Source organism: Heteronotia binoei, chromosome 1 (assembly GCF_032191835.1).
Source record: "Heteronotia binoei isolate CCM8104 ecotype False Entrance Well chromosome 1, APGP_CSIRO_Hbin_v1, whole genome shotgun sequence".
In the NCBI taxonomy this organism is placed as follows: Eukaryota; Metazoa; Chordata; class Lepidosauria; order Squamata; family Gekkonidae; genus Heteronotia; species Heteronotia binoei.
This window is the reverse complement of record NC_083223.1, coordinates 165626316-165735901: the sequence shown is the minus strand read 5'-3', so window position 1 is coordinate 165735901 and position 109586 is coordinate 165626316. Positions and strand designations below refer to the sequence as shown.

Genomic DNA, 109586 nt, shown 5'->3' with positions numbered 1-109586 from the left:
CTGAGTGTTCTGTGGAGCAATATCCTCTTAAACTGTACTTCTTTTCCAAGAGGAAAAATTACTATATAAACGGAATGTCCACGCATCTTGCATTTACAGTAACAATTTGCTTTATTTACCAGTAGGCATGACTTAAACATATAGATAAACATATGGAGCAGAGGTCCATCAGTGGTTATTAGCCACAGCGTATTGTTGGAACTCTCGGTCTGGGGCAATAGCTCTGTATTCCTGGTGCTTGTGAGGGCACCGTGGGAGGGCTTCTAGTGTCCTGGCCCCACTGATGGACCTCCTGATGGCACCTGGTTTTTTTGGCTACTATGTGAGTGTTCGACTGGATGGGCTATTGGCCTCATCCAACATGACTTCTCTTATGATCTTATGACATAAAGTGACATTGAACAGCCATGAACTCAAAACAGAGTGTGATAGCCTCTACCAACACACAAGGATGGGTTGTGTGAGGATGTTGAACAGTTCTTCTTGGAGCCTGAAAGACCAATACAAAGTAGTGTTGGGTCTCTAGCAGACCAAAACCCAAGAAGTCACATTCAAGGAATGTAAGGAGTGTACAGATGTTTGTCATCAGAAACAAGTATAAGGATAGTGTTGTGAGACATGAGGACTAAGGGACAATCCCTGGTAGAGAATTCTGGCCAGGGCATCAGATGCTGTAACCTTGTGAAACTTCATGAATGAAGGGGCATAGTTTAGAACCCACAGTGTCCTCATTCCACAGTTGGAAGTGCATACCATAAAACCCTTTTACAACTCTGAAGCAACAGGGAAGTGCAAAGAAAAATCAAACAAGGGGTTACACTTCTATTTGTAATATCTTTAGAAATCCAATAAGGAAAAGTTTAGAGAGTCTGAGGCCTAACCAGCAGCCAAAACACAATCAACAGCACAAGAAACAGGGTCCAAACCCTCTTACAGCTTCAGTAAGAGGTGCAAGATCTGATACTGAAGGAGCAGTGAGACTACTGCTACAATGCAGGAAAGAAGCTGATCAATACTACTGAAGTTGTCGGTGGGTGTGAGAATAAGCAGATCTGTACCATAATGATGAAAGCAATGAAGCAGACCTGATGTGGCCAAAGAAAGGAGGGACAGCATGCACCATATATGAACCTTGTGCAGCTTGCTTTTTTGAGAAATAAATTGAACAAAATATATATATTTATTACAAAGTGTACTAAAACTATACTTTAAAAACATTGGCACAATCTGCCTTCGAAGTGCCAAACATTTGAATCAAGAAGTCCTGAACTTACATAACCTGATATATTGCAATATATCTAGGTTAAAAGCCTTGAACTGTTCTGTTTTGACATAACAGGCCTGCTGTGACTTGCAGACTCTGCTCTGTCCACCACTCCTTGGTTTTGCCAGCTCCTGGAGGGGTTTACTACTTCCCTAGGGTACTCACTGCCACCACCTGTTTGTTTTAGGGATTTCCCACTGAGATGAACAGGACACCCAGTTCCCCTTCCTAGTTCTGCGGCCTAGCCTTGGTGTCTCCTGCTACCTAGCGACAGGGACCAAATACAACTTTGGGGCTCCCCTGGAGAAATAGCCACATGCACATTGGCTGCTTTCCTCCCAGTCTGGGGGCTCCTCTTGCAGTAGTGTGTCCAAGACAATGGGGGAATCTTGGTGGTACAGAGACCAAGAACCAACCTCCAAAGTAAAAAGAAAAAAAGATGTATTGAAAAGAAAATATTTACAAGGATCCTTAAACACAGCACTAGATCAGCAAATAGATTTCATAAGAAAAGTGGTCATAAACTCAGTTCTCTAACACTAACTAATGTTAAAATAGGGCAGGCACTAGGGCAGGCAGACAATTGAATTAGATTGATAACCTTGAAACACATTTTTAAAAGGACCAGATGCATTTTGGTCTTCAAGGCCTCCCTCAGTGGTCAATTTTTTGTATATACATGCACACTGTGACATAAAAAACATGTGTTAGTGCCAAGGCAGGTTGATTATAAGGCATTCCAAATATTTTGTGTGGCAAAATAATTTAGTTTTGCAAGGGTTTTCTTAAACTTTTAAGCACACACACCCAAAGAATGCAGGTTTGATAGTTCTTTCTAAGCATGACTATCATAACTCTTGGAGTGTGCATATATTTATCAACCTTTAACTGACAGTGAGTGAAATCACTCAGACGCCCTTCTTAACACATAAAAATCACTCAAAATAGTACCTTTTTTTTGTCCCGGGCTAGAACTAAACTGGCTAACTAACAGGAAGACAAGCAACTTTCCCATAGAGGTATGATGGCAAAGGTCTTGGGTATGAGCCCACAAATGAATGAATTTGAATGATATGGACAAGTCCAATTACCAGAGACTTTTCCAGGATGAAACCTGGAACCTTGCACATGAGGGGGAAAAGTGTGCACAACTCTGAGATGCCATGTTATTTGACGAAGGGGAAGAGGTGACGCTTAAGGATCCAACAGCAAACCCGTTACTCCCCACAGAATGTTGTTCGACTGGGCTGAAGAATTCATTGCCTCTCTGCAGAGCTGCCATAGCAACCAATTATTTTATTTTTCTCTATCCACTATACCACATTGGTTTTCACTACAAATGATGTCACATAAGAGTGACTCCAGAGATAGTCTGAACCCAGTTGGAATAAGAGCTCTCTCCCAGAAGCAGCAACGAGACTGAGAACTCTAAAGAGAATCACTGCCATTCCCTTGTAGGAAGAAGGCAGTGCAGGCATATATGAAACCACCAGGAGAAAATTGCCTACAAAAGGATTGGGCTTAGAAGTGCAGGTTTATCATTGATATTGAAAATGGTACTAGCCAAGAAGCATCAAACCATTTTTGTTGGTTCTGAAGGCTACCATGGAACTGAGATGAGGGGTGAGCTGCTCAGGCTTGCCTCCAAAAAGCATACTTGATGATCACTTCTGAGTTAGCCATGGTAATAGCAAGCCCTGCCTCCACTTGAAACAGCATCTGTACTGAAAGCTCCTTAGGATCTGTGCTGAGACACTGCAGCCAGATGGTGGATCGAGGCTACTGTGTCACTGTGTCAGCCTTTAGAAAAAAGGGTTGACTGACCTGTGCTTGTCATTAATTGAGTGGTCTCCTGTGCAGGCATATATGGGATTGCACATGTACAGGCCAGCCTCAGAGGGGAGTTTTCAAGCTTTCCAGAGCTTTCTAAGCAGCCAGAGTGCTCCTCCCCACTCCTGCCCAAAGCCAGAGTTTTGTGTACAAGCTGGCATGGAACAAGAAAGGGGAGAGTGCTCCTACCTCAGTCCTTTCTTTGCCAGCATGAGAGAGACTAGATGCAGAGCAGCCCACAGCAGGGAGAGGATGGAGAGATGTGTGCCTGCACAGAAGACCACTCAATTAACAACAGTTATAGGTAAGTGCAACCCTGCTTTCATCTTCACAGCTTCTGTGCAATCCCACATGGGAGAACAGCAAGCTCACTTTCCTAGGGTATGGACTGATCAGCAGAAAATTGGCCATAGCACCACCCTTCTTACAGCTATCTCTTTCTTGGAATCCACATCAATACCATAGTGATTTATGAACGTGGATGGAGTTGACCAGGTCGTCAACCTGCAAAAGTTATTAAAGGAGACTCTGTTGATGAATACTGCCAAAGATGTTTGAGCCCTGGCCGAGTGAGACTTCTGGGAACAAGCCTTGATAAATCCTGTTCTATAAGGTAGCTTGATTGCAGCTACCACCCAGCAGGATGCTGACTGAAACTGCCCAACCTTTATTCCAACCTGGGAAACACAGAAATAAATTATCACCTTTACAAAAATCTTCTGTGCATTGTAAATAAAACAGAAGAGATCTCCTGACATCCAACATTTACTCTGACTGTGAGGAAGGGTCCAGAAAGAACTCTGGTAATATCATGTCTTGGGAAAAGTGGAATTGGGAGACCACTTTGTGGAGAAAAGAAAGGCTGTGACTGAGGACCATGTTGTTGCTGTGGAATCTGATGTATGGAGAGTTACACCTGAGGGCATGTAATGGTCATAAAAATGCAGTCTTTTAAGACAACATTGAGAGATCAGTTGTGGCTAGAGTTTCAAATGGTTTAGATATAAGACTGTTCAAAACTAATGACAAACTCCACTGAGGGGTAGGGGGAGATGACAAACAGCCTCTTAAGGAACTTTTTTGATTGCCCCCCCCCCAGAAAAAAACTGTATAATCTTGACCTTTTGCATGGAAGACTGATATAGCCACTAAATGGATCTTCAGCAAGAAAACTTACAACACTTAACCTTAAGCAACAACAAATAGACAAATATAACTGATGATTGGCAGGAATCAGGACAAGTGCCATTGGTGGTTACCCAGTGAGCAAATTTATGCCATTTAGTGGAATAATCTTTTTACATGGCCAGCTGAAGTGCCACAATAAAAACTTCAGCCACTCTGTCTGACCATTAGGTCACGGTCTGATCCACCATGCCACCCGGTGTAGGGAGCAGGTATTGTGATAAAGGAAAATCCTTACATGTATGAAATGCAACTGTGTCCATATTGGCATTGTAAGTACTTTCAGCATCCATTCCGATGACTTTGGATCTGAAGAAATGATGTCAAGTTCCAAAGAGTTTGCCATCTGTATAAGCTGTTGTCCATTGTTAGCAGAAGGGTAACTTCGATATGCATGGAAAACAAGTGACACAGCTGTCTTCATTACATCCCAAAGAAAACAAGTTTTCTCATAAATAAGTAACTGGTTTTATTTTTCTTGGATTGACGAAACTGTACATAAATTTTGTTGGATTGAGCAACTCAGCCTGCTTGGACTTAAGGGGTGCTACATCACTCTAAGTGTGAATAGACGTTACCTCCTTGAATGGGATGCCTCTCTTTGTCTTAACCTGGGAGCTGCTCTCTGACCGCTCCTCTCTCTTGCTTTATCCTCTCATCTCATTTCACATGGCCTTCCATGGAGACACATGTCTCTGCAGGTTTCTCCTGTAGATGCAATGCCCCTCATACTCTCACACACATGATTCTAGATAAGCTGGCCATTTGTGATAAAGTACTTTTTAGATCAGGCTTCTTTCTCTTCTTTTCATTGCAACCTGAATGTGAACTGGATATATTAGTATAAATATAAAGTTTTTACCTTTTGCAATATACTCCTTGGGATATTTATTTACTCCACTTAGTAGCATGCTTGTACAAAACTGAACAAAATTCTGCTATATTAACCAAATAGCCCAATAAACCTAATCTTTGTGATGAATTAGTTAAGCAATGTAATGCAAGACAAAACCAAAATTCATATCAACATTTGACAATATGCTTCTCTTACATGTGGTCCCCAGAGCTGATCTATATCTGTGATGTTTTGGTTTCCTCTTTCTCCCTTTAAACGTAGCATTGTAGACCATGACTGTGCTTCATGTAAACAATGTACCTGTTGAAAATATACAAATGCATGAAAGCTGTAAGTAATCATAGAAGTGGGATTAATTTGGACATCCCACCTTCCAAAATCTCAGCCCACAGGATTTCCTAAATTCTTGGGCTTAAGCATGCTGACTGCTGCCATATCTGACAACAGTCTATTCCTCTTACAGCATCTTTAGTCCTCATAAGACCTTTAGTTTAGTATTTTTTTTCCATATTGATTAGTTTGGAAAGTCATATATGGCTGTATAACTGGGAGGTTCCCTTAGTAGAGATCTCTAACTTTGTCTTCAGGAAGGGGGGCTGGTTTTCCTGCTTTTTGTCATTTAGAGCCAAACTGTTTGCTATTATATAAGCAGCAAAGGACATTAATACTTATTTGAATACTATACTGAATACATATACCCCCTCACTGGCAATCTTTAAGCAGCAGCTGGACAAACACTTGTCAGGGATGCTATAGGATGATCCTGCATAAAGCAGGCGTTGGACTGTATGGCCCCTTCCAACTCTACGATTCTAAGAGTCTACTATAGTCCTACAGCACAATCCTATGTATGTTTACTGCCAAGTCAATAAATTTAGGATTGCTGTGTTAGGGCCCAGTTGGTCAACACATGAAATTAATATTACTATCACAAGTTCCTAACAGCATGCTGACTTGGATAGCCCAGGCTAGCTAAATCCTGTCAGATCTCAGAAACTAAGCAGGATCAGCCCCGGTTAAGTACTTGGAGGGGAGACCACCAAGGAAGTCTAGGGATGTTATGTAGAAGCAGGCAATGGCAAATGACCTCTGCATATCTCTTTACCTGGAAACCCTACTGGGGCACTAGAAGTCAGTGGCAACAACAGAATTTTTAAAAAGCTGACAGTGCATGCCATGGTTTATCTTTTCATTTCAGAGACCTCTGAGAGAGAGCAGAGAAGCTCTGAGAGAGAGCAGAGAATAAGTGAAATAAGGGTGAGATTTGGCTAAGCAGCTGGGGAAGTTGCTGAGAATTTCTGAGTTTGTGTGACTGCTGAAAATTCTGAGTTTGTGGTTGCTGGGGAACTGCTGTCTGTTTGTTTTGAGTGGGCTGAAGGTGATTGAAGGTGATTCTTGCTGATTGATAAGGAGTAGCTGTGTTCCCCACCCTCTTTGCTTTATTAAGCTGTGCCTTGCCAGAGGCGCAAGCTGAAGGGTGAGAGCTAAAGGGCTCTTGGCCTGCGACTCTTAACCTGGGGGCTCTGTAAGGACCAGGAAACCAGATCCCTAATTTCCTTGTCCTACCAATAAGGTAAGTTGACCCTCCAGAAGGGGAGCCACATAAACAAACAGGATTTGAAAGGGGACTGTATATTTTTGAAAAAAGCTATCATGAAGATAGAATGACAGCAGGGGGGTGAGGGCTTTCCAGTGTTCTGCACTGAGTGTCACATGTATGACTATCTGCCCACAAGACAGAAGTCTTGGGTGTGTTCTCGATGCAAGGAGCTCCTGGTACTCAGGGAATGAGTTCGTACCCTTGAGGCCGAGATGACTGACCTGGAGAAGCTTAGGCACTCGGAGAAGACTCTCAGGGACGTATTAGATGAGTCCCACTCTGAACGTGGCAGCCCCGTTGCTGCCATGGAGCATGAGGGTCAAGAGGGAACAGGGCACCGTGCTGAGGATAAGAGGAATGCGCCCTCAGAAGGGACATCTTCTTCAGTTGGTGAGCAGGTATCCTTTTGTTCCAAGGAACCATCCCTGGGCAGGGAGAGAGTGGGGGTCTTGGTGGTTGGTGATTTGATCCTTAGGCAAGTAGACAGCTGGGTGGCAAAACCGCGTACTGACCGTATGGTGACTTGCCTGCCTGGCACGAAGGTAGCAGACATTATGCGTGTAGTAAATAGGCTGATAGACAGTGCTGGGGAGGAGCCAGTGGTCGTGGTGCATGTTTGCACCAATGATGTGGGGAAATGCAGTCGTGAGGTCCTGGAGGAAAAATTTAGGCTGCTAGGCGGGAGACTTAAGGCCAGGACCTCCAAGGTAGCCTTCTCAGAAGTGCTACCTGTTCCACGTGCAGGCCTGGAGAGACAGGCACAAATTAGAAGTCTCAATGTGTGGATGAGACGATGGTGTAAGGAGGAAGGGTTTAAGTTTGTTAGGCACTGGGATGCTTTCTGGAACAAGTGGGAGCTGTACAAAAAAGATGGTCTCAACTTGTCCCCAGATGGAACCAAGCTGCTGGCGCTTAAAAACAAAAAGGTGGCAGAGCAGTTTTTAAACTAAATCTTGAGAAAAAGCCAACAGGAGATAAAATGTCTCTGGTTCGGGAGGACACATCTCAAAGAGATGAAGGGTTAGCTGTTACTTTTCTACCGGGTAATGGATCAGAGTTATCCACTGAGATGGTGACAAACAGTATGGACTGTCTGCCAAAGTCTCGAGGCAGCAGGAGGAAGGTTGCGGGCCTAGCTTGCCTGGGAAATTATAGATGTTTGTATACAAATGCTAGAAGTGTTTGAAGTAAAATTGGTGCGAATTTCAGAAACTTGGTGGAATGAGGAGAATCAGTGGGACATGGTGATTCCTGGATATGTTATATCAGAAGGATAGGGAGGGAAGGGTTGGAGGTGGGATGGCTCTGTATGTCAGAGAAGGTATACAGTCCAGTAAGACTGAAGTCAGAAAATTAGATTCCCTTCTAGAAATGCTTTGGGTTGAAATAGAGGGCCCAAAAGGAAATTTAACTATGGAAGTTTGTTATCGCCCACCAAATCAAAAGATAGAGGATGATTATAATATGATGGAAGGATTAAAGATAGTGGCTAAACATAAAAACTGTGCAGTCATAGGTGATTTTAACTACCCGCAGATTGATTGGGTCAATGTGTGTTCTAGTAGAGAGAAAGAGATTGAGTTTCTAGATGCTCTCAATGACTGTGCTATGGAGCAGATGCTCACAGAACCTACCAGGGGTGGGGCGATCCTGGATTTGGTCCTAAGTAATGCCCAAGATTTGTTGAGAGATGTAAAAGTGATCGCACCACTTGGGAGCAGTGGCCATTATGTTATTGATTTCACTATTTGTATAAATAGAGAGCTGCCCCAAAAGACAAGCACAACCACGTTTAACTTTAAAAGGGGTAAATTCTCTGAGATGAGGAGGCATGTGAAGAGGAAACTGAAAGGAAAGGTAAATACAGTCAAAACCCTTGGGGAAGCTTGGAGGCTATATTAAAGTGCATGTCTGGCTGTGCAAGGCCTGAAAGTTATGGAGGTTTGACAGCATGGCATATGAAAGGGGAGGTTGAGGCATAATACCAGCTGAGGGAAACCAACAAATACCTTCACAGCCAGGCCCAGCGCATGGGAGCAAGCAAACTAGGCAACTGCCTAGGGCGCCAGCTCCCAGAAGGGGCACAGGCGAGTGCCCCCTCCCTGCTTGCACCTTCCCTGAGCCTCCATCGCTGTTTTGGCTTTGAGGGATCTGATCCCTCAGAGCTGAAAATGGCTCTTTCCCTTTCCCCGCTCCCTTGTAGGGCACGGAGGAACAGAAGGGCCAACTGTCCTTTCAGTTCTGAGGGATTGGAGGAGCTCCCCCCCCCACATCCCTCAAAGTCAAAAGTGGTGTTTTCCCTTCCCCTGCAGGGCGCGAGAGAAGGGAAGGGCCGACTGTCCCACAAGCCACACCCCCTCTCCCCTTTCCACTCTAGCCTTGGAGAGGAGCACCCTTTGATGCTAGGAAGATCTGCGGCTTGAAGCGCCTGAAATTCCAGCAGCTACAGCATCAAAGGGTGCTCCTTTCCAAGGCTAGAGTGGAAAGGGGAGGGGGGCTGGAAATTCAGGCGCATCAAGCCATGCACCCCTCCCCTTTCCACTCTAGCTTTGGAGAGGAGCACCCTTTGATGCTAGGAAGATCCATGGATTGAAGGGGGGGCTTGCGTACCACCCTCCTTGCAAGGAGCACGGTATGCAAGGGTCGGCTCTCCCTGCCCCGATCAGGTTTCCTGCAAAGAACGTAAGAACATAAGAGAAGCCATGCTGGATCAGGCCAATGGCCCATCCAGTCCAACACTCTGTGTCACACAGTGGCCAAAAAAATTATATATATAATATACACACACACACACACATATACACACTGCAGCTAATAGCCACTGATGGACCTCTGCTCCATATTTTTATCTAACCCCCTCTGGAAGCTGTTTATGCTTGTAGCTGCCACCACCTGTGGCAGTGAATTCCACATGTTAATCACCCTTTGGGTGAAGAAGGACTTCCTTTTATCCGTTTTAACCTGACTGCTCAGCAATTTAATTGAATGCCCACGAGTTCTTGTATTGTGAGAAAGGGAGAAAAGTACTTCTTTCTCTGCTTTCTCCATCCCGTGCATTATCTTGTAAACCTCTATCATGTCACCCCGCAGTTGACGTTTCTCCAAGCTAAAGAGCCCCAAGTGTTTTAACCTTTCTTCATAGGGAAAGTGTTCCAACCCTTTAATCATTCTAGTTGCCCTTCTCTGGACTTTTTCCAATGCTATAATATCCTTTTTGAGGTACGGTGACCAGAATTGCACACAGTATTTCAAATGAGACCGCACCATCAATTTATACAAGGGCATTATGATACTGACTGATTTGTTTTCAATTCCCTTCCTAATAATTCCCAGCATGGCGTTGGCCTTTGTTATTGCAATCGCACACTGTCTTGACATTTTCAGTGAGTTATCTACCATGACCCCAAGATCTCTCTCTTGGTCAGTCTTTGCCAGTTCACAACCCATCAACTTGTATTTGTAGCTGGGATTCTTGGCCCCAATGTGCATTATTTTGCGCTTGGCCACATTGAACCTCATCTGCCACATTGACGCCCACTCACCCAGCCTCAACAGATCCCTTTGGAGTGCCTCACAATCCTCTCTGGTTCTCACCACCCTGAACAATTTAGTGTCATCTGCAAACTTGGCCACTTCACTGCTCACTGCCAACTCCAAATCATTTATGAACAAGTTAAAGAGCATGGGACCCAGTACTGAGCCCTGCGGCACCCCACTGCTTACCGTCCTCCACTGCGAAGACTGCCCAAAGCAAGAAGCCTGAGCGGAGTGGGGGCTTGCTTACCGCCCTCCTTGTCCCTGGCTTGCCTGATGATGTCACTTTCTGTGACATCATCGTGCCACGCATGCAATGTTTCTCAAGGGAGTGTCGGGGAGGGTGTGTGTGTGCTGCGGCAGAATCCCTAGCGCCTTTAGCGGCAGAATCCCTAGCGCCGACCTTTAGCGGCAGAATCCCTAGCGCCGACCCTGTTCATATCTAGCTGCAGGTACCTTCTACCAAAGCACAGTCTCAATTTGGTCAGCCACATTCACTGCCTTGGTTTTACCAGCATCTACTCTATGCCCTGGCTTGGGTTTTCAGCTCACATACCCAGTAGCCTAGCAAAAGCACAGAGGTGGCAGATGTGGACCCTTTTAAGATCATCTTACTCCCTGCATCTAATTTGCTGGCATGCATATGCCTGCAGCAGAAACTGACAGCACTAGCTATCTACCTTGTCCCTGCTACACACAATGCCACTTTCAACCCACAACAGGGAAGGGGAAGGAGTCACAACTCTCCTGCTGGGATCATTATTATGGGCCCAGCTGTGGGTTTCTGACAGTAGTTGGGTGTCACTCCTTACAGTGGTCTCAGACCAGAGATCCTCCACTCTTGTGCATAAGAGCTTCCCTCCCAGGTTCCTCCTGAGCCACCTGCTTTAGCAACTAAGTATAAAGCTCTTTAAGTACATAGCCCCAGTGCCCACTCACCCCTAAACCTCTGTGCCTTCCTTAGATGTACAGTCCATCTCCTTTCTTTGGCCCCTTGTCCCACTTTGGACACAAAGCTCAGAAGTCCCTTGGGCAACCCCCAATGCTTCATGCTGGCCATGGGCACCTTACTTTTGGCCCTCTTGTTTCTTTTCTGGGCACTTGACTGTGTCCTTTAGGGGCTGGGCCTGATCACTGCTCAAGTGCTCCTGCCCTTGCTCAGTCTTCCCCTGTACTGCCATCCTTTCCACCCCTATGGTTAGCTCTGCCAGGGCCCATCATCTCTTCTGGCCTTCTGCCCCAGCTGCTGCCTTGGTTGTGCATCTGGCTTGCTTTCCCAGTTCATTTCTCTTCCAGCACTTTGCCTGGACTCTCAGACTCAGCAGCTGCCTCCTGTGTTTTTAGCCCATCCTCCATCTTTCATCTTTCTCTGGCTGCCAGCTTTTAATTAGCTAATAAAGGTTTAAATTAGTAGTAGGGGTCAATTTATTTGAAGATTTAGATTCTGTGATTAATGGGCCTGAAGTAGTTTATGAAAGTGTAATAGGTTAAGGAACACAGGCTAGGTGAACCAACTCGGTTCGATAGCACTGTGCAGGGGAGGCCATGACTGGGTCAGAGATTCTGGTCATTTGGGGGCAGGGGAGGTATGGTGGTGGGACTAGGTTTCAGAGATCAGGAAGAGGCCAGAGATATGGGAAAGCTCAGACCTCTTCCCTCCTATGTCCCATCCCACGGTATGCAAGTTGTGGGGCTAGGCAGATTCAGCTGGCTCCGACATTGGTGTTGATTAATGCCAGGTCTATCAATAATAAGACCTATACATGTGATTATTTCATGGAACAACAGATAGACCTGGCCCACTTAGCTTCTGAGATCTGACAAGATTTGGCTAACCTGGGCTATCCAGGTGAGGGCACTTACACCCTACTTATGACTATAAATCTAATAATGGTTAACTGAGCAGCTCTGATGTTTAATTGCTTAGGGAATAAAATTGTTTTCATACCTAGCTTCTGGGAGGAAAATGAAAGTTGTTACTCTAAGCTGCCCAGAATACGAAAAAGTAGCATTAGAGCAGGGGTGTCAAACATGTGGTCCGGGGGCCGAATCAGGCCCCCGGAGGGCTCCTGTCAGGCTCCCGAGCAATTGGCTGTCATCTGCTTCCTTCTCCCTCTCTTGCTTCCTTCTGCATTACAGCTTGCTTTGCCAAACTTGCTCAATTGCACAGGAGCTACAGAGCAAAGCCTCTATTTTCTCCATTGGCTGAGGCTCCTCCCTTGGGGAGGAAGCAGAGGAGGCAGATCTTGCTTTGCCAGGCTCTCTCAATCCACAACAGAGCTACTGAGCCAAGCCTCTCTTCCTTCTATTGGCTGAGGCTCCTCTCCCTCCTGGTCCCTTGGGGAAGGAAGGAAAGAGCCAGAGCTTCCTTTGCCCAGTTCCCAGGATCCCATGAGAGAAATACAAAGAAAGTACCTTTAAGAGCAATGAGTGCTAATGTTTTAAGTGTGTTTTATTTTAAGGTTTTGGTTTTTGTTAAAAAAAAATATTTCTTTTATCAAATTTATATCCCACCCTTCCCTTAATTGTGTTTGCCTTTGTCCTTTATAAAGTTTACATCTCTGCTACCTAATCTTAAATAGGAACACACATGGCCTGGCCTGACATGGCTTGGCCCAACCAGGTCTCACTTATGTCAGATCCGGCCCTCATAATAAATGAGTTTGACTCCCCTGCATTAGAGGGTTGGATCCAAAGGTGCTGTCCTGCTGAAGTAGTGCTAGTGGAGCAGCACTACTGTTGGAAGAAGAATGGGAAAATATTTGCTGATTCCTCCCTTTCACTACAAATTCTGCTTTATCCTCTGTGCTTTATGTAAGAATCTCCTGATTCCCCAGGAGCAGAATTTAGAAAAGCTTGCAACCTGGAGGAGGTGATAGGAAAATCCCTTTCTGATCACTTCTCCACTTGTACTGTGGATCCAAACTAAAAAGTTGGCAAAATAGACAAGGAACGAAGGCAAGAAGAGGCTTAAAGAGACAAAAATTAAGATTGGGTGGGGCTGTATGCTGTGGGGGAAGCAAGAAAGACTGGGATTCTAGGCAGCCTGGCAAACGGACAGGTTTCTTAAGGAAATCATACAAAAATTAAGTGTAAGCTGCAACCAGTGGCCTGAAGAAGCCGTAAGAGTAGAAGAAAGGAAGGTCCAAAGATAAAAGTGGGACAGAGGCAAAAATCACAGTGGGACCTAGACACAGGGGAAATTAGCAAGTATTGGCAGGAAGAAAATGAACAAATGGAGGGAGAACTGGAGGACTAGAGACAGTGTTCTAGAAGCCAAAAGGGCACAGCTTTGATAGTGTTGATGACAAAACTGCTATTCCATCAAGAGCTATATAGAGATATATTTACTGTTTGTGTTAAAGGCTGATTCAGTTAACATCCATTTTACCAAATCCACATTAGAATTTTGTATAGATATTCAACTACCTGTGCCATCGTTGCATTGTAGAGAAAATCAGTCCTGCCATTAACCTCCAGCAGTACATATTCTGACTCAACAAACTGAACAAAAGTCCTGTTTTCATATCTGAAAATAACAGAAATATAGCACAATGACTATGTATAAAACAGTAAAAACATACGAAATATTTGCTAATGTTTTGATCCAGCCAACTACCACAGAGAGTGGGCCAGAATTTTTGCCACAAATGCTCACAGAACACACAAGACTAGCAGAGATAGTTAATCAAGGGTTCAACTTTACTGCAAATTCTATTCCTGTATATCTGATGGGGTCAGGAAGGGAACAGAAAAAGGGATTCTATTTATTTTCTAATAACATCTATTTCATAGAAGTCCACAACATTTCAACACTACTTACAAGGCAACAGTAGGACGAAATGGTTTTTCATAAAACCATTCTATTGGGCAACCATATAGTTTTTTATTGTAGCTTATTTCCTAGGGGGAAAGGATTATTTAGTAAAGGTTTTCTTTTATCATATTTTCATCAATAAATCACTGACATAAATGTATAATGCTTACCAGGTCTTTTTTCTTATTATTCCACAGATGCTTCCTAATGTGAGAAAAATAGGTGATATGATTGTAACTATGCAATTTTTGACAAGTTCTTGTCCTGCCACAGACATACAAATGGCCTGAATTTCACACTTTCAGAAAAGTATCCTAGGGCAAGTGTTTCTAATGCTGATGATACTCAACTGTATCTGTTGATGAGTGGCTAGCCAGATACCACCCTGGCAAATTTGGCTGAGGGATTAGGAGCCTTGCTGGAATGGTTAAAACAGAGTTGGGTACAACTGAATCCTTCTAACACAGAGGTTCTGTGGCTGGGTTGTGGGGATTCAGGTCTGGGGTGTCATCTTCCAGCTCTTGAAAAGCATCTAAGAAAATAATGTTGTTAGTCTACTAACCCATGCTTGAGAGGAGACCAATGGAGCATGACAACAGACTCTCAGGGTGCGGTCAGACGTCCAAAAAACCCCGCTACGGGCATGAGTTGAGCCCGCACGCATGTCGGATTTTACCCGGACGTTCACACGTCCGCATCTGTGAAGCGTGCTTAGCCCGTGCCCATCCCACGCTGATGCGTCTTGCTCGCGGATTAATTTGCTACCGCTTTTAATCCGGAACAAGACGCTTCCTGAGCGCTTCCTGAGCGCTCTAGAGCATCTGAACGGGCAATCGTTGCTGAGTCGCAACGGTGCTTCCCGCTTCCAGCTTCCCGCCACAAACAAAATGCATATCACTGCGCGATGGAAGGGAGGAACTCGAAAAAACTGCTGTATTCCTAAACTGAAGTGATTTTTCAAAGATAGATGTTAACAGCATTGACTAGGGATTTGAGCAGTTTAGAAAGGTATGTAGATTTTCCCGTATGTGAGGCGATCTTTTCTGAAAGTAGTGCAAACGGAGAAACACATCTGTGTGAATCGCCACGTTCTCTCGGAAAGCAACGCACAAAGCAGCATGGCAATGAGACCCACGGCATTTGATACCGTTTGCAGTGGAGGGGTTTCCGGCTATTTAAACCTTTTTTTTTTTTCCCCTGGCTGATCTATCGATATATCGATATATCCGTGTATCCTCGTAGCATAGCATTTGATACTGCGCACGCTAATGCCGTTTCCATTTCGGCTGCCATCACGATAGGATGATATAACGATATATCGTTATACCCAATCCGCCCGCCTGGCTGCAGAGCCCTCCCGTCGGACAGAGGCGCAAAGCAGGGAGGCCGGGAGGCGTCTGGGGGCGGGCGGGGGGAGGCCGGGCCTGGGGCTTCTGCTGCCCGCCCCGATGGAGAGCCGCGGTGGGGCGACACCGCCGCCGGCTAGCGGCCTGCTGCTGTGACCGGGGCCCGCCCGCGCAGTCGGTGTGGCCATGGCGGCGGCTATCGCCAGCTCGCTGATCCGGCAGAAGCGGCAGGCGCGCGAGTCCAACAGCGAGCGCGTCTCGGCCTCCAAGCGCCGCACCAGCCCCAGCAAAGACGGCCGCTCCCTCTGCGAGAGACACGTCTTGGGCGTCTTCAGCAAGGTCCGCTTCTGCAGCGGCCGCAAGAGGCACGTTCGGCCAGATCCGGCCAGAAGGACAGATCATGAAGGGGAACCGGGTGAAAAAGACCAAACCATCTTCACATTTTGTACCCAAACCCATAGAAGTGTGCATGTACAGAGAGCCGTCACTGCATGAAATCGGAGAGAAGCAAGGACGCTCCAGGAAAAGCTCGGGGACGCCCACCATGAATGGAGGCAAAGTCGTCAACCAGGACTCCACATAGCTGAGAGGAGAGCCGGCACCCGCCCTGCATTCGAATTCTCCCCAGCCCGCCCGCCCGCCAGCCCACCCGGGGAACCCTCACGGAGACAGCAGTCAGAAACCGCCCACGGCAGGAGCCTCTAGCAGCAGCTGAGATTCTGAACTCAATCCTTCCCTTCGTGTAGGATGAGGAGATCTTGCCTGTTGCGACGTTTTAGAGTACAAACACGCATCCACAAAGCGAAGGGTGGGGGGGGGGGAACCGACCGCCTCTTTTCAATCGGGACTCCATTAACATTTAAAACAAAAAACAGCAAAACTGTTTGCTCTTGTGATGGGGGGGGGGAAACCGTTCATCTCTGCATAAATAATAATTATAACACTAAAGTAATAATTATATATCGATAGACCAGCCAGGGGGAAAAAAAGAAGGTTTAAATAGCCGGAAACCCCTCCACTGCAAACGCGCATGCGCTCAGCAGAAAGGAATTCCGAACCCTCCTGTTAGCGCCCAGCACTGCGCCTGCGCTAATGCGATTGCCGCCATCTGAAAAAAGTCCCGGTAGGGCGCTGTGTGATCGAGCAGGGACGGGATCAACACGGCATGGCATCAGAACTCCATGCTGTCTGATCGGGAAACAGGATGCGGCGGATTATCTGACATACGAAATACCGGCGCTTTAAAGATGGATTTAATGTAAGTGTGACCGCACCCTCAGTTTACTACTCTTTACAATTAAGAAATCTAATGGCAGACTCACCATCAAAGACACATCAGTCTCCAATCCTGACATAGAATCATAGAGTTGGAAGGGATCTCCAGGGTCATCTAGTTCAATCCCCTGCACAATGCAGGAAATTCACAAATACCTCCCCCTAAATTCAAGGATCAGCATTGCTGTCAGATGGCCTTCTAGCCTCTGTTTAAAAACCTCCAGGGAAGGAGAGCACACCATCTCCCAAGGAAGCCTGTTCCACTGAGGAACCACTTTGACTGTCAGGAAGTTCTTCCTAATGTTGAGCCAGAAACTCTTCTGATTTAATTTCAACCCGTTGGTTCTGTTCCTACCTTCTGGGACAACAGAAAACAATTCTGCATCATCCTCTATATGACAGCCCTTCAAGTACTTGAAGATGGTGAGATCACCTCTCAGCTGACTCCTCCCCAAGCTAAACATGCCCAGCTCCTTCAACCTTACCTTGCAGAACTTGGTCTCCAGCACCATCACCATCTTCGTCACCAGAGCTGGCGTGTGGAAGTCGGCAAACTAGGTGAGGGTCTGGGGTGCCAGCTCCCACAGGGGTGCAGGCGGGGGGTAGGCACCCCCTCCCCATCCCCGCTTGCGCCATCCATGAGCCTTTCTAGGCTCTGAGGGGTCAGATGAGCTCCCTGGATCCTTCAGAGCCGAGAAAGAACGTGGCTTCCCCTGCCCAGCTTGCTTTGAACTTGGAGCATGCTGGGCAGGGGAAGACGCGAGTGCTCTTTCTGGGCTTTCAGGGATCAGAGGAGTGCCCCCAATCCCTGGAAGTACAGAAAGAACCAGCCCCTGCCCAGCGTGCTCCGAACTCAAAGTACACTAAGCAAGGGAAGGCACAAGTGTTCTTTCTGGGCTTTTGAGGATCGGGAGAGCACCCCCGATCCCTGAAAGCCCAGGAAGAATGCGGCCTTCCCTGCCCAGCAGGCTCCAAACTTGGAGCATGCTGGGCAGGAGAAAATGCCCAGCAGCCCTGTCCCACTTTATAATGAGCTCAGCAAGGGCTGTGGGGGGGGGGGAGTGTTGTTTCTTCGCTCAGAGCAGTGCCCCCACAGCCCCTGCTGAGTTTGTTAGAAAGCGGGACAGGGCTGCTGGGCAGGCAGCACACCGGCACAATGACGTCACTTCTGGGTGATGTCATTGTGGCGTGTGTGCAATTTGTATGGAGGGGGACACCGGCACAGAGTTCTGCCTCAGATGGCAGAAACCCTAGCAACGGGACTGTTCGCCGCCCTCCTCTGGACCCGTTCCAGCTTGTCTATATCCTTCTTAAAATGTGGTGCCCAAAACTGAACACAATACTCCAGATGGGGTCTTACCAGAGCAGAGTAAAACAATACCATCACTTCATGTGACCTGTTCACTATAGTTCTGTTGATATAGCCCAAAATTGTATTTACCTTTTTAGCCACTGCATCACACTGTTGACTCATGATCAGCGTATGGTCCGCTAAGACCCCGAGATCCTTTTCAGACATACTACTGCCAAGACAAGTCTCCCTCATCTTATAACTATGCATTGGATTTTCCCTACCTAAATGCAGAACTTTACATTTATCCCTGTTAAAATTCATTTTATTGGTTTCAGCCCAGTTTTCCAGCCTGTTAAGATCATCCTTGTATCTTGTTTCTGTCTTCTATAGTGTTAGCAACCCGTCCCTATTTAGTATCATCTGCAAATTCCCTCTATTCCTTCATCCAAATCATTTATAAAGATGTTGAACAAAACAGGTGCCAGGGCAGATCCCTGAGGCACTCCACTTGTCACTCCTCTCCAAGAGGATGAGGAACCATTCACAAGAACTCTTTGAGTGCAATCTGTCAGCCAATTATAGATCCACCTAATGGTAACAGGATCCAAACCACATTTTACCAACTTGTCAACAAGGATAGTATGTGGAATCTTATCAAAAGCCTTACTGAAATCAAGATAAACAATGTCTACAGCATTCCCCTGATCCAGCAAGGTAGTCAGTTTCTCAAACAAAGAGATCAGGTTAGTCTGACATGACTTGTTCTTGAGAAACCCATGCTGGCTCTTAGTAAACACAGCTATCCTTTCTAAATGTTCCAGGACTGACTGTTTGCTACTTATAACCTTGTGATGCCCCTCCCCCAGTTGAACGCTAATAGGCGTAACCATATAACTAAGCTTATTATTATTTGAATCAGTTAAAAACATCTTTATTATTCTGTGTTCTAATATATTACCCATCCTCTATATGTAAGATACTGTTTCTGTTTCATTCTGTCTGAGGAAGTGTGCTTGGTACTCGAAAGCTCACACTTTGAATAAAACTTTGTTGGTCTTAAAGTTGCCACTGGTCTCCAATTTTATTCCAATGGATTAGAGTGTTACACATAATGAACAGGGGTCAGAGGTTACAACTGCAGTCTCATTGGTTGCAGATAAATAAAAGTGTAATTAAGTAGGATGAACAAAAACAAATTGGCTAGAATCTCTGAACTCTCTCATCTTCTTTTATGTGCAACACCTTGATCAATGTCTGTCCTTTACACAGAGAATATCACCTAAAAGCTTTATAACAGGATCCACACCAAGCATTTCTCTACCCCCTATAAAACCATGGAATGTGTTTTCTTAGCATCTGAAGAAGTGAGCTCTGGCTCACAAAAATTCATGCTGGAATAAATGTGCCACTAGAATTCTATTTTATTTCACTGTAACACTGTAAAAGGTACCCATCTGGAATTTGTATTTACAACATGAAAGGGAAAAAAAGACTAAATTTGCCAGGGACTTGATTTAGTGACAAATTATATTTAAAAGAATGAAAGATCAACCCTTGTAAGGAACATATATAGAGATTATAAACACTTATAAGAAAGTTATCTGCAGACTGTTGAATTCAATGGCATGTATTCAACTACCTAAATGTAAGAGTTTTCTTACATTCCTCATTAGGACTTGGGAGACCCAAGCCTGAATCCTTGCTCTGCCATGGAAGCTCGCTGGGTGACCCTGGGCTAGTCATAAACTCTCAGTCTAACCCACTTCACAGGGTAGTTGTAAGAATAAAATGGAGGGAAGGAGAATTGTATAAGGTGCTTTGGCTCTCCATTGGGAGAACACTAGGATATAAATGAAATAAATAAAAGATAATGCTAGCAGTCCCTCTTGTCATGTTTCCATAAGGAGGAATAGCCATGCTGGTAGGTAGACTGAAGGGAGGAATGACAAGGGGATGGAGCTGCTCTTATCACAGAAGAAAGAGAAGTGATCTCACCCCAAGGTGCTTCCTCACTCCAATCTGTCAACCCACAAAGCTATTCCTCTACATGCGTACTACAGCCCTGGCAATTATCTTTCCAAGGATTGGAAGCAGGCCTACAGAGGGAAGGGGGGTTAACATGGACTGGCCTGCTAAAAAATAAGGTAAGGAAAACATAAGAGAACAGTGATGGATAGGCCTCAGATTCAGCAGGAACTCACAGGAGCACAGCTCCTGAACCTTTCTAAGGGTTCCCTCTCCTCCTCCCCACCTACCTTGTCCATTGACTAGTAGGTGCAGCTGCATAACAATCCCTGGATTAAGAGACTGGGCAGCCAGCCAGCCAGCCAGCCACCAGGGGCTTTGCCATGCCCCCAGCAGCCCTCATTAATCCCTGGAGAAGCCCACACCACCCTTTCTCCTTATATGATTTTGGGTGGTGGGTGGCTTGCTGACTTTTTGACTGTGTGTGTGTGCGGGGGGGTGCCCAAGGAGAGCCCCAGGTGAATGAGACCTGCTTGGGCTGGCTGGATTTCTAGCTAGCCCAAGCAGGCCTCGCTCGCCCAGGACTCTCCTTTTTTCTGGTGGGTTGCTTTTGGCTGGTGGGGGGGCAGCATATGTTAATGAGTTATGCTAATGAGCTCCACCACCAGTTTTTTTTACAAAATGACCCCTGGTTGGAAAGGTGTGTGAGAACAGATAATAACTCAGGGAAACTTCACATATGCTGAGCGTGAATGGTTGGATGCAGGTCAGTGGCAAATTTCCATGGCTTTTAATGGAATTGATTGTACCTATTGACCCTGACTCAGATATATTCTCACAGAGTAGATCTGCCTCTATCTACTTATCAACAGGTCCCTGATTGAAGGAACCTCTCCCATGCCCCTTAAGGAGGCAGTGGTATGCCCTCTCCTCAAAAAACCATCTTCGGACCTGGCCGTATTGGCATACTACCGGCTGGTGTCAAACTTGCCCTTTCTGGGTAGAGTCATTGAGAGGGCAGTGGCAGTACAGTCACAGGGATTCTTGGATGACGCTTCCATTTTAGACCCATTTCAGTCTGGCTTCCAGCCAGGCCATGGGACGGAGACGATACTGGTCGCCCTCATGGATGATCTCTTGAGACATCTGGATCGGGACAGCTCGGCAGTGTTGTCGTTGTTAGATCTGTCGGCTGCATTTGACACAGTCGACCACCAGCTTCTGTCCCGCCACCTCACCGATGTGGAGATTCAGGGGTCTGCCCTTCAATGGCTTACCTCCTTTCCCCAAGGCCAGGGACAAAGGGTGGCTATAGGGGAGCAGTTGTCCCAGAGGCATCCCCTTGTATGTGGGGTCCCCTCAGGGGTAGTCCTCTCCCCAATGTGCCCCCTTGCCCAGATTGTCCGGAGATATGGACTGGGTTGTCACCAGTATGTGGATGACACCCAGCTCTATCTATTGTTGGGAGGCCAGTCCAGCTGTGCCCTGGAAGATCTGGACCTGACATTGCAAGCCATAGTGAAATGGTTCAGGCAGAGTCAACTAAAACTGAACCCAGAGAAGACAGAGGTCCTGTGCCTGAGTTGCAGTGGCCTGGGTAGGGAAATCCCCTTGCTGGCCTTTGATGGGATGCTGTTAGCGCCAGCGTCGAGGGTCAAGAGCTTGGGGGTGCTCCTGGAGCCTTTGCTGACAATGGAGGCCCAGGTAGCAGCCACTGCCAAATCCACATTCTACCATCTTAGGCGGATAAGGCAGTTGGTTCCATACCTGGAGCACGACGACTTGGCAACAGTGATCCATGCAACGGTCACCTTAAGAAAAGACTACTGTAATGCCCTCTACATGGGGCTGCCCTTGACTCAACTTTGGAGGCTGCAACTGGTGCAAAACGCAGCAGTCAGGTTGTTAATGGAGCTACCTGTACAGGAGCACATTCAACCTGTGCTGAAAGCGTTACATTGGTTGCCTGTGGCGTTCTGGATTCGCTTCAAGGTGCTAGTTATAACCTTTAAAGCCCTATATGGTCTGGGACCTGCCTACCTTCGGGACTGCCTTTCCCCATACGTACCCCAGAGAGCACTACATTCAGGGTCTCAAAATCTCATTAGGATCCCTGGATCAAAAGAAGCTCGACTGACCAGCACTAGAGCCTGAGCGTTCTCAGTAACAGCCCCCACTTTGTGGAATGCCCTCCCCGAAAACATCAGGGCCCTGCGGGACCTGCCACAGTTCCACAGGGCCTTTAAGACTGAACTTTTCAAACTCGCCTTTAATGATTAGGGGGAGGTGGCTAATACCTTCAGCATCGACAATCTCACTGAATTAATATAATGGAAATCAGAAGCTTGCCATGTCGGATTTTTAATATATATGGAAATGTTTTTATATATCTAATTTTAATGTTTGTAAATTGCTAACGTTTTTAAACTGTTGTTAGCCGCCCTGAGCCTGTCGGGGGAAGGCAGGATATAAATCTGATAAATAAATAAATATCTACCAAACAGATTATTACTTGGAAGTTCTGTTGGAGGAAGGAATGGCATATCTGGATTCACAGCCTATTAGAACATAGCTGACTGCTCTGATAACCTTCTTGGGGGTAAGTTTGAAGTTCACAAAGGAAGGAGAACACAGAAATATCAACTATGTACTCCACTTCCTACAGATTTATTTTATTTAAAGTATTTTATGCTGCCTTTCCACCTAAATAACGTCCCCAATATATTCTATGTATATTTGTCATATTTATAGTCTGTCTTTCTCAAGGACACTCAGAACAGATACACATATGATGCAGAATATCCATGAACACTGGAAAAGGAATCTATTTACCAATTTTATCTGCCCATTCTATAAAGTTCTTACCCAGCTACTTTGAAAGCAAAATCTTGATCCTTACAATCTGCAGGTCTGTAGATACAAAACAGAAAAGCATAATGATATAAAGACTTTTATGATTAGTACAAGTTTGGAAACAGCTACACCTGCTGAGCATTGATGAATGGGATTACAAAATATGGCACATTGTGTTAATGGATAAGATTACAGTATATTAGAAAATCTGTGAAGGGAAAAGTATTGTGTGGGAGACATAGGCAGATATGGTATTCACAGGGCTTTTTGTAGCAGGAACTCATTTGCATATTAGGCCACACACCCCTAATGTAGCCAATCCTTCAAGAGCTTACAGAGCTCTTAGTACAGGGTCTACTGTAAGTTCCAGGAGGATTGGCTACATCAGGATGTGTGGCCTAATATGCAAAGGAGTTCTTGCTACAAAAAAAAAAGCCCTGGGTATTCATTTATTTTGTATTGGAACAGAAACAAACCTAATGGGTAAAAGAGTACATTTTGAGGAATTTTTAAAATGTATAGCAAACAGCAGCAGGTGTAAAATTATGAATGCAAATTTACAAGTGGTAAATATTATAGATTGCAGGAATATGATTTTTTCTTGTTTTCTTAAAAATGAACTGAATATATAGTATATGATGTAAATATTCTATTTATATTTTATTCACTGTTGTATTATCTACTTTATTCTGGTTTTGATGTAAGCTGTCATATGCCCTGCTTGCAGGGTAGGGCAGCCAACAAATTGTATGAAAATAAAATGTTCTAAAAGCCAGTTTGGTGTAGTGGTTAAGTGTGTGGACTCTTATCTGGGAGAGCCAGGTTTGATTCCCCACTCCTCCACTTGCACCTGCTAGCATGGCCTTGGGTCAGCCTTATCTCTGGTAGGAGTTGTCCTTGAAAGGGCAGCTGCTGTGAGAGCCCTCTCCAGCCCCACCCACCTCACAGGGTGTCTGTTGTGGGGGAGGAAGGTAAAGGAGATTGTGAGCCGCTCTGAGACTCTTCGGAGTGGGGAGTGGGATATAAATCCAATATCTTCTTCATCTTCAACTTAAAATTTAAAGGACTACTAGACAATGAGATTTACTGAGTTCTTTAAAATGTGAGAGGAAACAGGATTCAATTTACCTGTAAGTGTTTTTCATTGAGTGGTCTTCTGTGTAGGCACACATTAGGACTGCATTTGCAGAAGCCAGACATGGAAAAGATTTCCAAAGCTTTCTAGCAGACTAGGAGTGCCCCTACTCCCATTAGCACTTTCCCATCAGAACAATCACATGACCAGGAGAAGAGATATTACTACCTCAGTTCTCCCTATGCCACTACCAGAGATTGCAAGAAATGAAGGTTCTAGAGAGTTCATAGAGGGAAGGATGTGTGCCTGCACAGAAGACCACTCAATGAACAACACTTACAGGTAGGTGCAACCCTGCTGTTGTCATTGTGATTTCCATGCAGTCCCACACTGGAAGACTAGTAAGTTCACTGAGTGAAGGGGGTAAGTTTGAAGTTCACAAAGGAAGAGACCATGGAGGACCACCTTCTCAATAGTTGTGTACTGTCCCTTATTGACATGCACCCAGAGCTGTTTTATAAAGGAGCAGGAACCTCTCTACAAGCATTCCAACCAAAATATATTCAGGAATGTGGCAAGGAAAACTAGAGATCTGACAGTGAGAGTTTTAAAGTGGCACTGAACATTGGAGCCTGAAAGACCAATGCAAAGCGGTATTGGGGTCCTAGCAGACCAAAACTCAAGAAAAATTTCATTCAACGCTGTGAGATATGCACCGATGTTTGGCTAACCCTAATCCCATACCCTCCTAATATACATAACACCTTTCACAAAGGTAAGAATTCTAAGGCTTTTTTAGCTGATACCACCAAGGATTTCACCTTGGAACTGAAAACAGTGGTCTGATATCTATCTATTTATTATTTATTTTCTATTTATAACCCACCCTTCCCTCAACAGACTCAGAGTGGGTACCAATAATCAATAAATATACAGAGTTAATTCATATAAAACAACATAGCATTCTTAAAATGGACTCAGATTCTACAGATGGCAATATCAAATTACATCCACTCTTCCCGTACATCTCCCAGCTGGTATAAAATAGATGACATAATCCCAAGGTAGCAGGTCAACTTGACAGAATGATTTCAGTAGGGTTGCTGCAGCAGGAAGGCCACAGATTGACAAAATGTCCATCACCTCAGTTGAACGCCTGGTGAAACTAGGCTTCCCAATCCCCAGGTCCCAGAGGGGGATCCTCCAGTTTTACAGGGTTTCCCCCCCGCCCCACCAACTGGCCGGCAGGGGAAGCCCCACCCCCACAGTCACCATGCAGCTCTAGATCTTGGGCAGGTTTAGAACCCTGCAAAGAGGTCCATTTCAAAATGTGTGTGTGCCTTTAAAGTTGAGCAGGAAGTACTTCATGGGAAGGGTCAGCAACACAGTCCCTCAGTTTGTTTTGCTTTCGTTTCAGAGCAACTGTGTGTGTGTGTGTGTGTGAGAGAGAGAGAGAGAGAGCAGTGTAGCCCCTGTTTTTTTCAGATGTCATGGAGGAATCAAACCCAGTAAGTGTATGTGTGTGTGTGCGTGAGAGAGAGAGAGAGAGGGTTGTCAATCCCCAGGTTTGGATGCCCTCCCCCCCACCGCTTTAGGATAACGCTAAAGCAGCAGGGGGGGAGGGAAATGTCTTCTGGGCAATTATTCCCTATGAAGAATGATTCCCATAGGGAATAATGGGAAATTGATCCACGGGTATCAGGGGCTCTAGGGGGGGCTGTGTTTTGAGGTAGAGGCACCAAATTTTCAGTATAGCATCTAGTGCCTCTCCCCAAAATACCCCCCAAGTTTCAAAATGATTAGATTAGGGAGTCCAATTCTATGAGCCCCAAAAGAAGATGCCCCCATCCTTCATCATTTCCTATGGAAGGAAGGCATTTAAAAAGGTGTGCTGTCTCTTTAAATGTGATGGCCAGAACTCCCTTTGGAGTTCAATGATGCTTGTCACACCCTTGCTCCTGGCTCCACCCCCAATGTTTCCTGGCTCCACCCCCAAAGTCCCCAGATATTTCTTGAATTGGACTTGGCAACCCTAGGTGGAACAGCTCTGTCTTAAAGGCCCTGTGGAAATGCAAGTCTTTGCAGGGCCCTAATCTCCAATGGGAGCTTGTTCCACCAGGTAGGGGGCAGGCAGAAAATGCCCTGGCTTGGGTTGAGGCTAAGTAGACTTCTTTTGGGCCAAGGATTACCAGCAAATGTTGATCCATGGAGCGTAAATCTCTCTGGGGGGTATACAGGAAGAGGCAATCCTGCAGATATGCTGGTCCCAGGCTTTTCAGGGTTCTGCAGGTCAAAACCAAAATCTCATCTGATCTGGTACTCAACTGGTAGCCAGTGCAGCTGGCAGAGCACTGGCTGCATGCGTGCCCATATAGGCACTGCAGCAAGCAGGCATACTGCCGCATTCTGCACCAGGTAGTTTCTGAGTCAGATTCAAGGGCAAACCCATGTATAGTGAACTGCAGTAATCCAATTTGGAAGTGACAGTTTGCATGGATCACTGTGGCTGGATCCCAGATGGAAAGGTAGGGAGCCAGCTGTTTTGTCTGCCATAGATAGTAAAAGGCAGATCTGGCTACCATGGTGACCTGGGCCTCCATGGAAAGTGAGGCATCCAGGATCACCCCAAGGCTCTGGACCTTCGGCACCAACAACAATAGTGCCCTGCCAATGGTTGGGAGCCTTATTCACATACCTATCCCACCTAGGGCCAGACACAGGACCTCCATCTTTGTTGAATTTAGTTTTAGCTGAGTCTTTAAAAGAAGCTCCTATCAGGCCACACCTTCAGGTTTCTCATCTCAGAATCAAGACAGCTGGGAAGTGGAGGAATGCCTTTATTCAGGCTGGCATACAGCCAAAGCCTTGTAGAAAACAGCCCTTGTGAAATCTAAGGCTACACCAACCCACACTTCCAGGCTTTCCAACTTGAACCAATGGCACCCAGGGAGGGGAAGGGATTCTTTTAGTCAGGTAGCATCTGTCAGACCATATCTCCAGGTTTCTGGCTCAGAACTGAGGGTAGCCAGGGAGAGGAAGAGATTCCTTCAGGCAGGCAGGATGCAGCCAAGTCTTTGAAGTGAGCCATTCTGAATCTGAGGCTGTATCAGGCAACACCTCCACATTTATCCTCTCAGCTGACACAGCCAAGGAGGGGCAAGGTGCCTTTATTTAGGCTGGCCTGCACAGCTAAAGCCTTTGAAAAACAGCCCATTTGAATCCAGCTGTATCAAATCATGCCTTCAGTTCTGTTGTGTGAATGCCTAGGCAGATAAGGCACAGAGAACAGGAATCAGCTCATTTTTTAAAGCTACAGTCAGACTCAGCACAAGCCTGAGAAGGCCACTTTTGAGCCCTAACAGTGAAGTGGAAGGCTTATTCCTCACTAGAATGACTAAAAACAACCACCACCACCTTTTAAGAGAAACAGTTTCAAGAACAGCCCCATAGCCAGAATTTTTTTTTGGGGGGGGGGCTGTGGGGCTTGGCTGCTTCTTGCAGTGGTCAGCCACCTGGCCCCAGCTCTCTCTCTTGCGTTCTCACTTGTGCATGCTCTCTGTCTTGCATGCTCTCTCTCTCTGTGACACTTTCACTGTTGCTGCCTCCTCTCGTTCTCCTGCTCTCTCTCCCCCCTGCTCTCTCTTTCTGTCGCAAAAGCCAGCGTGCGCTCTCCTTCTGGGGTCCCCATCAGGCACCCGCAGGCCCTGGGGCATGCATGGGTGTAGAAGGAAGTCAGGTGGGCGGGCTGGGGGAGAGTGGAAGGGGTCTGGTGGGAGGGCTGGGCCAAGCTCTCCCTGGCGACCGGCACTGGAGGTGAGCTACGCGGCAGCAGGAGCAACAGTGGCTGCTGCCACCACCTCAGTCCCACTTGCTCTCTCCGCCCACTCGCACCAGTCAGAGATGCGCTGCACCCCCAAGCTGGTGCAAGCAAGCAGGCAGGCGCCGGTGGCAGAGAAATGTAAATGGCTGCTGATCAGGGCCGGAGGGGTGGTTTTTTTTGGGGGGGGGGTGGAGAAATAGCTTGGGAATGGAGCCGTGGGGCTGCTGTTCCTTGTTCTGAGACTCCTCTACCTCTTTTGTCTGCCTGGGTCTGGTTGGGTGAAAGGGGTGGTGCTGCGTCTCTGCCTTGTTCTGTAGCCCAGTTGCTATGGACTGGTACTGGTCCGTGGCCCAGGGGTTGGGGACCCCTGCCCTATGGAAATTGGTCTCCATAGGGTATAATGGAATCACCAGCAGACTTTCCCTCCCACCCCCCACGTTCTGATAACCCTGAAGTGGGGAGAGGGTCTCCTCCTACCCCCAACTGGGGATTAGAAACCCTAATATGTGCCTTCAAACCTCAGCAGGTTTAGAAAAGGTTTGCAAATATTTGTGTTTCTGAATTTATGTGTGCCTTACAATCTCAGCAGGAAAGCTGCAGGGGAGCAGGGCAAATAGACAACACCTGGTTGCTCTCAGTCCCTCTGTTTGTTTGGAGGAAAACTCCACTCCCTAGGCTGTTATTTCATTTTCCTATTAGTCTGAAGAAGTTGGTTGAAATATAGGTGATAGTTATATTCAGCAACATGAGTAAATTGCCCCAATGAGATCATAAATGTGTGTGCTTGATAAATGTGTTTATATTGGCTGCTTTGTGGGAGTGTGTATGTTCACTTTCATTTAATGGAAGTTTAACTGCTGTGGGGGGGGGGAGGAAATGAAGACTGTATTCAGGGGAACTGCACTGCTGTATTTTTATTTATTTACTAGGAATAAGGTCTATTGTAAAGAAAAATACAATGGGCTCTAGAAAGAGGCTCTGGGTGAGTGCCCCCCTTGCTGTCTTCCTATCTACCCAAGTGAAGGCATTCACCCCCCCCCCCCCCCCGCTCAAGGGAAGCTGATTTCTACCATATGGAGAGCAGTTGTAATTCTGAGTGATCTCCAACTCTCACTTGGAGATCGGCAACAGTGGTTCCCCAGGACAAAATGGCTGGTTTGGAGAGTGGAATCTATAGAATTGTACCTGTTTGTGGCCCCATCCCTCCTCAAACCCACCCTCTCCAGGCTCCACCCCTCAAATTTCCAGGAATTTACCAACCTGGAGTTGGCAACTACTAAGTCACATTAGCTGTCATGGGGGGGGGGTGCTGCTGGACAGGAGCAAGCAGCCAGGATTAGTTAAGTCATGCCAGTCAGCTAGTCAATCTCCAGGTGAAGCCTGAAGATGTCGTGGGATCACAACTAAACACCAAACAACAGATCTCTCTCCCCATCCTGGAGAAAAGAACTGCTTTGCAGGGTGGACTGTATGCCATTCTTTTCACCTGATGACTCTCCATTTACTTGCGGAAGTTGGCTGCCTAGCAGCAGCCTCTGCCTAGGGCATGGCTGAGGGGAGGAGGGAGAGAGGGAGTGACAGGAAAGGCAGCAGTTATCCCTCTGAGGAACCATTCCCAGCAGGACCAGGCCTTGTGACTTAGTAGCATTATGGTGGGAGTGGCTCCCTGGCTATTTCTGTAGCCTTCATAGGTTGCATGTGCTGGGAGGCCATCTGTGTGGGCCATTGATGAAGTGGCAGAGGTCTGTTGCCAGCAACACTTTTTGTGAGGCTAGTTAACTGAGAGGACACAGAGACGAGTTTGAGATTTGTCTTGTCTCTTAGGTAAGACTTTTGGTGATTTGTTCAACATACCTGGGCCTGCAGTAGACGGGAGAAGGGGAATTAGCCAGTGGGAGGCCAGAGATGCTGAGTGAGCCATGATGGGCCAGTTATTTGTCAAGTGCATGGAATGCACCCATAAGCCAATGGGAGAGCTCTGTTTGGCCACCATCATAGCGGAATTATTATTATAGATTTTAGGGAATGAAAAAGTCTTCAAGTTCCACCCCCAAAGTGCCCAGATATTTTCTGAGATGGACCTGGCAACTCTAACTATTGTAATTTTTCTTCCATGTAACCCTTCCCTAATTTTGTAGTAAACTTTTCTCAGAAGCTAAACACATGTGTCTGTGATGCATTATTCCACTGTGCTTTATACACTCTGCTTAATTTCCAATAGTTTCGGAGGGATAGGGTCATAGGAAGGAGGGGCGCTCCTAAAGTGCTAGAAGCTTTTGGAATTCTTGTTTGCAGCTGGCCTGTGCAGATGCAGTTCCAATGTGGGACTGCACAGAAGCCACAACAATGAACATCCAATGTTAGACTGTAAAGCACCCAATGTTAGACTGTAAAGCAGTATTTTCCCAATAGTTTACTGAATGAATAAATAAATATGCATATGAGTTCTTGCTGGGCTTTTCCTGCAGAGAAAGCCCTGGTCCTAAATACATTCTAAATATATCATAATATGTGTATGTGTGTGTATATATATATATATATATATATATATATATTCTGGAATATATTCAACATTTATGAAGACACTGGACAGAAAAATCTGACTAATATTTCTGTTACATGATATTTTGTATGTTAAATAACTTCTACTTTACTTTGCTTTTCCTTGAGATTTTTGTAGACTTGTAACAGCCAATGACTAATTACAATAAATGAACTGAGAACTGAGATTAATATTTCTGTGACTCTAATACCTGGTTTTTATTACAAACTAAATAAAAGGATAAGAAAAAAAGACTGTTACAACTTGCTTTAAAACCAGCACACGTTTTTTTGGAGGGCAGCCAACATAAATATGAGATATCTGAAAAGAAACATGTAAACAGATCATTTTACAACGTTTTTTCTAAAAGCATAGTGTGATTAATTTCTATATGAGCCCACTTCCCTGCAATTGTACAAAACAGTAACAATTATTCAGAGTTCAAAGCTATAACACAGATTTACTTTAAAAACTCTACAGTTGAACAATCATTTTTGTATGCCTTATAAATATATGTAAACAAATAAAAAACATATTTACTGCTCTTCTACTGGAACTGAATACAATTGACAGATTGAGCTCATGTTTTTACAAGGGGCAATTTTCACTCCTAGAAAGCACTGCCTCAGTAAATGACACAGTTCAACTGCTAAGAGACAAACAGTTATGATGGCTGAACGTTCCTGACTAAATTATCTGCACTAGTACAAGAAATGTAGACCAGCACAACTCTACAGATATATCAGTATAATGTTATTTCAGTACAAACCCTCTGTGGGCAGCAATCTATAGTATAGCGCCTGAAAATGGGTGTTATTGTGGATATGAAAGGACAAGAATAGTTAGTATGCCAGGCTATTTCCACACAGAGACAATTTTCTGTGTAGCTCTTACTGCTGCAGCAAATGCAGAGGTATTTGCAGTAGCAACCAAATATCAGCATAAAAGTTTCCCCACATTTTCCTTGCCTTAGCATTCTATGGCTGCCATCTCCATCCACCCCTGAAGAGGTTTTTTTTTCATGAATAAAAGAAACAATATTAGCTATAGCGCTATAAAATGATATATTGCAATTGTGTACTCGTTCCAATATTTCATTTTTTAAGAATCTCACGCCCTTTGGGTTGCGGAAAACAGATATGCAGCTAGTAGGGATGCCTGGTCCAATTCAAGAAATATCTGGGGACTTTGGGGGTAGAGCCAGGAGATTTGGGGATGGAGCCAAGAGCAAGGTTGTAACAAGCATAATTGAACACCAAAGGGGGTTCTGGCCATCACATTTAAAAGGACCGTGCACCTTTTAAATGCCTTCTCGCCTTTGGAAATAATAAAGGATAGGGGCACCTTCTTTGGGGGCTCACAGAATTGGACCCCCTTGTCCAATGTTTTTGAAACTTGGAGGCTGTTTTGAGAAGAGGTACCAGATGCTATGCTGAAAATATGGTGCCTCTACCTCAAAATACAGGCCCCCCCTGAGCCCCAGATACCCATGGATCAATCCTCTATTATACCCTGTGGGAATTGGTCTCCATAGGGTATAATGGAATGCCCAGCAGACATTCCCCCCCTCACTTTCTGATAACCCTGAAGTGGGAAGAGGGCCTCCAACCCGGGGGATCCCTTGCCCCCACCTGGGGATTGGAGTAACTCTGCAGAAAGGATTGAGCTATTGCCATGTATAATGTTATAAAAGAAGCCACGTGTGAAACGGAGCCATATGTGCATCTCTGTTGCGTCAATGTGCCTTGCTGTCATAATGGTCTACACCAGTTACTTCTAGAGAAGAATTGAAGTGCTGGTCTCTGTCTTCACGGCTTGTCTTATCGCATTCTGGACCCTTCTCTACAAAAACAAGAACTTTCATCGTGAACTTTAACTTATGGGACTTGGATGTGATATCATTGCACCTTTGTAATAATTATTACACAAGGTTTCTATGTTTTGTATATGAATAGAAATTATTTATTCTTGAGGCTGGTTTATTGTGGATGCTTTAGTGCTTTCTACCTGCCCCACCTAGGGATTGGCAACAATGCTAGTAGCTAGCATCTCGCAACAAAAGGGCTTCAACCAAAAAGGCTACAGGACTTCTTTTAAAAAGCTGTAAAGAAGTACATTGCTGCAATCATAATTTTATAGTTCTATAAATTCTACTTATTCCTTTAAAAAATCCTGGGAATGCCCTTCACAGGCAGGGTTGGAAATGGCCACTAAATGGACTAAAGTAAGGAAAATGGCACTGAAGTGGGTGGAGCCTGAAAAGATGTACATCTTCCTACCATTTGGAGTCTGGAGGAATTTTGACTGAGATTTCTCCAAAAAGAACATATCAAACCAGGTTTAGGAAAGCTTGTTGTAAAGTGAGGGGGGGAGGAACAGAACCAGTATGAAGATAAAATGGTATCATGTTGCTGCACCTGAAAACAGCAGTGCAGAAGGGAACAAAGCACGAGCAAAATGTTTTTTTAGTCTAGGAATCTACCCAGGGAATTATGTCATATTGAGAGTCATATTGAGAATTACAATCTAACGCTTCCATCTGCTGTGTAACTCAAGGGTTGTTCTATGGAGTGGAAAGTTTGGGTCTTCACCCTGTTTTGCTGGCTTTCTGGTTGCTTACTGGCTTTCTGATTATCCAAAAGAGAAATAGCCTTTCTAGTCTGAGAAACTGTATGCCACAAGAAATGTGTTAGTCTTTGTTAATTTTGTATTACATCCCAGTATCATCATGCTAAAAACATGCTAAAATTTACCTTGGGGGAAGCAATACATTGTCGTCCAGTTGAAGAAGGTTGCACTTCAACTGTCATAATACCAGTTGACTTGCTCCTAAAGAAAAACACAGTATGATTGGATAAACAAGTGTCCAGTAGCACAGACAGCATGCAAGCTGGTTCCCTATTTGTCTGGATCAGACCTTGCCATGTGGATCCATGCAATGGTCACCTCCAGACTGGACTACTGCAATTCACTCTATTTAGGGCTACCCTTGAAAATGCTTTGGAAACTGCAGATGGTTCAGAATAGTCCATTTAACTTTGACCAGAGCAAGAGCCTTTTCAGCTCTGACACCAGCCTGGTGGAACACTCTTTGAAGTGAGATCAGGACCCTGTGGAATCTGCTTCAGTTCTGGAGGGCCTGTAAAATAGAGATGTAACACTGGGCCTTGGCTGAGGCAATGGATATCACATTTATTCTAGCCTCCCCTGCTCCACCCTCTGACCTGATATGCTCAACAACTATCAGGGGTGCTTGCCCACTGCCCTATTTAATCTTGGGCACCAGAAGCATGCTCCAAGGTTTATGGAGCATCTTGGTGTGTCTAATACATAACAATTTTTTAGAACTGTAAGACTTTTATTGTATGATCTGCATTTTAGTTGTTGTGAGCCACCCTGAGCCCTGTGTACAGGGAAGGGTGGGATAAAATCTAATAAATAGAGGTGGCTGTGTGGAGTTTGTGGCAAAAAGGATAAGGAGGGAAACGTGTGCCTTTAGGCTTCTGGTCACGGAGGCTGCCAGATGCTGCAGCTAACTACTCTCCTTTTGAGCGGCAATTGCTAGCACGCTACTGGGCTTTAGTAGAGACTGAGAGACACACTGGCCAAGAACCAGTAGTTATGAGGCCTAGTATACCTGTCATGCACTGGGTAAAAGATGAGTCAGCCAGTCCTCGTGTTGGCAGAGCACAGCAGTCCTCCATCGTCAAATGGAAGTGATATATCTCTGAGAGGGCTTGCCCTGGTCCACAAGGAGTGAGTGCTTTGCAGGAACAGGTGTTGGCTCTCACACCAGTGGGTGTAGAAATACTTGAGCGATCACCTGTTAAAGAGGCTCCCCCTTACACAGAAGTGGATTGTGAGGCTACCTGGTTTACAGATGGTTCAGCCAGGTATGGGGGGCAGAACGGGTGTGGCGTGCAGCTGCACTCAACCCCAAGCAAAAGCTCACACTAACTAGAGCTGGGAAAGGAATGTCCAGCCAGTATGCAGAGTTAATGGCTGTGTTAATGGATATAGAGCAAACTGTAGAACAGCAGGAAGATGCAGTGTATGTGTATACCGATTCTTGGGCTGTGTTTGAAGGATTGACAACTTGGTTTCCCAAATGAAAAAAAGAAAGTTTCACCATTCATAAGCGCCCATTGTGGGGACAGGAGCTATGGCAGTGTATTGATGATATACTATCATGTATATCTGTGTATGTAAGACATGTTGATGGGCATGCTTCTGGTACTCCTGAAGCATTGTATAACCAAGCTGTAGATCAATTGGCTCATGTGCGGGCCACTGAACCCACTCAGGTTCAGTCTGATGAATTGTTGATCCTTGCTTGATGAGCTCATGAAAAATCTGGACATTTGGGTACCAAGGCTACCAGGGAATGGGCACTGCAGCGAGGTATTCCTTGTTCAGTAGATGCAGCTAATACAGCAACTGCTGGATGTGAACTGTGTCCTTCTTTGAAGCAGGTTCCTCTTTCAAAGGTTCCTATGGGACAGCTTTATAGAGGCAAAGCACCGGGACAGATATGGCAAGCAGACTACATTGGTCCTCTACCACAGCATGGTAGATGGCAATACTTGCTGACAATGGTTGATACCTGCTCAGGCTACCTGTTGACTTACCCATGTGCCAGAGCCACCCAACAGAGTACCATCAAAGGTTTGGATCTTCTTATCAAAAGGTATGGAGTACCTCTAGCAATTCAAACAGATAATGCTAGTCACTTTCGAGGAATACAGGTACAGGACTGGGCTCGTGAATGGGACATCCAATGGGTATTTCACAATCCCCATCACCCATGGGCAGCAGGATTAATAGAAAGGATGAATGGATTATTGAAACTAAAAATACAGCAGTTAACTCTGGATCACTCCCTAAGAAAATGGGGACTGTTTGGGAAGAAGCAGAATTTGAATTGAATAATCGCCCCCTGGGAGCTGGCCAGACACCCCTCCAAAGGATGGCAGGTTTGAAAGTGCCCAACCCAGTGCCACACTTAAAAGTGTGGAAAACCCACTCATATGGTGTGTTGCCTATTTGGGCCACGCCTGATAGTGCAGGGGCAGATTTGGTGACATCAAAGGAGGTGACTATACCTGCAGGAGGACAGACAGTCATTCCTTTGGGGATTGGGGTCATAGTCCCTCCTGAAACTTATGATCGGATTGCCCCACAATCTGGACTAGCCCTCAAGGGTCTCCAGGTGTTAGGAGGGGTGGTGGATCATGACTATCAGGGAGAACTACGGGTAATTCTGCACAGTACCAGCCTGCATATTCTCAACTGCAAGGTAGGTCAACGTGTTGCCCAATTGATATGTAAAAAGTTACATATGCCTGATATACAAGAAGTAACAGGCCCAGGTCAACCTACTATAAGAGGAGATAGAGGGTTTGGATCCACGGATGTAGACTTTACCCCAGGGCAGAAGGTTTGGGTTGCGTACCCAAACAAACCCAACCAGGCAAGAGAAGTTATCAGCAAAGGCCCAGGAGCCACATATTGAGTTATGGTGACTAATGCTGCTTCCCCAATATGCTTAGATGTGGGAAAATTAAGGAAAAGAGAATGAAATGGTATTAATACTTATTTTTGTTCCCTTTCTCTCCAAGAATAAAGTGCCTTCAAGACCCTTCTTGAATGACTGCAGACTGTGAATGAGACAATGAGACGAAGCATGGTCGAAGGTTGTATGGTCACCAAGGGGTAGATTGTAGTGGAAATTAGATAAGTGGTGAGCCATACAGCCCTTCTCCATGAGTCAGCAGAATCCAGGACAGCAGGGGGTTAAATCCTACACAGCATTGTAAATGAAGAACACCTGGGATGGGAGAGCTGTGTAGATAAGAAGCAGACAACTATGGAGAGAGGGTGGTGACAGCTTCAGTGACGGATTCAGCGGCAGCTTTGGAAGACGGTGGCTTTGAATGGCAGAGGGAGAATAGCTTCAAGCACAGAAGACAGCGGTGGAGTGAAAAGGCCTCGCAAGGGAGAGGACAAACTTCTAAGCTGTGTGCAAGCTGTAGAAAAACCCTGCACTCCAGCCAGGTTTCCTGGACAGACTGCTAGCCTCGTGAAGTAGACTTTTCTTTCTTCTTATAAAGCTCACTGGGTGGATGAGGGATATTTTCACTGTTACTCTTTGTTAAAGCTGAATAAAGCTGCATTTCTTTGGCCACAATTTATTGCTTGTAGGAATCTCTAGAACCAAGGGTAATGCACAAATATATTCCCAAATATTTGATTTTACGTTCAAAGGAAAAAATCTGATTTTTGTTTCAAAAGTTCAATGTTATCTTTCATCATAATTTCTGTTAAAAATTTTGTTTTTTGATAATTTATTCTGAGACCAGCCATTTTGCCAAATCTTTCTAAGTTAACTTTTAGATAATCGATAGATTCCAAGGGTCTTTCCAGAATAAACACAAGGTCATATGCAAATGCACTTAATTTAAATTTTTCAGCTCTTATCGCAGTTCCTTGAATATTTTTGTCTTGTCTTATTTGATTATTTAGCAATTCCAAAGAATAAATAAAAGTGGAGACAAGGGACACCCTTGTCTTGTTCCTTTTGAATCTCCAGTAAACCTGTAAGTTCCCCATTAAGTATAACTCTTGTGGTTTGTTTAGAGTAAATGGCTTGCATCATTTTCAGAAAGTCATTCCCCTATCCATCTCTTTTAGTTGTGACATAAACCGCCAGTTAACATTGTCAAAAGCTTTATCTGCATCAAAAAAAATTAACGCCATTTGTTTCTCTGGGTGAGACTCATAATATTCCAATATATCACATATTACTCTAACATTGTCTTTTAAGTACCTTCTCAGAAGAAATCCTGCCTGGTTTTGATGAATAATCTCAACAAGAATTTTCTTAAGATAGTGAGCTAAAATTGCAGCAAACATTTTATTATCAACATTCAAAAGTGATATCGATCTGTAGTTCCTTATTTCCCTCAAATCTGTGCCCTCTTTCAGGATCAAGGTGATAATAGCTTCTTGCCAAGAACTTGGCATTTCACCATCTACGCAAATAGCCTCTAAAATCAGTTTAAATGGGAGAATCAAGGATTCTTCAAAAGTTTTATAATATTCCACTGGAAGTCCGTCAGGACCCAGTGCTTTCCCCCTTTTTTGAGCCCCAATCACCTCTCCAATTTCTTGCATTGTTATGGGATCATTTAAGGTCTTCTTTTGATCCAGCGTAAAAATGTGGAATATATTATTTTTAACATATTCTTCTTGCTAATTTTGGATACCTCTCTGCATTTATATAAATCTTTATTATATTTTGTCACTATCTTCTCAAGATCATATCTATTTGTTTTTAGTTCACTATTTTCAACTTTATGCGTAGAAATAGTCCTTTTAGCACTTTCTTTCCTTAATTTGTAAACAAGCCATGTTCCTGCTTTATTTGCATTCTCAGAGTAATTTTGTCTAGCAAATTTCAATTTTCTTTCCACTTCCTCCACCAATATAAGGTTAATTTTATGTTGTAACAGTTGAATCTTCTTATTTAATTCCATCCTAGTAGGATTAAGTTTTAATTCATCCTCCTTGTTCTTTAGCTGATGGTTAGGTCTTGAAAATTTTTAGTCAGTTCCTTTTTTTGTTTAGCTATATATCCAATGGCCAATCCTCAAAAAATTTGCTTTGCTTGCATTCCACACAATCTGCATTTTCATATCTTGGGAATATTCTGTTTGAAGAAATTGTCCAACTCTTTTTTGGAATTCTGAAGAAAGTCTTGATCCTTCAAAATCTGTATATTCAAACATCACTTAATCTTTTTAGGGATTCCCCGCCAGGTTAGGGTTAATAGGCTATGATCAGAGGTAACTCTTGGCTGAATTTATTTTATTGGATTTATATCCCGCCCTCCCCATCAAAGCAGGCTCAGGGCAGCTGCATAAGTCTTCTGGACAATCAGCACATCTCAATCCTAGACCAAGATTGGTATTTAAAAGAATAAGTAAAATCCCTTGAATTTGAAAATCTTGTCCTCCAGGCAACCACCAAGTTAAATTCTTCTGCTATCTCCAAAAATTAATGGGTAATGTCAACCCTTTAATTTTTGTCTGTTTTGCTGACTTTCTATCGATTGCTGCATTAGTAACAGTGTTAAAATCTCCAATAATACAATGGTCCATATACTCAAAAGTATCAATTTATCATGAAGTTTTATGAAAATTTGTCTTGAAGTTCATTTGGCGCACAAATATTTGCTAATAAAATTTTCTTACCCTCCAGAGAAACTTCAACAAATAACATCCTTCCATCTTCTGATGCATAAAGCATTTGTGGATTCAATTTGTCTTTAACATATGTAGCAACCCCACATTTATTTTGCTTTGCATCCAGAGCATAAAAAACATTGCCTAATTTTTATTTTTCAATAGATGTGAGTGCTGTAGCATCAAATGCATCTCTTGTAGGCAAATAACATCAGATTTAAACTTAGATAACTATAATTTAAACTTAGATAAAAGTACAAAAACTTTTCTCCTTTTAATAAGAGAATTTAGTCCATTCACGTTAAACGAAAGTATTTTCATCTGTTGGCTGGCCAGTAAAAGTTTTTTGTCACTGTCTTTCTTCATAAAGGACCTTGTCTTTATATTTTTTGGATTCTTGGCTTTGGTTCTTCTACAAGGTTTCCCCCTGGTCCTCTTCATTACTTCTTTATCCTGCTTCAATTTCTCCCCATGTTTTTCTAAGAAGTCCTCTGCTTTAAAAGTTGAGTTAATATGAAATCATTTATCTTCATATTAAAAGATCAGTCCTTCTGGATTCAGCCATGTGTAGGAAATGTTGTTTTCTCTCAACAAAGTAGTGAGATTAGCATATTCTCTCCTCTTCTGCCTCATAGGCCATGGAACTTCTTTCAAAATTCTCACCTTCTCCCCGCTAACTTCCACTTCTTTATGTCTTCTCTTTCTAAGAATTGCTTCTTTCACTGATTTTCTCCTGAATCTGACATGCACCTCCCTTGGTAATGAATGCTTGCGAGCAAAGGCTGAGGGAACTCTACATGCTGCATCAATTTCTCTTTCTAATTCCAGAGGTTCTGTATGTATAGCTTCTGCTAAAGCTCTGCTTACTATTTTAGGAAGTTTTTCAGATTTATCTTCTGGAATATTCTGAAATCTTAACATATATGACGCCCTGTCCATTTCAAGCACAAGCAATCGGTCTTCTGATAGCTTTTGTTTAGTTTCCACTTCTTCTAGTTTTTGTGTCGTGGTTGCTATCTTAGAGTCTAGCACTTTCAAGGCTTGGTTTGTTTCTGAAGTTTGTTTACTATTCACTGCCAATTCCTTTGGAACATCTCCCAATTGATCACCTAGGTTGGCAACCTTGTCAGTTAATTGATTAATGGCTGACAGTAAATTCCTGAATACCTGTCCCTCCAAACTTAGTTGGTCCTGTATTTGGACCAGGGGATGGCAAAGGGGTGGGGGTCACTCTTTTCTTTGTTTTGTCTCCCTTTTTCATTTTGTTACCCAAATAAGTCAAAATACACGTTTTATATATATGTTATATATATAACATATACCCTATATACTCGAGTATAAGCCTAGTTTTTCTGCCCAAATTTTGGGCAGAAAAAACCCCTCCTCGGCTTATACTCGAGTCACTATTCCGCCCGCATCCCCGGAATTCCAAGGACAGCTAAAGCTGCCCCCTGCTCTCCTCTCCTCAGTGAAGGGGGAGGGGTCGTGCTGGGACTGGTGTTTTCAGTCTGACCAGAAATGACTTCTGCCTTGGTATTGTTGATTTGTGTTCTGCACCACCATTCTCCTCATCTTTCATTGCAAGCAGCATTGTGGCCTTACCTGCCACAGGAATAGTAACTGCTGCGTTTCCCACCCTCGGCTTATACTCGAGTCAATAAGTTTTCCCAGATTTTTGGGGTAAAATTAGAAGCCTCGGCTTATATTCGGGTCGACTTATACTCGAGTATATACGGTATATATATATAAAATAGACACTACCTATCCAAAAGGACAGAAGCCCTTCTTTCCTTTAAAATATAAGCCTTGATTATTTGTCTAGGTGCTCAGAAAAGGAAAAAGAAAAAAGAGTAAAAGGCAGGGGGAGAACAAAAGGGATTGTTTGGGAACAAAATGTTCCAATTAATAGCAACAATGTAACCACCACAGCAATAATGTCTTACTATAGCCACCAGGGCCTGATGTTAATCAAACTTAAACAACTAGACGCCTTCCCCTTTAGAAACGGGGTAGACTAAACACACAGTTCTTGCTTCTCAAAGAAAAAAACTTTTAGACTGCACAAAAATAATAATAATAATAAGCTTAATCCAAACAAAACATAGGTCTTGTAGCTTGCCTGAAGTGGAGTAGATGAGGTGGAGTAGAATCAGATATCTGGCTCCCAGCCCTGGACGGTGCATTACTTATGCCAGCCCAGAAGAGCTTGGGAGTGACCTTGGATGCCTCCCTTTCTATGAAGGCCCAGGTCACTGTGGTTGCCAGATCTGCCTTCTACCATCTTTGGCAGATCAGGTAGCTAGCACCCTATCTCTCCCCTCAGGACTTAGCTACAGTGACCCATGCAATGGTCACTTCCAGGTTGGATTACTGTAATGTGCTCTATGTGGGCTTGCCCTTGAGGCTAATCTGGAAACTCCAGCTGGTGCAAAATGCAGCAGAGCATTTGCTAACTGTATTGCCTGTACGTGTAAGCAAACAGCCAATTGCACTGGCTACCTATTGAGCACTAGAATCACTTCAAGGTTTTGGTACTGACATGTAAAGCTCTGCACGGTCTGGGATCGACATATTTGAGGGACCACCTCTCCCCATATTTGCCCCAAAGGACTTTATGTTCATCTAATTACCATCTGCTGGTTGTCCCTGGCCCGAAGGACGTCCCTTTTGCCTCAACTTTAGCCAGGGCTTCTTCTGCCCTAGCTCTGGCCTGGTGGAACATACTTCCATTGGAGATTTGGGTCCTACCTGATTTACTACCTTTTCATAGGGCCTGTAAAATGGAGCTGTTCTACCAGGCTTCAAGTGAGGCAGTGGACACCCATAGTGCATCAAGTCTGGCCTCCCTGTCATAGCTGTCAGACACTGGAGAATCTTATTGTTGTGTTATGATGAGTATGGTTGAAATGCAACATGTATCTTGACATGACTAACTCCATTTTGAGCATTTACTACTAACCATGAAACAAAGACCTTGCATATCAAAGTAGTTATAGAGATGTTACTAATCCCTGCTGTGAATTCCTCTGCATAGTACTAACAAAAGCAACAGTCCTTTGAAGATAGCATGCCTCAAGGAGAGCCAGCAGGGCTCCTCCGTGAGAAGAGGAACCACAAGAGATAAGGGGAAGGGAAGGTATATTTCAGAAGTGTGAGAATGTAGTGTTGTTTGGAAACCCTTTGATGTAAACGGTTTAAAGCTTTGCCTTTCCCGCCAACTGGTATCAGTTCCAATGCTCCTTTGTCCAGAACCTTGAGATATCAAATAAACACCTTAACATTTGCAACAAATGGAAGTCCGTTTACTTTGAACCTCCATCATCTGACATTTTGGAACTGAACCAATACGGGTCTATCCAAACCGGCAACTTGTTAGCTGGATGGCTGCCAAAGTTCCGGATAACGGAGAACCCACCGAACTCATAGAGGAGCCAGGGATCCCACCGGGTGTCACAGTTGACAGACGGAAGGGGGGATCTCCGCTGCGTTTCTCAACTCTACTCTTCACCCCAAGGAAGTGGCAGCCCCATACCTCAACCGTGCTCATGGATGAGGTAGCCAGGCGCTTCGGGAACTTGTTCACCGGGATGGGGAGTGAAGGAGAGGACATCCTGGCTGGAGAGGACCGAGGCGGCGGCCCGAGGGAGGACGAAGGCCGGACCCCGAGGGGGGGAGAGGATGTCCAACTGCTAAGAAACGAGACGCAGATTTGGGTGAGGGAAATCCGAAACGACATCCAGGCGAACACCGTGCACATCGCACACGAGGTGCAGAGACAGCTGGATCAGATGCGAGAACAGATACGGGCCCCGCCAGGCAAACCGGCGCCATGGTCAGAACCGGAGAGGCCAATGCCGGACCTGCCCGCGGGCCCTTCAGGGGAGCCAGCCGAGCCACCACCGGACCGGCCGGCACCACAGCCAGATCAACCGAAGGGCCCACCGGGAGAGCCAGCAGGACCGCCAGTCCTGATGGGACCATCACCGGCCCCGGGCCTGGTGGCTCCACCAGTACTAGCCCTTCCCCCCGGTTGGCCGATGGGCCCTGCCGGCCTGCAACCTCTCATGCCCTGGGCGGGAGGCAGAGGCCGAGAGCTGCAAATCACCTTCGATGGTGATCCGGAGGAGGTAGAGTACTTCACCATCCAGTGCAACAGCTTCATGACCCACTGGGGGAACACTTTCGCGACTGAGCTTAGCCGAGTAGATTACCTGCGGTCGAAGCTGAAGGGGGCGGTAAGGCGATGGTTCGTTAGCTTATATGAAACCTGGGGCCCCAAGCTGACCACGGTGGCGGGGTTCCTACAAACAGTTCCTACAGCAGTACAGCGACCCGCTGCAAGAAGTCCGGGCCCTCACCGCCCTGCGAGAACTACAGCAGGGGGCGAGAACGGTGAGGAAGTATGCCGCCGACTTCCGAGCTCACTGCTCCAAGGTCCGAGGGTGGAACGAGAGGATGAGATATGAAGCTTTCCATCGAGGCCTCAACGCGAGCATTCTCGACCGAAGCTTCCAGCGGGCCCGACCCACAACCCTAGTGGGTTGGATACAATTGGCCGGAGAAGTTGAGACCAACCTAAAACATGTGGCCCTGCAACGGCAGCAGCAGCAAGGAGTAAAAGGGGGGCGTGAGGCCAAAGCAGGGACTAAAATCGAACCCAACAAGGTAATCCCCCAGGGGGGAACTCCTAAATCTACCCTCGGGCGTTGGTGCTTCCAATGCGGTGACCCCGGGCACTTGGCTGCCAACTGCCCGAAGAAGCCCCGTGGCCCCCCCCAACTCCAAAACCGATGGCCGACGGCCCGAAGAAGACCGGGAGCAAACCCAAGGAGCCCAGCCAGGGCAGCATCGCCACATCCATGGCACTTGACGAGGATTCTATAATAACCGAGGACTCGGGCGAAGAATCATGGGAGCCGGAGCCAGTGGAAAATGAGAGTGACCTGCACTGAGAGGTGCCGGACAGCAGGACGTGGATTTGACGGCACCACTACGGGTGAGAATAACGGGGGCCCTACTCTTTATACCAGTGACTCTATTAAACCTGAAACTGAAGTGGTTCATGCACGCCCGAGGCTTAGTAGATTCGGGCTGCACCCGCGAAATCATCACCCCGAGGCTAGTGGATGCCTTGGGACTGTCTAGGGTCCCCCTTCCCCACCCAATCCAATTCGAGCAGATGGATGGGACGGCCATGAGGGGGGAGACCTGCATGGAAGAAACCCAGGGGCTGCCAGTGGGAATCCAAGAATACTGGGAGGTAGAGGTCTTCGTCATAGCCCCCTCCTCATCCTTTGATGTGGTGGTGGGGGTGGGTTGGCTGGCCCGCCACCAGCCGGACATACAATGGGGGGGTGCAAACAATAGACTTTACCGATCGGCGGTGCACTCACCACCACTGGCAGGAACAGTGGGGGCCAACGCCACCCCCGGTGAACAAAAAGACGTGCGTGTCGGTGGAGGAGGTCCGCTCCATCCCAAAGGAGTATCAAGACCTCCGCAAAGTGTTCAGTGAGGAGGAGGCCAACGAGCTGCCACCCCACAGAGACACAGACTGTGCTATTGAGCTGATCCCGGGGCACGAATTACCTTAAGCCAAACTGTATTCGATGGGGTGGGCAGAGAAAGACGAATTACGGAAATTTATCGGCAAAAGCTTGAAACGGGGGTTCATTAGGCCAGCGACTGCCGCCCACGCCGCCCCGGTCCTCTTCCGGAAGAAGAAGGATGGGAGTCTGAGACTTTGCACAGACTTTCGGGATAAATGGGATCTCAATGTCAAATGCCTACCCCATCCCACTAATCAAAGACTTGTTAAGCACAGTATCGGAGGGGTCGGTGTTTACCAAATTAGACTTGAGGGACACGTACTTTCGAGTCAGAATCAAAGAGGGGGATGAATGAAAAATGGTGTTTAACACCCCCATGGGACAGTTTGAATACCTGGTGATGCCTTTCGGCTTACAAGGGGTGCCTGGAGTTTTTATTAACTTTATAAATGAAGTGTTACAGGAATACCTGTACAAGGGGGCGGTGGTGTACCTGGATGACATCTTTATCTACTCGAAAGATCTAATGTATCACGTGCCCCTGGTGTGAAAAGTGCTCTCGACCCTGTATCAGCACAAACTGTATGCCAAGCTGTCAAAGTGCAAGTTCCACCAAACGGAACTCAACTACCTGGGGTTCCGGGTGTCCGGGAAGGGATTAGCGATGGACCCAGCCAAGATACAAGCGGTGCTGGATTGGGAACCCCCGAGGACACGTAAACAGCTGCAATCTTTCCTCGGGTTCGCAAATTTCTATAGGGGGTTCATACAGGGGTTTGCCCAAGTAATGCTGCCCCTGACCGACTTACTAAAGACGAAGGGGAAGGGGCTGGAGGCTAAAAAACCGGGGGCAGAACTACCATGGACCCCCAAGTGCCAAGCCGCGTTTGATGAACTTAAGAGACTGTTCACTAGTGAACCAGTGCTAGCCCACCTGAATGAATTGAAGCCCTTTGTGGTCCAATGCGATGCCTCCGATGTGGCCGTAGGAGCCATATTAATGCAGAAAGACGAGGAGGGGAGGTTGAGACCCTGCGCATACATTTCACGCAAGTTTTCGCATGAGCAGCGCAACTGGTCGGTCTGGGACAAAGAGGCATTCGCTGTAACGTATGCTCTAAAGACTTGGAGGTCCTGGTTAGAAGGGGCCAGGGTGCCGTTCAAAATCTGGACGGACCACAAAAATCCGGAAGCCCTAACCAGCCGGAGGAAATTAACAGCTAAGCAAATCTGGTGGGCGGGATACTTTACACAATTTGACTTTGTGCTCAGGCACATCCCCTCCTCAAAGAATTTCTTTGCTGATGCTCTCTCACGCCTCCCATAGCATGAGAGTCAGAGGGAGGAAGTCATAGACTCAATCATTCCCCTCTCCGCCGTGGCTGGGGGGGTGACCACTCGGTCCGGGAAGAAAACCGGGCGGCCAGAACCATGGGGGGGGGCAACCGACTAATCGAGGAAACAGAAAAAGAGGGAGAGGGGAGGCCGGATGGCATACTGAAAGGAGAAGGGTTTTCTTGGTACTACGAGGGGAAGTTTTATGTGCCAAAGTCCCTCTGATCAGAGGTCTTGTAGCATTGTCACTGCTATGTAAAAACGCTATTGGCTATGTAAAAACGCTACACCTGGTAAACGGCCAGTTCTGGTGGCCGCAACTGAAAAATGACATTTCTGAGTTTGTAGGATCATGCCCCATCTGTATCATGGCCAAGCGAAGAGGGGGAAAGCCCCCAGGATTATTGCACCCTACTTCCACCGCCAGCCGACCCTGGTCAGTGGTTTCAATGGACTTTATAGTAGAGCTCCCAGCCTCCCAGGGAAAAACAGTAGTGCTGGTGGTGGTAGACACCTTCTCCAAGCAGGCACATTTTATTCCTTGCAAGCAACTGCCAACGGCTAAAAAACTGGCTTATTTATTTTTCCATCACGTGGTTAGACTCCACCCATTCCCCGACAAGGTCATTAGCGACCGTGGGCCGCAGTTCGTTGCCAACTTCTGGTGGGAGTTTTGTAAAATGGCGGAGATAGAGCAAGGTCTGAGTTCTGCCTACCACCCCCAGACGGACGGACAGACGGAACGTGTAAACAGTCTTCTCGAACAGTATCTAAGGTGCTATATAAACTACCAGCAGTCCAACTGGGTAGAGCTGCTCCCGTTTGCCGAGTATGGCTACAACAACAGCCTGCACAGTTCCACCAAAGCTTCGCCATTTCAAATAGTGAACAGCTACGAAGGCAAGCCGTTCCCCTTACTGCCCAGTCCCGAGGGAACAGTGCCACCTAGCTCTTGCCAGCAATGGTGGGAAGGAGTGAGAAAAGGCTGGGTGGTCATTCAAGAGAACTTGGAAATGGCTAAAAAAGACTATAAGGCATACTTTGACAAGAAGCATTCCCTCAAATGGGGCTTCAAAGTAGGGGAGAGTGTGTTCCTGTCCACTAAGAACCTCCCTTTACCGCAGACTTCCAAAAAACTGGCATACAAGTTCCTGGGCCCGTTTAAGATCAAACGAATAATAAACCGGGTGACAGTGGAATTGGACCTTCCTAAAATGTTTAGTAAAAGTCACCCTGTTTTTCATTGCAGTCTTCTTCACAAAGATCCCAGAATTATGTCATGGCACCCCCGCCCTCCAGAGCCCACATCTATTCAAGTGAAGGGTCAGAGTCACCATGAGGTGCAGGAGGTGCTGGACTCAAAAATCCAAAGAGGGGTGTTATACTACCTGGTCCGCTGGAAGTATTTCCCTACTAGTTGTGATGAATGGGTCAAGTCAACCGACCTGCGGGCCCCTTCTCTTCTGAAGAAATTTTATCTACTGCACCCAGACAAACCCCGAGCAAGAGCTTAGGGGGGGCAGTATGTCAGACACTGGAGAATCTTATTGTTGTGTTATGATGAGTATGGTTGAAATGCAACATGTATCTTGATGTGACTAACTCCATTTTGAGCATTTACTACTAACCATGAAACAGAGACCTTGCATATCAAAGTAGTTATAGAGATGTTACTAATCCCTGCTGTGAATTCCTCTGCATAGTACTAACAAAAGCAATAGTCCTTTGAAGATAGCATGCCTCAAGGAGAGCCAGCAGGGCTCCTCTGTGAGAAGAGGAACCACAAGAGATAAGGGGAAGGGAAGGTGTTACATGTATTTCAGAAGTGTAAGAATGTAGTGTTGTTTGGAAACCCTTTGATGTAAACTGTTTAAAGCTTTGTCTTTCCTGCCAACTGGTATCAGTTCCAATGCTCCTTTGTCCAGAACCCTGAGATATCAAATAAATGCCTTAACATTTGCAACAAATGGAAGTCCGTTTACTTTGAACCTCCATCGTCTGACAATAGCATTCCATCATCTATCAGTCCTATTGGAACATCATTGGTTCCAGCTCTGTTTGCACTATGGCCTGATTAGTTGTTTTCCACTTGAAATGGAGTAATGTTATTGTTTTAATTGTTTATTTACTTATGAACATATGAAGCTGCCTTATACCGAATCAGACCCTTGGTCCATCAAGGTCAGTATTGTCTACTCAGACTGGCAGTGGCTCTTCAGGGTCTCAAGCTGAGGTTTTTCACACCTACTTGCCTAGACCCTTTTCAGTTGGAGATGCCAGGGATTGAACCTGGGACCTTCTGCTTACCAAGCAGATGCTCTACCACTGAGCCACCGTCCCTCCCTTCTAATTTTATTGCTTATTGTTATTGTTTATGTCTGATGTGATTCACCCTGAGTCCTCTCACAGAATAGGGCAAACTAGAAATTAACATAAACAAACAAACAAACAGACAGACAGACAAATAAGAAAGTTTGTCAAATCTTAGAGTTCAGCAAAATTCTCACAGGAGGCTTGAACAATGGAGCCCAGGCCAGAAGCAAGTATATGGGGGTGGGGGAGAAAGAAAGAGCATAATAAAATGTACAGGTTCTGGAGCTCTGCTTCTGGGAGCTCCTGTCCAAAATGAGGCCTGCCCACAGGGGCTGGGCTACTGCCACCGTAGTTACATAGTGGCCAGCTGCTGCAATGTGGGTTCAGCATAGGATTATTCTGCCTGTCACCAAAGTTTTGTTATGCTCAGTTCTTTGGTAAGCAACAAACATTGTAAGAATAGTTGTGCTCAGGGCTAGTTTTGGGCAGGAGCTCACAGGAGCAGAGCGCCGGAATTTTATTGTGCTCTTTCTTTCTTACCCCTGCCCTACCCAAAAACATTTGCTTCTGGGCTCCATTGTTCAGACTCCCTGTGAAAATTTTGCTGAACTCTAAGATTTGACAAACTTTCTATTATTTTTGCCCACAAAAAGTGGGGAAATAACCAAAACATATAAAGTAGACAGATGGAAATCTTCATCATACCACTGTGGCCACATAGGAAAATAATTTTAAAAGTATGATGGGAGTAAGGTTTCATTATGACAATTCTAATTTAAGAAGCATTTTAAGGTAGATGCTGAGCTGATATAACTTTAGTACACCTTCTGGTGATGTTGGGGTGTGTGACATATGCAAATGAGTTGAGCTGATGAGCTCCGGCACCTCTTTTGCTACAAAATGACCCCTGGTTGTGCTGGATCAGGCCATTTAGACCAGCATCCTTTTCTACTTAGTACTAGCAGTCAACCCTTGAAAAGTCTTCAGTTAGGGCACAGAGGCCAGAGGGTCTCCCAATATATAATCCATTATGCTCAAGAGGCATAAATAGTTCCCAACATCTGCTTTATCTTAAGGACATCTCTTTGAGGTGCTTTAAGATGAGAGACAGTAATCTTCATGGTGAATCAGGGTTTTGAACTCAGGCACCTCAAACTAAGGATAGTACCTTAACCATCGCAGAACACAATATCATTATTTTGTAAAGGTTCAGCTGGTGTTGTTTGGTTAGCTTTTAGTGAACATGCGAATGTGTATGGATGCTGTGATGTTGAAATCCCTGATGCAGTTATTTTTGTGTTTCTTTACTCTATTTCTGTGGTACTGTAGGCTTGCTAGAAATCCCTGTTGGGGTATACTGAATAATTAAAAGTCCAGAAGCACCCGTCATTTTTGCCACAGCAGTTTCCCAAGGCAAATCTTTTTTGTACTTGAAACAGGGAATATACTTTAAAGTGGTTGGGTGTTCAGTGCTGAACACAGCAGTGCCTATATGCTCTTGGAGACCTCAAGTGTGGTGCTACTTGTTCTTCTAGATTGCTGCTATCTACATGAACCATTTAAAAATAATTGTACTTACAATGCATCTTTATAACTGAATGCTTGACTGTAATCTTGGTCATGATACAATGTTATTGTCTAAAAGAAATAATATGCAACAACAATAATAATGAATAAACAGAACTACATGGATTTACGTGGATGATTTACATCAGGGGTCCTCAAACTTTTTAAATAGGGGGCCAGTTCACTGTCCCTCAGACTGTTGGAGGGCCGGACTGCCGTTACTGTACAAGGCCGCGGGCCGTCAGTTCTCCGTCTTCTGCATCTCTCTCCCTTCCCCAAACCACACACCCCGGCCTGGGAACTCACCTCACCTCGGTATCACCTCACACTCTGTCTCCGTCGCCTCAGCCCAGTGCCGGAAGTGTGCGTTGCTAACACGAGTTTAGGTCGAACATCACTTCCGGTCTGATTTTGCCATAACCCGGTGGGCAGCATAAACGTCCTCAGCGGGCCGCATCTGGCCCGCAGGCCATAGTTTGAGGACCCCTGATTTACATATTGTACACCACATCCTTAAAGGTTCAGGGCAGGTGACAGCATTTGTAAAACCAGATCAATAATAACATTTATGAAACCAGATTAATAATTTAAGATTTAAAAATAGAACAAGCACTTCAAAATACATAAAATATTAACATCTGCTAATTGTTGATGTTGGAAAATCTGCACTAACAGAACAAGAAAAGGAAGGGATCCTATAGAAAACCTAGAGATTAGAAAATGGAGACAAAACGGTTTTCCCCAAAAACAAAGTAAGTGCAAAATATATTGTGAATAATCAAAAGTGAATTTAACCATCTGGAACTAGGCACCGATCTGGGGTATTTCTGTACAAACCTGAAGGAAATCCCAATTTTTTTGAAAAATGTGAAGTCTATCTTTCCCCACATACACACACTGGGAGATTACAATTCCCCCAAACAGAAACAATAGCTGTAATTTTAAGAACGAACATCCACTGAACTCTCAGTGGCCATTTGGGAGTCTGTTAGGCAACCATATCATTCCAGCCTTGGTTTCTGTGAATCAAAGCCATGGGACACAGGGGTGGACTTGGAAAAAACAGCTCTTGAAAAGGTCCTGTCCTCCTCTCTTCTCATGTCCTCTGGTTGGGGAGGACTTATCAAGGAAGGCCTGGTGATGACTAATGGAGACCCACAGCATATGGCCAGGTGATGGCAGCCACCACAAAATTTAATCAGATGTTTCTTAGGAGACCCTGCCAGGTGGAGAGAAAGCTGAAAACAGAGGAACAAATAAAGCTAGGGAAGAAGAGAAGGACTCAGGAAAAGGGGAGAGGAAGTGAAAATAGTGGGGGAGGAGATATACAGGAACATGAGGTGCCCCTTTCATGTCTCCTGCTTTTATATTTATATATGTCATTTTAAGGTTAAGCTGATTGTGGAGCATTTTTTTTGGGGGGGGGGGAACCTACCCACCTCTTTTTTTGTTTGAGTTGTTGGAATTCCCCCCTATTTTATAAATAATTCTATTTTCAGATTAAAGTGCTGGCCATAGGTAGTCTGGCAGCACCATCTGTTGTTAATTTGTACATGAATATCTAGAAGACTGACATTCTATTAAACATCACTATACCTTGGTTTTGCTCTTATTTAATATATTATTGTCATGACCTCCTCTGCCCAATCCAGTAACTCTTACTCTAAGACCTCAGGAAAAAAGACTGAGGTGGACCAGCAGGACCAGGGAGGGCTCAATACTGCAGAGTTGCCTGCTGCCAATGTTCCAGCAGAACCCCCCACCCCCAACCAAGCCTGCAAGGGAGACCTCACCACTGGCCCCTGAAATAACTGATGGGCAGGATGCAAACCTGGGCCTATAACCCCTAGGGGATATTCCCATTCTGCAGGAACAGCATCAGGAAGAGACCTGGGCCAAGGTGGTCCAAAGGAGGTGAAGTACTCAACTGCCTATACACAATCCCATCCCAGAGCCAGGCAGTGAAAACAATAATTATTTTCAGGATCCTGGTCAAAACATTGTGCCTTGGGAGCCCAACACCTGCCAGCTAGGCAGCTGAACCTGATTACTTCCCAGACTGTTTAGGCTGAAGCTTAGGAAAGCTGCCCTGTTGGACCAACTGGTCCACTAGGTGCAAGCTGTGTGCCAGTTTCAATGCCTTGTCTCCAGTTTCTGGCTTTCAGCATCTGTTGGCACTTCCAAGCCACACTGTCTAAAGCTGAGGGTACTACTCCAGATGAGATCTGGCTGGGCTGGGCTGGCCTGGAGGATGCACAGTAATTATGTCTGATATTGAGAACATCCTTTTTTCTCTTCCAAACATAAAGACAAATAGTTTTATAAAATGAAGAATTTCATTAATTTAGAAGCCCTACTTTGGATGCCTCTGCCTTCTGAGATTAGGCAAGTAATAACCTAGGAGAGGGGCTTTTTAGTTGTGGCAGCAAAGCTCTGGAACTCTCTCTTATGGAAATTTGTCTATCCCCTTTTGTTGCCATCTTTTGCCAGCAGGTGAAGACTTTTTTGTTTTGTTTCTCATATCTGATTTCTTCTTCCTCCCTAATGTTTTTAGCTGTTGTTTTTATGTCTTTGTGCAGATTTCAGTTCTGGTTTTGTTTAAATAATGTGTTGTTGTTCTTTTTCAGGGGTGTCAAACAGGCAGCCTGGAAATCAAATCAGGCCCCCGGAGGGTTCCTATCAGGTTTGAACAGACACACAGAAACCACATCTGAAAGCACCTTAAAAGTGGATGCTTGGTCCGCACTACAAAGGAGACCCTAAGCCACATAGTTTATGGGGATTGGGACCACTGCCTGGCCGCCTTCCTTTTCGGAAACAGGACCACCCCAAACCCTGTTAGACTTTAGTTCCAAAAAATCCAACAGTTTCTGCCCGTTTAACAGCTCATTTCCAGTCTAATTGGCTCCTCGTATTCCCCGTGCCGATTTATTTGTCCATGTCTTTTAACAATTATCTTTGCCTTTTAGCTTTGTCTTTATCTTTTTGGCAAACTGCTTCTTCCACTCCCACTCCACACTTTCGCCTCGCTATTCTCCGCCAATTTTCAATCCTCCCTGTGCTCATTCCAAATTTCTTTCTCTGGGTTTTCTTTCCTTTTTTCTTTCTGTCCCCCAATTATTCCTTCACTTTTGCCAAAAATACCAGTATATTTAACAATCCATTCTATGTGGCAATTCATTCGCTGCCTTTCTTTTTCAGTCCAGAGTCGCTTATCTTATTTTTCCAGCACCGCTCCTCCCCTTCTTCTCTGGCATTCACAGCTTGCTCACTTGCTAGCATCTGCTTAAGTCAGGCTACAGGGAATTAGGTAGTCCAGACCTTGACAAACAATACCAAGGCGTGAACCCCACAAGCTCCCTCTGCCGAAGGACCCCCACAACAGGAGTTCTATTGGATTCTCTGTAGAAAGGAACCCCAAACTTAGGCGGTACAGACACAGCTCGGAGAAACTGTGCTGTCCGTTGCAACGCCAAAACCAGAAGCTACGTTTTGAGCATGTTTTATTTTAAGGTGTTTTAAATTCTTTTATGTGCTCTATAAAGTTTATATCTCTGCCACCTGGCATTACATTTTATGACACACATGGCCCAGCCCAACATGTCATTTATGTCAGATCTAGGCCTCATAACGAATGAGTTTGACATCCCTATTTTTTGGTTGTTTTTTTAAAGAGCTTTCAAATGTGGTTTTATCATATTAGTTTCAGTTTGTTAGTCACCCTCATGGCCCAATGCATTATCTGTAGAAGATCACCCTGCCTGGGCAATCTCCAGTCATCTGCAGCAACAGGTTGCTTAGGTAATATCTTGTTTCTGTGTGTCTGTTCAAACCTGAGTAGAATCCAGGTGCTCTGTGTCATTTTTGTCTCTGCTGTTTGTTATCTGCTTATTGAATAAATGTTGCTTAGACTTCTTTGTGTAAGTTGTGGATCCAGAGTTAGCCACAGGTGGGGAAAGTTCCTAGGAGTCTTTCACTAAAAGGAAATGATCACCTCTTCCCATGACAGGTTTTCCTGCTTTCCAAGGGTTCTAGCTGGGAAAGACTCTTGACAGGAAAATTGTTGACAGGAACAAAGAACAACTTGGAGCAGTAGTGATGTTGAGTCTTGTCTCCATGATGGCAATGGAAGGACTTCTCTTCTGCATAATGTGACAACTTTGGGAGGAAGGTATGGGTGGGAGAGAGGGTGCCCCTCAAGTTCTAGAAAACTCTTGGCAATTTCACATCCCTGGAAGTCCCCATGTAGGACCACAAAGAAAAACAAAATTTTAGGGTTTCTTCCAACATGCTGAACCTCATGACTAAATATCTGCAATTTCTATAAATACCTGGAGTTCTTTGTCATGTTATAGTAATATGAAAAATTTATTATATATATCATGCGGGGGGGGGGGGGGGGACCAGATTTGCTACTGTCAGAGAGGCTTCCCAACCAATCTGAAACCAAATCATATGCTGGGTTTTAAACTAAGATGATAATTATGCCATGCAGAAGGTTACAGACAAAATGAACACAGAAACGAAGAAAGTGATATATTTGAACATCAATACTGCTTCTTACTGGGTTCAGGTTGGACAGATACTAAAATGATACTATGCAAAAATCACTTACCTTGTTCTTAGTACAAATTCCACGGGCTATTTCATAATTAAGATATGTTTTTTGTTTCAGCAAGTCTGATTTGTGGATTGTAACCTCTGTAAATAATCCCAGGTTTTCCAGAAAGACTATCTGCGTCCAAAAGGTCACATTATTTCCCATGTCCACATAATAAACATTTGATTTCATACTGTGTTGAAATGATATATATGGACAGGCTTCTTGTGATGTTTGTGTAGCACTAAGTACTTCAGTTCTCAGTGGATATACCTGACGATGTATGTTTGAACCATTGACAGTCAGTAAATAAAAGCCACCATGTGGATTCACGTACAAGATACAGTTTTTGCTTTCACTTTCCCAAGCATGGAGCTTTATGACATCTTTCATTGTAAATTTAAAGAAGTACATGACATTGTTTTTCATTTTTATTATAGTGTTTTCACCATGGTCTGTAAAGACAGAAAACAAACAGCAGCTAAATATTCTTTAAGTTCCTAGAAATCTTCTTTAAGTTCCTAGAATCTAACAGCTACTATCATGCCAAATTACAAAATGTTAAAGACAAAGCACAATATTCCAATTAAAAAACACTGTACTAGCAATACTACATTACCAAAAAGTGCTTCCATTTGTTTCTTTATACAATAAGTATTAAAAACATCCTGTAACTACTGATCAGCAACCTATCAATGGTCCTTCTAAAAAGGGCCATCTTTAGAAGATAGGGCAAGGAAGACTTCCCTTGGGAGAGAATTCCAAAGCTGAATAATTCTACAAATAAGATATCTCCCACAATCACTAAGATAGGGCAAGCAAGACTTCCCTTGGGAGAGAATTCCAAAGCTGCATAATTCTACAAATAAGATCTCTCCCACAATCACCTATTATGCTTCAAATGGTGCAGTCATACAGGAAAGGATCTCAGAGATGGAGCTCAGTGCATAGGCAGATCTACATGTGAGGAGGTGATTATTGAGATACTGTGGTCCCAAGCAATTTAGAGTAATGATATTCACTCATTGGCTTCAGAGCCACATGTGGATCTTTGATATGCCACATATGGGTTTTTTGTACACCATTCCCAAAGATGGCAGCAACCCTATGTTTCAGGAAAGTGAGCAAGGCCATTGCCCAATTAGGCTTGTGGTTTGCAGGTGGTTTCCATCTTTAACCAGATGCTGATGGGAGGATTGGAGGATGGGTAAATTATGAGCATCCCTGAGAAATGGGCCTTGTACTTGGAAATGGAAGGAAAGTAGCGTCACCAGGCATGGTCTGGCAACCAAATGGGAAACAGGGGAAGCATGGACTTCTGGGTTGTGCCTGTGGGGGACTGGTGTCCCTAGTGCAATCACATAACTTCTGGTATGACCTGGAAGTGACATCATTGCACCATGGGTGACACATTAGCATTTGCCCCAGACTTTATTAATGTCATTATACCAAGGAAACATCCCATTTTCCCCAGTTATTTCCTGCTCCCCATCTTAGATGCACACTTTAATGTGGTGAGGGGGTTTGTGTGTGCCAGTGAAGCTTAGAACCATACCGCAAGAAGTTTAGACTCTGTCAAGACGCTACACTCCTCACAGTCATTCAAGATAGAATGGTCACAGATGAAAACCAGACTAAGATGTATCTACCCCTCTCATGAATCAACAACCACATCAGCAGAAGAGAAAAGATGGCTGCACTTATGTGTAGCAGATGTTCATTGAATATCTTCTGTGCAGTACCACATTGGGACTGCGCATGTGTAGGGCTGCTACAAAGTGATCTGCCAGCTTAAAAGTCCACTAGGGTCCATCAGAACTATGACAACCATTTCCTGCCCAAATGATCACATGGTCCAATGGACCAGCACCCATTCCCTCAGTCTCACTTGAGCTGCCACAAGCTACAGTTTTGTGAAAGAGTTCTTAAAGTTTACAGCAGAGCAGATGGGAGGGAATGTATGCCTGCACAGAAGACACTTGATGAACAGCAGTTACAAATAAGTGCAACGCCTTTTTCATCTTTGGTCTTTTGTGCAGTCCCATATTGAAATTCTAGTAAGCTACTCATCAAAATGGTTGGTAGAGCTCTCAGAATCTATTCACTGGAACATTGACTGAAGTACTGCCTTTCCAACCCTTCTTGCATGCAGTTCTAAGGCATAGTGCTTCACAAATATATGTAACAGTGGAAGACCACGTTCTGGCTCTGCAAATCTCCTAGATCAGAACACTTCTGGAAAAGGCTGCAGAAAATGCCTGCATTCTAGTAGAATGTGTGCAAACAACCAATGGATAGGATAACATATAACATATAACAAATGCATATAACAAATGTTTATTGTGGACACAATCCAATGTGGGAGTGTCTGACAGGAAGCCCTCTTTCCTTTAGAGGGACCTGAATAAGAAATGAAGTATCATTCCTAAATGCTTTTGCTCTGTTAAAATAAAGCGGTAACATTCTTCTCACATCTAATTTATGAAGTTTTTGTTGAACATTATTTATTTATTTATTATTTATTTATTTAGTGGACTTATATCCCGCCCTTCCCACCGAAGTGTCTCAGGGCGGCTCACAGCATAGTGATTCATACAATTCGATTTAAAACATTTACAAATACAGTAAAACCATAGTTAATAAAACAAAGATAAGATAAGATAAGATAAAATCAGCGGTCTATAAAAGCATTTTGTTCCATCTAGAGGTGTTCTCATTATCAGTTAGGTGTTATAGGCCTGCCGGAAGAGGGCTGTCTTACAGGCCCTGCGGAACTGCCCTAGGACCCGCAGGGCCCGTACCTCCTCCGGCAGCTGGTTCCACCAATGGGGTGCCACTATTGAGAAGGCCCGATCCCTGGTGGATTTTAGGCGGGCCTCCTTTGGCCCAGGGACTACCAACAGGTTTTGCGAACCCGAGCGTAGTACTCTCTGGGGAACATGTGGGGAGAGACGGTCCCTAAGGTAGACAGGTCCTAGGCCATATAGGGCTTTAAAGGTAATGACCAACACCTTGTACTGGACTCGGAATATTACTGGCAGCCAGTGCAGATCTCGGAGCCCCGGCCGAATGTGCTCCCATCTTGGGAGCCCTAATAGCAGCCGGGCAGCAGCGTTCTGCACCAACTGCAGTTTCCGGGTCCGGCACAAGGGTAGCCCCATGTAGAGGGCATTAGAGTAGTCCAACCTCGAGGTGACCGTAGCATGAATCACTGTTGCTAGGTCGTCGCGTTCCAGGAAGGGGGCCAACTGCCTCGCCCGCCTAAGATGAAAAAAAGCGGACTTGGCAGTGGCTGCTATCTGAGCCTCCATCGTCAGAGAAGGCTCCAATAGCACCCCCAGGCTCTTGACCCTGCCCGACGCTGTCAGCGGCGCGCCGTCAAAAACTGGCAGGGGGATTTCCCTTCCCGGGCCGCAGCGACCCAAGCAAAGGACCTCTGTCTTCGCCGGATTCAGCTTCAGCCCGCTCAGTCTAAGCCACCTAGCCACTGCCTGTAACGCCCGGTCCAGATTTTCTGGGGCGCAGGCGGGCCGGCCGCCCATAAGCAGATAGAGCTGGGTGTCATCAGCATATTGATGACAACCCAGCCCGTACCCTCGGGCAATCTGGGCAAGGGGGCGCATATAGATGTTGAATAACATCGGGGAAAGTACCGCCCCTTGAGGCACGCCGCAATCAAGCGTGTGTCTCTGGGACAGTTCCTCCCCAATCGCCACCCTTTGTCCCCGACCATCAAGGAAAGAGGAAAGCCATTGCAAGGCCAGCCCCTGAATCCCTGCGTCGGCAAGGCGGCACGCCAGAAGCCGATGGTCGACCGTATCAAACGCTGCCGATAGGTCCAACAACATCAGCACCGCCGAGCCGCCTTGATCCAGATGCCGCTGAAGGTCATCCACCAGGGCGACCAGCACCGTCTCCGTCCCATGGCCCGGGCGGAAACCAGACTGGTAGGGGTCAAGGACAGAAGCATCCTCCAGGAAACTCTGTAGCTGCAACGCCGCTGCCCTCTCAATAAGTTTGCCCAAAAAGGGCAGATTCGAGACCGGCCGGTAGTGTGCCAATTCGGCCGGATCTAACGTTGTTTTCTTCAAGAGGGGACGGACCACCGCCTCCTTGAGCGCTGATGGAAAATGCCCCTCCAGTAGGGATCTATTTATGATATCCCGTATAGGATATCTTAGCTCCCTCTGGCAGGTCTTAATAAGCCAAGAGGGGCATGGGTCCAATTTACAAGTTGTTGGGTGTGCAGATAGGAGGATCCTGTCAACTTCTTCCAGGCTGAGCGCGCCAAAGCCGTCCAGAACACGATCCGAAGACAGGCACGGAGCCTCAGGTTCGCTAGCTGTATCTAATATGGCAGGGAAGTCGGAACGGAGCGATGCGATTTTATCCGCAAAGAAATTCGCAAAAGCCTCACAGCCAATTTCCAATTCATTAGAATTTGGTCTGCCCTGTGGCAGTGTTGTAAGGGTCCGAATTGTATTGAACAGTTGGGCCGGGCGCGAAATTGCGGACGCAATCTCCGCCGCAAAGTATGCTTTCTTTGCGGCCTTGACTGCCATCTCGTAGGACTTCATAAACTCTCTATAAGATGTTCGAATCGCTTCGTCTCGAGCACGCCGCCATTGCCTCTCTAATCGTCTGAGTCCCCGTTTCAACCGCCGCAACTCCTGGTTATACCAGGGTGTCGGCCTTGAACGAGGGCGCAGAGGACGCCTAGGTGCGATCTCGTCGATGGCCCCGGCGAGCCTATTATTCCAAGATTTCACCAGGTCATCGAGGGAATCGCCAGGGGGCCTGGGATCCCGCAGAGCCGTCAGGAACCGTTCCGGGTCCATCAGGCTCCGCGGGCAAGCTAAAATAAGCTCGCCGCCCAAACGGGTTTGGGGTGGGACGTCCACACGAGCCTTGAGGGCGTAGTGATCCGACCATGGCACTGCTATAGAAGCAAGATCGTTCACTAAAACTCCCGACGCGAAGATCAAGTCTAACATGTGACCCGCCTGGTGGGTGGGTGTCGTAACTACTTGGGAGAGTCCTAGTGTCGCCATGGAAGACACTAGGTCCATCGCCTGATTGGAGGTCACGTCATCGGCATGAACATTGAAGTCACCCAGGATCAAAAGCCTCGGGTGCTCCAATGCCCATCCTGCTGCGGCCTCCATCAGGGATAGTAAGGCGCTGGCCGGTGCGGTCAGGGGAGGGAAAAAAGTAAAATTATCTCCTGTGTGTGGTGGAATTCTGATACCACCTTAGGCAGAAATTGAAGACCAGGCCTTAATATCACTCTTTCCTCAAATATCTTTAGGAAGAGAGCTCTATGCAGAGCACTGCCAGTTTGGTCACATGGCTGGTAGAAGTAATTACTACCAAGAAACATACTTTAATGGGAAAATGGGCTAAAGAGGCTACAGCTAATGATTCGAATGGCTGGGACATTAGTCCAATAGGAACTTGTGAGAGACTGCTGTGGTATTATCACTGGTCTTGGGGGATATTACTTAAGTAGGTCCTTGAGGAATTTCTTAGTCAATCCATGTTAAAAAAAACCCCAAAGGGCCTTGCACAGGGACGGTGATATGCTGAGATCGCTGCTAAGTGTACACATATCAAAGAGTGGGCTAAACTTGATTCCAGTGAAGTAAGCAATCAGATGTGAGTGGAAAGGATGCTTCCTGCAGAGGAATACCCCTGGAAGTTGACCAAGCTGAGAAATGGGCCCACTTGTACCTAGATGAGCATCATGTAGTCAACCTTCTAGCTTACATCGAAACTTTTTTTTTGCAACATAATTTTTTATTAGTTTCTTCTTATTCAAAACAACATTTAAAGAGTGACCAAAAAAGAAAGAAAACAATATCTTCACTTAACATCAGTTTTCCAAAATCAATGTCAGTCACTTTATATCAATATATGTATTCACAGGCGGGGGTAGGGAATGAACAATTCCTGGTTATCTTATTTTAAACTTAATTGAAAGATAATCATCCAATCTTCATTATTAAGACCAAACTATCCCAAAGAGAAGAAAAGGAAAAAACAAATTATTTTACCAGTTTTGGAAGTTCTATAACATTATCAAATAATAGTTATGTATGTCTGTTTTTCCCCATTACTCACATTATATCTATACATTATGTTTATAAACAGTCATAATTTTTTTTCCATTTCATAAGTGCTTCTTCCTTAGATTTACCATTTATTATATCAATCAAAACATCTAGTTCTGCGACCTTTAAAAATTTTTCAACTAATTCTTCTCTTGTAGGCGCCCTAGTTTGCTTCCAATAGGCTGCATAGAGAATTCTGGCTGCAGCTATAATATGTATTACTATATGTCTATCCTCTTTTTCAACTCCTGGTTGTATTATATTAAGCAGAAAAATTTGCGAAGTAAAGGGTATGGCTTTTTTCAACAATTTTTGTATCCACTCCCAATAGTTACTAGCTTTTTTACATAGCCACCATGCATGAAAAAATGTACCTGGTTTCTCTTGGCATTTCCAACATAGGTTTGAAGTTTTAAAATACATTTTTGACAGTCTGTGGGGTGTTAAGTGCCAGCAATGAAACATCTTTAATAGGTTTTCCTTAAGCTTTACCAATTTTGTCATTTTATAGCTTGTTCTTATTTTATTTATTTATTTATTTATTTATGCATGCCTGGCATTTATATTCCGCCCTCCTTGCCGAAGCAGGCTCAGGGCAACTAACAACAATCAAACCCAAACAATAGAACAGTAAGCAAACAATTAAAATTAACAATCATTACCAATTAACAATTTAAAAGTTTAAAATAATTTAAAACAATTTTTGGTGCTAGTGTTGGTACCATTACATTCAGCGATGTTGGGCATCTACTTATACTGTAGTTTAACTAAAGGCAAGTCAAAATAGAGCTGTTTTACAGGCCTTGCAGAACTGGGCAAGGTCCCACAAGGTCCTTACATCTTCTGGGAGTTGGTTTCACATTTAAACCCATTGATCCATATTTATTTCTATACCCAAGTTTTGTGACCACTTAATCATAGTTTCTTTAATTGTTTCATCTTCAAGTTTTATCTGCAATAAGTAGTCATACATTTTTTATCAACTTTTCTTGTGATTCTAGTAGTAATTTTTCAAATAGGCATTTTTGATAGCAGAACCCAACTACTTTATCTTTTTTATCTCTCAATGTTAATTGCATTGTGGGCCACCAATCTAGTTTCAGGTCTTGTTTTTTAAGTTCTACTTCATCCTTCAAAGTACCATCCACCAACAACAAATCTTGATACCTGATTATTTTGTTTCCTTTAAGTAGCTGTGGATGAGTAAACGCCTCTATTGGGGAAACCCACCATGGTATCTTGTTATAAGTCTTTTCTTTTACTTTATTCCATGTTGTTAGGAGAGATTTTCTAATTAAACGATTGTTAAAATATTTATGGCCTTGTATATTATACCATGTGAAGGCATGCCATTCTAATCTTAAATCGTGGCCTTCAATGGCTAACAGTCTTCTATTTTCAAGACAAATCCAGTCTTGAACCCATACAAAAGCATTGGTCTTATGGTAAAGTTGCCAATCAGGTAAAGCCACTCCATCTCTATCTTTCATATCCTGTAAGATTTTCCACGATTCAGGGTTTTTTCCCCAGCCAGATAAGTTTTGAGGCAGTTTTATTTAAATTTTGAAAAAAACGTATTTCTTAGGATTTATAGGAATTGTTTGAAACAGAAAAATTAATTTCGGTAATATGGTCATCTTGACGGTGGCTATTCTTCCTAAGAATGATAATTGTAGTTTTTCCCAACTTATGAGTTGTCTTTCTATGTCTTTCAAGGTTGTGAGGTAGTTATTGTCAAATAAAGAGCTGCATCTTTTTGTGATATGTACCCCCAAGTATCTTATTTTCCTCTCTATCTGGAAGCATGTTCTTTCTTGTAAAGATGGACCTTTTTGATTGGACATATTTTTAATCAAAATTTTAGTTTTTTGTTGCTTAATTTTTAATCCAGTTATTTCTCCAAATTCTTCTAATAATGGATTCCGGATTTTCTAAAATGAAAGCCATGTCATCTGCAAAGGTTTGTAGCTTAAATTCTTCTGGTGGACACTAAGAAACCTGGGGTCAGATGCCAAGTTGCACCGCATGGAGCTACATAGGTTATGGGTCTGCAAGGCCCTGTGGCCCCCATCATCGTGTAGACAATGGAAACAGGTCTTCAGCAGTGGAATCATTCCTTCAGGCTGGCCCAAAAGTGTGTGTGTGTGCCCTCATGGCCCAAGGTGTTCCTCTACAAACAGGCAATGGTGGTAGGTCTTCTCAGTGCTAAGGTCATGCTGCGTACGGTGAACCTACCCATCATGGTATGTGGCCATGGCACTGAGGTCCTGTCATGTGAGTATGTGGCCTCATGTCTATAGAGCACTCCAAGGGTGGTAGTGGAGGTTGACCTCTCTTGGTGCCAGCTCACTACCTTTCCTTCTGCAGGCAACTTGCTAGGGGGGAGAGGGAAGCTGTGGTGTTGGGTGCTGAGGGAGGCACCCCAGCTGGTGACTGCCAGATACCAGTAGAAGACCTTTTAGCACTTCCTTTACCAGTTTCTTGGAGGTTGCCTCTATTGTTTCACATGGACTGGCTCCTGGGAGAACATGCTTGGGGTCACTCCTGGAACATGGGGTGATGGGTCTTGATCCTCCCCCTTTTTGTGCTGTCTCTGTTCTGTTTGCAAGGGACCTGTGCCTTTAAGGAGGTATGGTGTGTCCTGGGAACGTGGCCCAGTAGCGTGTGACTCTTCCGCTCCCTTTGCTCACTTGGTCTCTGTGGCTATCACCCTGTGATTGGTTGGTTCCCCATGTCTATCCCACCTATGCTATCACTTGCCAGTGACGTTTTGTGTGCACAATGGTACAGTTGATGTGAATGCCAGCATGGTGACAGTTTATGTGGCCCCACAGCAAGAGCATTTGCCTAGTCCCCAGCCATTAGGGAATGGACCAGTGGTGATGCTTTTGTGCTGGTGGCCAACCACCTCCACCTCAATAACCCTTAGGATTGCACTGTAAATGTTCTGTTTGTCATAAACAGTAACATAGAAATAGTAACAAAATGGATACCTCTGTCATGAATAACTATAGTCATTATCATTTTCATAGTCATTGGATTAGATGGACTATTGGCCTGATCGATCAGAGCTCTTCTTACGTTCTTAATCTCTGATTACTGTATCTGTCTTGTGGGTTCTTAACAAGCATTTTCACTGTAAAGGACCATGCTTATCTCAGGATGCTGAATGTAAGAATCTAAAACCTAAAGACAGTGCCCATTTGTGTTATAACATTAATATAATTCCCTGAAATATGTAACCAATTTGCATTATTTCAGAAATGTCTATTAAATTTGTATTAATTTAAATGTCTATTAAAATGTATAAATGTCTATTAAAATGTATAAATGTCTATTAAAATGTATAAATGTCTATTAAAATTGTATTAACTTACCAATAATAATCTGTTGAATAGTTGTTCCTTCTGATGCGGCAGATAATAGACTGTCTGAGCCAGATACTTTAATATACCCATTAACTCGATTTCCTTTGTAAGAATAATAGACCTTGTCATTGTCCCACAGTAGCATGGATGAGACTGCTGAATTTACAACTATCATATCTAGAGTTCTACCTGTAGGTGCAGGTAGGTAAAAATTTTTCAAGAACCACAGACCATCTTCATCATACACTGCCAAAAAAAACATCCTGGAGGAGCTACACCCAGTGCAGGCTATCAAGATGGAAATTTCAGGAACCCGTGAATCATAGCAAGCGTTGATTAAAGCTATATCAGCATTTGATTGTAGTCCTAGGAGGTTCTTAAGGATTATTGTATCCGCTATTTGGAAAAACAAGTTACCATGTCTTCCAAGAAAAATGGTATCTTCTGTCCATATGATAAATTCACTTAATACTTCTGAATTCTTTTCCCATGGTGATGAGGAAGAAAGAAATAATAAATTCAGGCAAATTGTTCCAATATCTAACCAAATTTACCATAAACAGCAGTAAAACATTCTTTTAAGAGTAAAAAAATTGAAATATAAAGATGTCATTGGATAGCATTGAGGGGCAAATGAAACTTAGCTAAGTGGGGTGGAATCTAGTTTTCTCCTCACTTTTTTGACTTCAGCTTCCCCCTGGCTCCTCTGTACCACCTCATGCTCCCCCCCCCCCCCCGATATGGCTCCCTCTTCCCACAGCTCTGATTTTCCACTCCTTCCTTCAGCTTGTGCTCCCTGTGGGTAAGGGTATTATATTCTTACACCAGTTCCTAGTAGCAGGACACAACAAAGAGCCCTTAGTTTGCTCTGGAGTGGTGTCATGATCATTATTCATTGCTAAAACAAACTGTTTTTATTCTGCAGGAATCTTTCTTCACATGTGTGTTCTTTTTCTACCTACATTGTTGCAGGGATTTCACTATCCACATACAGCTGGGGATTTAGAATCAGAAATAGTGGTATGGTATGTATGTGGGGGGTTGTCTATATGTATTTTGCTATATGTCTGCAAACTCATGTATAAAGCAGGAGTGGGATGGGTCAGATCTATTTTAAACAGAGAATGGGAGTGCATGGGTAATGGGTACTAGACCTACCTTCCCCAATTTACTTCACTTTTGTTTTCTGAATAATTTTTCTCTCAGCTGTACTCTGATCTTGGAAGTGAGCTAAAGCAGAAGTAAAATGTTTTGGACAATGAAATGCAGTGAGCTATTGGAGAGGTGCTCCATTTTTTGTTAAAATGAGATCACTTTACATAGAACATGCATAAAGATTTACATGTAGATTCTACTGCCTATAGTTTGGCCTTCAGACTCCTGTAATAAAGACTGAAATATAAGGTCAATCTGATAAACAATTATAAACTGATGTCTGAATGTACTTTCTGTTGTCCTATGCAAGTAGCAAAATGCTGTGTTCTGTATTTTCAACTGAGGTGTGTGGACAGAGAGAGAGAATGTAAACCTTCAACCAGTATGTAGTATGAAGCACAATTTAGACTGACCCAACACCATCTTTGCAGATCAGGAGGTTGAGTGAAGCAAGGGAGGAAGCAGTGGGCAGCATCATGCTGTCCACAAGCTCTGGAGGGGTGGGACCAGCTGCAGGTAGGCCTGGCTGTGTCAGAGAAGTCAATCCTGAGAGGAGGGGTTCAGATTCTCCCTTTAGCTATTTGAACCCCTTGCAGCAGCTGGCTTGCCCTCACTTTTTCTTGTTGGCTTAACCAACTGTATGCCTGGAACTTCTTACAATGGTGACCACATGCTCCTTCCAACAAGGAGCTGAATGGTCTATTTCTTTTTTGAAGACACAAGCTGCATGAGCCTGTTGCCAGCAAAGACTTAAAGAGCTGTTTCAGCAAGTTGGCGGCCATATGCCTACAGGATCAGCTGTATGATGGCTTGCCGGCCCGCCTTTAAATAAAGAAGTCTGCAGATTTTAGCCCGTGTTTTGTAATTTACCCATTAGTGATGGCTTTCCCATGATGGGATTGTGACACCAAGGGTGTCTGCATCATCAGGGCCCAATGATACTGAGGTGCTGGGGGGGGGGGGGTGCTCTGTACTCTTAGCTTCCCAGATGTTGCAGATTAGGTGGTTCAGCTGCATTGGGTAATGTGGTAATCTTTCATTTGGTTGCTTGGAGCAGGCGTTCAGTCCACCCAGGAACAGCTCCTCTTTGGACTGCTTGATTCTCCAGCCTTCCAGCTGTGTGGCTGATTAGACAGCCAGCACTCCCTTTCCCCGTTGGCCAGGTTTTTGGTGCAGTTGATTGCTATAGGTTAGGCTCTGGCCCACCATGACACGTAGTTGCCAGGATTAAAAGTGCAACATGTTTTTATAATTCATAGTAATTTCAGGAGTTCATCATTCATTTGAGATTTAATTTAATCTGTAATAGTCTTTGACTATGTGTAAAATAGTAATTATAAAATTAGTCATAAAATCAAAGCCATGGTGGCAAATTCCACTGTCCTGATTCGTTGCAGTCACGGGGACTGTACTGTACCAACTATTGGTTCACACTCTGTCTGTCACCACTTTCCACTACCATTGGGTAGCCTCTCTGTCACCTGCCCACTGCTGGCCCTGTCAGGCAAGAACCCCATCAGATGGCCACTGACCTGAGACAGTTCTCTGCTGACAGATTCTCCTATGGGATGTCAGTAATGCCTCTCCTCAGGGCCCTGTCTGTCTTCCTCCTTCTCATTTTTCTTTCACTCCTTTCTCCCCCTCTTTTTTTTACCTCCCCCTTGTTTTTTCTCTCATTCTTTTCCTGTCTTTCAGTCTTTTTATTTCATTCTATCTACTTTCCTCCCTTTAATTCACACAAACAGTAGCAGCTAACATCTCTTCAGCTGACAAGGAATGATCGTTCACAGTAGGGAGGGGCCACTTCAGAGGGAGCAAAAGGGAGCTTGCAATGGCTATCTTCACAATGTCAGCTGCTTAATGCTATCAGACATTTTCTCCCAGGGAACCACAGTTGCCAACCTCCAGGTGCTTGGTCCCCCCCCCCCCCACACACACATTGTGAAGAAAGACTGCCCTTTTCCCATGTAGAGGCTGTGGGGTTGCCCGCTCCAGGTTAGGAAATTCTAGATGGCAGAGATCACTGCCCCCTGAGGTGTGTGTATGTGTGTGTGGGGGGGGGGAATTAATGTCTTCACTTGGATGGGAAGACAGCAAGGTAGTGGTGGGGGTACTCACCCAGAGACCTTTAGTGTTACCTTTCTAGGTTGGTGGGAAATTCCTAAGGTATCAATACAGGCCTCTGAGAAAGAGGCCTTTCCTTCTGGGAAACTAATGTTGCCAATCTCCAGGTGAGAGCTGGAAATCTCTCAGAATGACAACTGCTATCCAGATAGATGGCAGAGATCAGCTCCCTTTGGGGGGAGGGAGTGAATGCCTTCACTTGGGTGGGTGGGAAGACAGCAAGGCTGGGGGGTGGCACTTGCCCAGAGGCCTTTAGTGCTACCTTTCCAGGTTGGTGGGAAATTTCCTAACGTATCAATACAGGCCTCTGAGAAAGAGGCCTTTCCTCCTGGAGAATCAGTGTTAACAATCTCCAGGTGAGGGTTGGAGATCTCTCAGAAATATAACTGCTATCCAAATAGATGGAAGAGATCAGCTCCCTTTAGGTGGGGGAGGGAGTGAATGCCTCCACTTGGGTTGGTGGGAAGACAGCAAGGCTGGGGGGGCACTTGCTCAGAGGCCTTTAGTGCTGCCTTTCCAGGTTGTTAGAAAATTCCTAAGGTATCAATACAGGCCTCTGAAAAAGGAGCCTTTCCTCCTGGGGAACCAGTGCTGCCAATTCCCAGGTGAGGGCTGGAGATCACTCAGAATTACAACTGCTATCCAGGTTGGTGGAAAATTCCTGGAGATTCTGTAGTGCAGGGGTGGCCAATGGTAGCGCTCCAGATGTTTTTTGCCTACAACTCCCATCAGCCCCAGCCATTGGCCATGTTGGCTGGGGCTGATGGGAGTTGTAGGCAAAAAACATCTGAAGCACTACCATTGGCCACCCCTGCTGTAGTGGAGTTTGAGGAGGGCATACATGTTAGGGCATCAGAGTGGGGTCTGCCAGGCACAAATTCTTGCTGTGGAAGCTGACTGGGTAATTTCAGACCAGTCACAGACTTCTAGCCAAACCTGCCTGCCAGAGTTGTTGTTCAGGTCAAAGAGGGGAGAGGAGACTGTGGTAAGCTGCTTTTGTCTCCCCCACACTGTGAGGAAAGACTGTCTTTTTCCTATGTAGAAGCTGCAGGGAATGGAAAGTGATGGAAACCTGAAGTTAGAGGGGCAGATTAGCTACCCTGTGCCTGGTTGCTTGCTACTGTTCAGCAGCAGCCACCCTATAACAGCCACTGTGGCATAGCAGTTAGGACTTCAGAGTGGGATCTGCCAGATCCAGGTTCTTGCTGTGGAAGCTGACTGGGTGATTTTGGACCAGTCCCAGACTTTCAGCCTAACCTGCCTCATAGGGTTGTTGTTCAGATCACAAAAAGGGGAGGAGAATGATGTAAACGGCTTGGTCCTCTCCTCCACCATGAAGAAAGACTGTCATTTTCCTATGGAGAGGCTGCAGGGAGGGGGAAGGCAATTGAAACCTGAAGTCAGAGGGGCAGATAAAGGGAAAGGGATAGGTTGCCTACTCCAGGTTAGGTCATTTCTGGAGATTTAAGAGGTGGGCCTGAAGAGGGTGGAGTTTGAGAAGGGATAGGACCTCAGACAGGTACTACGCCATTTCCTCCTGGGGAACCACTGGAGATCACTCAGTTTTACAGTTCCTCTCTAGATGGCAGAGATCAGCTCCCCTTGAGATGTATGTGGGGAGTCAATGCCTTCACTTGGGTGGGTAGGAAGACAGCAAGGGTGGTGGGCACTCACCCAGAGCCTCCTTCTAGAGCCCAATGTATTTTTTGTCACAATGGGCCTTACTTCTAGTTATTTCATAATTAGCATTGATATATATGAGCAAGTTGTATTTCTTTGTTGTGTCTGGTGATTTGTGGTTGATTTCATTAGGCAGGGAGTGAGTGCACATGGGTGAAGGCACCCTCACTTAGTTCCCTTACAGTCTGTTGCTTCAGATTGAAATATATTTTTGGGCCATGCCTCCTAAGAGGACCCTTGCTACCGAAAGGACTCAGCCATGTCTCAGTCTAAGATAGCCTGGCATGGCAGAGCTGCAACTGCTAGGGCATGAGCTCTCCTCACACCTCCACAGGGTAATAGGCACACTTCTGGGGTGCCCCTTATGGCACCTGGAGTATAGTCCACTAGGCCAGGGAATCAGGTGCTTCCTTCAGGACTGCTGGGCTATGGCCCACCACAAGGGCACCTCCGGGCAGAACCTGCATATCCTGCTGCTCTGCTGACTTCTGTAAATAACATGGCTATTTTGCAGGGTATCTTGCATGCCTTAGTGCAGCTATCAAAATAGATGATCCGGTTGAGAACCCACGCTTCCTCTCCTGAACTGCCTGGTGGCCTTTCTTTAGAGGGAGAAGAAGAACGTATTTACCAGTGGAGTCCAGGTCATACAGTACATCACTGGAAGCCACCAAAGAGAGTCCTTCCTGTGCCAAGATGAACTGGATCAACTGGCATAAGTCTCGAAAGTCAACGTGGTCCTGTGATGTGTCTAACTGCAGTGCCTTCTTCAGTGAGTCATCCTCTGACAAAGATTCTGCACATACAGATGGGAACTACTGGAGGGTGGGTGTGTTCATTCCAGAGCTTCCAAATTGGATTCATAAGTGCAGGGTGGGTGGTGAGCCCAGTTCTGGTAATATGTGGGGAACCAAACAACCCCACGGGACTCTTGCACACCCAGTATAGCAATTTGAGGATGTGCCTGGTATTCATTTCCTGTGCAAGCTTTGTGAGTGTGTCCCTGATGGCTACTACATGGATTTTTTACTCTCCTTAAACCAGAGGGTGATGCAAAATTATCCCCCGGCAAGAGAGGAGGAAAGGGTTCATTCAGGGGCAGCATGGAGTGATCTTTTCAAAACTGGATCATGGATGGTAGTGTTTACATGAGCCTGGTCACTTCTGCCTACCCAGAATGCAGTTGGCACCTTGCCAATCACCTGTGTAATGTCCTCAAGGCATGGGGAATGGCAGAAGATGCCTTATAGAATATAATGAGACCTTTTGCATGAGGACTCCACACAATAAGATGTCCAGGTAGGATCTCCTTAATGACAAGATAAATTATGGTTTCTATAAATGATGCCATTGCTAATGAGCTCTGCTCAGTGCAGTATACATTCCCAGACCATGATCAGTAATGGCATTTCAGACATCTTATCTCAATTTCAGGTTGAGGAGTTCCGGGCTCCAGTCCCCAATCCAAGCCTGCATCCAGACCACTTCCCAGAGCATCTCTGGATGCCTGGCAACAAGTAATTATGCATAGTCACTGATGTCTTCCATCTCTAAGGCAACAGGTAAAACCAGTTGATTGCTTATAGCCCTCCAGAATCACCCACACCTTTTGAGTACCAGAGACTACAAGCTGAATTGCAGGAAAGACAACAAAGTGCTCTGGGTGCAGGTTTGCACTGGGGGTTAGAGCCCAGAACCCCTCCACCTGAAATCACACCCAGGGGAGACCACCTTGCAGGTGAAATTATGGTTGGCCCATCCTCTAGTATGCAGTTTTTACTGCATATGACTCTTTAGAGTAGGGCCCCCAGGGTGGCCAGCTTATCACTGGGATCCTGCATTCTCACAAAGCTTGCACATGCACAAAGCTTGCACAGGAAATCTTGCACTGAATCAAGTAGTATGCCTATACATGGCAGCTTAGCGGTCAGTTGCCTGGTCTTATCCTAGGTGACTGGGACCCCCAATTTTGCTGCAAGGGCCTGAAATGAAACTAAACAGTCAGCACAGGCTGATGTGCCAGTGGGGCCCAGAAATTAAAAAAAATCGTCTAGATAGTGAGTGATGTATAGGCTGCCGGTGTGGTCCTCAACCACCCACTCAAGGAAAGTACTGAAAGTCTCAAATGCAGCACAAGCTATGGAGCAGCCCACAGGCATGGCATTATCAGTGTATCAGTTGCCATCAAAATCTGAACCCCAACAAGCAAAAGTTCCATGGATTAATAGGCAATAGGTGAACAGGGGACTAAATGCCACACTTGGCCAAGAGTGTCCTGGGGGCACAGGACCTGATAAGCCTGAGCACTGCACATATGAACAAACATAGATCCATGTGGTCAGCCATGATGGTCTGAAGCAGTACAGCTAAATTGGAGTCCACTGTCTAACTTGGTTCTATATGAGTGAGCAATTTCAGCCTTTCTGCAAACCGTGCATTTGGCCGACTGCACAAAAGAGTGTGGAGCAACAAGCATCTGAAAAAAGGCACAAAGATCAATGTTTACAAAGCGGTTGTGATGACAACCCTCATCTATGGCTCCGAATCGTGGGTTTTATACCGTCATCACCTGCGACTCCTTGAGCGCTTTCATCAGCGCTGCCTTCGCACCATCCTCAACATTCACTGGAGTGACTTTGTGACCAACACTGAAGTCCTCAAGCGGGCAGAGGTTACCAGCATCGAGGCACTGCTGTTGAAGACGCAGCTGCGCTGGGCAGGGCATATTTCTAGGATGGAAAACCACCGCCTTCCCAAGATTGCCTTGTATGGCGAACTCTCCACCGGCCATCGAAATAGAGGGGCACCAAAGAAGAGGTACAAGGACTCCTTGAAGAAATCCCTTAGCACCTGTCACATCAACCATCACCAGTGGTCTGACCTAGCCTCAGATCGCAAAGCATGGAGGCACACCATCCACCAGGCTGTCTCTTCCTTTGAGAACACACGCATAGCTGGTCTTGAGGACAAAAGGAGATTGAGGAAGAATCGCACTGCTACAGGACCAACCCTAAATCAGACTTTTCCCTGCAGCCGCTGTGGCCGGACCTGCCTGTCCCACATTGGTCTTGTCAGCCACCAGCGAGCCTGCAGCAAACGTGGACTATTGCACCCTTCTTAAATCTTCGTTCGCGAAGCCAAGCTGAGAGAGAGATATTCTACTGAGTTACTGGATGTGGCTGACCCATTGTTGGCTTCTGAGGCCTTGGGGTTTTGGTACCCTGTTCAATCTCAAGGAGCATAGGTTTGCCCCCAAAACCATGAGCATTCACTTATTGGCCATTTTTTTACAGTAATGCCCTGGGTGTCCATGATGTTGACTCTTTTCTTGCATGGAACATCATTGAGGGTTGGAGAAGGTCTGTCCCCCAGGAACATGACATTTGCAGGCCCATTACTATGCCTATCTTGCATTCTTTTACATGGCAGATTTCTTGCATAAGCTTTTCTGCCTTTGAGACCACCATCTTTCAGGATGCCTTTACTTTGGCTTTTTTCCAGGGTGTTTTGTAGTAGCAAACTGCTGTCTATACAACAATGATCAGGCTTTAGCCTTCCAGAACATTTCCTTACAGGACTCTGAGCTTCATATTTTGCTGTGCAGATCCAAGATGGACCAATGGGTTTGGGGATCCTGGATCATTTTGTGCTCTGTTCCCATGGATCAGCCCCACCTTATAAAGTGTACGTCCAAATATATATCAGTCTGGTTTGCCACTGTTGGCACTTTTCTTGTGCATGCTGACAGATCATACTTGTCTTGGTTTCAGTTCACCAGCATCATGTGTGCATATATCACTGTTCAAGGCCTCCCCCTGGGGGAATCTATTGTGCACTCATTTTGGATTGGGGCTGCCAGGATGGCTTTTGTATTTGATCTCCCTGCCAACCAGATCAGGGTCATCAGCTGCTGAAGCTCTGCGGCAGAAAAGGCTTACATATGCTCTTGTACATGAACCAGGTTTTCTAACATTTCCGTCTTCAGCCCCTGTAGTTTCAAAGGGATTGGTTTGGATCATCAGACACAGCATCATGTTCTGGGTGGCTACATACATGGCATTCTCCAGCTGGGACAGCAACTTGGGACTCAGTGACTATCTCCACATCACCTGATTTGAGATCTAGTCCAAGCTGAATTCCAGAATCAGAGTCAAGGTTCAATCCAAAGGTCAGTTGGTCTCACAGCATTCCTTGGCTGATTTTTATAAGCATGTGCCTAAAGGTACAAAATTGCAGCCAGCTTTATTGGAGCAATTCTGCAATTACTAAAGCAGCAGGTGTTGGGCCAGAAAGCAAGTATTTTATCATCCTTCCTGCAATTCAGCTCGCAGCCTCTGTCTCTGGTGCTTAAAGATTGTGGGTGATAATGGAGGGCTGTGAATGATCAACTGGGTTTCACCTATTGCCTTGGTGATTGAGGGCTCTACCTCAGCTGTCAGTTGTGAACCTTGACAAGCCTGTAGCTCATCTTCCTGAATGCTGACTTCTGCTTACTTATTCCTAGCTAGACAGGGCTCCTCTTCTTCTGAGGAGTCCTTTTCTCTTGAGGAGACCTTGCCATCACTGAGCCCTGACTGCCCCAAAACAGCAGGATGGGACATAGAGAAATGTGATTGCCTGCTGTTCTTTCAACTATAGCAAAATGGGTATCCCTTTGGGGCTCACTGGATGCCATCATCATTCAGCATCTCAGCAAGAATGACCTTCCTGCCCCCAAAGAGGTTATACTGATGTGAATCAAGATCACCAACACTGAGGCACTGCATCCTAGACTCCCGGGGATGGCACTGATGTGGCCAGGACTACTGGAGTGTCATGAATAGTGTAGGGCACTCTCTGGATAAAGTGGACATGGCTAGGCAGAAAATCTGCAAGCCTATATCACAGGTCATAGAATCTTTTGGGTTACAGGCTATTAAGCACCCAGATATTACTTTCACACAGGCAACCCTCTTTAGGGCCGACAGTGTGCACCACTTGGAGTGGAGAATGGCTTTATGGTTTTCGTGATGGACTGCTGGATTGTCTACAGATGTAGGAGTGTTGGTGGGAGTGGGACATGGTTCACCCCACTTTGTGGTGGTTTGGGGCATTGGGATGGATTCTTTAGGGGGAGGCTGTCCCTGTATGCCCATGTCCCTTGGTCTGAGGATTCCTTTAAGGGGTTCTGGGGGTGGAGCCACATAAGTACATGCCCAGGCCAGGGGTTGCCAGGTGGGGAAACCATGCAGCAGCCAGTGCCCACATGGATCCCAGGTCTTATGTCTCCGTTGTTTTATCCCCCAGCAGGTGGGTTTGGGTGTGTGGTTATCGGGTGGCAGGTTAGAAGGAGGGAAGAAATTATAGGAAAGAAGCAACATTCAGTTGCAGTATACTGGCAGAAGATGGCAGATTACTTAACTGTATTTTTTAAATCACATTTTTGTCTTGTCATTCCTCAAAAGAGCTTTGGTGTGATATGTTATAGTCACACAAAAACCTTCTGATGTAGGTTTGGCTGAAAGAGAGCAACTAGCCCCAGTTCCCCCAGTGCAATTCATAGCAGTGTGGATATTTGAACCTGAGGTTATCCAATCCAGATCCACCAGCTATTTTTACTCCAGAAGATATGCCCTAACCTATACTGATAACTCTGTAACATCTGTAATTGCTATTTCTTGGGCACAAGGCTTTATCTCAAAAGGCTGTTCTAGGCTTGAGACAACTTTGACTTTTAAATGGATGTCAACATTGTCTTATTTTCTACTAGTTTTTTCAGCCAAATATGGAAAATATGTGGGTGAGGATATGGGAAGAACAAACAATATTTTGGTTGATGTCTGCTACAGTCCTCCTGACCAGGATAAGAAGGTGGATGTTGCCCTCCTTAAACAGCTTGACCTGGTAATTATGGGTGACTTCAGTTTCCCTGATGTGTGCTGGGAGATAAACTCTGCAAAGTGTCCACAATCACACATGTTCCTGACCTGTCTGGCCAACAACTTACTTCATCAAGTGGTGGAGGAAGCTATGAGGGGCTCAGTCACACTCGACTTAATATTACAAGATGATATATAGGTGGTATTTAACACCAGAAAGATTAAGTAAGATCTATCCCAATTATTCTAACTCCTGCTGGAAATGTAAAAAGGTGAAAGGATCTCTTTATCATATTTGGTGGAATTGTGAGATAGCAAAAAAATATTGGGCTTTAGTTAATATATGGACCCAGAAAATATTAAAAATTAGCATTCGTCACACCCCTGAAATGTATTTATTAAATGTATGTAAAGAAAATTTACCTAAATATGACAAAAAACTATTGTTACATGTAATTACCACTGCGAGAATCCTCTATGCTAAATATTGGAAAAACTCCCAAATGCCAACCAGAAATGAATTTGTACAGAGACTGCTAGAGGCTGCAGAGATGGACACTCTTACTGTCAGATTAAGAGGAGGCAATTTGGAAGAATGTAGAAAGACTTGGAATAAGTTATATCAATGGATAAATAATTTAGATAGTTAAGGAAATAAGTACATCTCTAGAAATTTTCCTAGATGCTCCTGGGTGGAGGGGGGTGGAGGGGGGTGGAGGGGGGTGTTATGGTGTTTGGTGGGGTTAGGTTTTGTTTTTTCCCTTTTCATGTATTACTACACAATATTTATGGAACTATGGAATGTTTAATTGTATATGGATTTACGAAATGCTTAATAAAACCTGCCTTTTCCCAAATATATATATTGACCAACAGGCAATAAATGGTAGATAGGCTGAAGGTGGTGGAGACCTTAGGGGAAAGTGACCATGTCCTGCTAAAATTCCTTTTGCTGGGGGGGGGCAAGAAAGTTTGTAGCCACACTTGTAGGATAGATTTCAGTAGGACAGACTTTAATAGAGGCATGATAATAATCATTCCATGGGTAAGACTGCTGGAAGGGAAAGTGAGGTTGTGAACTGGCAGAGACTGACCAAGAGAGAGATCTTGGGGTTGTAGTAGATAACTAACTGAAAATGTCAAGACAGTGTACGATTGAAATAAAAAAGGCCAACGCCTGTCATGGGTGCTGGGGACCCTGCAGAAGAAACCGAGCCTGCAGAGCCTGCAGAAGGAACTGTGCCCCTGCCACCTGCACCAGTGCCCCTGCCTCCTGCTGAAGAAGATCCAAGCCCCCCTGCCTCGCCCTCTCGGGTGGCTCGTGTGCGTGACCGCCTTCGTCAGGACCTCAGGGATCGGAGGAGGGCGGCACGCTCACAAGCAAGACGCTCCCTGAGCCCTGAGTGGTGAAAGGATTCTGGCCCTTCTAAGTGTGAGGATGCTTAAGTTTCGGCAGGATCCTGGCTGCTGCTCTGAGACAGCAATTAGCCCAAATGAGCAACAGGCAGCAGAGGGCTATATAGCTGTGGGCTTTGGGAGGAGGCTTTGTGGAAGCAACTAGTCACATACCTGACATCCTAGCATCCACTCCGGCTCTTGACTTTGGCTTTTGGATTCCTGACTTTGGCTTGGACCTCTGGACCCCCTGACTTCGGCTTCTGAACCTCTGACCTGTGATACCTGGATTACGATTCTGTTTTGGCGCCTTGGACCCTCCTTGCTCACGAGTTGCCGACCTTCGACTGCCCCTGGACTTTGCCTGACTCAGCCCCAGCTCGTGACAGATTGCTTCCACCCACAACCAACACCCATTCCACAGGATGGATGCTGAAGCAAGTGGAACCACAGGACTACTGGCTGCGCTCCAAGCCCAGGTACAGCAGCTGACACAGGCAGTAGTACACTTGCAGCAACAACCTGTGGCCAGTGCTCCAGCCAAGTGCCCAGTTCCCCCACCTGACAGATTTGGGGGTGCCGTGGAAGAATTTCCTGCTTTCCTAGCGCAGTGCCGGCTGTACTTCGAACTAAGAGCTCGGGACTTCCCCAACGACAAAACAAAGGTGTGTTTCATCATCAGCCTGTTAAAGGGGCAGGCGGCCAAATGGGCCACACCCTTGCTGGTTGCGTCCTCTCCCCTGCTGACTGATTACCAGGGGTTTGAGGACCACCTGTCTGCTGCCTTCTCAAACCCAGTCCAAGCAGCCACAGCCAACCGGAAGATCAGGGCGCTGAAACAAGGCAAATCCTCAGTGGCTCAGTATGCCACCGAATTCAAGCTCCTGGCCCAAGACTTGGCGTGGAATGAGGCTGCCCAGATGGACCAGTTTACCGAGGGGCTGGCAGAGGAAGTCCTGGATGAACTGGCCAGGGTGGAGTCACCACCCACGCTCCAAGGACTTATCACCCTCTGCCTCCGCATTGATGGCCGCCTGGAAAGTCGCCGCCAAGCCAAGACCAGAGGGCGCCAGCTCCCTGCGCCGTGCCACTTGGCTCCTCACCCATCCCCAGTTAGTACCAGAGCCGAGGAGGAGCCTATGCAGCTTGGAGCTGCTCGACCCCGCCTGACTCCAGAAGAAAAGGCCAGACGCCGCACGCAGAATCTGTGCCTTTACTGCGGTACGGCAGGCCACTATGCCTCTGGCTGCCCTGCTAAGCGTCGGATACCCGGACCCTCGTTGCCACCGCCGCCAAAAGAGCAGCCCCAGGCGTAAGTGGGCCCTCCAGCCTAGGGCGAATAGCTGGGTCCTCCGAACAGCAGACTGATACCCCGGGCCCGTTCCTGCTACCAGTCAAACTCCGTCTGCCTGATGAACGCTGGCTGTTTGTATATGCCATGCTGGACTCGGGAGCGGCCCACTGTTTTGTAGATGCTGCCTTTGTAAAGCAGCACCAGATACCAGTGCAGACAAAAGAGACTCCAACGCTGGTGGAGGCTATCGACGGGCGCCTCCTCCGTTCTGGCCCCGTCACCCAGGAGACCTGCCCCATCACCTTCCACGTCCAGCAGCACCAAGAACAGCTGCAGTTTAATGTCGCCCGCATGCCTCGCTTCCCGCTGATTCTGGGCCTTTCCTGGCTGAAGCTACACAACCCCATCGTGGACTGGGCCCAGCAGGAACTACGTTTCCGAGACCCATGCCCCCATCTGACTCCTCCCACCACTCTAGCAGCCGGCATCCCGAGTGGTGGTCCTCAGCTCCCTCAGAAGTATGCGGACTTCGCCGATGTCTTCGAAGAGACAGGAGCGGATCAGCTTCCCCCTCACCGGCCCTATGACTGTGCCATTGACCTAGTACCTGGGGCACCACTCCCGGTGGGGCGTCTGTACCCGATGTCAGAGCCTGAGTTGGCAGCTCTGCGAGACTACCTGGACAAGAACCTGAAACGCGGATTCATCCGACCCTCAACCTCTCCCCTGTCTGCTCCAGTCCTCTTTGTGAAGAAGAAAAGTGGGGAGCTGCGGCTGTGCAATGACTACCGGGCCCTGAACAAGATCACCATCCGCGACCGGTACCCTCTACCACTGATCCCTGAACTCTTGGATCGCTTAAAGGGGGCCCAGATTTACACCAAGCTGGACCTCCGTGGAGCGTACAATTTGGTGCGCATACGGCCCGGAGACGAGTGGAAGACCGCGTTTGGGACCCGATACGGGCAGTACGAGCACCTGGTGATGCCCTTCGGATTGACCAATGCCCCCGCTGTCTTCCAGAGGTTCATGAACGACATATTCCGGGACCTGCTCGACCGCTTCGCGATCATATACCTGGATGACATCCTAATTTACTCCCGCAATCCTGCCCAGCACGCCGAGCACGTCCGCCAGGTCCTGCAACGCCTACGAGCCCATGGCCTCTACGCCAAGCTGGAGAAGTGCGACTTCGACCTGTGCTCCGTCGAGTTCCTTGGGCACATTGTGTCACCGCAGGGGATCCTCATGGACCCGAGAAAAGTAGAAGCGGTCCTGACCTGGCAGGCTCCTCAGAATCGCAAAGACCTGCAGCGGTTCCTTGGTTTTGCCAACTACTATCGGCAATTCATCCCGGCCTACGCATCCCTGACCACACCCCTGACTCAACTACTCCGCCCCAAAGAACCCTTCCGCTGGTCCCCAGAGGCCGATAACGCCTTCTCCACCCTGAAGACTCGCTTTGCCACCGGGCCACTCCTGAGATACCCTGACTCCCAGCTTCCCTTTACGGTGGAAGCTGATGCCTCCAACGTGGCCCTGGGAGCAGTGCTGTCCCAGCGCGAGGAGCCGTCCCAGCCACTCCAGCCCTGCGCCTATTACTCGCGCCAGCTCACTGCTGCAGAGAGGAACTATACCATCTGGGAGAGGGAGTTGCTCGCGATCAAGGCGGCGTTTGAGGTTTGGCGACATTACCTCGAAGGGGCTCGCCACCCTGTTCAAGTGCTCACCGATCACCGGAACTTGGAACACCTCCAGACCACCCGCCGTCTCAACCAGCGCCAGATCCGGTGGTCCCTATTCTTCTCTCGCTTCGACTTCCGGATCTCCTACATCCCCCATACCCAGAACCGGAAAGCAGACGCGCTCTCCCGGAAACCGGAATACGCCCCTGCCTCAACTGAGACCGTGCCCGCTGCTCCAATCCTGCCGCCCTCAGTATTTGCAGCCACCTCCACTTCACCAGCACTCGTGGAGGACATTCGGGCTAGCCAGGCCAATGATCCCTGGGTCCAGCAACACCTCCAGGCTCTCCAAGATGACCCAACAGGCGAGTTCACGACTCGAGGCGGCCTCTTGCTACACCGCGAACGCCTCTATGTGCCGCCCGGGCCCTTGCGAGCAGAAGTGCTACGCCTGACCCACGACTCGTTACCCGCCGGGCACTTTGGACAGCATAAGACCACCCACTTGCTGACAAGGGAATTCTGGTGGCCACGAGTTCGCGCTGATGTTGCCCGTTATGTCAGCTCCTGTGACGTCTGCCGACGGGCCAAAGACATCCCAGCCAAACCCTCAGGGTTGCTACAGCCCTTGCCCACATCTTCAGGACCCTGGGAGACCATCTCGATGGACTTCATCACGGAACTTCCGCGCTCCAAGGGTCAGACTTGTATCTGGGTGGTCGTCGACCTATTTACCAAGATGGCCCACTTTGTTCCGTGCCCGAAACTTCCCACAGCTCAGGAGACGGCCCAGCTTTACCTGCAACACATCTTTTGTCTGCACGGACTCCCAGCCCATCTGATCTCCGATCGGGGCCCTCAGTTCTCCTCTCGGTTCTGGCAAGCCCTCCATTCCAGCCTGGGTACTCGAGTGCACCTGTCCTCAGCCTACCACCCACAGACAGATGGCCAGACAGAGCGCACCAATGCCACGCTAGAGCAATATCTCCGCTGTTACACCTGTTACCAGCAGGATGACTGGACCACTCTATTGCCCCTAGCGGAGTTTGCATACAACAACGCGGTCCATTCATCCACTCAAATGACCCCGTTTGCTGCAACCTACGGGTACCACCCTCGGTTCTTCCCGGCAATCCTACCACCCACGAATGTCCCCGCCGTCGATGCCTACCTGCAAGAACTCCGCGCCAGCCAAGACTTGCTCCGAGAGCAGTTACAGCAGGCCAAGGAGGCATATAAACGGGCTGCGGACCGAAAGAGGCAAGAAGGCCCTCCAGTGCAGCCGGGGGATCAGGTGTGGCTCTCAACTCGCTACCTGCGCCGGCCTGGTCGGTCTCACAAGCTGGATGCACGGTTCATTGGACCCTACCCCGTCGTAGAACAAATAAATCCCGTCGCCTTCAGGCTCCAGTTGCCACCCCACCTCCGCATTCATCCTGTGTTCCATCGCTCCCTCCTTGTTCCAGCTGCACCCCCTGACCCAGCTCGGCCTCCTTCCCCACCGCCGCCACCACCGGTGTTGGTGGATGACGAGGAAGAATATGAGGTGCGCCAGATTCTGGACTCCCGGTACCATCGTGGAGGCCTCCAGTACCTTGTGGACTGGGAGGGATACGGCCCAGAAGACCGGTCCTGGGAACCTGTGGACAATCTTCATGCCCCGGACTTGGTGCAACGATTCCACAGCGACCACCCCGACCTCCCAGGCCCCTCGACGGAGGGGGGCCCTGGGGGGGGGATAGTGTCATGGGTGCTGGGGACCCTGCAGAAGAAACCGAGCCTGCAGAGCCTGCAGAAGGAACTGTGCCCCTGCCACCTGCACCAGTGCCCCTGCCTCCTGCTGAAGAAGATCCAAGCCCCCCTGCCTCGCCCTCTCGGGTGGCTCGTGTGCGTGACCGCCTTCGTCAGGACCTCAGGGATCGGAGGAGGGCGGCACGCTCACAAGCAAGACGCTCCCTGAGCCCTGAGTGGTGAAAGGATTCTGGCCCTTCTAAGTGTGAGGATGCTTAAGTTTCGGCAGGATCCTGGCTGCTGCTCTGAGACAGCAATTAGCCCAAATGAGCAACAGGCAGCAGAGGGCTATATAGCTGTGGGCTTTGGGAGGAGGCTTTGTGGAAGCAACTAGTCACATACCTGACATCCTAGCATCCACTCCGGCTCTTGACTTTGGCTTTTGGATTCCTGACTTTGGCTTGGACCTCTGGACCCCCTGACTTCGGCTTCTGAACCTCTGACCTGTGATACCTGGATTACGATTCTGTTTTGGCGCCTTGGACCCTCCTTGCTCATGAGTTGCCGACCTTCGACTGCCCCTGGACTTTGCCTGACTCAGCCCCAGCTCGTGACAACGCCATGCTGGGAATTATTAGGAAGTGAATTGAAAATAAATCAGCCAGTATCATAATTCCCCTGTATAAATCGATGGTGCGGTCTCATTTGGAATACTGTGGACAATTATGGTCACCACACCTCAAAAAGGATATTACAGCATTGGAAAAAGTCCAGAAAAGGGCAACTAGAATGATTAAAGGTTTGAAACACTTTCCCTATGAAGAATGGTTAAAACGCTTGGGGCTCTTTAGCTTGGAGAAATGTCGACTGCAGGGTGACATGATAGAGGTTTACAAAATTATGCATGGGATGGAGAAAGTAGAGAAAGAAGTACTTTTCTCCCTTTCTCACAATACAAGAACTCGTGGGCATTCAATGAAATTGCTGAGCAGTCAGGTTAAAATGGATAAAAGGAAGTACTTCTTCACCCAAAGGTGCCACAAGAGGTGGTGGCAGCTACAAGCATAGCCAGCTTCAAGAGGGGATTGGATAAAAATATGGAGCAGAGGTCCATCAGTGGCTATTATTCACCGTATATATATATATATATATATATATATATATATATATATATATATATATATATATATATATATATACGCGTGTGTGTGTGTGTGTGTGTGTGTACACACACATATATTGGCCACTGTGTGACACAGAGTGTTGGACTGGATGGGCTATTGGCATGATCCAACATGGCTTCTCTTATGTTCTTATGAGGGATCAGCTCTCCTAAACAAGAACTCTTGCAAGCTCAAGCCATCACTATTCCAACAAGAAGGAAACATGGTAGGGGATCCAAAAAGTCAATGTAGATGAACAGAGAACTCCATGATGTGCTAAAGGAGAAAAAAGGAAATGATCAAGAAATGAAGCAAGGACATATCTCTAAAGAAGAGTATCTGCAAGTTGCTAGGTACTTTAGGTCAGCCATCAGAGAGGCCAAAGCTTACAGTCAGCTAAAGCTGGCCAGGGAGGCTTGCTACAAGAAGAAAATCTCCTTTGGATATATGATGCGCAAACGTAAGATAAACGAGGCGTTATATCCACTTTGGTGGAAAATGGAGGAACTCTCAGGACAAAAAGAAAGCAGAAACGCTAATGCCTACTTTGCCCCAGTCCCCTCCCCTCCCCAAGAAGAAGAGTACAAGCTCATTTAGAGATGGCAGTAGGCAATGCGTGGCTTCTGGGTTGCTGGTTGACATGGACAAGAGAGGAAGCATCTGGATGCATTGAATGAGTACAGATCCCTTGGGTCAGATGGTATGTACCCAAGAGTGCTCAACTTTCTAGATAGCTTGCAGAGTCTTTGTTCATCATCCACACCTCTTGGAGGATGGGAGATGTCACAAGACTGGAGGAAGACAGATGTTATTCCCATTTTCAAAAAAGGGAGGAGGGATCGCTTAGGAAACTACATGCCAGTTAGTCTGACCTCTGTCCCAGGGATGATACTAGAACAGATTTTAAAGGGATAAATCTGTGAGCATCTAAAGGACAATTTGGTAATCCAGGGAAATCAGCACAGATTTGACCCCAATAGGTCTTGCCAGACCAACCTCATTTCCTCCATTGATGAAATGATGAGTTTATTGGATTGAGGAAATGCAGTTGATGTTGTTCACCTGGATTTCAGATAAGTTTTTGACACAGTTCCCCATAATGGTCTTATGGGCAAACTAGAGGACTGTAGACTGGATTATAGGATAGGTAGGTGGATAGGGAACTGGTTGGAGAACTGCACTCAAACAATAGTTGTCAATGGTATTTCATCTGAATTGAGGGCAGTGTCCAGTGGGGTGTCACAGGATTAAGTTCTGGGCCTGGTATTTTGTAATATTTTAATCAATGATCTGGATGAAGGTGTGGACTACTCATTAAATTCACAGATGACACAAAGTTAGGAGGTGCATTGAACACACCAGAAGATACAGAATTCAATGAGATCTGAACACACTAGAAAAGTGAGCAGAAATGAACATAACAAGGATAAGTGTCAAGTTCTACAAGTTCATAACAAGGATAAGTGCCAAGTTCTACATAACAAAAATGAGGAACATGCATATTGGATGGGGGGATACACTTCTAGGTAGCAGTGTGTGTGAACAAGATCTTGGAGTATGAGAGGTAAAGGTAAAGGTTGTCCCTTGTGCAAGCACCGAGTCATTAGCAACCCATAGGGTGACATCACATCATGACATTTTCTTGGCAGACCTTTTATGAGGTGGTCTGCCATTGCCTTCCCCAGTCATCTACACTTTACACCCAGCAAGGTATGGGCAGACCATAAGTTAAATATGAGCAGCCAGTGTGATGCAGTGACAAAAAAGGCTAATGCCTCTTGGGGTGTATCAACAGAGGCATAACATCCAAATTGCAAGATTTCCTCCTAATCCTGTGGTATGATACACTGGTGTCCTGACCCAGATGGGGGTGCCACCTGACGCTACCACCACTCTGGAATTAGGGTCCCTTCAGAAGGCCCAGAGTACCCTCCCAAGCCCTTCGAATCCCTTGCTTTGGTCAAGAAAATAGGTGTGTAAACCAGGCAGAGTAACAAAGAACAAAAAGGTTTATTTTAAACAGGAAAATTAATAAAGGGGAAACAAAAGATAAGGTGCTTTAAAACTATAGTAACGTGGGTGAAGGAAAATAAAGTCCCTAACGTGACTGAACTCAACTGTCCCTTGTCTGTTAGGTCCCAGGCCTCGGCCTGCTCACTCTCTCCCTTTGAGTGAGGGTCTTTCTCCTAACAGCAGCTGTCCTGCTCAACCTCTCAGGAGGAAAGAACAGCATTTGTCTCCTGAGAGAGCTTTTAAACAGTCCCCCTCAGAGCCTACTTGGACACTGATTGGCTGAAACCAGCACTGTAAAGTACTGGGGTTGGCGCAGTAAGAGACCAGAGTCGGAGAGTGATTTCAGCAAGCTTTACTTCAGGAACACACACACAGACTGAGCTCTATTCAAACTTCCCGCTCTTTTATACAATTCTTGCCCCCTTCTGATTGGTCCTTAACTATCTACATGGATTGGCTATTTACAGGGCCCTAAGGGCCTATCAGGGTACAGTATGAGCCTAGATGTTGATTGGCTACTTATGTTTCAATCCTTCCCCTGATTGGGCACGCTTAGGCCTTCTCTGGAACCCTGGTGTGGAGTACAAGCTTTGGCTTGTTCAGCTTCCCTCCAAAAGTAACAGTTCTCCCATTTAAGCCTAGGACACAACACCCCTCCCCCCATAGTTCCAGCTATCAGGTGACATAGTCCTGGAGATATGCCGGAGGGCGGCGGTCTCGTGTCGAAGCTCCGAGGGGACTGGGCGTTCCGACTCGGTTGGTGGTTCCGCGGCTGCAGAGCTGGAGACACCTGGGACGGCGGCCCCAGGAGACCTGGGTTCAGCTGCGCGGTCGGGGGTCTCCTCCTGCTGGGCAGAAGTGGGCTCCACGGAACCCTGTTCTGTGTCAGGCTCTCAGGGACTTACGTTGTCCGGATCTGGAGCCTCTGACCTTGGCTCCCCGGCAGGCAGGCGACCTCGGAGTTGGTCGATCTGTCGCCTCAGGAGATGTCCACCCTCCAAGGTCACTGCATAGGAGACCGGTCCGGTGACGTGGTCCGCCTTTCCAGGGAGCCAGGCGGGGCCAGTGGTGGCATAGTTCCGTGCCCACACTGTCTCACCTGGGTAGAACCCTCTGGGGGCTTTAAGGTGTTCCGGCGCCGGTCGCCTGTCTGGGGCTCGGTCAGGGTGCAGCTTGTCCAGCAGGGTGCAGATGCGGCGGCCCATGAGGAGTTCTGCTGGACTGCAACCTGTGGAGGCGGTAGGTGTGGTCCGGTAGGCCATTAGGAAACACACCATGTCTTTTGGCCAGTCTGAGGGGCCCAGACGGTTCAAGGCCTCCTTTGCCGTGTGCACCATCCGCTCTGCCTGGCCGTTGGTGGCTGGATGAAACGGGGCAGAGCGAATGTGCCTGATGAGGTTCTTGGCCAAGAAGTCCTGGAACACTGCAGACGTGAATGCTGTGCTGTTGTCGGTGACGATGGTCTCCGGCAACCCGTGGGTTGCAAAGATGGCCCTCAGAGCCGTGATGGTCGCCTGCGATGATGGCGAGGGCACCTGGACCACCTCCAACCACTTGGAGTATGAATCCACTAGTATGAGTAGAGTCCGCCCGTGGAAGGGGCCAGCAAAGTCCATATGCAGTCTTGACCAGGGGGTTTTGGTGGATTCCCATGATTGCACTGGGCCACGTGGGGGGTCAGGCCTTGACACCTGGCATGTCGGGCACCTTTTAACCCAAGCCTCAATTTCTGCATCGAGGCCGGGCCACCAGACATAGCTCCGTGCGAGAGCCTTCATGCAGACTATGCCCGGGTGTGCTTCGTGCAGGGCTCTCAGCACTTGGTCTTGCAAGGGTTTGGGGATGATGACTCTGTTGCCCCATAGTAGGCAGCCTTTGTGGGTGGATAGTTCATCTTTCCGGGCTGCAAACGGAGTAAATTCCGGCCCAGTCGAGCCCTTGGGCCACCCCCTCCCCACCCAGTCCAAGACACGGGAGAGGACTGGATCACGAGCGGAGCGGGCAGCAACGTCGCGGGCGAGCAATGGCCTGTCCGGAAGCATGTCCATCAGTAGGATCTGATGAGCCGGGGCTGGATCGGGATCCACGTCAGGCAAGGGCAAGCGGCTCAGGGCGTCAGCATGGCCCATTGCCTTGCCTGGGCGATGCACTAGGGTGTAGGTGTAGCCGGCTAGAAAAATGGACCAACGGAGGACCCGTGGGGACAACACCTGAGGGGTCTGCCGGTCCGATGCAAAGAGGCCCAAGAGGGGTTTGTGGTCCGTATAGAGGGTAAAGGGCTGGCCGTAGATGTAATCATGAAATTTTTTTACGCCGGCCACAACTGCCAACCCTTCTTTGTCGATTTGGGCGTAGTTCCGCTCCGCCGACGAGAGGGTCCGTGAGTAGTACGCGATAGGGACTTCGGTCCCATCAGGGAGTCGGTGGCCCAGAACTGCCCCCACGCCATAAGGGGATGCGTCGCATGCAAGGACCAAGGGCAGGGTCTCGTCGAAATGGGCAAGGACGGAGTTGGACATCAGGAGGCCCTTGATATCCTGGAAGGCTTTAGCGTGCTGGCGGCCCCATGCCCAGGGTCAGTTCTTGTCTAGAAGTCGGTGCAGGGGTTCGGCCACCGCTGCCTTGTGGGGGAGAAAAGCATGATAAAAGTTTAGGAGGCCGAGGAAGGCCTGGAGTTCTTGCTTGTTGGTGGGCGCTGGAGCATCTCTGATGGCACGCAGCTTGGCGTTGGAGGGGTGGACCCCCTGGGCATCGATGGAGAACCCCAGGAATTCCACCCGATCCACGCCCAGGAGGCACTTCTCCCGTTTGACCTTGAGGCCGGCTGTTTCAAAACGTTGTAGGACTCCTCTAAGGCGGGCGGCGAATTCTTCAGGTGAGGCTGCCGCGATCAGCACATCATCGAAGAATGGAGTGACTCCGGGAAGTCCTTTTAAAAGAGAGTCCATGAGTTCCTGGAACAACCCCGGAGCCACACTCACGCCAAATTGCAACCGCTTTACTCTAAAGGCCCCCCGGTGGGTCACAATTGTTTGGGCGTTGGCTGTGGCCTCATCCACCGGCAGCTGTTGGTAAGCTTGGGCCAAGTCCAACTTGCCAAAATTTTTTGCACCGGCTAGGGTGGCTAAAACGTGGCTGACGATGGGCACAGGGTATGCGTGGGCCTGAAGAGCCTTGTTGAGGGTGCACTTATAGTCTGCACAAATCCGCACCTCCCTACTGGGCTTGACTGGAGTCACGATGGGAGTTTCCCAGGTTGCGTGGGTGACAGGCTCTAGTATTCCCTGTGCAATCAGTTTATCCAGTTCCTCCTCAATTTTAGGCTTGAGCGCGAATGGAACTCGCCGCGCTTTAAGCCTAATAGGCCGCACTGTGGGGTCGAGGTGTAGTGTAACCGGGGGACCCGTGTAGCAGCCCAAGGTGCCATCGAAAATGGCCGGGAACTCTTTGCAAACCTTGTTAAAGTCCACTCCGACAGTCTTATTGACCACTCTGATCTCTATTCCCAGGGGCTTGAACCAGTCGAGACCCAAAAGGTTTGTAAGGTGGTTCTTGACCACTAGCACTTGTAGCTGGCCCTTGAACCCCTTGTATTGGACTGGGACCGGGCCTACTCCCAAGATAGGCACCTTATTCTTCTGGAAGTCCACTAAGGTAAACCCCGGGTCCCTCAGCTTGGTGGGAATTTTAAAAAATGTCTCTGCCGCTATAATAGATGATGCTGACCCAGAGTCCACCTCCATTTGGCAGGGCACCCCCCCGATCCCTACATTGACCCGGATTTTGGAGGGCCTGACTGGCGAGGGTAGGTACTGTACCGGGTATGGGTGGGCGTGGAGAGCGTCGGTCTCGAAGTCTGGCTGGCCTTCGGAGTGTGCAGATCTTTGCGGGACGCGTGCTCGGGATTTGGATCTGCAGGCGCAGGCGATGTGGCCTTCCTTGTTGCAGAGTCGACAGGTGGCATTCCAGAATCGGCAGGTCTTCCGCTCGTGCTGGCCCCCGCAACTTGCACATGCAGGTAGTGTCTTGTGTCTCATGCCCTGTGGGACATGGGTGGTCTTCCTTCCTGCTGAACAATAGCCGGTTTGTAGAGCTTTGTCCTCGTCTGAGTCCTCTGTAGATGGTTCAGGGTTGATCTGGTGTGCCGCAGCCTGTCTTATCAGCCGTGGCTCTGCTGATCTGCCCTTCTCCCAGCTGGTGGCCACATCGATTGCCTTTGTTAGGTCGCACTCGGAGAGGGACAGGAGTTTCTGTACTAGTTTTTCGTCCCTCAAGCCCCATACAAACTGGTCGAGAAGGGCTTCGTTGAGGTCTGCGAAACTGCATCGGCTTGCCACCCGGCGCAGGCTTGTCAAGAACGCCGTCGTGGTTTCGCCTGCCTTCTGTGTCCTTTGTCGGAAGTCCCAGTGCCGGGTGAGCTTGGTTGGCTGGGGCTGGAAATACTTCTCCAGAGCGCTGATGATGTCGTCCACCGGCGTCTCTGAGAGCTTCCTGGGTTGGAGAAGAGCCCTGGCTAAGTCCACGGTCTCCGTGCCACACGTACTGATCAGCAGAGCTCTCTGCATGGTAGTCTCTGTAATCTTCCGGAAGGTCAGGTATGACTGGAAGCCTTCGACCCACGAGTCCCACAGCTCGGGGCGATCGATGCTAAAGGGCTGTAGGAGGTTGGCTGGAGCCTCCATTCTTGGCAGCGTGTCTGGGCGGCTTGCGAGTTGGGGTGTGCGCAGAGCGGAGGTGCGGACCCAGATGGCTTGGATTTAGCCACCTTTCCGTGTTCCTGGTTCTGTTGCTGGTTCTTACTGGCATCCCATCCTCGTCGCCAGTGTAAAGTACTGGGGTTGGCGCAGTAAGAGACCAGAGTCGGAGAGTGATTTCAGCAAGCTTTACTTCAGGAACACACACACAGACTGAGCTCTATTCAAACTTCCCGCTCTTTTATACAATTCTTGCCCCCTTCTGATTGGTCCTTAACTATCTACATGGATTGGCTATTTACAGGGCCCTAAGGGCCTATCAGAGTACAGTATGAGCCTAGATGTTGATTGGCTACTTATGTTTCAATCCTTCCCCTGACTGGGCACGCTTAGGCCTTCTCTGGAACCCTGGTGTGGAGTACAAGCTTTGGCTTGTTCAGCTTCCCTCCAAAAGTAACAGCTCCCTCCAAAAGTAACAGTTCTCCCATTTAAGCCTAGGACACAAGCATTCTGAGGATTATAGGCTTTCTCTTTCTACAGAGACACAGGCCTCACAGACTCCCTCATAATAAACATTTAAATTAAGAGTGGGAAGGTATCAACTGGATATTAGGAGAAACTTTTTTACAGTAAGAGCTGTTCAACAGTAGAATCAGCTACTGAGGCAGGTGGTGAGCTCCCCTCACTGGCAGTCTTTAAGCAGTGGCTGGACAAAGACTTGTCGGGGATCCTCTAGGCTGATGCTGCACTGAGCAGGGGTTAGACTAGATGGCCTGTATGGTCCCTTTCAACTCTGTGATTCTATGATTCTATATTAACTAATAAAAGCTCCTTTATATTACCCTGAAAGTGTAAATTGGCTTTAAAGAGGCAATATTATTTATTTTGTGTTTCAGCCCTAAATCTGTGTGTCAGATTACAATGTTACAACCTTGTGGTTTGTGGAATGTTGGTGTGACACTATTAGCAGCATAGATAACAGGTCAGTATAAGGCCATAGAAACCTGTGGGCTGCTAGACCTATTGATTAGTATGGCTTAAACAAAAATTTGACCTCAGACAGTGCACTTCTATAAACAATGTTCATGGATTAAGTCCCACTAAATCTACCTGAACAGGATTCTTAGTAGATCTTCTTAGGAGGGCACCAAGGCATTTTCAGTATCCTATACATATAAAATCCTAACTGTATTGGGGACAACTAACCTATCCTCCCTTCGGCTGAGCCACGTATCGCTCAAAGAGAAACCCCACCCTCCAGGTCCAGGACAGACAAGGACTGGGCACTGGGGAAGCTTGCTAGGCAACCAAGCTTGGTTCGGTCAGAAAAAGGCAACCACATTTGTTTCTGTCACTAAAAGGCAGGGGGAGGAGGTCCTTTCTAGGCCTGTATTGGCCTTTGAGGGAAAACTCATTGGGCCCAGTCCTGACTATGGTTCCCAGCTCCAAGTTGTTGGGAAATTCCTGGAGATTTTGTGGTGAAGTCTAAGGAAGCCAAAGTTTGGGGAGGGAAGAGGGCTCAACTGATTATAATGCCATAGAGACCTCCTTCCAGAGCAGTTATTTTTTCTAGGGGGAGAGAATTCTGTTGTCTTGAGTTCAGTTGTGATACCAGGAGATCTTCAGACTTCACCTGGAGGTTAATTACCCCAGGTCTGGCTGCTTACTGCCGTTCAGCAGCAGTCCCCCTATGACAGCCAGTGTGGCATAGGAGTTAGTGCTTCAGAGCAGGGTCTGTTAGATCCAGGTTCTTGCTGTGGAAGCTAACTGGGTGATTTCAGACCCGTCACAAGCTTTCAGTCTAACCTATCTCACAGTGTTTTACGCAGATCAAACAGGGGAGAGAATTATCTAAGCTGCTTTAGTCCCCACTGTGGAGAAAGACTGTACTTTTCCAAGGAAGAGGTTGCAGGGAGAAAGAAGATGGAACACTAAAGTCAGAAGGGCAGATAAAGGTAGGCTAATGGTTGGCTGTGAAGGAGATAGGGTTGTAAACTCCATGTTGGGAAATTTCTGGAGATTTGAGGGGTTGAGCCTGGAGACAGTGGGTTTTGGAGGAGTGGGACCTCAGTCAGGTACACTGCCATAGACTCCACCCTCCAAACCAGCCATTTCCTTCTGAAACCATTGTCGCCAGTACCCAGATTAGGGATGGAGATCACTCAGAACTACAACTGCTCTCCAGATGGCAGAGATCACTTCCACTGAAGAAAATGGGTATTTTGCAGGGTGAATGCTGTGTCATTGTACTCTGCTGAGGGTGCTTCCCTCCTGCTTTGGTCCCCATTATGGAGGGGGACTGTACTTTTCCTAGGAAGAGTCTGCAGGAAGAGTGGAGGAGATGGAAATCAGAAGTCAGATCAATTCCCCTGAGCCACTTGTGGGAAGGGTGGGATATAAATTCTAAATAAATAAATAAAAAAAGAAAACAGCCACCTTGGGGTACATACCATAACACAAAAAAAAAGAAAAGAAAAAGATCACACCACAAGCTCATAGTGATGCAAAAAAAAAGAAAAGAAAAAGATCACACCACAAGCTCATAGTGATGCTAAATACCATAAGGCTGAATATTACAGGAAAAGGCGGCAACAATGCACTGCAAACAACTGCACTGTCCCATTGCACCCCCCCCATAATTATTCTCCATTGTCTGCATTCTGGGTCTCTTTCAGGGCTTTTGAGCCACCATAGACATGGGGAAACGCATGCACGCACACACACACATGCCACACATATGCAGGGGGAGGGGGAAGCCGGCATCTGTTTCAACTGCAGAGTGGGTGGGAAGACAGTGGGTGTGAGTGAATGTCACGGGTGGGGGGAATAGGGGAGTGCCAAGGGTGTGGGGGTAACTGAGAGGAAGAGGTGGTTGGGGTGAGTGGATGGGTACAAAGACACCAAAGGTGGTTGGGGAGTGAATTTCTACACTTGGGTGGGTGGATGGGAAGACAGTGGGGAGGGGCTCTTGCCCATAGCCTCTTTTTAGAGCCCACTGTATTTTTCTCCACAACGGGCCTTATTCCTAGTAAACAATAAGTACTTTAAACAACTCACTTCTTCTGGATATTCAGCTGCACACCAAATTCTTCCCCGTATGCCTTTAATTCCTGTATCTGGAATTGTATTTCCTCCAAGTCTGTCAATATTACTGCTTCCTACAGAATAAGCACTACCTTGTATTAAAAATAAAATGCTGTCATACCCTAAGGCTACATCTGTGACACTAAAAGCTAGGCTCATATCTATCACACTGGATGGAAATTTGATTTCTTCTGAAGTTTTGAATCCATTAACCGTTAGGAATGTTCCACTTTCTGTCACCAAAACTGCCTTTGTTGGAACACATGAAGACCATGACAGGATGATACCACTGCCAGGTGGAGATGAGATGCTGATTTCATACATGTCAAAAGAATCAATTTCTGGACTGACAATGGTGAATGGAGTATCGGCAACAAAACAATCCTGAAAAGTAATTGCTTCTCCTTTAATATCTGCAATGATGTCATATGATTCGGCAGACACTTTAACTTTCCAGAATCTGAAAATAGAAAACAGTCAAAATTATATTTTAAGACAGCAATCCAAACCATGCTTATATGCAAATAAATCTGTTTGTAATTTACGGGATGATTCCATATATTATTTATTTATTTATTCCGTTAGATTTATATCCTGCCCATTCTACGAAGACTCAAGGCAGCTAACAACATAAAATAAACAATATTAAAACAGTACGACAATCAGATAAAATCACAATAGTGCCACTTCATCATATAGTATTTTCCTTTCTCCAAAGCGTTCAGATCTGTGGGATAGATACAGGTGAGGTGGCAGTCCTCTCCCATTCAGATGTCATATGCAAACAACAATTTCAAACAATTCAGTCAGTGTTTATAAGATCACTTTACAGTATGCATCTTAATGAGAAAAGCAGATTTTCCCTTATTCTAGAGATAAGATCATTTTCAGTATTGTTTTACCAGTGTGTCATAATGGATGATGATACCTGCCACCTTAGGTACTACATTTCTTTATTGTACATTGCTTGCTACCAGGAGGAAATTAGGCCACTTGTCCTTGCTCAACACAAGATATTTGTAAGTAGGTCAACATATCTTTTTTCATGTTAGAAATAAGAATTTACAGTCAGTCACAGACAGTGAAACAGTAAATGCAAATACAAAGTGGTTTCTGTAAACAGCTATTTAGAGAACTTAGAGTATCTATCTACACTTACAAGAACTACTTGGTTCTAAGCAGGCCCATAGCCATGGCACGGCCCTTTGGTACCTTGCCCCTGACTTATTGCCAAGGCCCCCTGACATCAACCCCAATTTCCCATTTGGTCAGCATAATTTCTTTCTGTATTGATTCCACCGTGCCACGTTGCAACTTGCCACATGATTAAGCCACATGCTGGCCAGTCTGGCAGTCCATCTCCCGGTGGCCAGTCCTGTGCCTGCCACCTTCTCCTGCTCCTCAGATCAGAATTAAGCCAGCTGCTGGCCAGTCCCAGGCTACCTTCTTCAGCCAGCCAGATGCTGGTTCTGTGCCCGCCTTGCCTTCTGATTACCCAGCCAATCCTCACTTGCCACTCACCCTGGCATCTTGCTTTCCTGACCCCATTTGTCCCTTCCTGTGCAATCCTCCCTCCTCCTCCTCACTTGGGGAGTGCCCACTCTTCTCCCTTTTGGAGAGGAGTGGAAGTGCCTCCCTGCTGGCAGAAGCAAAAGTGGCTGCTGCAGGTGATGGGGCTGATGCTGGCCACCTTTGTCTTCTTCTCCAATGTGGGCTCTGGTTCCTTTACCAGGACAGTGGGACTCAGAAAGAGGGCAGCAGAGCAGAAGGTGGTGGCGTGGAGGAAGCCTGTGGAATGACAGCAGTGGCGGCAGCAGCTACTGTGGTGGTGGGGCAGATGAGGAGCGGTTGACCTCCACTCTCCCTTTATCAGCTCAAGAAAACATTACAACATTCTTTCCTTTCTTTCCTCTGGCTTTGAGGGGCAGCCTCAGCACTGAGTTGCTTTGAACCCTCTCTTTCCTCTGGCACCTTTGATGCTTGCCTGGGATTGCAAAGCTGGGGAAAAATTAAGGAAGGGCTAGAAACAGGCTCAGAGATGGGTAATTTTATTTACTTTAAGTGCCCCCTTAAAAATTAAAATGCCCTCCCAAACAAAGAAATTCTGACTATGGGCCTAGTTCTAAAAAAAAGATGACAGAAGATGAAGAAATTGGATTTATAGCCCACCCTACACACTGAATCACAGAGTCCCAGAGCGGCTTACCATCTCCTTTACCTTCCCCCCACCACCAAAAAAAAAGACAACCTATGAGGTAGGTGGGGCTGAGAGAGCTTTCACAGAAGCTGCCCTTTCAAGGACAGCTCTGCGATAGCTATGGCTGACCCAAGGCCATTCCAGCAGTTGCAAATGGAGGAGTGGGGAATAAAACCTGGTTCTCCCAGATAAGAGTCCACACACTTAACCACTACATCAAACTTGGATAAAAAACGCCATCTACAATACGACCATCCATTTATGGTGATAACACAACCAGTTATGAATTCATATAAAAATGGAAAATGTGAGAGTCACAAGAACCTGAACATCTGGTCAAACCACCAATACTAGCTCATAGAAATTATGAAATTCCAAATTAAAAACAAATCAGTTCAGCTTCCACTAAATAGTATGATTCCTGCTTGTTGGAGCACTACCAGCAATGAAGATTGATATCAGTCCTTCTTGTAGGAAAGTAGCTGGCTCCATTTTGAACATAAAAGTAGCAAAATTGATCTACCAATAGGCAAACTAGGCATCTATATGTCTAATTCCCAACATAGCCCCTCTGTGCGGATATTTAAATCCGCAGTTTGGGGGCACATGGAGGGAAAAGAGGTTTTTCAGCACACTTGGGAAACTCCTCAGGTATGCAGAAAAATCTGAAAACACATTGGGAGCGTTTAATGCACAGACAACACAACTTACCTGACTGGCCTCAGACTTTCCCAGGTCATTGAAGCTGGGAACAAGGCCATGGCTCCCCAAGCCAGCAGGACCACAAAGGAGGTCACCGGAGCTGCAGAGGAAGCTGCCATGGAAGCAGCCTTCCCAGGAGCTGGCCTTTCTTCCCTTAGTGTGACCTAGCAGAGGACAAGGCCAAGCCTCCCTCCTCTCCCTCAGGGTGGAGCCAATGCCTTGCCCAGCAAGGGAAGAAGGCATCTTGGTTGATCTGGGCAGTCCTCCAAGCTGCACCCCTCCCTTCATCTGGCTCTTGAGGTGAAGAAGCGATGCTCCTCTGGCTCTCCCTACCGCCGCCTCTTTTTCCACCACCAGTGAGATGCAGCCCACACTGCTGCTCAGCCTGGGCCTGGGCTTGCTCCTCTGGACACTTGGTGGGGAGCAGCTGCAAGGGGGCCAGGTGGGCCAGGACAAGGGGACAGGAGGGGAGAGAAACTGAAGGTTGCTGGGGAATGTGAGGGAAGCAAAGGTGGAAGAGCGCCTCTTCCCTGCAAGTTTCTTGCATATCTACCCTTGTTTCCATATATTCAGCAAATTCTTAGATAATGTAGAAAAATATAACATTGTAAACGAACCAAAAGAGAAAATAAAAAAACAATAGCCCAATGAGGAGTGAATATTTTCCAGGAGTCCTGAAATGTTGAGACCAGTTGAGTCATTTAAAAGGGAGAATGATGAAGAAAATAACCTTTTATTGGAACATGAGAATAGAATGTAGAATTTTATTCCTTTGGGAAATGTTTTCTTCAGATATATAAATAACTTTATAGAAGCCTGGAGGGAGAGATATTAGGAGCTGTATGGTATTCCAAATGGTTTGTTCTCCCATGATTCCTCTCAGCCAGGCAACATATCTACAATGAACTTTTCTAAACCTATGTATAAATATCAGAGACTTTTAAAATTTGGATAAGGATTTTAAAGGAGATTTTTTGTCACAGAGATGACCCTGTTCAGATTGTATAGTAAATCCTACATCTGTTCCCTAGAAAAGTTACAGTCCTTTGGTAAATAGATTTAAAGGACAATGGCTAATAATATGTAGTAAAATATTTTCATTACTTCTGTTTGATTGTTAATAGTGAATTAAAATTGGTAAGATTAAAAATAGTTTATTAAGAAGTTTGAACTGAGACAGGAAAGAAAGATCTTTGATAGATTAGAGAGAAAATCAAATACAGTCCTACTTCAAGAGATACTCATCCTTGAATCTAAGAATTTAGGTAAGTACTTTTATGCTTCTGCTTATATTCATGCTAAGAGTCTGCAGTGTACACAAATACGTACAGTTTACAAGTGAGGATACTTTACAGGAATAAGAATGGGATAGTTCACTTTTTATAGGAAGTTTCTTAGGTGAGAAACTGACTGTTGGTTCAACATACATTAATCATTTACTTCAAATTGGAATATTAAACTTCGACTGGTGTCAGAGCAGAAGTAGCTATAGGAAATGACAACAGTATGTAAATTAAACATTTTATGTAAAAGTCTAGGGGTGAAGTGACAGTAGAAAGCTTTAAACCCATTATATATATTTTCAGGCTTCAGCTAGAAAATATCTGAAGAAAACATTTCCCAAAGGAATAAAATTCTACATTCTGTTCTCATGTTCCAACTGCCTATTTTAGAGTGGACATGTTTCTTGTTTCACTGTTTCTTGCCAGTAAAGTGTACCACGCATTTACAGATGTGTGTCCAACACTCTGTCACACAGTGGCCAAAAAACCAGGTGCCATCAGGAGGTCCATCCGTGGGGCCAGGACACTAGAAGCCATCCCACTGTTGCCCCCCTCTCTCAAGCACCAAGAATACAGAGCATCACTGCCCCAGGCAGAGTTCCATCAATACTCTGTGACTAATAGCCACTGATGGACCTCTGCTCCATATATTTATCCAATCTCCTTTTGAAGCTTTTTATGCTTGTAGCAGCTGCCACCTCCTGTGGCAGTGAATTTCATGTTTTAATCACCCTTTGGATGAAAAAGTATTTCCTTTTATCCATTCTGACCCGACTGCTCAGCAATTTCATTGAGTGTCCACGAGTTCTTGTATTGTGAGAAAGGGAGAAAAGTACTTCTTTCTCTGCCTTCTCTGTCCCATGCATAATCTTGTGAACCTCTATCATGTCACCCCTCAGTCGACGTTTCTCCAAGCTAAAGAGCCCCAAGCAATTTAACTTTTTTTTCATAGGGAAAGTGTTCCAACCCTTTAATCATTCTAGTTGCCCTTTTCCCAATGCTATAATATCTTTTTTGAGGTGTGGTGACCAGAATTGTACACAGTTCTCCAAATGAAGCCACACCATCACTTGCTTATCTCCATAAGGCAGGACAAAACCTAATGGGTGGAATTTGCTAAGTAGATTTTTGCTGATTAGTAGGAAAAACTTTTTAACAGTAAGAGCTGTTTAACACTCTTTCCTCAGTTCCTTTCAGTTGTATGTTTATTGGAAGGGCAACAATAACAACAGAAAATCTGTCTTACATTCTGCCAAAAGTCGCCATTAACTGAAAGATTTCCATCAGCAGAATGCAAATTCCTTGTCTCTCCCCCCCCCACCCCGCTCCTGCTGCAGCCCTAACTGTTCCCTTTATGCTTCTCCTGGGGGAAGGGGACCCCTAGGAACAGCATGAGGAAGAGTTTGCCTAGAACAGTATGAGGAGGGAGTCTGAGGTCTGCCTGGAGCAGTATGAGGAGGGAAACTGAGGTTTTTCTAGAGAGCAGGAATTGGCACAAATTGTCCTCTAGCTGAAATGTTCAGTAATCTAGGCAAGTGAGATTAAATAATATGTTACTGCAAAAGCAAAGAATGGTGAATGACAAAAAATCAGGATCAGAGGAATATTTTCATATTAACCTACCAAAATCCTTGAGATTATTAGGTTAACCAATTGTACACAAACTTTGTACCAGAGATGTTTTCACAAAGATTTTTTTTTTAAATCCAAGGAGATCTGCATGAATTTTCCTTGTTGGATTATGCTATATACAAATTATACACACAATAGAAGAAAAATAGCACTCTTTTACATAATATAGACATACTGTAAGATTATATGTAATCATACTGAGTAATTATTTTTACAAAATATAGTAATATTCTTTAAAACAAAAATGAATGGTACCCGTCTTCTGAGAATGCAGTTGGAACATAGCTGTTACTTTTTACACGTGTCTTGACTTCAGGTGATATCCCCATATTCCAGAACTGCTTGCTCAGTGTTCCTGAATACTAATAAAAAAAATAATCCATTGCATATTTTCAAAATACATTTATACATTGTAAAATGTTAAATTTAGACATCTACCATTTCCAAAATGCAATCTTGAATGTCTCCCCTAACCATCCGCACATTATGGAGAAGACAGATTGCGTACAGAGTTCCCCCAGTGGGCCAAATAGTGCACACACACACCCCGAAACAGCAGCAGAGGATCAGCAGAATAGTGCAGGGTAAAGGCTGAAAGCTTACATATGTCATAGTCATGATCCAAATTAGGCACTGTATACTGAGAAATGTGGTGAGCAGCAGTTATCAGACTATCACATTGATTTCTTATGCAAATAAAGTGATGCTTAAAATCTTACAACAAAGACAGTTCCCATATATGGAAAGAGAAATGCCAAATGTTCAAGCTGGATTCAGAAAAGGAAGAGGTACTACAGATCATATTGCATTTATAGTGGTTAATGGAGCATCTATATACATGTGGGTGGGTGTTAATTGCCATCAAGTTGCATCTAACTTATGGCAACCCTATGAATTAATGCCCTATTGTTAACAACCTTGCTAAGGTCTTGCAAAAACAGTGTTGCGCTTACCTGTAACTAGATCCAAATAGGCAGCTGTGTTGGTCTGAAGTAGTAGAACAAAATAGGAGTCAATTGCACCTTTAAGAACAACTTAGTTTTATTCAGAACATAAGCTTTCGTGTGCATGCACACTTGTGCAGCCACACATTGGGACTACACTTGCACAGGCCAGCCACCAGAGGCCCTCTTACAGCTGCTCTAGTATTTTTTTCACTCCATGGGGGAGCCCCTCCCTTGCAGAGCTCATTTGAGGTTGTTTTCCCACTTGTGAAGAAATGTGCTTTTTTTCCTGGGAGGCATAAAAGGAGTAATACCTCCACTTTGCATTTTAATAGTTCCTCCGCACCCCTGGGCAGAGACCAGGCTAGGAAGGAGGAAGTCAGTCAACAGCTTCCCAGGCTTCCTCAGCTAGCTCTTAAGAAATGCTAACAGGTCTAGCTAGAGAAAGTGGATGGCCAAGCTCCCCGCCCCCTTTAAGTAGGAAACAGAGATTCCTGGAGGAATGAAATGCTAGAGGGACACCAGGAAGGAAATGTTTAGAGTTTAAAGAAAAAGGAAGGGAAACAGATATGATTAAAAACTCCTTGCAACACGAAGGAGGTGTCTCTTTTCCTTGGGTGCTGAGTCCATGAGTGCACTCAGATTTCTCCACTTGGAATGCAGCCATTGACTATATGCTCGCCTCAAGAGCTAGAGCAAGCTTCAAGATAAAGGAAACTATAGGGATCTATATAAGCAACAGGAGTGTGTCCTGTTTTTAACATCTGACAGGGCTTTGCGTTTTACCCATTTCTTTTGATATCTTTTCCTCATTTTGGTGTTATGCTAAAAGTATGTTAGCAAACATTTTCTTTTTTTAACTTAATTTTTTATTATTATTTAAAAGATAAACATACAGAACAGTCCAATATAAAACAATACAAAATCCATATGTAAAGAGAGTCCACAAATACCATATATCATTAATATAAAACAAAATCCAAGTATTTTGTTGGTATTTTACATTTCTTTGAGGCATTACTATTGATATATTCAAAGGAAACAAACCATTTTTCTATAAATCTATCCGCCGCATTAATATTTTCAATAAGCAATAGTTGAGAAGCTATTTTGTCTTGGATTATAATGTCCCATACTTTGCAAAATCAAAATGTTAGAGATGGAACTTTGACTAATTTCCAATATTTTGCCAACACTATTTTCCCTGCTAAAAGTAAAAGAGAAATTAGTTAAGAACATAAGAGAAGCCATGTTAGATCAGGCCAATGGCCCATCCAGTCCAACACTCTGTGTCACACAGTGGCCAAAAGAATTATATACACACACACACACACACACACACACAAATACACATATACACACTGTGGCTAATAGCCACTAATGGACCTCTGCTCCATATTTTTATCTAACCCCCTCTTGAAGGTGGCCATGCTTGTGGCCGCCACCACCTCCTGTGGCAGTGAATTCCACATGTTAATCACCCTTTGGGTGAAGAAGTACCATTTTAACCTGTCTGCTCAGCAATTTCATTGAATGCCCATGAGTTCTTGTTTGGTGAGAAAGGGAGAAAAGTGCTTCTTTCTCTACTTTCTCCATCCCATGCATTATCTTGTAAACCTCTATCATGTCACCCCGCAGTTGACGTTTCTCCAAGCTAAGGAGCCCCAAGCGTTTCAACCTTTCTTCATAGGGAAAGTGTTCCAGCCCTTTAATCATTCTAGTTGCCCTTTTCTGGACTTTCTCCAATACTATAATATCCTTTTTGGGGTGCGGCGACCAGAACTGCACACAGTACTCCAAATGAGACCGCACCATCGATTTATACAGGGGCATTATGAGACTGGCTGATTTGTTTTCAATTCCCTTCCTAATAATTCCCAGCATAGCGTTGGCCTTTTTTATTGCAAACGCACACTGTCTTGACATTTTCAGTGAGTTATCTACCACGACCTCAAGATCTCTCTCTTGGTCAGTCTCTGCCAGTTCACAACCCATCAACTTGTATTTGTAGCTGGGATTCTTGGCCCCAATGTGCATTACTTTGCACTTGGCCACATTGAACCGCATCTGCCACGCTGACGCCCACTTACCCAGCCTCAACAGATCCCTTTGGAGTTCCTCACAATCCTCTCTGGTTCTCACCACCCTGAACAATTTAATGTCATCCGCAAACTTGGCCACTTCACTGCTCACTCCCAACTCTAAATCATTTATGAACAAGTTAAAGAGCATGGGACCCAGTACCGAGCCCTGTGGCACCCCACTGCTTACTGTCCTCCACTGCGAAGACTGCCCATTTATACTCACTCTCTGCTTCCTATTACTCAGCCAGTTTTTGATCCACAAGAGGACCTGTCCTTTTACTCCATGACTCTCAAGCTTTCTAAGGAGCCTTTGATGAGGAACTTTATCAAAAGCTTTCTGGAAGTCAAGGTAAACAACATCTATCGGGTCTTTTTTGTCCACATGTTTGTTCACCCCCTCAAAGAAATGTAACAGGTTAGTGAGGCAAGATCTTCCCTTACAGAACCCATGCTGAGTCTTCCTCAATAACCCATGTTCATCAATGTGCCTACTCATTCTGTCCTTGATAATGGTTTCTACCAACTTTCCCAGTATTGAAGTCAGACTGACTGGCCTGTAATTTTCCAGATCTCCTCTGGAACCCTTTTTAAAGATGGGGTGACATTTGCTACCTTCCAGTCCTCAGGAACGGAGGCAGATTTCAATGAAAGATTACAGATTTTTGCTAGAAGATCCACAAGTTCAACTTTGAGTTCTTTCAGAACTCTCGGATGTATGCCATCCGGACCCAGTGACTTATTAGTTCTTAATTAGTCTATCAGTTGTAGGACCTCCTCTTTTGTCACCTCAATCTGACTCAGGTCTTTCAACACCCCTTCCAAAATTAGTGGTTCTGGAGTGGGCAAACACTTCTCAGTGAAGACAGAGGCAAAAAATGCATTCAGCTTCTCAGCCATTTCCCTATCCTCTTTCAGTAATCCTTTTACCCTATGCTCATCCAAGGGCCCCACTGCCTCCCTGGCTGGTTTCCTGCTTCTAATATATTTGAAGAAATTTTTATTGTTGGTCTTTATGTTTTTTGCAATATGCTCCTCATAGTCCTTTTTTGCCTGCATGATCACAGTCTTACATTTGATTTGCCACAGCCTGTGTTCCCTTTTATTAATCTCACTTGGACTGGTTTTCCACTGCTTAAAGGAGTCCTTTTTACCTTTTACAGCTTCCATTACTTTGTTTGTTAACCATGCAGGCCTTTTCTTATGCCTGTTTGTGCCTTTCCTAACTTGTGGTATGTATTTTATCTGAGCTTCTAGGATTATAGTTTTAAATAGTCTCCAAGCTTCCCCAAGGGTTTTGACCGTATTTACCTTTCCTTTCATTTTCCTCCTCAGTTTTGCCCCAAGTAGAGATAAGTTTTGTTGTGGCCAATATTTTAATAGAATGGACCCTGAAGAACAGGGAAGCGAACAATTAACAATGTAATCTGTTTTATCAATTACAGCATTCCACAGAAGGTTTATATTTTTGGACAAGTTCATCAACAGTGCAGATACATTCCAGTTCCCCTGCATCCTTTCCGGTAAAGAGGATGGGGAAGCAATTTTGCATAGCATAAAGTGTATGGTGTCACATACCATCTGGAAAACAATTTATAATTTTGTGTAACTTTAGCAAGGTAGATTTAGTTTTTAACAAGGGAGAGGTCCAAATCTTGGACCAATGTTCCTCTGTAAGCTGTAAAGAACAATCCTTATGCCATGAATTTTGTTGCGAAGTTAACTGTGACCAAGTCTTTTGATTTAATAATAAATAAATCATAGATATCATTCTTTTCATGCGTGTTGTTTTATTCTTAATAAGTTTTTCAAAAGAGTTAAGTTAGTGGTTTGTGAATATTATTGGAATCATCTTGTTCAATGCATTATGTAGTTGGTGGTATTGGTACCTTAAAAAGCCTTAAAAGTTTAAGTTTCCTCTATATCTGGAAATCTGAGCTTGAACTGCCATGGGCAAACCATGGTTGGTCTAAGAAAGCCATTATCGGTGTTGAAGGCTCCACTAAAGAAGCTTGGCATCTGTCCCATACATTAAGTTTTGTTGAACAAAAGGATTGTGAAGATGAGCACTTTTCCTTTCATGTTTAGTATTCCAAAGGAATTCATGTGGGAGCATAGGAGATAAACTTGCTGACTCTATTTGGACCCATGGTTTATCACATTCAGACAATGCATAGAGAGGGATGTTACAGAGTTGAGCTGCCAAGTAGTATTTGTCAAATAATGGAGCACTTAAAAAACAAAACAAAACCAGACATGGATTTAGAAAGCATATGAAAATATATTCTTGGCTTTTTGTTGTGCCAAAGGAAAGATATCGAGTGCTTTTGCCAAACTTTCATATCTTTTGGGGGGATAGGGAGAGTCTGAAACAAAAAAAGAAATTTAGACAAAATGAGTATTTAAAAGATCATTTTTTCCCTAAGAGATTAAAGTTTAACTTAGTCGAGGTAAGGAGACTGATTTTTATCAAGTCAAATAATGGCTTATAGTTAGAGGAAAATAAATCTTTCAGAGCTAAAGAGATATGGACACCTAAAAGGCATCAGGATTTGGTGACCCATTTAAAGGGAAATGTGTTTGATTTGTTGTTGAACATCTGGAGGAACCTCAATAGGATAGATTTTCGATTTTGTATAATTTATTGTAAAGCCAGAGTATAGACTAAAGGAGTCAATAATGCACTTTAGTTTATGTAAGGACTGCAATGGGTTGCTCAAATAAAAGACTGTTTTTTCTTTTTTATTCTGTGAAGAGCTGGAAGCAGAGATTCTATTTATTTATTTATTTAGAATTTATATCCTGCCCTTCCCACGAGTGGCTCAGGGCGGTTCATACTAGATGGTTCTAGTATGCATGCGTTGAATTATATCCCGCCCTTCCCACGAGTGGCTCAGGGCGGTTCATACTAGATGGTTCTAGTATGCATGCGTTGATCCATGTCAAAATTCATTGTACTGCAGCTCCAGCAATAGCAGCAATGAGAGAAGACTGATGAAGGGTTAAGAACTATGAATCCATAAAGAATTCAGGAAATGCGGTCTTTTATTCTCTCTGTGAGAAGTTTTACAGAACGATGCCCCTAACTCCACCCAAGCTTTGGACCTCGGGAAGCAGCTGAAGGCGGTACCTCAGAGACTTGGAATATTGAAAGGACTGATGGGGGGGGGGGGGTTGAGAGAAAATGTGCGTTCTATCTGTTTGCTGCACAGATTCACTTTTACATGGTTGTGCACTAAAGGTTTATTTACACACGTTATTGTGTGAGAGTGTTAATCTAACCAGTGAGGCTTTTTGTATTCTATATTCTTCATAATACACAGGTTCCTGTGTGCTGTCTTATTATTTTTGATGGCTGATATCACTTCAAAAATTTCTAACTCTGTAAAAGATTTGTCTAAAAACTCAACATGTTTTTTTGGCAAGGTGCTGATCCAATTTGGTGGAAGTTTGATAGTTCATAAAATTCTGATCACTCATGGATGAAGATGTATATAAGGATTGATAATATTCATAGAAAACATCTGTAATGTCTCTGGTAGTTATATACAATGCCCCTTGAGAGGAACCAATTGCATGGATTAAGGAATCTGAGCACTTATGTTGTATTTTATATTTAAGCAATCTAAGATATTTTGTGGTTTTAGTAATGTATTTTTATCTTAAATATAACAGTTTTTAATGTATATCTGAAGATTCAAGAAGTTCCAGTTTGTTCCTTTCCATGGTGAGTTTTTTTAGTGTTTTCTTTCCCCTGTATTTCATGTGTCATTGCTCTACTTTGGCAATCTTTGTTCGCAGTTTTGCATCTCTCTTTACAGCAAGTTGAAGCAATAGATATGAGATTGCCCTGTAGAACAGCTTTAAAAGCATCCCAAATAGTGTTTTGAGAGACTCCACAATCATTATTATGCAAGAAATAATCTTGAATATGTTTTGTAATGTCTTCACCATTGAGTTCTTTAGATAACAGTAATTTATTAAGAGTCCAACTGAGACCTTTATTATCAAAACCTTGTTAAGCCAGTTCACATTATACCCATGACCAGAAATTGTTCGTGAACCTATTGAAACATTTTGGACGCTATTGAGCAAAGAAAGAGAAATTAAAGAGATAATCTATTCTTGTGTAAGTGTTGTGTATGTGGGAAAACTAAGTGTATCCCCTTACACCCGGGTTGAGAGTCCTCCAGATGTCAACTGGGTTGTAAGAAGTAACTGTGTCCTCCAGATGTCAACTGGGTTGTAAGAAGTAACAATCTTGTGAAGCCCTGTCAATTTTAAATCCTTTTTTTTTTTGCTTACTGTGATGAGATTTGTTGTAGGATGGATCTACAATGCAGTTAATTGTATGATGATTTCCACATATTTCCACAAAATCTCCTTACTATCCCTGGGCCGAAGGAAGCCCGTTTGAAATCCACCAGAGAAAGGGCTTTCTCTGTTATGGCCCCTACATGGTGGAATCAGCTGCCGGAAGAGGTGAGGGCCCTGCGGGACCTTGTACAGTTCCTCAGGGCCTGTAAGACGACCCTCTTCCGGCTAGCCTATACCTAGCTTGAGAATTTTAATGTAACTTGCCGGACTTCTTTTATATATAGTTGAAATATTTATTAATATTTATTGATAACCATGGTTTTATCTGTTTTTATCTGTTTTAAATGCTGATCCCTTTATATGTTTAAATACTGTAATTTTGTTGGATCTATCACTGGAAGCCGCCCTGAGCCACTTGTGGGAAGGGCGGGATATAAATCCCAAATAAATAAATAAATAAATAAATATCTGAATGCCATCAACTCTGTCAATGTTTCTTCAATAAATTTAAATTGTCCACTGTTGGGAGTGTAGATAGGAGCAATTGTTAGAGGGGAGCTGTTTAGAGTTCCCTTGACAGATACATAACGACCTTTGGGATCTGCTTTCATAGCCTGTGAGCAGGGCCGGATCTAGGGGGCAGAGGGGGCGTGTGCCCTGGGCACTGACAGATGGGCAAATTTGGTATGGAGTCCATTCTATTCTATGGGCCCATACGATAGAATGGGCCTATAAGGGGTCATCATATCTTAATCTTGCCCTTCCTCAAAAAACATGTCAATCTGGTCCTGCCTGTGAGACAAAAGGAGTAGATTTTGATAAGAGTATTGCTACTCCCCTCACCTTAGAAGAGCCTAGGGCTAGGAAAGTCTGAGTGAACCAAAGAGTGCATAAGAGAGGTAAGAAGTGATGTTTTATATGCATCTCCTGTAGACACACTACATTAGGTCTCTCTCTGATTAATAAATTGAAAATACGTGTACATTTGATGGGATTTTTGAATCCCCTGCAATTCCATGAGAAAACTTTTAAGTTCTGAGACATTATGTAAAAAAGATGTATGGTTGCAATAAGGAAGAAAACCTTAAGGTCTTCCTATATATGAAACTATTCCCCACCACCATAGACGGCTGCAAGAAAAAAGAACCTGTCATAGGTAACTTTCCCAACTCCCAACCCCCTAGTGGTGACTTAACAACAAACTCCTCATTACTATATCGAAATATAAAAATCAGTTTTTCATAATAAAGGCAATGTATAGGATGAAGCCTACCTGATAACAAACTGTCTGTTGTATATAAAAAAAGAGAGAGAATAATAATAATAGTGATAGTTGTATTTGTGTATATACACATATAATTCCATATATACATATAAACAAATAAATAAACTTCTTTGCATTCATGTCTAACTCATGTACATATATACACTTAAGCTTATTCATAAATATACCCATACATATAAAATGAGCTATACTGAATTTAAATATAAAAAGAGTCAGTAATATAACAATACCAATATACATTAATTCTGTCTGAACCCAATACAGAAAAGGAAATCATTATAAATTCATATGGAATGAAGAAACAAATTTATCAATACATTCATTCTGAAAATTAAAGCAATATGATATCACACTAATCTGTTATGTTAAAATAGTATTGGTAGTATTTATTTAAAAAAAATAAGAAGGAAGGAAAGGGGGAAATAAAAGGGAAAGAAAGAAAGAAAGAAAGAAAGAAAGAAAGAAAGAAAGAAAGAAAGAAAGAAAGAAAGAAAGAAAGAAAGAAAGAAAGGGAATTAATTCACATTAATGAAAAGCCAACAATTCATTGTCATAAAAATTGAAAAATGGTTTAAGAAAATGTGTTATAAAAACTAATAATTCTAAACAAACAAATAAATAATGAGTTAATCATGTAATATACAAGAATTAATTAGTTTAAACCTGAAGCTTCAAACCTAGTAATCTTATTCTGTTGTTTTTGGATATTTAAATGCTGTAGTGTGACCAAATGACAGAATAGTTTACTGCAAAACAAAATACTGAGTAAGGCAATATATAGAACTACGGTTTAGCAAGTAGTACTGTAAAGTTATATATCTTATTTTTCCAAACTAGATTATGTAATATTGAATGATTAGAAGCACTATAGATCAGGGGTGACCAACGGTAGATCTCCAGATGTTTTTTGTCTACAACTCCCATCAGCCCCAGCCATTGGCCATGCTGGCTGGGGCTGATGGGAGTTGTAGGCAAAAAACATCTGGAGAGCTACCGTTGGCCACCCCTGCTATAGACAGAACTCATCGTAGGAAAGATGCAAAAATATCAGATTTTGAATGTTCAGCCCATTATCATAAGTAATCAGTTAAGTTATAACTTGAGAAAAGAAATTACAGAATAACATGAATTTCCTTCGGGTGTTTCGCCTTTTGCCGGACTGAAAAAAGCACATTCATTTGTCTTCATTAGGTACGAGGATCAGCTTTTGAAGTTCCTCCTCTTCTTCTGGCATAAATTTCAATGAGAGAGAGTCAAGCAGAGCCTTCCCCGATTCCACATTATAAGTTTGTGAAGGGTGCCATTTTTGTAAAGCAAAATGTATGATGTCGGGCTCCAAGAGAAGCATAAATTAGCAGCGTGGAGCTTGTTGGTGAAGAATTTAAATTGCTTCCTTTTTTCCTGAGTTTCTGGAGACAGGTCTAGCAAAGTCAGAATTCTCTTTCCATTATGAGTCAAAGCATCTTCACAATGGGTTTTGTAAAGGATCTTTGATTCTGGGGTTGGAAAACTGAACTAATAAGGGGCTGAGGAGGGCCTGAACATGGTGGAAAGAATCCCTTCCATTTTGTCAGAACCAAAACTACCTTGGCTGAAACTGAAGAACTTGATTCTGGCAATGTTTAAGAACTGGAAAGATGTTTCTCCTTATGTTTCATTTTGGAATGGACCCTCTCAAGCAGGAATTCTGAAGCACAGCATTTTGTAGAACAAACAGGTGATCAAGCGCCATGCTTTGACCCTGTCCCCAGAACTGACAGAACCAAGATGCTTGATGGTATGCTCACAAGTTGGTTGGTTTTGGTTGGTGATTTCAAAGGTAAGATTTTGTGAGCTCTGCTGGGGTAGATGTCTTTGCTGACTGGCTATTAGAGCAACAGAGCACTTTCTCCCATAAGCTTGCCTTCAAGCATGCTGCTTTATCTGAGTAGGCTTTTGGGAAAACCAGAGGCAGATTTTGCATGTGGTTGTATTATGTGCCTCATTCAAGCATAAAAAGGCAAAACAAATGCTCATCTGAACAAATGATTTTCCTACCACACTGAGTACATTTTTAAAATAAAGGTTTCTGTGACATTCTTGGAAGAAAGAAGAGGGCTCAAGAGCAAAGAAACTTTGAGAAGACTCACAAAATCCAGAGCTGAAGATAAGATGTCCTCACAACACAGTGGCAAAAAAAGGACTGAGGGAAAGGAGGGAGCTTATCCATGCAGAGCACATGATTGTTAGATGGGGAAACAGCCTCTAATGAGCTATTCAGGGGAGGGGCTCCCCTGGAGTGAGGCAATACTAGCTGTAAGAGAGCCTCTGGTGGCTAACCTGTGTAAGCACAGTCCCAATATGAGACTGCACAGAAGACCAGGGCTGTGAAATAAGGGCTGTGACTTTCTTTATTGAATCAATCCATCTTATGTTGGGTTTTCCTCTTTTCCTGCTACCTTCATGAAAAGCTACAGCAGGTTTTAAAAGAATTGGGTGTGCCACAACATCTGACTGATTTGATGCACCGTCTATACTGTGAATGTGCATGGGCACATAGCCAGTGTTGCACCAGCTGTGCTGGTTGCCAGATGAATACTGAGTCAGGTTTAAGGTTATGGGACCAGTAAAATGGAGCTTTTCTGCCCTGTCTTTGAGTGTGGTGGTGGATGTCAAGACCTGAACAAGCACATGGGTTTGTGCCTAGCAGGGCTTTTTTTAATATTAGGAACTCCTTTGCAAATTAGGTCAACCCACCTGATGTAGCCAATCCTCTTGGAGTTTACAGCAGGCCCTGTACTAAGAGCCCTGTAAGCTCTTGGAGGATTGGCTACATCAGGGGTGTGTGGCCTAATATGCAAATGAGTTCCCGCTACAAAAAAGCCCTGGTCCCTAGTAATTAATTGCCCCACACATTCAGCAGGGTCTGAATGCAGGATCTCATCTGCCTATCAGATAGCCCCCTTACAGAGTGGCTGGTAAGGGCTGTTGGTAAATGGAACTGGAGGAAAAAGCCAGAGTTAAATCTCCTTCATCACTCCTAATGGTCTGTAATTCAAAAAACATCAGATTTGTCTTGACAGGAATAGTTATGTCATATCATTTCCAATTTAAAGATTAAAAATTGACATACTAGTGATGGTGTAGTTGCTAGGTTGTTTCGTTCTGAAGGTTCAGCATTCTCCGGATCATAAATCCATATAACTACATCCTGGTAAATTAAAAAGGGAAATATTTACAGTCTATGATGAACTTGATTATTATTGCTGGGATGGGGAGTGACCATCTGATTTTTAAAATGCCAGCTTTGGCCATTTCATATGTTGTATTATAGCTCCTAGGTGATTACCAGTGAACATGCAGCCAAATAGTTTTGCTTCCTGTCTTTCTCCTTAGAAACTGGTTTTTCTGCCACGAAATATTCAATAACGAAAAATTAATGAAAAATACTTCAAAATTATAATAAATAATTGAACACCTCAACTTCACACATTATTATATGTAATTACATATTATAGCATATTGTCAAAAATACAAGGTATAAAGTACAAGGAATAAATATTCAAAAGTGCTTGCAGTTAATTATGTCCAATCCAGCTTGAAATACTTGAAGACTATTCACCCGACTCCGCGGGACAATTAAAGTGCCAGTGTCAAATGTGTTGCAATTGCAGATAATTCTTGTTCTTCAGCAAAGAATTTTTGATGTTAAGACATTGCTTTAAACTTCCTTTCTATAAAGACGTTTAATATATAGTGGATAGTCATTTGCCTATGACAGTAAAGCCTGTAATACTGTTTCAATTGTCTTCATCTGAGAGACATTCCACTTATCTGTAACCAATACAATGCAACATTCTAACATATATTTCAACACTACGTACAACTCATTCAAATCAACCAGGACATCATAACTCACAAACTTCCAGCATATCACATTCCTGTGACAC

The 109586-nt window shown here is 45.3% G+C and overlaps 1 protein-coding gene and 1 long non-coding RNA gene across 2 annotated transcripts; both read right to left on the bottom strand.

Moving 5' to 3' along the window:
* Positions 1–13164: 13164 nt before the first annotated feature.
* LOC132574209 (cation channel sperm-associated auxiliary subunit epsilon-like) lies at positions 13165–73065 on the bottom strand. Its single transcript, XM_060242535.1, has 13 exons — positions 72965–73065; positions 70690–70745; positions 68931–69095; positions 63350–63880; positions 53878–54317; positions 49276–49334; positions 33010–33085; positions 30518–30577; positions 29569–29574; positions 15414–15779; positions 14093–14172; positions 13699–13798; positions 13165–13194 (listed from the first exon to the last, which is right to left on the bottom strand). The coding sequence occupies exons 1-13, from the start codon at positions 73063–73065 to the stop codon at positions 13165–13167; spliced, it is 2070 nt and encodes a 689-aa protein (XP_060098518.1).
* A 24051-nt stretch (positions 73066–97116) lies between these two features.
* Positions 97117–108851, bottom strand: LOC132575148 (uncharacterized). Its single transcript, XR_009555657.1, has 2 exons — positions 108770–108851; positions 97117–97392 (listed from the first exon to the last, which is right to left on the bottom strand). It is a non-coding gene; the product is annotated as an uncharacterized LOC132575148 (long non-coding RNA).
* Between the last annotated feature and the right edge of the window lie 735 nt (positions 108852–109586).

What these genes read in the sequence shown, in the direction of transcription:
- LOC132574209 (XM_060242535.1), bottom strand. Translation starts at nt 73,065, where the DNA reads ATGCAGTGCCTCAGTGTTGGTGATCTTGATTCACATCAGTATAACCTC. An exon ending in CAGCCAGGCGGGCGGATTGG is followed by an intron (nt 14,173 to 15,413) that starts GTATAACGATAT and finishes CTTTCCCCCTAG; the next exon opens with GAAATAAGCTACAATAAAAA. An exon ending in TTTCGTCCTACTGTTGCCTT is followed by an intron (nt 13,799 to 14,092) that starts GTAAGTAGTGTT and finishes TGTTATTTTCAG; the next exon opens with ATATGAAAACAGGACTTTTG.